Source organism: Lynx canadensis, chromosome D1 (assembly GCF_007474595.2).
Source record: "Lynx canadensis isolate LIC74 chromosome D1, mLynCan4.pri.v2, whole genome shotgun sequence".
Lineage (NCBI taxonomy): Eukaryota > Metazoa > Chordata > Mammalia > Carnivora > Felidae > Lynx > Lynx canadensis.
The window spans coordinates 12,516,652-12,660,830 of NC_044312.2; the positions used below are offsets into that span (position 1 = coordinate 12,516,652).

General features: G+C 37.9%; 2 pseudogenes; both read left to right on the forward strand.

Annotated features, from left to right (window-relative positions):
• Nucleotides 1-16,549: 16,549 nt before the first annotated feature.
• LOC115525417 lies at nucleotides 16,550-106,965 on the forward strand (annotated as a pseudogene).
• LOC115526699 lies at nucleotides 23,470-23,570 on the forward strand (annotated as a pseudogene).
• Nucleotides 106,966-144,179: the final 37,214 nt, after the last annotated feature.

A 144,179-nucleotide genomic window follows, 5' to 3' on the forward strand; every position in this document is an offset into this window, starting at 1 on the left:
CTTGGTCTCCACCAAACACTCATGCGAAAGACTGGGGTCAGTGCAGAAGACTGGATAAAGCCTCGTCAGTGGTACAGGCCTAGAGGAGAGAAAAGTTTCTTGATGAGAAAGGCACCAAGTCACCCCTGCATCCTCCTCCACTGAGAGCTGAGGCCTTGTGCCATTGGGTAAGGACCATGAACCTTGGCCTTTCTAGAGCACATGTGAAGACTGTCTGGGGCTGGGGAACTGCAGGAGAAAGGAAACGGTGTGCTCCGGGGGGTGGGGGCGGGGACAGGAAAGCGACCTGGACCCATAACATTCGAGATTTCCTAATGCTGTGGGGAGGAGGCAGGCTCACCAAGTAAGCCATCCCCAACCCCATCCAGCCTAGGGCTACAAAACCTGCCTGAAGATTGAGGTTGAGCCAGAACACCAGAGGATCCCACTCCTTCTCCCCAGCAGGGTAGGGTAACAGGAAGGGTGAAATAGGAACACTGAGGAAAACCCTTTGACAAAAAGATACCCACCCCACGCACCAAGCAACTCCAGACAAGTTTGAAGCTGATGGTGAACCCAAGGTCACCATAGCAATAACAAAAACCCAAACCCAGCCAACTCCTGACTAAACTGAGTGAACCCCCTTCTGCCAACACACACACTAATGGCCTAGGAAAAGATATGTAACTTTTCTGTGCATAAATACTATTTATTTCAGTCTACAGTTTTTCAACTTTATGTTTGGCAATAAATAAAAAAGAAACTATGAAACACACAAATACACAAGGAAAAATAATCCATGGTAAAGAGCAAGGCAAACAATACAATCAGGTAAACAATAGAAATGACCCCGATATCGGAATTATCCGACAGCAACAGTCACAGAGGTGAACTACATCTGTGGTAGCTGTGATGGTTAATTTTATATGTCAACTTGACTGGGCTAAAAAAAATGCCAAATAGCTGGTAAAATATTATTTGGGGAGTATCTATGAGGGTGTTTACAAAAGAGATTTATGATCCTGGGTAGACTGAGTAAAGTTCACCCTCATCCTTCACCAGTGTGGACGCACATCATCCCATCCATTGAGGGCCAGAAAGAATACAAAGATAGAGATAGGGTGAATGTGCCCTCACTACTTAAACTGAGACACCTATTTTTTCTTACCCCCAGATGTCAGTGCTTCTGGGTCTCAAGCCTTCACACTCAGACTGGGATGAATACATATATATATATTCATATGTATTTTCTCAATAAAATAAGCAATCCAGTTAGGGAGTGGGCAAAAGTTTATTAATTTCACCAAAGAATATATACAGATAGCAAATGAACATACCAAAAGATGTTCAATTTGTATTAGGGAGATTGGACATTACGAGAATAAAAATTAAAATTATAACCAGATACTACTACACATACATTAAAAGGTCTTAAAAAAAAAAAAAAGCGGACAGGACCAACTACTGTCAAAAATGTGGACAAACTCAAACTCTCATATATTGCTGATGGAGTATGCAAAAAATGGTGCAGACATTGTGGAAAACAGTTTGGCAGTTTCTTATAATGTTAAAATAGACTTACCACCAACCACCCAAGAGAAATGGTAACTTGTGTCCACACAAAAATCCATTCATGGTTGTATGCAGAGATTTTATTCAATAGTGCCCCAAACTAGAAATAGCCCAAATGTCCTTCAACTGGGTAAACAAACGGATGCATCCATATAATGAAATACTATTCATCAGTAAAAATGAACCAACTACTGATAGACACACAACATGTATTGACCACAAAGGAACATGAGATAAAGTCTGGGGTAATGGAACTGTCCTGTATCTTGATCGTGGTAATGGTCACATCCTGTCAAAACTCAGAACTATACTAAAAATGTTGAATTTTACTATATATAAGTTGTACCTCAATAAACTGACTTAAAAAAAACCTGGACAGAGCGTCATTTTCCACACTAGCTGTCAGACGCGTTTGCACACCATGATGGAAAGGGACTCCTTAAAAGGTACAGATTCCTTACAGGACATACATAGAAGTTTTTACATACTTAAACCAATGGTATTATAAATTATCTTATATACTCATTTTCCAATAAAAACATAGAGTTTTATTATAGACATGTATAATAGGTTTGCCATACTCTTCCTACTTTTTTTTTTTATGATAATGCTATTATCTTGGTAAAATACAGAACATAGTGCCTATTTAAGATAAATTAGAAAATGTCAGTGGGGCGCCTGAGTGGCTCAGTCGGTTGAGTGTCCAACTTTGGCTCAAGTCATGATTTCACAGTTCATGAGTTCGAGTCCCACGTCGGGCTCTGTGCTCACAACTCAGAGCCTGGGGCCTGCTCTAGATTCTGTGTCTCCTTCTCTCTCTGCCCCTCCCCACCCCCTCACACTCTGTCTCTCTCAAAAATAAACCCTAAAAAAATTTTTTTTAAATGCTGGCTATTCACAAAAATATTTTCTTATCCAGTTATATGCTAAAGAATTTTAAACGCTGATTCCCCCCACCCCAAATCTCTTCAAATTAGAATATTGTGGTTGTAAGCCGATTTCACTTTGATGATCTGTTAACGAAAAGGTATGCCCTAAGCTTGTCCGAATTTTTAAAAATCTATGAACCTGGTCGATGATTTTACCCCAATGGTAGTCATGCTTTACTGAGGGTTCTATCAGTATTCAATTTATCAATTTTAAACATGAAGGAGTTTGAAAAGTCTGAAGATCTCAAAGCATGCAAAGAGACTTGTACCTTTTAAGATATTCCGACATCTCTGAAGCCCACGTAGTTAACATTGTGTGGTAGGACGGGACATGGAGAGCCAGAACAGACTGTTGGAGTCTGTGTAGGTGGGAGATAATTCAACCTATTAAAAATAATTTAAGATCTGGAATCAGAAAGGCAGAGTGTGTAGGTGGCAAACATGGAGATAAAGTCAAGGTCAGAGTCCAGGGACTCATAGGAGAGCTGAGAGTATCAAAGTTAGAAACTTCCTCTTGCAAGTGTTCTCTCCTCCATGGCCTGAATAACTGAAGCTACCATTTGTCCGACATTAACAATGCACAAGGGCCTTTACCTGCACTAAAACCTGTATCTTCATGACAAACTCCTGTGCAGTTATTATTATTCTCCTTTCACCAGGAAAGAGACGGAGCTAGTGGCAGAATCAAGAACTGAACTTCTAGCTTTCTGATTCTGATTTCTCTGTTTGTTGCACACTATCCAGCATCTTATGGAAAACCACCCAGCGGTCCATCTTATTTGGCCCGAATGCACGTTTTCCAGGTTCTCAAGACGCATTCCCCACCTTCACACAACAATACCATTCTTCCCATTGGCCCTAACTCCTTCTTTATGATTTGCGTTGTGCTCTAGACCTCAGAACTGGCCCCCTCTCAGTAAGGCCCGGACAGTTTGCTTTTTTTTGAAACTGAAACCCCTGTTTTGCTTGGTAGCAGGTGCCTTCCTCTTTACAAGATCTTCTTCCTGATACACAGCAACTTCAGGTTTACAACATTCCTTTCTCACCTGCAGCCTGTATCAGGATTTTCTTTATAGTGAAAGTCCCATAGCTCCACCATTACCCTTAATTTGGGGATGGGAAAATTTGCCGCCTAAAAATAATTGATTATTTCTGTCCTAAGTGCATTGTTTAATCAGCTATGTCGTCTTTAATCATAAAACCACTTTCAATTTGAGTTTCTTGATCTCACAAATCAGGCATACTTGCCAAATAATTTCTAAAGAGGTCCTAGAGACCCAAATCTCACTCTACCTTGTTACCATATGCATGGGATAAACTCATGGTAGCTGGAGTATCAGCTCATCATGGAGAGGTCTCAATATACTTGTGTTTTTCTTATGTTTATAGTCTTTGTGTGAGCTGAATTCTTGTTCTATCATGAGGGACCAAATTACTAAAGGAAAAACAAGTACCATTCCTCATTCACGATATGCATACCTATATAGAAGACATACCTAAAACACATCCATACACATATCACATACCCATTTCATAGTGTAAACCCTGAGTGTTTGGTTGTAACACAAGTGCCTGATTTAAGCTTTGGTTGTAACACAAGTGCCTGATTTAAGCTTTGATTGCCAAGACACCCGCTTCAAAGATGGTTGTCTCTAATAAACATATTGGCAGCCACACAACCAGATAAAAAATCAGGCCACCTTCCCCCACTGAGCCTTCTTAGTTTTAGAGATCTTGCTTCATTTCAGTAACTGACCATTTGGGCCACTTGTTTTTTCTCTTCACACACTTTACATTCTCATTCTTATATTTTAAATTCACCAATGAAGAGTGAGCCTGTGAAACCTTAGGTCCCTACCCTCTCCCCCAATAAAAGCAGAACCCCAGATCCCATCTCTCTCTCCCCACTTCCCACGATCTCACTGGGTAGCTGAGGTGTGCTGTATAATGTCCAGATTCTATACATAATAAACCTTTATTTTTTTCAAGGCTTCCTGATGGTTACTGCTAAAGGGGGTTTTACAATCATAATAAGAACCACAAGGGCCAGTTGAACACCAACATTGGTTACTGGTGGGCTGATACTGGAGTGAAACAATTGGGATTAACTAAGGGGAATGCCCTATACCTGTAACTTGCTTGACTAGCCACCTAGCCCAGGTGGGTACTACCATCTGGAAAGTTGCCACTACTTGCTGGGGATGATTCCATACAACCTCTGTAGTGTACTGCCTGCTATATCCAACCCAAAGGTCACAGCTGCCATAATAATTCAACATCTCCCCTGAGCAGGGTGATCAAGGCCACACAGTCTAATGAAACTATCATGCCACTAATTATAAAGGCCTTAGTTGACTTTTAATGTGTGTAGGTCTCCTCCATGCCTCAAGGCCAAGGATAGATAAAGAGGATATGTGGATTGCAAGGCTATTGTGACTGCCTCAGGAGAGGCTCTGGGCTAAAGCCATAAAGAAAACATTCCTGTGGGTGAGGAGGATAGGAGACCTCCACCTGCAGCCACTGAGTCAGTGGGTCATGCTTGGACTAGGTGTCCTAGCACAAGAGTGAAATAGCCTTGCAACCAGAAACCAATGGCGGCACCAGAGGGAAAATAAAACAGAGGCTTATGGTCCCTGTCACTATTTCACTCACCACTATTCTCTTCATCTACTGATCCACCTGGATATTATGGGTCCAAATCCCTGGTGTGATATTGCTAAAAAATTAATGGACAAATATAAATGTCCTGAACATCTGGTGCCAATGCCTCCTAAAAACCATGAGTAAGTATGCCAGCTTTCTGATAAATGCAAAAATCCCATGAATGCTTCCTGGATATTACTCAGTGCTATATACTAACATGCCAAAACTGTAATATTTACATTATAGAGACCTGGGCTCTATAGTGTTTTAAAAAATTTTTTTAAAAATATTTATTTATTTTTGCAGAATGCAAGTGGGTTAGGGGCAGAGAGAGAGAAAGAGAGGCAGACACAGAATCCAAAGCAGGCTCCAGGCTCCGAGCTGTCAGAACAGAGCTCAACCCGGGGCTCAAACTCACGGGCTGTGAGATCATGACCTGAGCTGAAGTCGGAGGCTTACCGACTGAGCCACCCAGGCACCCCAAGTCTGGGTTCTTTAATACACTGTGCGTATCATGCTAGTGGAGACAGAATTCCAGAGAGATCTCTTGGGACATGCTGGAAAGGAAAGCAGCCACCTATGAGGAAGGGCCACAGTGACATCCAAAAATTTCTGGTAACAACATGTAAGATTAAGGTAACAGGATAAAAACAAGAAATAGCAACGGAGATCAAAAACTCTGCCTTAACTGAAATTTATACCTTTCTTAAAGATTTTATGCAGCATGAAGCAGAGAGGGGAGCTAATTGGCTATTGTGGATTTTCTCTTTTGGAACAGAAATTTTTACTTACAGCTGACAAAATGTATTACCTGGACAGTACCTCTAAAGACCCTACAATCTAAAACCTTCTTAAAGATCAATCTGGGCTTGATGCTTATTTCCTCCAAGATACCACAGAATTCCAAGACTCTGGCTTTCCCCTGACTGGAACAGAAGTGAGCAGCATGTCTCATGAGGCATTTCTGTTCAAGGGAAAAGCTGACAGGGTTAGTGAGGCACCCGCTGAGAGAAATGGGAAAAAAGGAAGGCAAAGCCCTCCAGAGCCACTGATACTCAAACCAGAGTGCCCCCACTCCTCACTTGGATATTTATTACCTGGCCCCAAGCCCACCCTTCCATCACAGTCATCAACAAACAAGGCTTGCAGTAAATAGGAAGCATTAAAGTGAAGCTGCACAAAATTGACATGGTCCAATGGATTTTATCATTTCCCCAAAGAGTGACCCAAATGACCCCTCTTTGTTTTTCACCCTGAAGATGCCCCATTTGATCCTGAGTCCAGAGAATTATTCTTCACATGGGACTCCCCCTAATTACGGGATGGCACTAACTACATTTTAGTTGGGGCTGCCAAAACAACCCAAAAGGTACTAAACCTCCTAGGATAAAATTTGCATTTTCTTTCTCTGTCCCTTGAAGATGTAAATCTTACCACGCTGTGAAATGTAAACACCCCAGGAGATAACTAAAACTCTGCTCACAATTGCTTATGAAGGAAAAAAATGAGAAGGGGAAAAAAAAAAAAACCCACAAAAAAACCCAAAACAGAAAGAGGCCTTTTAAAAATATAAACTGCTAAAAAAGCTCTCTTGCCCAAAATCTAGTCTGTAGCCTCAAGATTACTTGTCAAGGACAAATACAAATTTTTAAAGTAAAAAGCTTTAGCCACTGGAGTGGGTAATCTTCATTTTTTCCTCTACCAGAGAGCATTTGGATTCAGCTGTTATTTATGAACCAGTGAGTTTTATATTGTGCTGACTCATGGCTAAAATTTTAGAATGAAAGCTATAAGGTTTCCATTTGAATTTGTTTGTATGTGTCTATACATGTATGTTGCAGATGTGTGCCATTTTTCTCCCTCTAGATCGAATTGCCAAAATTAACTTCTAAAAGAGCTTTATTTAATTAGCTTAAAAATAAGCACATATGAATTAAGTGTTCTAAAAATCACAAATACAGAAACCCAAATATTAAAAAAAAATTTTTTTTTTTTTGAGAGAGAGTGAACAAGCATGAGCAGGGGAGGGGACAGAGAGAGAGAGAGAGAGAGAGAGAGAGAGAGAGAGAGAGAGAGAATCTCAAGTAGGCTCCACACTCAGTGCAAAGCCCTACACAGGGCTTGATCTCATGACTATGAGATCATGACCTGAGCTGAATTCAAGAGTTGGAGGTTTAACAGACTAAGCAACCCAGGTGCCCCTGGATATATGTTATTAACTTAAGTGTTCCAGAAAATGTATGAAATTCCTAAAAATCAGATGTGTAATGTTATCAGTCATAATTCCACTTGTCATCTTAAGTTGTAGGTCACAGAAATAACTATATTTCTTCGTTAATTGCATTATAATGAACTCTCCTCAGATCTTGACATTTTTTATATCTTTTATATCTTTTGTCATTTATAAACAGTTATTGTTTTACTCTGCTGCTTTTGCAAAAGTGCTTCATCTTCAAAGAAATTCAAAGAGGGTTCTCTAACAAGTACAGATTTCTGATAACTTGGAGGTCATAACACTGAACTGGGTAAAGATTCAGAACTCTAAGGAAAAAGTGGGTTCATAAAACTAACAAAAGATCAATAATTAGTTACACAGGACTGGGTGAACAGATGAGGATGATTATAATTTTTCATGACTTTTGTTTGAGACATTGCTGGTTCTTTAATCTTTTGTTCTTCAGATTTAGTGAAATTTTCTCTTACGCTAACTGTGACTTCCTGCAATTTGGTAAAGTATACCTTGATGAACAAAGAAGAAATAATTATTTTTTCTCCCTACTTATTAAATACCAGATGCAAACACTTGCACCATATAGACCTAACTTAGGTGAGGTCACCACCTCCTGAAATAAGATACAACCCTCTAACTGAATTGACTTATTCTCAAGACTAAGAGATTAATTCAATGAGATATGGAGCAATCTACCAACACAGGATAGATTCACACCTACTTATACCAGATGAGCCAAAATGTTACAGTTTGTCACAATATTCTCCAAATCTTTGGACAATTTCTAGGGCCCCTCAGATTACTGACTTGGTTTCATCATGGGACACTTCAAGCTTTGGATAAGCAGACGGATGTTATGCCAACAGATCAAGACAGCTTAACAGAGAGACCAGCATAAGAGACAAAGAGAACCATGATAGAACTATGGGCATCTCAGGGTGGTTGCATCAATGCCCAAGGTTACACTTTCTGAGGAGTAGCATCAGGGTCTGCATACCCCAGAAGAAATCAACTTTACCAAAGTGTCCAACCAAGTCACTAAACAAATAAACAAGCAAACAACATCATCAAGATTCTTAGGGGTAGATTAGCACATAGAGTTACTGCAATATATTATCTGAAATGTCCAGTTTCAACAACAAAAAAAATGAGGCATACAAAGAAACAGGGAAGTATGACTGGGAAAAAAAAGCAAGCAACACAAACTGCCTAAGAGAGGGTCAAGGTGTCAGATCTAGTAGACAAAACTTCAAAACAACAACTATCAATATGTTTAAGGAATTAAGGGCAATTTTGTTTAAAGAGATAAAGAAAGGTATTCTGACAGAATCTCAACAAAGAGAGATCACCAATTCAGAGAAATTACTTAAAAAAAAAAACCAAAAGATAATTTTAGAGTTGCAAAGGATAATAACTGAAAGGTTCACTAGTGGGGCTCAATATATTTGAGTAGGCATGTCAGCTTATTTGAAGATAAATTGATACATATTATACATTCTGAAGAATAGAGAGGAAAAATAAAAAATATAAACACATCATAGGGATGTGTGGTACAACTTAAGCACATCAACACACATATAATAAAAGAACCATAGGAGAGGAGAGGGAGGAAAAAATAGAAAAAAATATTTGAAAAAAATAATGGCTGAAAGTTTCTCAAATTTGATTAAAAGCACTCATCCATACATCCAGGAACGCAACCCACTCCAAATATGATAGTATAGAGAGAGCGACATCTAGACACATAATAGTAAAAAATGTTGAAAGACAAACTGAAAATCTGGAAAACAGAGAAAAATGCCTAGTCATGTGCAAAGTACTCACACAAGATTAACAGCTGATTTCTCATCAGAAAAAATGGAGCAAGAAGGGAGTAGAATGACATATTTAAATGACATATTTTAAGGAGGGGAAAAAGAAAAACAACAAAACTCATCAGCCAGAATCTTTATCCAGCAAAACAGTATTTCAAAATTGAAGGTTAAGAAATAAAAGACATTCCCAGAGAAATAAAAATGGAGAGAATCCAATGCTAACAGACCTGCCTTAAAAGAAATAGTAAGGGGAATTCATCAAGTTGAAAATAAGTGACTCAGTAATTTGACTTGACACACATACATGTACGTGCATGTGTGTGTGAGCAAGCCCATGCGCGCTCAAAGAGTAACTGTGGAACATAACTACCACATGTCACCAGAATCTACTATATATGGTAATTGCAAGAACAACCATTAAAAATTTTTAAGTAGTAAAAATATTACTAAAGTAATTAAGAGTTGCACCAGGAAATGTTCATTTAGTGCAAAAGAAAGCAGTAAAGAAGGAACAAAGGAATAAAAAAAAAAAAAATGGGACAGGAGTAGATGGCAGAGGAGGAAAATCCTGAGCTGAACTCATTCCATGGATATACCTAGGTAACACCCACATCATAAACCCATAAATATCTTGAATACTGGCAGAAGAGACTCTCCACAGCTATTTATGGATTAGAGGCCACATAGAAAAACTGTAGAAAGGGCAGAGGCCCATTTGGGAACCAAATTAACCTTTAAGACTAACCACAAAAGAGACATTCAAAGTATGGAGAAGGGAAAGGAAGAGACCCCACATCAGGCACCCCAGGCACAAGGGACCTACACTAGGAAGATAAATCCCCATAACATTTCGCTATGAAAAGCAGAAAGCTTAACTTTGTAAGTTTTTATAATTAGTGGGGTTTAACACTAGGAATTTTATAAGTCAGTGGGTTTTGCTCTGGGAGAACTGGAAGGAGATAGGAAACAGAGGGCCCTACCCTTAAAAAGACAGCATAACAAACAACCACACAGAGATACAGCACAGAACCATCAGTTTGGAAAATGCCTGGGGTATACAGAAAGGGGATTTATTTACTAATGTCAGAATGGGTACAGGAAGGGCAGGAAATCTGTAGGAAATTTCTCCAAAAACCAAAGAGCTAACTGGCATGATTTCTCTTTCCTACCCACAAGCCTCAACGTATGCACACCTAAGGGAACCAGTGCAAATACCGTCCACCTGGCTTGATAATAATTCACCCCACCCGCACATTCTCTTGTGAATCTACCCCATCAAACCTGCCCCATTCAGCAGGAATTCTGCAAAAGTGGCGCTAGTTCACTTCCAACAAGCAGACCAGTGGGTACATTGCTAATGAACCCCAACCCACACTCCTGTGGATTCGCCCCATCCAATCGGCTGCACTTGGCAGGGATCATCCCAAAGTGATGTCACAAGCATGGCAATGTGCAAGCAATGGCCACCACCACTCCCAAGTGGTTCCTACCCTCTCCCGGGGATGATAACTGTACCCAAGTTTAATTGCAGCTACAGCAGTGGGCCAGGGGCAGATATCTGGTCTGACTACAAGCCCCACTTGTCAACATACACCGTAAAAGGGGCAGCACAAAGAGACAGCCTGGTAATTTGGGGTCACTGCAACCTCAACAGATAGAAAGCAGGCAGACACGGAGTCTGATTTCAGGCCCTGCCCACTGACAAAAGCATCTTAGGGGATAATTCAGGGAAAGAACTCTGCAGTTTTGTGCAACTGCAGTTCTGGCAAACACCAGGTCTGACCAAACTCAAGCCCAAAGCAGCCTTATACTGGCCCCTTAGCACAGGACAAAACCCTGCCCACAACAGTCAAAGCAAGTCATTGCAGATGGCTGGTTTGAAGGAAAAAGCAGCTCAGCCTCAATAGTAGGGCACACAGAACACACATAGGAGGCCCCTCTAAAGCAACACATTGTGGGGAACAGGGGACAGTGCACTGCAGGGGAACCAGAGGACCTCTTCTGCATAAGGCCACTACTTTAACAGCAGGAGATATAGCAGACTTTCCTAACAAATAGACACCAATAGTTAGATACAATGAAGGGACAGAGGAGTATGTCCCAAATGAAAGAACAGGACAAAATCAAACCAAGAGAGCCAAACAGAATAGAGGTAAGTAATATAATTGATAGAGAAGTTAATATAATGGTCATAAAGATACTCATCGGACTTGAAAAAAGAGTGGAATCTTGGGGTGCCTGGGTGGATCAGTCAGTCAAGCATCTGACTTTTGATTTCAGCCCTGGTCATGATCTCACAGTTTGTGTGATTAAGCCCTGCATCAGGCTCTGTGCTGGCAGCATGGATCCTGCTTGGGATTCTCTCTCTCTCCCCCCCTCTCTCTGCTCCTCCCCTGCTCTCTCTCAAGATAAATAAACATTTTTTAAAAAATAAAAGTAGAATTTCAGTGAGATCTTCAACAACGAGATAGAAAATATCAAAAAGAACCAATCATACATGAGCTCAATAAATGAAATTAAAAATACATTTGAAGTAATAAACAGACTAGAGGCAGGAGAAGAATTTATCAGTGAGCTGGAAGATAGAGTAATGGAAACAACTAGGCTGAACAACAAAAAGAACAATAAGATAGGAGAATAAGTTAAGGGAACTCGATGACACCACTGAGAATACTAACATTTGCATTATTGGGAACCCAAAAAGAAAAGACAGAGAAAAGGGGACAAAACATTTATATGAAAAAATAGCTGAAAACTCCCTAACTCTAGGGAAGGAAACAGACATTCAGATCCAGAAGCCACAGAGAGCCCCAACAAAATCAGACCAACAAGGTCCACACCCAGACATAGTAATTAAAATGGTGAAAAGGCGTAATAAAGTGAATTTTTAAAGCCACGAGAGAAAAGAAACATATGCGAGGGAAAACCCACAAAGCTATTAGCTCATTTTTCAGCAGAAACTTTTAGACTAGAAGGGAGTGGCATGATATCCTCAAAGTGCTGAAAGGAAAAACCCTGCAAACAAGAACACTCTATCCAGCAAAGTTATCATTTAGAATAGAAGAAGAGATAATGAGTTTCCCAAACAAAAGTTAAAGAAATTCATCACACTAAACGAGTCTTACAAAAAATGTTAAAACAGGTTCTCTGAATGAAAAACAAAGACGAGGGGTGCCTGGTGGTTCAGTAGGTTGAGCATCCAACTCTTGATTTCAGTTCAGGTCATGATCTCATGGTTTGTGAGTTTGAGCCCCACATCAGGCTCTGTGTTGGCAGTGTGGACCCTGGTTAGGATTCTCTGTCTCCCTCCCCCTGCCTCTCTCTGCCCCTCTCCCACTCACATGCACATGCTCTCTTTTGCTCTCTCTCAAAAATGAATAAATAAATAAACATTGAAAAAAAAAGCAAAGGGAAGACCACAAGCATGAGTAAGAAAAATAGGAAAGGAAAAAAAATTCACAGGCACATATAAACATAATAAAATTATTAATCACTTACAAAACCAGTATGGAGGTTAAAGCACAGAAGTAGTAAAATCCAGTGTATCTATAAAAAATAAGTCATGGGTTCATGAAATAAAATGATGTAAAAGATGATACCGTATACCTAAAAGGTGTAGGGGGTAGCAAAAATTTACTGCTTTTAGAATAGATTCAAATGTAAGTGACCATAATGTTAGTATAGACTGTATGCATAAGAAATTATATATAAACCTAATGGAAAGCACAAGTCAAAAACCTGTAATAGATCTACAAAAACTAAAGAGAAAGTAGTCCAAGCATATTACTAAACAAAGCCATCAAACCACAAGAGCAAGAGAAGAAACCAACAGAGAAGAACTACAAATACAACCATAAAACAAGTAACAAAATGTCAATAAATACACACCTACAAATTATTTTGAATGTAAATGAACTAAATGCTCCAATCAAAAGATATAGGATGAGCGAATGGATAAAAAAAGTAAGACCCATCTATATGCTGCTTACAAGACACTAATTTCAGACTGAAGACACATGCAAATTGAAAGTAAAGGGATGGAAGAACATTTACTGTGCAAAGAGAAGTGAAAGGAAAGCTGGGTAGTAATACTTATATTGTATAAAATAGACTTTAAAACAAACTGTAACAAGAGACAAAGAAGAACCCCACACAATCAAAAAGGGAATAATCCAATAAGATTGTAAATATTATAAATATTTATACACTCAACATGGAAACACCCAATACATAAAGCAGTTATTAACAAATATGCAGAAAGAAATCAATAGTAATACAATAGTATTACAATAATAGTAAGTCTTTAACACCCCACCTATAGCAATGGGCAGATCATCCAAACAGAAAATGAACACAAAACAGTTGCTTTGAATGACACATTAGACTAGATGAATATAACAAATATATTCACAACATTCCATCCAAAACTAGCAGAATGCACATTCTTTCAAGTGCACATGAAAAATTCTCTAGAATAGATTACACTAGGCACAAGTCAACCTAGAAATAAGCCATAAGAAAAAATCTGGAAGGAATACAAATCCATGGACGTTAAATAACATGCTACTAAACAATAAATGGGCCAACCAAGACACAAAAGAAGAAAGAAAAAATACATGAAGACAGGTGAAAATGAAAATGCAATGCTTTAAAATCTTTTAGATGCAGCAAAAGCTGTTCTAAGAGGGATTATAGCAATACAGGCCTACTTCAAGAACAAAAATCCCAAACAACTTAACCTAGCTCTTAAAAGAACTACAAAAAGAAAAACAAAACCCCAAACCAGTAGAAGAAAGGAATAATGAAGATTAGAGCAGAAATAAGTGAAATAGAAACTAAAAAATAGAACAGATCAATGAAACCAGGATCTGGTTCTTTGAAAAGATCAACCAAATTGATAAGCCTTGAGCCAGACTCATAAAAAAAAAAAAAGAAAGAGAGAGAGAAAGAAAGCGATCTCAATAAACAATATCTGCAATTAAAGAAGACTATTAATAATCAACACCACAGAAATACAAAGGATTATAAGAGAATATTATGAAAAATTATAATTTTCCTGGACAACCTGGAAGAAATGCATAAATTCCTAGAAATACCCAGTCTTCAACAAACTGAACCATGAAGAAATAAAAAATTTGACTAGACTGATAAGTAATGAAATTAAATAATTAATCAACCCCCCGCGAAATAAAAGTCCAGGACCCGATGGATTCACAAATGAGTTCTAGTAGACATTTATAGAAGAATTAATACCTATTCTCTTCAAACTATTCCAAAAAATGGAGAGGAAGGAAAGTTTCCAAATAGTTTCTACAGTTTCTACAGTTGTAATGTAACAATACATTAAAAAGATCATTCACCATGATTAGGTGGGATTTATTCCTGGGATGCTAGGATGATTCAAAGTCTGTAAATCAATCATCATGTACCCCATTAACAAAATGGACAAAAATCATACAATCATCTCAACAGATGCAGAAAAAGCATTTGACAAGATTCAATATCCTTTCATTATAAAAACTCTTAACAAAGTGGGGATAGATGGAACATACTTCAACATAATAAAGATCATATATGAAAACTCATGGCTAACATTATGCTAAGCAGTGAAAAACAGAGTTTTCCCTCTAAGGTCAGAAGCAAGACAGCATGTCAACTGTCTTCACTTTTATTCAACATAGTACTAAAAATCCTAGCCAAAGCAATCAGAGAAGAAAAAGAAATAAGAGGCATCCATATTGGTAAAGAAGTTAAACTGTCACTATTCACAGATGACATGATGCTATGTATAGAAAATCCTAGATTCCACCAAAAAACTACTAGAAGCAATGAATGCAGTCAAGGGGCATGTAAATTCATAAGTTGGTAGTGTCTTTATACACTACAACAAAGTAACAGGAAAGAGAAGTTTAAAAAAACAACACCATTTACAATTGCATCAGAAAGACGAAAGCGTTTAAGAATACACTTAACCAAAGAGGTGAAAGACCTGTACTCTGAAAAATATAACACACTGATGAAAGAATTTGAAGATGACACAGACAAATGGAGACAGTCCATCCTCATGAACTGGAAGAATATTATCAGATGTCCATATCACCCAGGGCAATCTACAATTCCAATGCAATCTCTGCCAAGACACCAATAGCATTTATGGCAAAACTAGAATAAAACTAAAATTTGTATGGAATCACAGAAGACCCTGAATAGCCAAAGCAACCTTGACAAAGAACAAAGCTGGAGTATCACAATCCCAGATTTCTAGATATATTACAGAGCTGTAGTAATCAAAAGAGTATAGGTACTAGCACAAAATAGACACATAGATTAACAGGATAGTGACTCCAGAAATAAACCCACATATACATACAGTCAATCAATCTATGACAAAGGAGAAAAGAATATCCAACAGGGGAAAACACAGTCTTTTCAATAAATGGCGCTGGGCAAACAGGACAGCTAGATGTAAAAGAATGAAAATGGACTGCTTTCCAACACCATACACAAAAATAAACTCACAATGGATTAGAGACCTGAAAATGAGACTTGAAACCATAAAAATCCTACACGAGAAAACAGGCAGTCATTTCTCTGACATCAGCCAAAGCAACTTATTTCTGGATAGGTCTCCTAAGGCAAGGGAAAAAAAGAAAAAAATAAAGTACTGGGACTACAACTGACACTTTTTTTTTTTTTTTTTTTTTTTTTTTTTTTGCATAGCAAAGAACACCATCAACAAAACAAAAAAGACAATTTACTGAATGAGAGAATATATTTGGCAAGTGATGTATCCAATAAGGAATTAATATCCAAAATGCATAAAGAATTCATACTACTCAACACCAAAAAAACCCCCAAACAATCCAATTAAAAAATGGGCAAGGACCTTATAGGCAGTTTTTCCAAAGAGGACATACAGATGCCAACTGACACATGAAAAGATGCTCAAAATCACTAATCATGAGGGAAAAAATGAAAGCCACAATGAGATATCACATCATACCTGTTAAAATGGGGAAAAAATCAAGAACATAAGAAATAACAAGTGTTGGCAAGGAGTGTAGAGAAAAAGGAACACTTGCATACTGTTGGTGAGAATGCAAATTGGTATAGTCCCTGTGAAAAACAGTATGGAGGTTCCTCATAAAAAAAAATACCATATAGTCCAAAAATTCCACTACAGGGTATTTACTCAGGAAAAACGAACACACTTAAAAAGATATATGAACCCCTATGTTTATTGCAGCATTATTTACAATAGCTAAGACATGGAAGCAATGTAAGTGTCTGTTAATAGACAAATGGATAACGAAATTTTGGTATATATACACAATAGAATATTGCATAGCCATAAAAAGGAGATTGGTGCCATTTGAGGCAACATGGATGGACCTATAGGGTTTCAGGTAAGTGAAATAAGTCCGACTGTGAAAGACAAATACCTTATGATTCCACTCATAAATGGAATCTAAAAAAAAAAGTAAGAATCAGAACTATAAATACAGAGAATGGTAGTTGCTAACAGGGGACAGGGGTCGGAGTTGGGCAAAATGGAAAGGAGAGAGGAGATACACGCCCTCCAGTAATGGAATAAGTCATAGCGATAAAAAGGTAGAGCATAAGGAACACAATCAATGATACTGTAACAGTGATGTAATGGGACAGATGGTAGGTATACTTGTGGTGAACATAACATACTGTATACATGTGTCAAATCATTAAGTTGTACACCTGAAACTAATGTAACATTGTGTCAAATATACTCAAAAAAATACAATCATCTCAATAGATGTGGAAAAAGCTTTAGACAAAGTACAACATCCATTCATGATAAAAACTCTCAGCCAAGTACGTTTAGAGGGAACATACCTCAACGTAATAAAGCACATGTAATAAAAGCCCACAGCTACCCTACTCAATGGTGAAAAGCTGAGAGCTTTTCTACTAATATCAGGAATAAGGCAAGGATGTCTACTCTAACCACTTTCTTGGTGGTGTAATTATTTTTTATTCTAATTTTTAAATAACATCTTTGTTTTTATTCAAAATATCTGAGCAATTTTGACATTCTTTTTAAAAAAATAATTTTAACAGTTTTAAAAATTTAAATCCAAGTTAATTAACACAGCGTACTTATGGTTTTCAGGGAATAGAATTTAGCGATTCATCACTCTGCATATAACGCCTAGTGATCATCCCAACAAGTGCCCTCCTTAAACCCATCACCCATTTAGCCCATTTCCCTGATCCAACCGTGGTCCAGCACCCTCAGTTTATTCTCTGTATTTAAAAATCTCTTATGGGGTCACCTGAGTGGCTCAGTTGTTTAGGCATATGACTTCAGCTCAGGTCATGATCTCACGGTTCCTGAGTTCAACCCCCACATAGGGCTCCGTGCTGACAGTGCAGAGCCTGAAACCTGCTTGAGATTCTGTTCTCCCTCTCTTTCCCACTCTCTTCCTCATGCTGTCTCTCAAAAATAAAGAAAACATAAAAAAAATTTTTTAAAAAGAGACTCATATGGTTTGCCTCCCTCTCTGTTTTTATCATAGATTTTTGTCCCCATTTTCATTCAACATAGTACTGGAAATCTTAGCTAAAGCAATCAGACAACTAAAATAAATAAAAGGCATTCAAATTGGTAAGGAAGAAGTAAAACTTTCACTATTTGCAAAAGGCATAACAGTACACACAGAAAATCCTAAGACTCTACCAAAAATTACTAAAACTGACAAATTAGTTCAGTAAACTACCAGGATACAAAATAATATACAGAAATCGGTTGCATTTCAATACACTAATAATGAAGTAGCAGAAAGAGAAACTTAGAAAACCATTTTGTTTACAATTACACCAAAAAATAATGTTTCAAGGAATAAACTTATCTAAGGATGCGAAAGGCTTGTGCTCTAAAAACTATCAAACACTGATGAAAAAAACCGAAGATGACACAAATAAATGGAAATACAGTCCGTTCTCATGGATTGGGGGACTATTGATAAAATGTTTCTACAACCCCAAAGCAATCTACAGATTTAATGAAATTCTTATCAAAACACCAACAGCATTTTTCCACAGAACTAGAATAATCCTGAATTATTCTGAATAATTCAAATATACAACTTAATGACTTTGTAAGTTTACATATTATGCTATATTCACCACAAGTATAGCTACCATGACCCTGAATAACCAAAGCAATCTTGAAAAAGAACAAAACTGGAAGTATCACAATCCCAGATTTCTAGATATACTACAAAGCTATAATAATCATAGCAGTATGGTATGGACACAAAAATAGACACATATGTCAATGGAATAGGATAGAGACCCCAGAAATAAACCCACAATTATATGGTCAATTAATAGATGGCAAAGGAGGCAAGAATATGCAATGGAAATATGCAAGGTCTCTTCAACAAAGGGTGTTGAAAAATCTGGACGGCTACATGCAAAAGAAGGAAACTAGACCACTTTCTAACACCATACACAAAAAGAAACTCAGAACGTATTAAAGACATAAATGTGAGACCTGAAACCATAAAAACGCTAGAAGAGAACACAGACAGTAATTTCTCTGCCATTGGCCATATCACTATTTTTCTAGAAGTGTTTCTTTCCTAAGACAAGGGAAACAAAACAAACAAAACAAAAACAACTGATAGCACTATATCAAAATAAAAAGGTTTTGCACAAGAAAGGAAACAGTCAACAAAACTAAAAGACAACCTACTGAATGCGAGAAGATATCTGCAAATGATATATATGATAAGGGATAAATATCCAAGATATATAAAGAACTCCTACAACTCGACACCCCAAAACCCAAATAATCCAATTAAACAATGGACAGAAGACATAAACAGACATTATTCCATAAACATAAAAATGACCAACACATGAAAAGATAGTCAAAATTTCTAATAATCAGAGAAATGCAAATCAAAACCACAATGACCTATCACCTCACAGCTGTCAGAATTGGGTAAATTGAAGAACAAGGAACAAGTGTTGGTGAGGATGTGGAGAAAATGGAACTCTCATGCACTGTCGGTAGGATGCAAACTGGTGGAAAATAGCATGGAGGTACAAAAAATTAAAATAGAAATACTATGACCCAGTAATTCTATTCAGTATTTACCCAAAGACAATGAAAACCATAATATAAGAAAATGCACCCAGAGTTTTATTGCAGCATTGTTTACAATAGGCAAGATATGAAAGCAACACAGCGTTCATTCATAGATGAATGGATCAAAAATAGATGGGATACTCACATACACACACACACACACACACACACACACACACACACACTGGAATATTACTGAGCCATAAAAATGAAATTTTGCCAGTTATGACATCATGGATGAATGTAGAAAGTATAATGTTAAGTGAAATAAGTCCATCCGAGAAAGATAAATACCCTATGGTTTTACTCATACGTGGAATTTAAGGGAAAAAAGTGTGTGTGTGGGGGGGTGGAGGACAAAAAACACTAGACTCTTAAATACAGACAAGAAACTTATTGTTTCCAAAGAGGAGGTAAGAGGATAGGCAAAATAGTTGAAGAGGATTAAGAGTACACTTATCATGAAGAGCATGGAATAATGTAAAGAATTGTTGAATCACTTTATTATACACCTGAAAGTGATAGTATATTATTATACTGGATTTAGAAAATAAATAAAACACCCAAAATGGGACATACTGAAAATAAAAGTACAATTATCTCAGTATTAACATTAAATGTGAATGGATTAATCAATCCAATCAAAAGGCACAGACTGCCAGATTGGTTAATAAGAACCAACTCTAAATTGTCAACACGAGACAAACAACATTTAATAATGCTGAGAGACTCAAAGTAAAAGAATTTCAAAAGAATTTCTGTATAATTCATACAGAAAAAAATCTGGAGTTACTATAGATAAAATAGAATTATAGCAATATTACTAAAGACAATGAGGAACATTTTCTAGTGATAAAAAGCATTAATCAGGGATTTATAACAATTTTTAAAAATATACGCATCTAACAATGTTTGCTCCAGTGGAGCAAAACTAAGTGAAGGAAGAAATAAGACAATTCAGTGAGAATAGTTAGACACTTCAATATTTCACATTCAAAAAATTACAACAACCCGACAGAAGATCAAGGAAATCTAATATTTTAACATTATAAATGAACTAGACCTAATAAACATCTATACAAGTCTTCACTCAGAAGACTACACAATTTTATCAAGTACACGTGGAATATTCTCCAGGACAGAACATGTACTATGCCAAAGAAGAAGCTTCTCTCTATATGTAAGTTGAAATAATGCAGAGCATGTTCTCTAACCACATTGAATGAAATTAGACATTACTAATGGCAATGGGTTTGGTAAATTCACAAATAGGTGGAAAGTAAAACACTACTGAATAATCAATGTGCCAAAGAAGAAACAAAAAGGAAAATTAGAATATTCTGAGAAAGAAATCAATGAATTATAAATTAACCTCCATCTTAAGAAAGTGGAAAAAGAGCAAACTAAACCCAAGGCAAGAAGAAGGAAGGAAATAGAAATTGGAGCAGAAATTAATAGAGAATAAAACAATCAGTAAAACCAAAAAAGGGTTCCTTTGTAAAGACCAACAAAATTAACATACCTTTATCTAGACTGGACAGGAAAAAAATTGAAGACTTAAATTACTAAAGTCAAGAATAAAAGGATAAATCACTGTTATTTTACTGAAATAAAAAGGATTTGGGGCGCCTGGGTGGCGCAGTCGGTTAACCGTCCGACTTCAGCCAGGTCACGATCTTGCGGTCCGTGAGTTCGAGGCCCGTGTCAGGCTCTGGGCTGATGGCTCAGAGCCTGGAGCCTGTTTCCGATTCTGTGTCTCCCTCTCTCTCTGCCCCTCCCCCGTTCATGCTCTGTCTCTCTCTGTCCCAAAAATAAATAAACGTTGAAAAAAAAATTAAAAAAAAAAGGATTATAAGGAAGTGCCATGAATAACTGTATGCTAACAAATTAGATAATTTCCGTGAAGTAGATAAATTCCTAAAGAGACAAACAACCAACACTGAGTAAAAAAGAAAGAAAACGTTAATGACCTACAACACATTTTAAAAAATGAATTGGTAATTTAAAAACTTCTTGCAAAGAAAAGCCCAGATCCAGATGACCTTATTGCTGAATTCAACTAAACACTTAAAAAAATTAATACCAATTATTCATAAACCCCTTTAAAAAAAAAGAAGAGGGATCACTTCCCAACTCATTCTATGAAGCCTGTATTATTTGATCTCAAAACTAGACAAAGACACTACAAGAAAACTGTAGACCAGTATCTCTTATGAATATACATGCAAAATACTCAATAAAATATTAACAAACCACATTCATTAACTTTAAGAAGGATTATACACCATGACCACATAGGATTTATTCCAGGAATGCAATATGAGTTTAACATGTGGAAATCAGTGTAATGTAACTTATCCATAGAATAAAGCACAAATCTCACAGGGTCATCTCACTACACACCAAAAAGGCATTTGACAAAATGTAACAGCTTTTCATGATTAAACCTTCAACATACCATTAATAGAACTTCCTCCACTTGCTAAGGGGCATCTATGAAAAACCCACAACTAATATCATACTTAAACGAAACAACTTAAGTGAAATACTGAACGCTTCCTCTAAGATCAAGATAAAGGCAAGGATGCCTGCTTTCACCACTGCTGCTCAACATTGTGCTGGAGATTCCAGGCAGGGTAATTAGGCATTAAGAAGGAATTAGGCATTCAGGTGGAAAAGAAGAAGTAAAATTATTTCTATTTGCAGGTGACATGATGATACCCTGTATAGAAACGCCCAATCGGGGCCCTGGGTGGCACAGTCAGTTAAGCCTCCGACTTAGCCAGGTCACGATCTCGCGGTCCGTGGGTTCGAGCCCCGCGTCAGGCTCTGGGCTGATGGCTCAGAGCCTGGAGCCTGTTTCCGATTCTGTGTCTCCCTCTCTCTCTGCCCCTCCCCCGTTCATGCTCTGTCTCTCTCTGTCCCAAAAATAAATAAACGTTGAAAAAAAAAAAAAAAAAAAAAAAAAACGCCCAAGCAATCCACTAAAAATTATTAGAACAACGACAACAAAAAGAATTCAACAAGGTTGCAGGGCAGATCAAAATATGAAAATCACTTGTATTTGTATAAATCAATGAACAATCTGAAAGTTAAATTAAGAAAACAATTCTATTTATAGTTGCAAAAAATTAAGTATCTGAGAATAAATTAAATAAATGAAATCTTATAATCTGAATATTAAAAAACATTGTTGCAAGAAATTAAAGAAGACCTGGGGTCCCTGGGTGGCTCAGTCAATTAAGCATTTGACTTCAGCTCAGGTCATGATCTCATGATTCATGGGTTTGAGCCCCACAACAGGCTCTGTGCTGACAGCTCAGAGCCTGGACACTGCATCCAATTCTGTGTCTCCCTCTCTTTCTCTCTCTGCCCCTCCCCTACTCATGCTATGTCTTTCTCTCTGAAAATAAGCAAACATTAAAAAGTTAAAAAAAAAAAAGAAATCAAAGAAGACCTTAAAAATATCAAAGTCATCCCTCATTCATGGACCAGAGAACTTAACACTGTGAAGATGACAATCCTCTCCAAATCGATCTTTAAGATTTAACACCATCTCTAACAAATTCCCAGTTTTTTTTTCTTGGAAAGTAGCACTTTACTTCCTAAAATTCATGTGGAAATTCAAGGTACATGTAATAGACAAACAATCGTGGGGGAAAAAAAATAAGATTAGAGAATTCACACTTCCCAGTTTGAAACCTTCTACAAAGTAACAATAATCAAGCCTGTGTGGTCCTGGCATGAGGATAGACTTATAAATGAATGGAATGGAATTCACAGTCCAGAAATAAACCCTTACATTTATAATTACTTGATTTTTGGTGTGGGTTCCAAGACAATTCAATAGGAAAATAATCGTCTGAATAGTCTATTTGATAAATGATGCTGGGACAACTCTGTAACCATAAGCAAATGAATGAAGCTGGACTTCATATGTAGTAATTAACTCAAAATAGATCATAGACCTAAATGATTATACAAGGAAAACTACAAAACTCCTAAAAGAAAATATACAAGGAAATACTTGTGACCTTAGGTTAGACGAAGCCTTCTGAATTATGATACCAAAACACAAGGAACAAAAGAAAAAAAGATTCTGCTTCATTGCAAGAAAAAAAAAATGTTTGTGGTTCAAAGGACACCATTTAAAAAATAAAACAACAGTGGTTGCTTTAGCAGCAAATATACTAAAATTGGAACGATACAGAGAAGATTAGCATGGCCCTTGCACAAAGATGACATAAATTTGTGAAGCATTCCCTTTTTATGAAAAAATAAAACCCACAAAATTGGAGAAAATATTTTCCCCTATCTATCCAACTAGGTACTTGTAACTAGAATAAAGAACTCTTACACCTCAATAATAAAAACACAAACCAATTTTAAAAATGGACAGAAGAGATGAATAGACATTTCACCAAAGATGATACACAAAAAGGCAATCAGCACATGAAAAGATGCTCAGCATCATTAGTCATTAGGGAAATGCAAATAAAAATCACGTTGGAGATAGCTATAAATAAAAAGACAATAGCAAGTGTTGGCGAGGATGTGGAGAAATGGGGATCCTCATACATTGCTGGTGGGAGTATAAAATGGCACAATTGCTTTGGAAAACTGTCTAGCAGCTCCTCAAAATGTTAAACGTAGAGTTACCATGTGCCCAGAAATTCCAGTCCTTGGATATATACCCAAGAGAAATGAAATCATACCTCTATACAAAAACAGTACATAAATGTTCATGGCAGCATTATTAGCAAGATCGCCAAAGGGGAAACCCTGAATATCCATCAACTGATGAATGGATAAATAAAATTTGGTCTATGTATGCGACGGATTACAGTTCAGCAATATAAAGGAATAAAGTACTGATTCATGCTGCTATTCGTATAAAACCTCATAAAAACTTTTATGCTGAGTGGGAAAAAAAAGTCATAAAAGACCATGTATTGAATGATTACATTTATATGAAACATCCATAAAACCCAGAGACTCATAGCAGGTTAACAGATATCTATCTGGGGCTGGAAGTGGGAATGAGAAGGGACTGTAGATGGACACAAGGGATCTTCTGGGTACAAAAGGAAATGTGCCAAAATTTTTTTGTGATGGTTTCACAACTAGGTACATTCATTAAGAGTCAGTGAACCTTACACTGGGTGAATTTTATGGTATGCATACTCTAGCTCAACAACGTTGTTAAAACAAAAAAATTATGTGGGATATATGCTCTAATAATGGAATGTGTGACATACTGGGAAAAAATTAAGGGAACATCTGTTCATTTTGAGGCTAGAGGACACTGAATATAGAATGTGGAATGCAAACCATTCTTGGTTTCATCTATATCACCCTCTTCTATGGAATCCCTCCTGTTATGGAGGGTTATTCTCTCCTGCTAACACCCTCACCACCCTCCTTTGCCTTCTGTCAAGATCTCTCTTATATTTTAATAGAGTTTAGTATGCAGTTCACGACCTTCCTCCCCATTCTCATTTTGGGAGTTTTTATAGTCTCAAAGATGGCACATCTGACATGTAAGTCCCCCTAGCTTCTTATCTGTCTTCAACCCAGTGACCTTCCCTCTTCATACCACTTCAGATCATCAGACCCATAGGCACATGTTACAACTTGTCATCAGCCATATTTCTCTGCCACTTGACTATGCTACCTGCTGAACACAACCTTCTCTTCTTGTTGCCCACTCACTTTTTTATTCTTATGAATCCAACCAATTATTAGATTGTTCAGACCAGGGGTCATCAGCAAACTTTTTCTGTCAAGAGCCAGATAGTAAGTATTTTAGGCTTGGGGTTCATATGACCTCTGTCACAATTCCTCAGCTCTGTGCCCTACTCTGCTGTTGTAGGGAGAACGCAACAAAAGGCAGTAAGTGGGCCTGGTGGTCCTCCAAGAAAAACTTCTATAAAACAGGCCAAAGACTAGATTTGGTTTATGGGACACAGTTTGTACTTCTCTCTCCTTCATGGAGACATAGGCCTAGGCACAGGCTTATAGGAAGGAGTACAAGCAAATTGTTTTACTTTTCTGAGTATCCCTTTTTACGTGTATGTAATGGAAATAATGCTTTCTACGTCTTCAAGTTTATAGCAGTTCAATGAGAAGATGAACAAAAAGTTTAAGTGCAGATGATGGCACATAGTAATGAGGAAATTCATGGGTTTTCAAATGAGTTCTAATAAATATATTCTTTCCTCTCCGTTGAGTTCTAAATGAGTTTAGAAATTAGAAAAAAGTAAGCAAGGTTGCCTGGGTAGCTTACTTGGTCAAGGGTTCAACACTTGATTTCAGCTCACGTCATGATCTCACAGTTGGTGAGTTACAGTCCTTTGTCAGACTCTGTGCTGTCAGCTTGAGATTCCCCCCCCCGCCCCTCCTTCACTTGTCCCCCACTTGTGCGTGTACTCACACACATACTCTCTCTCAAAATGGAGAACCACGCCCCAAAATTCACTGTCATATATAAGAAAGGTGAAGTTGGAGAATGTTGCATGTCTACAGGCCAGGGGTCTAATACTGAATTCCAGAATCAGAGAAGCTTACTTGTCCTGTCCAAGCAGCATTAGACCAAGCCAGGCCTTCTGGAACAGGAATAAGTAGAGAATTTTGGGTTCCTTCTTAAAAAAAATTATCAAATGTTCTTCCAAACGGATGGAAATATCAGGAGTGGGTTCTTAATGTTCTGCCTAGAACAAATGTTCGTTTTCTTCCCCCACTGTCCCCAGACTGGATAGCTATGTTCATGAGGTCAGAGCAACCTCTCACACAAGGGTACACACACATTCTTGTGGTTTCTCTGAGTGTGTGCCAGGAGAGTTTCTTAGAGGCTAGTTCAAACTTCTCTACAAATGTATTCTAAAAGTAAAGAAGAATAAACTCTAATCTCCAGGGGCCTATGGATATTGCTATAAAAGATCCTGCTAAGAGATTAAAATTCTTTAGCGGTCTTTTATCTTAAAAACCAAGCATATGTTGCATTTTTCCCTATGGTTGAAGTTTATTTACCAATTAAAGAGCTTTAATCACCTACCCCTAACACAAAATAATTGAGTAAAATTAACAGTGTGAAAAAACGTGCTGTGTACATTTTCTAACAACCTTCCTGCCACACATATGGCCTCACTTCCCTCCACCATCAGGCAAAATAACTTCGAGAAGCACCAGTCAGGACTATGTTACTTCATCCTAAAATTCAGCTCTCTTCATCGTGTTTATTTCCTCTCAATCTGGTCTCAAGGATTTTGGAACCAGACCCTACTTTCTGTGGGGTGCAAGGTCCACAAAGGTCAGGGTCCTGGAGCTCCAGCCCCAACTCAATTGCTGAACTATGAGCTCAGACAGGTTTTGTGGCCTTTCTCCACATCACAGGCTCTTTGTTACTAAGGGTGGTAGTGTTTGCCCTGACCAGCTCAACACTATTACAAAACAACATGAGCTAATTATTTTAGGGGTGCAAAGCAAATGTCTGTTTACTGTGTTATTCTCTATGTGGTCATGGTAATTATGCCAGTAGCTCAGAGCACTGTCTTTCCCCCACTCCCCCAATAAATTCCTTTAGAATTATCATATCTCTGGCCAATCTCCAACATGCTATGATCACAGTTCTGATATCCATACGATTGTATGGATAGGTGCCTGGAAAGATTGGCAAACAAGTATTAAATGTATATACATAGACCCTATATTGAAAAACATGCATGTATACCTATATACATATCTATATCGATATCTCTATAATTGGATCTATCTATATTTTCTTATACCTCTCTCCATATTTCTATCTATAGATATCCCCATGCAGAGCAATTCAAGTTGAGCATGGCTGGTAGTAGTATGGTGTAACAGGTCATCTGGTAGGTGGCTGTACTGTGAACACGTACCACCTTTAGTGGTAGGGATACTCATGTCCACAGAGTTTGCTCCTTTAGATCTGCCACAGAATCTAAGTTGTACTGGGATTTAGACCTATGGCTCTTCCTTTTATGACCTGAGATTTAACTTAAATCATTGTTGGTTAGGTTCATTGTAGGTATCTTATTGTTTTTGGTGCAATTGCAAATGGGATTCATTGATTTCTTTTTCTGCTGCTTCATTAGTGTATAAAATGCAACAGATTTCTGTATGTTGATTTTCTAGCCTACAACTTTGCTGAATTCATGTATTAGTTCTAGCAAGTTTTTGGTGGAGTCTTTTGAGTTTTCTACACAGAGCGTGTGTCCTGTCTGTCTGTCTTTCTCTCTCTCTCCCCCCCCAACACACACACACACACACACACACACACACACACACACACACAACACACGAGTATTACTCAGCCATCAAAAAGAATGAAATCTTGCCAACTGAATGACATGGATGAGCCAGGATGTATTACGCTAAGCAAAATAAATCAGAGAAAGGACAAATGCCAGATGATTTCACTCATATGTGGAATTTAGAAACAAAACAAGATGACATATGAGAGTGGTGGAAGAGAAGAATGGTGGGAGAAACAAACTACAGACGAAGACTCTAATACAGAGAACAAACTGAGGGTTGATGGAGGGAGGTGGGTGGGAGATGGGCTAGATGGGTGAGAGATAAAAGGAAAGCACCTTGTGTGAGAGCAATGGGTGTTGTATGTAAGGGTGTATCACTAAAATCTACTCCTGAAACCAATATTACACTATATGTTAAATAAATGTAAATTAAAAAAAATCAGCATATGCAGTTGTTACAGCAAGAGAAAGAACTTATGAAAAAAAGCCTCCAAATATGAGAGAAATCAGCCAATCAAGTCTCAGTTGTTCAGGAACTATAGACCAAGGGCTTCTGTTTTCCTTCTTCCCCAGTTTTTCAAATACTTCTGCTACTGTGGAAGTGACTATTTCCTCATGAGAGCAAAACTACAGGCATTTTAAAGGAAATGCACTTGGTATAAAAATATGCAAGGCCTCAACCACAGGTGGCAATAGGCTGTAATTAGATCTCTTCTCTAAAACGCACTGAAGAACTCCCTCCTGGCTTCTTTCTTCTGGCTGTGTGGAGTGAGCAGGAGCAGGTCATGGACGGGAGTTTTGTGATGCCAGGTGCACACTGTGGCCATAAATGGCATTTCAGCTTTTGACCAATGAAGCTTAGAGGGAAACTCTAACACTGAAAATAAAGACTGCTTGAACCAAAGAAACTCTGGATGGTTGTAATTCCTCTGAAAGAATATGTGCATCCATAGATGTGGTACTTTTCAACTCTTATTTTTAGGTTTAATAGCAAAGACAGGAGGGAGAACCACAGGCTGGTCAGTCTGTGCTTTTCAAATGGTGCATTACAACCCTTAAGGCGATAGTAAAGTTATTTTATTTGGGCATGGAAAATACTTTACAACTGGAATAGAACGGAAGGGAGTCAAATAGAATAACTACAAAATATAACACATTGCATGTGGTTAGGATAAACATTGTTTTAACAGACTTGTGTTTTCTGTATATGCTCTGAAATGAGGTTTCATAGGGTTTTCTTATTGTGGACCCCAGGAAAAAAAAGTTTGAGAAACAGTTACATAATTTAGGTCTTTGTCACATACTTTTGGGATTCTAGGTTTAAAAAATAAACTAAAATTCTGGCCACTTAACAATGGCCTTTTCTAAAGAATATACCCTTGTCACTTATGGCAATGTTTCTCAACTACTTCAACGTGAAGAGATTTAAAACCTGAGTTGGAAACAAGCTGCCTAAAAATCAAATAGGAGATTTAAAATGAAGTTTCAAGAAATGTACCCATTTCTTCCAGGTTGCCCAAGTGGGTTGGCATGTAATTTTTCATAGTATTCTTTTATAATTGTTTGTATTTCTGTGGTGTTGGTTGTGATCTCTCTCACTTATGATTTAATTTATTTGGGTCCTTTCTTTTTTCTTTTTGATAAGTCTGGCTAGGGGTTTATACATTTAATAAATTCTTTCAAAATACCAATTCTTAGTTTTATTGATCTGTTTTTTGTTGTTGTTGTTCTGATAGCATTTATTTCTGCTCTCATCTTTATTATTACCCTTCTAGTGGCTTCAGTCTTCATCTGCTTTTCTTTTTCTAGCTTCTTTAGGTGCAAGCCTAGATTGTGTTTTGACATTTTTCCTGCTTCTTGAGGTAGCCTGTATTGCTCTCTACTTCCCTCTTATGACTGATTTTGTTGCATATCAAAGGTTTGAACTGTTGTGTTTTCATTTTCATTTGTTTCCATGTTTTTTTTATTTCTCCTTTAATTTCCTGGTTAAGATAAAAAGCTTCTGCAAAGCAAAGGAACAATCAACACAAAAGGCAACAGAATAAAAGAAGATATTTATGAATGACAGACCCGAAAAAAGAATTAGCATCTAAAAATCTATGAATAACTTATCAAACTCAACACTTAAAAAACAAATAATCCAGTTAATAAATGGGCAGAATACATCAAAAGACATTTTCCCAAAGAAGACATCCAGATGGCTAACAGACACATGAAAATATGCTCATCATCAGGGAAATCACTCATCATCAGGGAAAAACAAAACAAGACAACAAAGAGATACCACCTCAAACCTGTCAGAATGACTAAAATGAACAACTCAGGAAAAAAACAGATGCTGGCGAGGATGTAGAGAAAGGGGAATCTCCTCACACAGTTGGTGGGAATGCAAACTGGCTCAGCCAGTTTGGAAGATGGTATGGAGGTTCCTCAGAAAGTTAAAAATAGAACTACCCTACAACCCAGCATTTGCACTAGTAGGGATTTACCCACGGGACACAGAAGTACTGATTCAAAGGGGCATATGCACCCTGATGTTTATAGCAGCATTATCAACAATAGCCAAACTATGGAAATGCCCAAGTCTCCATTGACTGATGGATGGATAATGATATGGCATATATACATATACAATGGAATATTGCCATTTGCATTGCCATTGCATAAAGAGAATGAAATCTTGCCATTTGCATTGATGTGGATGGAGCTAGGGTGCATTATGCTAAGTGAAGAAAGTCAGAGAAAAACAAATACCATATGGTTTCACACATATGTAGAATTTAACAAGCCAAACAGATCAACATAGGGGAAAGAGAAAAAAAAGAGAAGGAGGCAAACCTTAAGAGACTCTTAACTATAGAGAATAAACTGAGGGTTGCTGGAGGGGAGGTTGGTGGGGAAATGGGCTAAATGGATGACAGGTATTAAGGACAGCGCTTGTGAAGAACAGTGGGTGTTATATGTAAGTGATGAATCACTAAATTCTTCTCCTGAAACTAACATTACATTATGTGTTAACTAGAATTTAAACAAAAACTTGAAAGATAAAAATAAAAATAAAAATAAAAATAAAAATAAAAATAAAATGAAGCTTCATGAGGAGGGGAAGATCAGGGAGAGAGAACACCAAGTAATATATATATTTGTGTATCTGAGATTTAGACACTAGGATGCATTGAAGGGCACCAGAAAAGAGTGTTTCTTAGGGTAAACCATTGCTAAAACTTTGCTATAGCCACTAAGTACTTGAGGAGAGAAAAGGCTCAGAGCCCTTATGTCATTCCAAATGGAAGAATTAACCCGAGTCAGGAAAAGGAGTCCTTTAACAAGTTCACTTCCTGGCTTTAGGAAGGACCACTGTGTCTGATTTCTAGTAAAACATTTAAGGAAGCTTTCTGAAGACCCAGGAGATAGCAGCTGCATAGAATATAAGTAACCTTTTCTGGAAAGTTTTGAGGGATGTATGTAGAGCAGTATCATGTGTGTACGACTTAATGTGTGATTATGTCTCCTGTCCTCTCTTAAAGGATACTAACTTGGTTTATAAATGCCATAGTTCATAAATTACTGCTGATGTTGATATTTTTGTTAGTTTTCTGTGTCACTTATTTGGCTGCAGAAGACCATATAAGAAGGAAGAAAGGAAGGAGGAAGGAAGAAAGAAAGGAAGGGCAAGGGCAAGGGCAAGCAAGAAAGAAACCTAGAATGGCTTGACTCATGGGCTTTCAACGCTTTTTTCCTTTTCTTGATTTATTCTATTTCCTGGATAAAATTTTACCAAGTATCAAAGCAAAAACAATTCGCCCCAAACCAAAACCAAACCGTCACCACCAAAAACAAAATGAAACGAAACAAGAGAGAGAGAGAGAGAGAGAGAGAGAGAGAGAGAGAGAGAGACCACAATTGTTTCCTTTTTCAAAATTTCAGGAATGGTCATATCCTTTGAAATCTCACCTTGATTATCAAGGAAAAATCTAAAAATTAAAAGCATGTCATCTTAGAAACAGATGTGAAAAGAGGATTAGTCCCTTTGACAGTGGATTTGCAGCCAACGCTAGCATTTGGCTCTACCAACCATCTTTCCAAAAAATTCTTTCTGATATTGGCTTTTGAGACTCCAGTCCAGTTAAATCTCTGTTTCAGCCCTAGTCTACTTTTTTCCATAAGGGTTTTCTTATTTGTTTGGCATAGTTCAGCTAGTTTTTTTTTAACTACTTTTCTGCAGTCTTTAACTGATCTTGCTTATGCTTTCTCTTTCTCACAAGTGTATAGTACAAAATTGATCTTTCAAACTTTCTGCTTTCATAATCTTCTTGTCCCTGTCAAAAATTTTCACTAATGGCTTGCACAGATGATGGCACCAATGAGATAAGACTCCTTAGTTTAGCCACTAAAGCCATTAAATTTAAACACAATTTCTTTTAAAAGGTTCTTTCTTACCTCTATCTAATACAAACTTCCAGATCCAAACAAAAAGGACCATAAGGGGTGGCTGGCTGGCTCAGTCAGTAGAGCATGTGACTTTTAACCTTGGGGTTGTAAATTCAAGACTCACAATGGGTAAGATGTGACCTGGGAAATAAAAGAGCATTCAGACTATAGCTCAGAAGGTTTGTTTCCGTTTGTGAGTCCTCTCCATCGTATCTGTGCTCTCTAGATTTTTCCTTCTAATCTTTTTCTCTTTCACCCTTACACCTTTTAATTCACCTGCTCAGGTCCCATTATCCACTACTAATATTAAAGTGAGGTCTCGACTGTCTATGCACTGGAACAGCAGCTGGGTTTCTGTGTGTGCGCAAAATGCAGATTCCTGGGCCATGCTTCAGTACTACTGAAAAGAAATTTCTGCGCTTAAGCCTAAATTTATTAAGTATTAACAAGCTTCCCTGCTGATTCTTATGCCTGCTAAGTTTGAGAATCTCTGCTATGTAGCCCCAGAGCTGACTTCCTCTGTGTCTCACCCTTGAGTATGTGCTGCTCATCAGTTTTCTTCAACTCAGTCTTCCACTAGTGTTGGTATCAAAGAAATATATACTGAATTTATCATCTCTCTTACTACCCTTCTTGGCACAAACAGAATCAAATGAAAACAAACTCTCTGCTCTTTCTCCCATTTCTCCTATGTTGCCACAGCTCATTAGTCAACAAAACCAAAACTCTCTTCACAAGCAAGCTGCCACTAACCCTCATAAATTCTACCTCCTAAATAGCTCTCAAATTGAACCTTTTTCTCTCTATCCCTATTGTCTTGATTTAGTTCAGGCCTTTGTCATTTCTTATCCTTGGTATTGAAATAGTAGTCTTCTAATTAATTTCCCTGTCTCCAGTCCAAGCCTGTTCTCATCATTTATTCAACAAATATTTGTTGAATACAGACTGTGTCTAGCACTGAATTAAGTATTAGGGATACAGAAATACAGGACATCATCCTTGTGTTCAAGAATCTGAGATGATATTTCTAAAATGAAAATTTGGATATGTTACTCTAACCAATTTCAGTGGCTCTTCCTGTAGAGGACAGGGTCCAAACTCCTTAGTACAGTGCTTCAGACTCAATTAAAGGAAACAAAAACCCACTTACTCTACCCCAGACATTCTTAGACTGGCTGTTTCCTCTGGCTTCTTTTCCTCCAGGTTTTCACATTGCTAAATCTCTTCCTTCAAGTCTGTCCTCAGTGTCATATTCTTTATTTAACACTAGAAACAGCCTTACTTGCATGTTAGCATTACCCTTACTCTGTTTTTTGTTTTTTTTTTGCAATAATGCTTTTCACTTTCCGAAGTATTACATAATTTATGGATTTATTATGTTCATTACCTATTGTCCATCATCACCTAATAAAAGGTGACCTGCATAAGAGCAAGCATTTTATCTGTATTTATTTATTGGTATATCCCAAGTGCCCAGAAGAGTGTCTGGCACATAGTAGGTGCTTAATAAATAACTGTCAAATAACAGGAGATTGTTAACTGATCTAGATGGGAGGTAGTGGTGATTTAAAATAATGTGCTAAGAGAGAGGAGCCAAGATGGTGGAACAGCATGGAATTTTTTTGTGTGTCTCATGTCAATGAAATACAGTCAGACCAACACTAAACCATCCTACACACCTAGAAAATTGATTGATTAACACAACAATCTTCACAACCTGAACCACAGAATTCAGCAGGTATGCGGCGCAGAGAGCTGAACGTGGGAAGTGAGAAGGAGCACGAAGGGAGGTGCTTTTGCGAGCAGAAAGAGGAAGGAGACTGGGTGGGGGGGACACGGGAAAAGCACCCTCCCCAAAAGCAGCTGGAGAGAAAGTGGAAAATTGGAAACAGCCATAGGGACTAAACTAAAAAGGGACAAAGGAGAAAGGTGAGGGTTTAAATTCCATTAAGACTGTAAACAAGGGGAGCGCAAAGGCTGCAACTCCGCAGCTCCATACCTGGCGGTGCTCTGGTGGGAAGGGCGAATCCCCAGGAGCAGAGTGGGGTCTGGGAGGTTCTCAGACCACACGGGGAAAAGTGGTTCCACTGCTGGAAGGACATTTGGTAGAGACTGTTGACGCCACCTGATCCCAGCAGACCCCAGAAAATGGCCACATTCCCGGGTGCTGGAACAAGGTCATTGTGGGTGAAGCCTGGTGCCAGATGTGTGTTGTGATTTTCCATAATCCCTGAAACGCTGCTGCTACACTGTCTCACGAACTTTTTCTGGGGCGGACTGGCACCTGGCCACAGTCTTGGGGCACTGGCAGCATCAGGGTCCAACAAGCGTTCACGGATGCAGCCGACATTCAGCCGTTGCTCATTCGGCCATTGCCCAGTGAGACCCTCTCACGGGGGGGTGGGGGGAACAGATCAAAGCCACAGTCCTTCAGAAGTAAGGGGCCAGAGAAAACAGCTGCATCTGAGACAAAACTCGGGAGAGAGGTGCTGCCTGGGGCCTGGTCACGGAGAGTGAAGAAGCGGGGAGTGGACAAGAGCTCAAGACTGAGGAGGGGTGCGTGATTGCTGATCCTGGAGAACCGACTGGGTAGCTGGGTGGCACCATTTTCACCTGCGCATGCGCAAATGCACATACAAGCACCCCAACAATCCACCCCAGTAGGATAGCAGCGCCATCTAGTGGAGAGCATAGCTGTTACACTGAGCCCAGCCCAAATGGCCAACTTCAAGAATGCAAGTCTCACTGCCTGCTTAGTTTATGGACTATAAAGCGCTACATAGTCTGACTTCTAGGGGAAAATGAAGTAATTTCAGTCCTACTTCAATCTGTTAGCAGGTCCATTTATTTAATTTTCTTTCTTTTCTCTTTTACACGTCTTTTCTTTTCTTGAATGCAGAAAGAGAAAAACTTCCTGTTTACTTTCAATTTCTTTAAAATATTTTTAATTTTTTACTACATTGTTTGCTTGTATGTAAATTTTTTCAAATTCTGTTTTACTTCCTTCATTTTATTTTAGTCTACTATGGTATATTCACTTTTTCAAATTTCCAACGATTTTTTAAAATCATTTCTCCTTTTCTTTTTCTCAAATACAGAAAAAGAAAAAAAATTTATTTTTATTAAAAATATTTTTCTTTAATTTTTTTCTACTGTATTCTTTACTTTTGTCTATATTTTTTCAAATTCTATTCTACTCCCATCTCATTTTAGTCTACTTCAGTGTATTCATTTTTTCAAATGCTCAAACTATTTCTATTCCCCCCGCCACCTTTTTATTGTCTAATCTGTCAAACCACTTTTAACACCCAGACCCAAACACACCTAGGAACTAGCATCATTTATTCAACTTTTGTGTGAGTGTGTGTTTAATTTTTTAATTTTAATTTTAATTTTTTAATTTTTAATTTTTCTACCTCATTAATTCCTTTTCTCCCTTCAAAATGACAAAAAGAAAGAATTCACCACAAAAGAAAGAGCACGAAGAAACAACATCCAGGGATTTAACCAACATAGATACAAGCAAGATGTCTGAACCAGAATTTAGAATCACAATAATTTAGAATCAGCAAACTTACAGAGAATAATGAAGCAGAAAACAGGAAGGAGATTAAGGAAAAGAACACGATTGAAGAATTAGAGAAATCAGTGACTCATGCCAAAGGAACCAGATCTGAATCCTAGGGATACCAGAAGAGGAAGGGAGACAAATAGGGGTAGAAGGGTTATGTGAGCAAATCATAGCAGAAAACTTTGGTAACCTGGGGAAAGACACGGACATCAAAAACCAGGAATCACAGAGGACCCCCCATTAGATTCAACAAAAACCGACCATCAACAAGGCATATCATAGTCAAATTCACAAAATACTCAGGCGAGGAGACATCATGAAAGCAGCAAGGGAAAAAAAAGTCTCTAACCTACAAGGGAAGAGAGATCAGGTTTGCGCAGCAACCTATCCACAGAAACTTGGCAGGCCAGAAAGGAGTGGAAGAATATATTCAGTATGCTGAATCAGAAAATATGCATCCAAGAATTCTTTATCCAGCAAGGTTGTCATTCAAAATAGAAGGAGAGATAAAAAGTTTCCCAAACAAAAATTAAAGGAGTTTGTGACCACTACAGCAGCCCTGTAAGAAATTTTATGGGGGACTCTCTGAGGGGAGAATATGTATATATAGATAGGTATATATACACACATATATATATGTAAATTTACATATACATATATGTAAATATATAAAAAAATATATATATAATATATAAATATCTCTCTCCCCTCTCTTCCTCTCATCCTCCTCCCTTCTCTTCCCTCTCTCTTCGTCCCTCTCTCTTCTCTCTCTCCTCCCCCTCTCCTCTCTCTCTCCCTTTCTCCTCCCCCTCTCTCCCCCCCCCACCCAAAGCTTCAAGGACCCGCCCCCCACCAGACCTCCCCTCTACAAGCACATAATGGCAATATTCATATCTTTCAGTACTTACTCTCATCAATGGACTCAATGCTCCATCAAAAGACATAGGGTACCAAATGGATAAGAAACAAGATCCATCTATATTCAGTTTACAAGAGACCCACTGTAGACCTAAGACAACTTCAGATTGAAAATAAGGGGATGGAGAACCATCTATCATGCTAATGGCCAACAAAAGAAAGCCAGAATAGCCATACTTACATCAGACAATCTAGACTTTAAAATAAAGACTGTATCAAGAGATGCAGAAGGGCATTATATCATAATCAAGGGGTCTGTCCACCAAGAAGACCTAACAATTGTAAACATTTATGCACCAAATGTGAAGCACCCAAATATATAAACCAATTAATCACAAACGTAAAGAAACTCACTGATAACAGTAACCATAATAGTAGAGACTTCAACACCCCACTCACAACAATGGACAGATCATCTAATCAAAAAATCAACAAAGAAACTGGCTTTGAATGACACACTGGACCAGATGGACTTAACAGATATATTCAGAACATTTCATCCTAAGTAGCAGAATATACATTCTTCTCCAGTGCACATGGAACATTCTCCAGAATAGACCATATACTGGGACACAAATCAGCCCTCAACAAGTATAAAAGGATCAAGATCATACCGTGCATATTTTCATACCACAACACTATGAAACTTGAAGTCAACCACAAGAAAAAATTTGGAAAGGTAACAAATACTTGGAGACTGAAGAACATCCTACTAAAGAATGAATGGGCTACCCAGAAGTCAAAGAGGAAATTAAAACATACATGGAAATCAATGAAAATGGTAACACCACAATCCAAAACCTCTGGGATGCAGCAAAGGCGGTCCTAAGAGAAAAGTATATAGCAATCCAGGCCTTCCTAAAGAAGGAAGAAAGATCTCACATACACAACCTAACCTTACGCTTTAAGGAGCTGGAAAAAGAACAGCAAATAAAACCCAAAACCAGCAGAAGACAGGAAATAATAAAGATTAGAGCAGAAATTAATGCTGCTGAAACAAAAAAAAAAAACAGTAGAAAAGATCAATGAAACCAGAAGCCGGGTCTTTGAAAGAATTAACAAAACTGATAAACCACTAGCCAGTTGGATCAAAACAAAAAAGGAAAGGGCCGAAAGAAATAAAATCAAGAATAAAGAGGAGAGATCACAACCAACACAGCAGAAATAAAAACAATAATACGAGAATATTATCAGCAATTATATGCCAATAAAATGGGCAATCTGAAAGAAATGGACAAATTCTTAGAAACATACACACTACCAAAAGTGAAACAGTAAGAAATAGAAAATGTGAACAGACCCATACCAGTAAGGAAATCGAAATAGTAATCAAAAATCTGCCAAAAAACAAGACTCCAGGGCTAGATGGCTTTCCAGGTGAATTTTACCAAACATTTAAGAAAGAGTTAACACCTATTCTCTTGAAGCTGTTCCAAAAAAAAAAAAAAAAAAAAAAAACAAAAAACAAAAAACAAAAACAAGGAAAACTTCCAAACTCTTTCTATGAAGCCAGCATTACCTTGATTCCAAAACCAGAAAGAAACCTCACTAAAAAGGAGAACTATAGGCCAAGTTTCCTGATGAACATGGATGCAAAAATCCTCAAGATATTAGCCAACTGGATCCAACAATACATTAAAAAAGTTATTCACCACGACCAAGTGGGATTTATACCTGAGATGCAGGGCTGGTTCAATATCTCCAAAACAACCATGTGATTCATCACATCAGTAAAAGAAAGGACAAGAACCTTGATCCTCTCAATAGATGCAGAGAATATTTGACAAATACGGCATCCTTTCTTGATAAAAACCCTCAAGAAAGTAGGGACAGAAGGAGCATACCTTGAAATCATAAAAGCCATATATGAACGACCCAATGCTAATAACATCCTCAATGGGGAAAAACTGAGAGCTTTCTCCCTAAGGTCAGGAACAAGACAGGGATGTCCACTCTTGCCACTATTATTCAACATAGTATTGGAAGTCTTAGCCTCTGCAATCAGACAACACAAAGAAATAAAAGGCATCCAAACTGGCCAGGAGGAGGTCATACTTCCACTCTTTGCAGATGACATGATACTCTATATGGAAAACCCAGAAAGGTTCCACCAAAAAACTGCTAGAATTGATTCATGAACTCAGTAAAGTTGCAGGATATTAGATCAATGCACAGAAACCGGTTGCATTCCTATATACCAACAATGAAGTGACAGAGAAATCAAGGAATTGATCCCATTTACAGTTGCACGCGCGTGCACACACACACACACACACACACACACAAATACCTAGGAATAAATCTAACCAAAGATGTGAAAAAATCTATCCACTGAAAACTATAGATTGCTTATGAAAGAAATTGAAGAAGACACAAAAAATGGAAAAAGATTCCATGCTCCTGGATAGGAGAAAAAATATTTATAAAATGTTGATACTACCCAAAGCCATCTACGTATTCAATACAATCCCTATCAAAATAACACCAGCACTTTTCACAGAGCTAGAACAAATAATCCTAAAATTTGTATGCAACCAGAAAAGACCCCGAATAGCCAAAGTGATCTTGAAAAAAGAAAAACCAAAGCAGGAGGCATCACAATCCCAGACTTCAAGCTATACTACAAACCTGTATCATCAAGACAGTATGGTACTGGCACAAGAACAGATACTCCAATCAATGGAACAGAATAGAGAACCCAGAAATGGACCCACAAACTGATGGCCAACGAATCTTTGCCAAAGCAGGAAAGAATATCCAATGGAAATAAAGACAGTCTCTTCAGTAAGTGGTTCTGGGAAAACTGGACAGCGGCACACAGAAGAATGAACCTGGACCACTTCTTTCACCATACACAAAAATAAACTAAAAGTGGATGAATGACCTCAATGTAAGACAGGAAGCCATCAAAATCCTCGAGGAGAAAGCAGGCAAAACCTCTCTGATCTTGGCTGCAGCAACTTCTTACTCAACACATCTCCAGAGGCAAGGGAAACAAAAACAAAAATGAACTACTGGAACCTCATCAAAATAAAAAGCTTCTGCACAGCGAAGGAAACAATTAGCAAAACTAAAAGGCAACTGACAGAATGGGAGAAGATATTTACAAATGACATATCAGATAAAGGGGTAGTATCCAAAATCTATAAAGAACTGATCAAACTCAACACCCCAAAAATAAATAATCCAGTGAAGAAATGGGCAAGAGACATGAATAGATGCTTCTCCAAAGACATCCAGATGGCCAAGTGACACATGAAAAAATGCTCCACATCACTCATCATCAGGGAAATACAAATCAAAACCACAATGAGATACCATCTCATACCTCTCAGAATGGCTAACATGAACAACTCAGGCAACAACAGATGTTGGTGAGGATGTGGAGAAAGAGGCCCTCTTTTGCATTGTTGGTGGGAATCCAAGCTGGTGCAGCCACTCTGGAAAACAGTATGGGGACTCCTCAAAAAACTAAAAATAGAACTACTCTATGACCCAGCAATTGCACTACTAGGCATTTATCCACGGGATACAGGTGTGCTATTTTGAAGGGGCACATGCATCCCGATGTTTATAGCAGCACTATCCACAATAGACAAAATATGGAAAGAGTCCAAATGCCCATCGATGGATGAATGGATAAGGAAGATGTGGTGTGTGTGTGTGTGTGTGTGTGTGTGTGTGTGTGTGTATGTGTGTGTGTGGTGTGTGTGTGTGTGTATATACACACACACACACATATACATATATATACATACACACAATGGAGTATTACTCAGAAATCAAAAAGAATGAAATCTTGCCATTTGCAACTACGTGGATGGAACTAGAGGGTATTATGCTAAGTGAAATTAGTGAGTCAGAGAAAGACAACAATCAGATGACTTCACTCATCTGAGGACTTTAAGAGACAAAACAGATGAACATAAGGGAAGGGAAACAAAATAACATAAAAACAGGAAGGGGGACAAAACAGAGAGACTCATAAATATGGAGACAAATTGAGGGTTACGGGAGGGGGTGTGTGGGAGGGGGGATGGGCTGAATGGGTAAGGGGCACTAAGGAATCTACTCCTTAAATCATTGTTGCACTATGTGCTAATTAATTTGGATGTAAATTTTAAAACATAAAAAATAAAATTAAAAAAATTGGCAAAAAAAATAATGTGCTAACAATGAGGATGGCAAAAAGTCAACCTGAGATACAATTGACAAAAATATTGATGCACTGTGGGGTAAAAAGGTAGGTTATAAGCAGGATTATTTCAGGTATGTGCAGATGCACGACCGATGACGCCATTCGTTCAAGTACAGAACAGTAGGAGAAATGGTTTTGAAAGAAAAAGAAATTTAGATACAGTCTAATGTTTGAGGTACTTTTAGGTCATTGCAAATGGAGACATTGGCTTCAATAGACTGTTGAATGTAAAGATTTGAAGCTGAGAAGGACTGGTTTAAAAAATTGATTTAGGAAGAATCAGAATATAAATGGCAGTTCAAATCATTGGATCCTGTGACAGTTCCCTGGGTGAACTATAGAGTGAGAAGAAAAAGTTGCTAATGATATCGCCTCAAGGAAAAACAACAAAAACACTTGTTGAAGAAGTGAGTGGTAGCAGAGAAGTGAGCACAGGGATTGAAGAGAACTTTTGAGAAGCTTAATTAGGTGACATTGGGAAATGGTAAAAATTAGGGTAGTAGTTAAAGGAAGATAGAATGCTTAAAAAAGTATATATTTTTCCCATATGGGAGATATTGAATACTGTTAAATTCTTAGGAAAAAAGCTAACAAATAGCTAGGAAAGAAAGAGGAAAGAAAAGGTGTGCTACAGTTAAGCTGGACAGGGTAACAGGAAGTGGATTGCTATTTGGCTACTCTTATGGGGTCTCTAAAGCTAAGAAGGTTAAGAAGCAAAGAGATCTAGGTATTGAACAAGTTGTCTACATGGACAATGAGGTCTACCTGGAGGATGTAAAAAATATTAATAATAAAGAAGTCTATAAGTTAAAATTCTTCAAAGTCTTCAGTAAATGAGTGGAAAAAAATCAATGGGTTGGAAAATGACAGAGAAAGGAGAGTTGTGTAGAAATAGGTGATATTTGATCAGATGCATAATGGCAAACAAAAGAGTTTAGAGTCTTCTGAAAAAGATCCTGTCTATTAGGGTCTATAAATTGAAACATGTATTTGAAGTGTGTATGTATTTATATTTACATTTGTATTTATCATTTATATTCATACTTAAATTAAGTATCTCTTTTATGTGTGTATATATGTATTAATTTATTTGAGATCGATTATAAAGAAGGAGGAAATTGAGTTAAGGGTTAAATTAATCATTGACTGCTGACTCTAGCTCTGCTACTACAATTTTAAAGAGTCTTTCCCCTTTATATGCCTAACTTTAAGGATCTGGCACAAAATTGTTTTCATTTTCTCAGATTTAGGTCTCATATGTTGTATGATTCCACTATGTAATATTTTTAAATGACAAAATAGAAATCGATAACAGGTAAATTATTGCCAGAGGCTAAAGGGGTTAAGAAGGACTAGGGGTGGAAGGAAAGTAGCTGTGGCTAGAAAAGGGAAATGTGAAGGAAATGTTCTGGATCTTGACTCTACCATTGTTTGTATTCTGGTTATGGTATTTTGCTACTGTTTTGTAAGATGTTGTGGAAACTGGGTAGGGGTACATGGGATTTCCCTATTATTTCTAACAACTACATGTATATTTCAATTATATAAACATTAAAAAGCTTAATTTTCCTCTTTACTACGCTTTTGTTCAAGTTTAAAACCTTATTATATACTGAATCTTATCCAAACAATATTTCCCTTAAGAGTTTAGAACTCAGTGTAGTGCTAAGCATGCCTCTGTCAGACCATGTTCAAATGTTCTTGCTTAATCTCAGGTGCTACAGGAAATCTAGGGGAACGTATTAGGTTTTTCACTCAGGCTAGGAATCCTTCTTCCCGTCCCATGTGTCTGCCTGAAAGACCAAAAGTAGGAACCCTGGAGAATAGAAAATGTTAAGTGAAATTGCAGAGAAGACAAAGCTCCAAAAAGCTATCCCATAAAATTGTGGATGAACTTCTGGGCTCAACTCTGAGTTTAGCATGTGTTTTTCTTACTCTGAAAATACACTCAAGTGTTTGGGAATTGACCTATAGGCTGGACCACTGTCTAGGTCCCAGATTGGCCACGGATGTCACACACATGGGACATATTTGAATAGCATAGCAAAGGTTTTAGAACCGAACAGACTTTAAAGCCCACAAAAGATGAGTTTGGAACTTGTGGTCTTAGCTAAATCAATTACCTAATTTACACATCTACATTATCCTTAAGGTTCTAAACAAGACCCAGAATCTCATTGTCTAGTATTTAAAATATCTAAGATATGAGCCAAACTATTCAGCTTCTGAAGAACCAGGAAAATCACTACTTACAAGGGAATAAACAGCAGTCACCAACACTAAGATAACATAGATGTGGGAATTATCAAAAAGTAAAACAGCAGTCATCATCATACTGGTTTTCTAATGCTGTTGAAACAAATTACCCCAAACATAGTAGTTAAAATAATACAAATGTATTATCTTACATTTCTGGACGTCAAAACTTTAGGATGGACCTCATTGGGCTAAAATCAAGGTGCTGGTAGGTTCTGTACCTTTGGGGACAGTCCAGCGGAGAATTCTTTACCTAGCCATGTCTAGCTTCTAAAGGCTGTCTGCTTTCCTTGGGTCTTCCATTTTTAAAGCTAGAACATTAGACTGAGTTCCCACAATTCTCTCTGGTTTTCCCTTTTCTGCTTCCTTCACTCACTTGTGAGGACCTTTGTGTTGATAGACTTACCTGGATAACTTAGGACACTCTCCCAATTTTAAGTCAGCTTATTAGCAACTTTAATTTCACCTTTGATCTTAATTTCCCTTCAACATGTAACCTAACATATTCAAAAGTTTGTAGAATAGGACATAGACATCTTATGTGTGTTCTTCAACAGGGAAGATGATTTGCTCCCTCTGCTTTCTACCATAATTCTTCTCTTTGATTTTCTACTGTTTGAATGACATACTTTGGTGTAGATATTTTTGGTATTTATCATCCTTGGTGTTCTTTTAATTTCCTAAGTCTATGGTTTACCTTTGTTATTAATTCTGGGCAATTCTCAGATATTATTTTCAGTATTTTTTCTGTTTTTTTTTCCTTTTTCTCTTCCTTTTGGTATTCCCATTATGTGTATATCTTTTGTATTTGCCCCACAGTTTCAGATATTTTGTTGTTTCTTCTTTTTTTATTCTTTATTTTTTCCTATTCATCTTGGGAAGGTTCTATTGACATACCTTCCAGCTCACTGATTTTTTCCTTAGCTGTGCTCAGTCCACTAGTGAGTTCATCAAAGGCATTCTTCATTTCTTTTTCAATGTTATAAATTTCTAGAATTTTGATTCTTACAGTTTCCTCTCTACTTATATTACACATGTGTTTCTATATGTTTCTTACTTTTTCCATTAGAACCACTAGCACATTCTAGTTAAATTACTGGTCTGATAATTCCAAAATCTCTACTATAACCTCGTTCTGATGCTTACATTGTTTCTCTAGCTTTTTGGGGCATGCCTTGTAATTTTTAAATGAAAACTGGACATGATAGATAAACTGCAACTGGCATAGATTAGCTTTTAGTGTGAGACTTTGTTTATCTGGATAGGAGTTGGACTGTGTTTACTGTTTATTACAGATACATTGTTAAAGGCTATAATTTTCTTAGAATTGTTGGTTTTTTTCTTCTAGAGACAGTGTTTGGTTTTTCCTAGATGCTCTTTTAGGGATCTGAGGCTTACAATGCTTTTAGCTTTCACCCATTTTCATACAAGATTTCTGTTGATGTGGTGGTAAGGTGTTGGAGAGGAAAAGCATTCTACGGTACTATGATTTTAGTCTCAGTATTTTAGTGAGTTTGTACTCCTAAGCTCTTTAAGAACTACTCAGCTTCCTGTCCCTGACTCCCCCACCTCACTCATTAAATAAATTAGGAAGGTTAAAAAGGAGCTGGACTTGGGTATTTTCTTTCTCCAAGGTTGGTTAGGCTTTGGTAAACCCAAGTTATTTAAGCTCTGGTGAAATTCTTTCCCATGAAGGCAAACCTTGTTAGGGGGAACAGAAAGCCCTGGGCATATTTCAAAAATAGTTCTAGAGGAACTAAAAAACAAAAAACCAAAAACAGAAAAACAAAAACAGAACAAAGAAAATAAAATGGCAGACCTAAGTAAAAGCATATCAATAAATATATATAGTCAAAACATACCAATTAAAAGATAGTGAATATCAAATGATTTTTTAAAAAAGGAACCAAGCATAACTATAAAACATCTACATTTTAAATATAAAGATACAGGTAGACTAAAAGCAAAATTGTGGAAACAAGTATACCATGCTGATATAAACCAAAGTAATGGTTATAAGGATTTATTAATATCAAAGTTGATTTCAGAAAAAGAAAGTTGACCAGAAGTGAAGAGGTTCATTATGTAGTGATAAAAGGATCAATTTACCCCAAATTCTTAATCATAAGTTCATGTACAACTGACATGAGAGCACATATAAACGAAAGAAGGACAAATTTAAAATTAGTAATAGCTGGTGACTTCAGTGGTGCTCTCAGTAACTGACGAACAAGTGGCCAGAAAGTCATATAGTAGGTTGAATGATATCCTCCAAAAAAGACATGTCTACCTAAAACCACTGAATGTAAGCTATTTACTACAATACTTTTTTGCAGATGTAATTAAATTAAGGATCTCAAGAGGGGATCATCCTGGATTAGGGTGGACCCTAAATTTAAGGTAGTTGTCCTTTTAAGGGAAAGGGAGACAACACACAGAGGGGAATTATGATGTGAAGATAATGGCAAAAATTGAAATGATACATCTACAAGTCAAGAATTCCAAGGATTGGTAGTAGCCACCAGAAGTTAGGACAAAGGCATTGAGTAGATTCTCCCTCAGTGCCTCCAAAGCAATCAACTCTGTTTACACCTTGACTTAAGACTCCTGGCCTCCGTACCTATGAGAGAATAATTTTTTTTTAAGCCAGGAAATTTGTGGTAATTTGTGACAGGAGCCCAAGGAAACTAATAATAAGCAAAAATATAAAAGAACTAAGGAATACAATCAATTAACTTGATTTGATTGACATTAAAAAATAGTTCGCCAAATAGCAGAATATACATTTTTTTCAATGCACATGAAACATTCACCAAGATAGAACATATTTTGAATCACAAGACAAACCTTAAATTTTAAAATAATTGAAATCATACAAATAAGTCCTTTGACCATAATGAAATTAAACTGCAAATACATAACAGAAAAATTGGTAAATCTCCAAGCATTTGGAAATTAAATATTGCACTTCTAATACATAGATTAAAGATACAGTCTCAAGGAATATTAGAAAATACTTCGAACTCAACAAAAATTGCAATAGAACTTAATACTTATATACAAGTAAAATAGTGCTTAGAGTGAAATTTATAACATTAAGTTAATATTCTAGAAAAAATTAATAGTTCAAAACCTAATATTCCATCTTAAAAAAACCAGAGAAAGAAGGACATATTACAGTAGAAATTATCAAAATAGGAAAGAAAAACACAATAGGAAAGTCAAGAGAACTAAAACTGGTTCTTCAAAATGATGTATAAAATTGATAAAATGTGAGCCTAACTTAAAAGGAAATGAGACCTAAATGAGCAATATCAGGAATTAAAGAAGGAATACTACTAAAGAAATCACGGACTTTAAATGTATTAAGGGAACAGAGTTTGTGGAAATGACAGAGTAGGGGGATCTGGAGCTCAACTTCATCACATGGGCACACTGAAATAACAGCCACATTAGTGCAACTAACTCTGAAAATCAACCACAGGACTGGCAGAACAAACTTTAGACAGTCAATTGTAGAGAGGAGGCTAAATCAAAAAGGGTTGGAGGGGACACCAAACCCTGGTTGGTAACCAAACCCCTTGCTGGACTAACCACAAATGGGAAAGGGATACCACAAACATGGAGCAGATGATCAGACCCCACTTCGGGTACCCCAGACATGGGTTATCTACAATGGGAAGATGAGTTGATATAACACTTTCACTTTGAAAACCAGGGGGCTTTGCTTTGTGAGTTTTTACTATCAGCAGGGCTTAACTGCATACTTTTTTTTTTAATGTTTATTTTTGAGAGAAAGAGAGACAGTGTGAGTGGGGGAGGGCCAGGGAGAGAGAGGGAGACACAGAATCTGAAGCAGGCTCCAGGCTCTGAGCTGTCAGCACATAGCCCGACATGGGGCTCGAACTCATGAACCATGAGATCACGACATGAGCCAAAGTTGGACACTTAACTGGCTGAGCCACCCAGGGGCCTTTAACTCTACGTACTTCAAAACTCAGCAGACTTAAGTCTGGAGATCTAGAGAGTGATAGGAAACTGAGTCCCATGCTTAAAGAGCCAGGATAACAAATAACCTGGCTGAGATACAGCACAGAAGCAGCAGTTTGAAAAGCACCTGCGGTATACAACATTTATTTACTAATATCAGAACAGGTCCTGGGGTGGGGGCAGCAGAAATCTTTAGGAGACTTCTCCACAAACAAAAGTGCTGAGGGTGCTACTTCTCTCCTACCCTATCCGCTAAGCGTACATAGCCAGACATTTGCAGGAACTAGAGAAAACTTTTTTTTTCCAATATATGAAATTTATTGTCAAATTGGTTTCCATACAACACCCAGTGCTCATCCCAAAAGGTGCCCTCCTCAATACCCATCATCCACCCTCCCCTCCCTCCCACCTCCCATCAACCCTCAGTTTGTTCTCAGTTTTTAAGAGTTAGAGAAAATACTTTACACCTATCTTGCTAGCACTGCATACTCCATTGTTTTCACGTTCTCCTAGGAATCTGCCCCCATCAACCTGCCCCACTCTTCAGGCATTCCTCCAAAGTGCCTCCTGCTCATACAGATCATGTAAGAAGTCTTGGCAGACAAGCACCACTCCAAAGTGGCCCCTGCCCTGAGGAAAGGGGAACACAAACACATGCACCAGTGTGCCCTCAGTCCCAGCAGCTGAATTTTACAGCTAACATCACAGATAGAGTGCCCTTGAAATCAGTGCAACTGCAGCCATGCCAAAATGGACTAGGGGCAGGCACCTGGCCTGATTGCTAACCCTGACCATCAATGAAAGACTCGTAGGGTGAAGGCAGGGAGGATGCTTGGCAGGTTGATGCAACTACAGCACTGGCAGATGTGCTGAGGACAGGCATCTTGTCTGACTGCTGATACTATTAAACTACAGCCCACATCAGCCCCAGACTTGCCTCTGAAGAGCAGAGGGACCAAACCCTGCTTGGTGTACCCACAAAAGGCAAAGTGTGCCACTGCAGTTACTGATTTCAAGGCAAACGTGGATCAGCTACAATAGTACTACACTCACAATCCACAAAGGAAACACCACTCAAGTGCCTGGTTCTGGTGAACACGGGGCATTGCACTACAGGATATCAAATGACTTCTTCATAAGGTCACTACTTTCAAGATCAAGAGACATAGCTGATTTTCCTAATACCTAGAAACAAGCACCAAGAAAGGGAAAGGGAAATGAGACAGAGGAATATGTTCCAAATGAAAGAAGAGGGAAAAACCACAGTAAAAGAGCTAAATGAAACAGAGATAAGCATTATGCCTGATAAAGAATTCAAAGTAATGGTCATAAAGATACTCAACAGGACTGAGAAAAAGGTGGAGGATTTCCATGAGACCTTCAACAAAGAGATAGAAAATATAAAAAATAACTAGTCATAAATGAAGATTTCAATAACTGAAATGAACAAACTAGAGGGAATCAATAGCAGATTAGAGGAGGTGGAAGAATGGATCAGTGATCTGGAAGACAGAGTAATGGAAAGCAACCAAGCTGAACAGCAAAAAGAACAAAAAATAATATTTACACTAAAAATAATATGCATACAAATAACCTTAACCAAAGAGATGAATTATAAAATTATAAATTTATAAAATTATAAAATATTGATTAAAGAAATTAAAGATGACAGAAACAAATGGAAAGATATTCCATGATCATGGATTGGAAGAACTAATATTGTTAAAATGTCCCTACTACCAAAAGAAATGTACAGATTGAATGCAATCTCTATTAAACTCCAACAACATTTGTCACAGAACTAAAAAAATCCTCAAATTTGTATGGAACCACAAAAGACCCTGAATAACCAAAGCAATCTTGAGAAAGAAGAACTAAGCTGGAGATATCAGAATCCCAGATTTCAAGATATACTACAAACTTATGAGCATCAAAAACACTATGGCACTGGTAGAAAATAGACACATACATTAATGAAACAGAAAAGAGAGCCCAGAAATAAACCCAAATTTATATGGTCAATTGATCTACAACAAAGGAGGCAAGAATATGCAATGGAGGAAATACAGTCTCTTCAACAAATGGTACTGGGAAAACTGGACAGCAACAGGCAAAAGAATGAAACTGGACCACTTTCTTATACCATACACAAAAATAGGTCAAAATGGATTAAAGACCTAAATGTGAAACCTAAAGCCTTAAGACCCTGGAAGGAAACACAGGCAATAATTTCTTTGACACTGGCCATAGAAACATTTTTCAAGGTATGTTTACTCAGGCAAGGGAAACAAAAGCAAAATTAAACTATTGCGACTACACAAAAATAAAAAGGTTTTGTACAGTGAAGGAAATCATCAATTAAAGGACAAGGCAACCTACTGGAAGGGAGAAAATATATGCAAGTGATATATCCAGTAAAGGGTTAATATCCAAGTTATATAAAGAACTTATACAACCAACTCAACACTGAAAACCACAAATAACCCAATTTAAAAATGCGCAAAAGACCTGAATAGACATTTTTCAAAAGAAGACATCCAGATGGCCAACAGACACATGAAAAGATACTCAAAATCACTCATCATCAGGCAAATGCAAATCAAAGCGACAATGAGATATCTCACACCCGCCAGAATGTCCAAAATAAAAACACAAGAGTAAGTGTTGGTGAGGATGTGGAGAATAAGGAACACTTGTGCACTATTGGGGGGGGAATGCAAATTGGGACAGCCACTGTGGAGAATGGTATAGAGGTTCCTCAAATAATTAAAACAATTCCCCTTTCTCCACATGCTCACCAACATCTGTTGTTTCTTGAGTTGTTAATTTTAGCCACTCTGATTGGGATGAGGTGCTATCTCAATGTGGTTTTGATTTGTACTTCCCTGATGAAGACTGATTTCCCTGATGTCTTTCTTGGTAAAGTGTCTATGTTTTCTGCCCATTTCGTCACTGGATTATTTGGTTTTTGGTTGTTGACTTTGGTATGTTTTTATAGATTTGAATACTAACCCTTTATCCAATATGTCATTTGCAAATATCTTCTCCCATTCTGTTGGTTGCCTTTAAGTTTTCTTGATTGTTTCCTTCACTGTACAGAATCATTTTATCTTGATGAGGTCCCAATAGTTTATTTCTGCTTTTGTTCCCCTGACTCCACAGACACGTCTAGAAAGAAGTTGCTGCAGCTGAGGTCAAAGAGGTTGCTGCCTGTTTTCTCCTCTAAGATTTTGATGACTCCTGTCCCATATTTGTGTCTTTCATCCATTTTTAATTTATTTTTGTGTATGGTGTAGAAAAGTGGTCCAGGTTTATTATTCTGCATGTTGCTGTTCAGTTCTCCCAGAACCATTTGCTAAAGAGACTGTCTTCTTTTCCATTGGATGCACTTTCCTGTTTTATTGAAGATTAGTTGGCCATATATTTGTGCATCCAGTTCTGGGTTCTCTCTTCTATACCATTGGTTTATGTGTCTGTTTTGTGCCAAAACCATACTGTCTTGATAATTACAGCTTTGTAGTAGGGGCTAAAATCCGGATTGTGATGTCTCCCACTTTGGTTTTCTTTTTCAACATTACTTTGGCTCTTTGGGGTCTTTTGTGTTTCCAAATAAATTTTAAGATTGTTTGTTCTAGCTCTGAGAAAAATGCTAGTACAATTTTAATTGGAATTGCACTGAGTGTGTAGATGACAGAGAACATGGAATTTTTTTTTTTTTGCTGCTCTCATCCATGAAATGCAGCCAGATAAACACAAAACCATCTTGCACACCTAGAAAACTGATTTGAGGATTAACACAACAATATGCACAACTTGAACCATGAATCTGGCAGGTATGTGGGTGGAGAGGTGAAATGGGGGAGAGAGATGCCATGGAGGGTAGGAAGCTATTTTAGCTTGCAGAGAGAGGATGGGGACAGTGGGGGAGAGTACAGGAAAAACACTCTCCCCAAAAGGAGCCAGAAAGAAAGAGTGGAAACACCCACAAGAGACTGAACAAAAGAGGGAGAAAGGAGCAAGAACAGAGTTTAAATCTAATTAGGAGTCTATAAAGAGGGGAGTTCAGAGTCTAAAACTCCACAGCTCAATACCTGGCAGAGTTCTGGTGGGAAGGGCAGATCCCCAGGAGTATACAGTGAGGTCTGAGGGGTCCTCAGACCACATGGGGAGTGGCAGAGTTCCTCTGCTGGGAGGACATTTGGTAGAGGCTGTGTGGCCTCCCCACAGGCAAAGGTCCCAGAAGATCCCAGAGAACAGTCACATTCGCTGGGGTTGCAACAAGTACATTAAAGGGGAAGCCTGGTGCCAGATGTATGTCGTCATTTACCATAATCCCTGAAATGCTGCTGTTACATGATTGCATGAACTTTTTCTGGGGCGGCCTGGCACCCAGCCACAATCTCTGGGCATCTGCAGCAGTATGGCTGTGCGAACATTCCTGGGGGTGGGCCAGCACCCATGAGACTCTCTCCGAGAGGGTCTGAATGGGTCAAAGCCACAGGGCACTCAGAAGTGAGGGGTTTGGAAATATAGACCCATCCGATATAAAACCCTGGAGGGAGGGGCCGCCAGGGAGACTAACAGTATGGTCATGGACAGTGAAGAAGCACGGAGTGGACAGAAGCCAGAAAAAAAGGTGGGGAGCTTGATTGTGGGGGCAAGAGCACATAGTTTTGATACTAGAGACTGTATAGCTGGGTGATGCCATTTTCATCCCTCTTGTACATGTGCATACATGCCTACAAGTACCACAACAATCCACCCCAGTAAGCTAATCAGTGCAATCTAGTGGAGAATGGAGCCATTACACCAAGCCTCTTCAAACTGGGCCAACCACGCTCTAGAGGAACACCACAAGTCTCTCTGCCTGCATAGCTTACACACTATAAAGTGTTGCATAGTTTTATTTGTAGGGGAAACTGAATGTAATTTCAATCATATTTCATTGTGCTCACTGGTACAACTATTTAATTTTTTTTTCTTATTCTTGAATAGAGAGAAAAAAGTTATTTTTATTTTCTGTTTTTATAAAAAAGATTTTTCTTTACTTTTTTCTACTTTTTTGTAAATTTTAAAAATTATATTTTTATCATTTCATTTTATTCTATTCTGTTGTATTCATTTTTTAAACATTTCTAACGTTTTACTCCCCGTCCCTGTTTTCTTTTCTTTCCCTTTTTCCCCTCTATTCTATCAAGCTTCTTTCAACAACCAGACAAAAACACACCTAGGATCTAGCATCCATTATTTGCTTTTTTCTGGTGTTTTTTTTTTTTTTTTTACTTTTTACATTTTTAATATTTTTATTTTATTCTTTTCTTCCTTCAAAATGATGAATTGAAGTAATTCACTCAAAGAAAAAAACAGGAAAAAATGATAACCAGGGACTTAATGAACACAGATACAAGCAAGATGTCTGAACCAGAATTTAGAATCATAATAATAACAATACTAGCTGGGGTCAAAAATAGATTAGAATCCCTCTCTGTGGAGATAAAAGAAGTAAAAGCTAGTCAGGATCAAATAAGAAATGTAACTGAGCTGCAATCTCGAATGGATGCCATGGCAGCAAGGATGGATGAGGCAGAACAGAGAGTAATAGAGGACAAACTTATAGAGAATAGTGAAGCAGAAAAAAAGAGGGAGACTAAAGCAAAAGAGCACGATTTAAGAATTAGAGAAATCAGTGACTCATTAAAAAGGAACAACATCAGAATCATAGGGGTCCCAGAAGAGAAAGAGAGAGAAATAGGGGTAGAAGGGTTATGTCAGCAAATCATAGCAGAAAACTTTCCTAACCTGGGGAAAGACACAGACCTCAAAAACCCAGGAAGCACAGAGGACCCCCATTAGATTCAACAAAAACCGACCATCAACAAGGCATATCATAGTCAAATTCACAAAATAGTCAGGTGAGGAGAGAATCATGAAAGCAGCAAGGGGAAAAAGTGCTCAGCCTACAAGGGAAGACAGATCAGGGTTTCAGCAAACATATTCACAGAAACTTGGCAGGCCAGTGACAGGATATACCCAATGTGCTGAATTGGAAAAATAATCAGCCAAGAATTCTTTACCCAGCAAGGGTGTCATTCAAAATATAAGGAGAGATTAAAAGTTTCTCAGACAAACAAAAATTAAAGGAATTTGTGACCACTAAACCAGCCCTGCAAGGTATTTTAAGGGGGAATCTTTGAGGGGAAAAGAAGATGAAGAAAAAAAAAGACCAAAAGCAATGTAGACTAGAAAGGACCAAAGAACATTACCAGAAACTCCAACTCTACAAGCAACATAATGGCAATAAATTCATTTGTTTCATTACTCACTCTAACCATCAATGGACTCAATGCTCCAATCTAAAGACAAAGGGTAACAGAATGAATAAGACAACAAGATCCATCTATATGCTGTTTACAAGAGACCTACTTTACATCTAAAGACACCTTCCAATTGAAAGTAAGGGGATGGAGAACCATCTATCATGCTAATGGCAGACAAAAGAAAGCCAGAGTAGCCATACTTTTATCAGACAATCTAGACTTTAAAATAAAGACTATAACAAGAGATGAAGAAGGGCATTATATCGTAATCAAGGGGTTTATCCACCAGGAAAACCTAACAATTGTAAACATTTATGCACAAAATGTGGAAGCACTGAATATATAAATCAATTAATTACAAACATAAAGACACTCATTGATAATAATACCATAATAGTAGGGGACTTCAACACCCCATTTACAGAAATGCACAGATCATCTGAACAGTAAATCAACAAGTAAACAATAGCTTTGAATGACACACTGGACCAGATGGACTTAACAGATATATTCAGAACATTTCATCCTAAAGCAGAGGAATATATATTCTTCTCCAGTGCACATGGAACATTCTCCAGAATAGATCACATAATGGGACACAAATCAGCCATCAACAAGTACAAAAATATCGAGATCATACCATGCATATTTTCAGACCAAAAGGCTATGAAACTCGAAATCAACCACAAGAAAAAATTTGGAAAGGTAACAAATATTTGGAGACTGAAGAACATCCTAGTAAAGAATGAACGGGCTAACCAAGAAGTTAAAGAAGAAATTAAAAAGTACATGCAAGCCTATGAAAATGGTAACACCACAGTCCAAACCTCTGGGATGGAGCAAAGGCGGTCTTAAGAGGAAAGTATAGCCATCCAGGCTTTCCTAAAGAAGGAAGAAAGATCACAGATACACAACCTAACATTTCACTGTAAGGAGCTGGAAAAAGAACAGCAAATAAAACCCCAAACCAGCACAAGATGGTAAATAATAAACATTACAGCAGAAATCAATGCTATCAAAACAAACAAACAAAAACCCAGTAAAACAGATCAACAAAACCTGGAGCTGTTTTTCTGAATTAACAATATTGATAAACCTCTAGCCAGTTTGATTAAAAAGAAAAAGGAAAGGGCCCAATTGAATAAAATTAGGAATGAAAGAGGAGAGATCACAACCACCGCTGCGGAAATATAAACAATAAAATTATGAGCCATTATACACTGATAAATTGGACGATATGGAAGAAATAGACAAATTCCTAGAAACATATAAACTACCAAACTGAAACAAGAAGAAATATAAAATTTGAACAGACCCCTAACCCGTAAAGAAATCAAATTAGTAATCAAAAATCTCCCAAAAAGCAAGGGTCCAGAGGCAGAGGGCTTTCCAGGAAAGTTCTACCAAACATTTAAGGAAGAGTTAACACCTATTCTTTTGAAGCTGTTCTAAAAAATGGAAATGGAAGGAAAACTTCCCAACTCATTCTATGAAGCTAGCATTACCTTGATTCCAAAACCAGACAGAGACCCCACTAAAAAAGGGTAACTATAGACCAATTTCCCTGATGAACATGGATGCAAAAATCCTCAAAAATGTACTAGCCAACTGGATACAACGATACAGTAAAATAATTATTCACCACAACCAAGTGGGATTTATACCTGAGATGCAGGGCTGGTTCAATATTTCCAAAACAATCAATGTGATTCATCACACCAATAAAAGAAAGGAGAAGAACCCTATGATCCTCTCAGTCGATACAGAGAAAGCATTTGACAAAATATAGCATCTTTTCTTGACAAAAACCCTCAAGACCGTAAGGATAGAAGGATCATATCTCAAGATCTTAAAAGCCATAAAGGAAAGACCCACCACTAATACCATCCTCAATGGGGAAAAACTGAGAGCTTTCCCTCCAAGGTCAGGAACATGACAGGAATGTCCATTCTTGCCACTGTTAATTCAACAAAGTATTAGAAGTCCTAGACTCAGCACTCAGACAACATAAAGGAATAAAAGGCATCCAAATCGGCAAAGAGGAAGTCCAACTTTCACTCTTCACAGATACCATGATACTCCATATGGAAAAACCCAAACTATTCCACCAAAAAACTGTTAGAATTGATCAATGCTTTCAGCTAAGTCACAGGATATAAAATCAATGCACAGAAATTGGTTGCATTTCTATACGCCAATGATGAAGCAACCAGAAAGAGAAATCAAGGAATCGATCCCATTTACAGTTGCACCAAAAACCATAAAATACCTAGAATGAACCTAACCAAAGAGGTGAAAAATCTACACACTGATAACTATAGAAAGCTTATGCATGAAATTTAAGACACACACAAAAAAAACGGATTGGAAAAACAAATTTCATTAAAACGCTATCTACATTTAGCTATCTACAAAGCTATGTACATATTCAATGTAATCCCTATCAAAATAACACCAACATTCTTCACAGAGCTAGAAAAAACAATCTTAAAATTTGTATGGAACCAGAAAAAAACACAAATAGCCAAAGCAATCCTGAAAAAGAAAACCAAAGCTGGAGGCATCACAATCCGGGAATTCAAGCTGTATTGCAAAGTTGTAATCATCAAGACAGTATGGTACTGGCATAAAAACAGACATACAGATCATAGGAACTGAATGCAGAACCCAGAAATGGATCTACAACCATACAGCCAAGTAAATTTGACAAAGCAGGAGAGAATATCCGTTGGAAAAAAGACAGTCTGTTCAGCAAGTGGTGCTGGGAAAACTGGACAGCGACATGCAGAAGAATGAACCTGGACCACTTTCTTACACCATACACAAAAATAAACTCAAAATGGATGAAAGACCTAAACACAAGATGGGAAGCCATCAAAATCCTAGGGTAGAAAGCAGGCAAAAACCTCTTTGACCTTGGCCACAGCAACTTCTTACTCAACACATCTCTGGAGGCAAGGAAAACAAAAGAAAAAATCAACTATTGGGACCTCATCAAGATAAAAAGCTTCTGCACAGCAAAGGAAAAAATCAGCAAAACTAAAAGGCAACCCACAGAATGGGGGAAGATACTTGCAAATGGCGTATCAGATAAAGGGTTAGTATCCAAAATCTATAAAGAACTGACCAAACTCAACACGCAAAAAACAAATAATCCAGTGAAGAAATGGACAAAAGACATGAATAGATACTTCTCCACAGAAGACATCCAGATGGCCAACTGACACATAAAAAAAAAATGCTCAACATCAATCATCAGGGAAATACAAATCAAAACTACAATGAGATTCCACCTTACACCTGTCAGAAAGGCTAAAATTAACAATTCAGTCAACAACAGATATTGTTGAGGGTGTGGAGAAAAATGATCTCTTTTGCACTGCTGGTGGGAATGCAAACTGGTACAGTCACTCTGGAAAACAGTATGGAAATTCATCAAAAAATTAAAAGTAGAACTACCCTATGACATAGCAGTTGGACTACTAGGTATTCATCTAATGGATACAGGTGTGCTGTTTCAAAGGGACACAGGTACCCCAATGTTTACAGTAGCATTATCAACAATAGCCAAAGAATACAAACAGCCCAAATGTCCATGAACTGATGAATGGATAATGATGTGGTATATTATATATATATATATATATATATATATATATATATATATATACATACACATACATACATATACATATATATGTACACATGTATGTATGTGTGTATATATGTATAGATATATATGCATATATATACATATACATATATGTATACATATACATGTATATGTATGTGTGTATATGTATACATATACACGCATATATATATATACACACACACATACATACGATGTAGTATTACTCAGCAATCAAGAAGAATGAAATCTTGGGGCTCTTGGGTGGCTCAGTTGGTTAGGCATCCAACTTCGGCTCAGGTCATGATTTCCCGGTTTGTGAGTTCAAGCCACGCATTGGGCTCTGTGCTGACAGCTCAGAGCCTGTAGCCTGCTTCAGATTCTGTGTCTCCCTGTCTCCGCCCCTCTCCCAATAGCACTCTGTCTCTCTCTCTCTCAAAAATAAACAAAATTAAAAAAAAAAAAAGAATGAAATCTTGTCACTTGCAACAATGTGGATGGAACTAGAGGGTGTTATGCTAAGCGAAATTAGCCACAGAAAGGCAAATATCATATCACTTCATTCATATGAATAATTTAATATACAAAACAGATAAACATAGGGGAAGGGCAACAAAAATAACAAAAACAAGGAGGGGACAAAATTCTTAAAGAGAACAAACTGAGGGTTGCTGGAAGGGTTGTGGGTGGGGGATGGGCTAAATGGGTGAGGAGCATTAAGGAAGACACTTGGGATAAGCACTGGGTGTTATACATAGGGAATGAATCACTGGAATCTACTTCTGAAATCATTGCACTATGTGCTAGCTAACTTGGATATAAAAGGAAGGAGGGAGGGAGGGAGGGAGGGAAGGAAGGATAGAAGGAAGGATAGAAGGAAGGAAGGAAGGAAGGATAGAAGGAAGGATAGAAGGAAGGAAGGAAGGATAGATTGCTGTGGGTAGTATTGACATTTTAACTATATTTGTTCTTCCAATCCATGAGCATGGGGTGTGTTTCCAATTCTTTATGTCATCTTCAATTTCTTTTATAAGTTTTCTATAGTTTTCAGCATAGAGATCTTTTACCTTTTTCATTATGTTTATTCCTAGGTATTTTATGGTTCTTGGTGCAATTTTAAATGGGATCTTGCACTGTGGTGAGAATGCAATCTAGCAGCTACTATGGAAAACAGTATGGAGTTTCCTCAAAATATTAAAAATAGAATTACCCTATGACCCATCAACAACACTACTAGGAATTTATCCAAAGGATATGGAGTGCTGATTCATAGGGGCACATGTACCCTATGTTTACAGCAGCACTATCAATAATAGCCAAATTATGGAAAGGGCCCAAATGCCTATCAACCAATGAATGGATAAAGAATACGTGTTTTATATATACAATGGAATACTACTCAGCAATGATAAAGAACGAAATCTTGCCATTTACAACAACGTGTAATGGATGCCATTTACAACAACGTGGATGGAACTGGAGGGTATTATGCCAAGTGAAGTCAGTCAGAGAAAGACAGATACTGTATGTTCTCACTCCTATGAAGAACTTGAGGAACCTAACAGAAACGAAGGGGGGAAGGGGAAGAGAAAAATAGTTTCAAACAGAGAGGGAGGCAAACCATAAGAGATTCTTAAACACAGAAAACAAACGGAGGGTTGATAGGGGTGTGCGGGGGAGGGGAAAATGGTTGCTGGGCACTGAGGAGGGCACCTGTTGGGATGAGCACAGGGTGTTGTATGTAAGCGATGAACCATGGCAATCTCTCAAAGCCAAGAGCATATTGTACACACTATGTTAGTTAACTTGACAATAAACTATATTTAAAAATAAACTTTTAAAAGTTAAAAATTTAAAAAGTAAACAGGTAACAGGCAACAATACTGTTATTTACCTAAGCCTTTCTAAAAGCCAACTAATTAGTTACGATGTCACCTTCAGGTCTTTTATCCAGATATCTACAGACTTCTCATGGGTTTTCATCACAAAACAGTGTTGAGTGCCTTGTTAAGGGATAAATAGATTATCATTATTCTGATACTCCTGTGTACTCATTCAATTATGTCAAAAGACACACTGTGTTTGATGTAGTTCAGGCTCTTACAAAAGTGTACCGATAACTTGGTTACATATCCTCCTTTCTGAGATAGACAAAACTAACTTCTTTGCATTGTTTTCAAATGCTTTTTGGAGATACCAACACACAAGTCATTTTAGTGATTAACAGTTGACTCTGTCCCTTCTCAAATTTGACTCACATCATTTCTACAGCTCTGGAATAATTCCTTTGATGACTATAATAAATCAAAGATATCCTTTCCAATAATTTGCTGTCTCATAATCCTGATAAGATTGTTAATCTTCATTACTGCCTGTCTTCACTCTTGCATCTAGGAGTTGATTATGACAAACTTGAATTGTACATTAATCCATCTCTAGTTTGTTTCAAGCTTATTAACTGAAATTTATAAACCAATTTCTGTTTATATGCCCCTAGAACAGTAACCTTACACTGGACTGTCTCAGAGGCTTAATGTACATAGCAACTGGCAACACATAAGAGACTGGGTAAGTAAAATAAATAAAAATGCAAATACCATAAAACTCAGTAACTTCAATGAAAATGAGAACGCTAATTAAAAAAGTATATGCATTCCCATGTTATTGCGCCCTTATTATTTATAATAGTCAAGATAAGGAAGCAACCCAAGTGTCCATGGATAGATGAAGATGTGATACACGCTCATGCAGGCATACGTGTGTACACACACACACACACACACACACAGAGGAATATTATTTGACCATAAAAAGAAGGAGATCTTGCCTTTTGTAACAATATGGATGGATCTCGGGTGGTATAATGCTAAGTGACATAAGACAAAGACAAATACCATATGATTTCACTCACATGTTTGATTTATGAAACAAAAAAAGAAGAGAGAAAAAATATACTCTTAAATACAAAGAACTGGTGGTTGTCAGAAGAAATTTGAGAGTATGAGTGAAATAATTGTTATCAAGAGTACAATTATCTTGAAGGGCACTGAGAAGTGTATAGAATTGCTGCATCATTATACTGTATACTTGAAACTAATGTAATACTATGTACCAATTATACTTCAATAAAAAAACAATTAAAAACCCAGAAAACAATTAACAAGATGGCAAGAAGTACATACTCAACAACAATTATTATAAGTGTAAATGGGCTAAATACTCTAATCAAAGACATACAGTGAATAAATGGATAAAAACAAGTCCTTTCTATATGCTGCCTACAAGAGGCTCCCTTCAGACTTAAAGACACATATAACTAAAAGTGAAGAGATGGGAAAAAAATTTCATGCAAATTGAAGCAAAAAAAAAAAAAAAGCTGGAGGAGCAATACTTCTATCAGAAAAAAATAGATTAAAAAAAGAGGCTGTGTAAGTGATGAATCTCTAAATTCTACTCCTGTAACCAAATTTACACTATATGTTAATTAACTAGAATTTAAATAAAAACTTGAAATGTGAAAAAGAGACTATAACAAGAAACAAAAAGGGCATCACACAATGATAAAGGGAACCATCCCACAAGAGAATAAAGCAATTATAAATACCTATGCACCCAACTTTAGAGCACCTAACTATAAAGTAGATATTAACAAAGGGAAAAATTAACAGTAATACAATGAAGAAGGGGACTTTAACACTTTACTTACAACAATGGATAGATCATCCAGAAGAAAATCAATAAAGCAACAGTGAGTTGAACACCACACTAGATTAGATGGATTTAACAGACATATATAGAATATTAAATATAAAATACATACTCTTTTCAAATGTACATAAAACATTCTCTAGGATAGATCACAAGTTAGACCAGAAAAAGTCTCAATACATTTAATAAAACTGAAATTATATCAAGAAGATTTCCTGACCACAATGGTAAGAAACGAAAACTTACAAGAAAAAGATTCTGGAAAAAACACAATCACACAGAGGCTAGAAAACATGCTACTAAACCATCAGTGGGTCAAATAAAGAAAAAACTAAAAAATACCTTGAGATAAATAAAATAAAAATACAATGGTTCAAAATCTTTGGTACAAAGCAAAAGCAGTTCTAAGTTTAAAGAAATACCTGCCTATCTTGAAAAACAAAAATCTCAAACCATCTAATGTTACACTTAAAGGAACTAGAAAAAGAATAAACAAAGCTCAAATATAGTTCAAGGAAAGAAATAACAAAGATCAGAGTGGAAATAAAGTACACACACACACACGGGAAAGATCAATAAAACAAAGAGCTGGCTCTTTGAAGATAAAATTGATAAGATTTTAGCCAGAATCATCAAGAAAAGAGGACTCAAAATAAAAAAGCGGAAATTCTACAATTAACACCACAGAAATACACAAAATTATGAGGCAACTACAAAAAATTATATACCAACAAATTAGATAACCTAGAAGAAGATAAATTTCTAGAAACATACAGTCTTCTACAACTAGGAAAAAATAGAAAATCTAAACAGACTGAAACTAGTAATGAAATTGAATTGGTGAGTAAAAACTCCCAACAAATCTAAGTCCAAGACCAAATGGCTTCACAGGTGAATTCTACCAAATATTTGAGGAATTAACACATATTCTTCTCAAATTATTTCACAAAGAGAAGAGGAAAGAAACTTCCAAATTCATTCTACAAGGCCAGCATTACCCTAATACCAAAACCTGACAAAGGCCCTATGCAAAACAGTGGAGCCAGAGGGAAATTACAGGCTAATATTCCTGATGAACATAAATGAAAAAGCCTTCAATAAAGTAGTAGCAAACTGAATTCAAAAGTACATTAAAAGGATTGTTCACCAAAATCAATAAACATTTATTTCAGGGATCCAAGGATGGTTTAGTAGTCCCAAATCAATCAATATACCAATACTGTGGCATGATATATCACAGTAACCAAATGAAGGATAAAAATTATCTTCATTGATACAGAAAAAGCACTTGACCGAATCAACATTCATTTATGATAAAAACTCTCAACCAACGTGGGTTTAGAGGAGATGTATCTTATCACAATAAAGGCCATATATAAAAAAAAACCCATAGCTAATATCAATAATGAAAAGCCAAAAGCTTTTTCTGTAAGATCAGGAACAAGACAAGGAAGTCCACTCTAGTGACTTTTACTCAACACAGTACTGGGAGTTCTAGCCACAGCAAAAAGGCAAGAAAAAGAAATAATCGTCATCCAAATTGGTAAGGAAGATGTAAAACTATTGCTATTTGCAGAGAATATGATACTATATACAGAAAAACCTAAAGAGTCACAAAAATTATAATAAATTCAGTAAAGTTGCAGGATACAGAAGTGGTTTTCTATACATTATGCCAGGAAGAGAAATTAAGAAAATAATGCCATTTACAAATGCATAAAGAATAGCTAAAAAGAAATTCTCCAGGAAGGTAAAAAATATATATGTATGTATACTGAACACTATAAGACATTGATGAATGAAATTAAAGACCCCGTGAATAAATGCAAAGATATACCATGCTCATGGATTTGAAGAATAATTATTTTTTAAATATCCATACTACTAAAAGCAATGTATAGATTCAATGCAATCTCTATAAAAATACCAATAGCACTTTTCACAGAATTAGAGTAATCGAATTTATATGAAACCACAAAAGACCATTTTTGCACAGCAAAGGAAGTCATCAGCAAAATGAAAGGACAGCTTCATGGAATGGAAAAAGATATTTTCAAACGATCTACCTCATAAAGGGTTAATATTCAAAACACAGAGTTCCAGGTGTAGGAATACCCCGAATTATCTGAATACCCTGAATACCCTGAATTATCTCTTCCATGGATAAGCCAAATCTACATCTATATACAGAGTGATCCTGCTGAAGAAGAACTGAAGGCTTATTGAGCAGCTCATGCCCAACAAAAGATGAAGAGACCACACAGAAAATGGCAAGAGAGACAGAGGCATGGTAACAAAGGGAACTTCCACCTCTGATGCTACTAACTGCAGTGAGGAAGAGTAGGACTAAGGGTCTCTGAGCAGATACATATATCCTGGGACACAGAGAAATAAAAAGCTGCAGTTTAAAAAAGCAACTAAAATATAAAGGAAAGGAATATAAAGACAGAACCATGCCATATGTCAGGAAAGCTGCTGGAACTCTCTCCAAGTCAGAGCAGCTGGTGAACACCATTGTTTATGTTACCCTCTTCACCTTAATAGTGAAGATAGAAGCAGGGTCCCAGTGCCATAGCTGGCTGCTTCCTCAGTGAGCCCTGGTCCCTTAGCCCGTATCAGCTCTGGAGGCCATGAGGCATATAGAATAGGCCATGATTTAAAAGAGCAAATAGAATATAAAAGATTCAGCCCTAGAACTCTAATAAATGGTAGGGAAACTGCTGAAATTCTGTTCAAATAGGGGAGCTGGTGAGCACTATAGTTATGTTCCCCTTCTACCATGATAGCATGGACAGCAACAGGAGTTAGATGACCTACCTGGCCTCCCACCTCAGTGAGCCCTATTCCCCTAGCCCATCACAATCCCAGAAGTCCCACCAAGGCAGCCCAGCATGGTACACAATGGGACATCCCAGATCAGCTCTCAGTACATTTCCAGCCATCTTGCCAAGGTAACAAGGTGCACGACAGCCTGTAACACTTCAGGCCACATCATTTTGGCCTCAGACAACTTGCCAGGGCATCCCCAGTGCAGAGTGCCCTGGTACTTCCTAGTTTATGTTTGTTTACTTTGACTCCAAACCACTCACCAGAGCATCCCCTGCAAAGCAACCCAAGGATCACCTTGGCCTATACCCACTTCAGCTTCAGGTATTTTTCCAAGATGCTTTCTAAAAAGAGCCCTGAGAATCCTGGTTTGTACCCACTTTAGTTAGCTTCAGCTGTCCTGCCAGGGAGCTCTCTATGTGAAAGCCTTGGGACTGCCTGAGCCTGTGTCCACTTCAGCTCTGGCCATCCCACCAGGGCAGCCCCTGCATGGAGTGATTCTGGCTGGTAGCCCAAATCAGCCACAGCTGCAGCCAGCAAACCAAAGTTGCAAGGCACACATGGACAACCATACATAAGAACACGCCTTCAAGTTTAACATAAGTAGCTATTCCGTCTAATTCATATATAAACCAACACAGAACACAGACAAATGATGAGACCGAAGACTATGCTCCAAATGAAAGAACAAGGCAAAATCTCAGAAAAAAAAAGAATAAATTTAATGGAGGTAAGCAATCTACCTGATATAAAGTTCAAAGTAATGGTCATAAAGATGATAACTGGACTGGAGATAAGAGTGTATGAACTCAGTGAGTACTTTAAGAAAAAATATAGAAAAGAACCAATCAGACTGAAGTATACAATAACTGAAATTAATACCACACTAGAGGGAATCAATACCAGATTACAGAATGTAGAATGGCTCAGTGGTCTGGAAGACAGGGTAATGAAAAGCACCCAAGGTGAACAGCAAAATAAAAAAAAAATTAAATGAGGATAGGTTACAGGATCTCTTGGATAACATTACGTGAACAAACATGGGCGTTCATGAAGGAGAAAAGAGAGAAATGGGGTAGGAAACTTACCTGAAGAAATAATAGAAGAAAATTTTTCTAACGTGGGGAAGGAAACAGAATTCCAAACAAGATGAACCCAAGGACCATGCTGAGACACATAGTAATTAAAATGTCAAAAATTAAAGATAAAGGTATTTGGGTAATTCTTGCCTCAAAATGAATTTGGAAGTTTTTCTTCCATTTCTATTTTTTTTTTTTTTTTGGAATAATTTGAGAAGAATAGGTATTAACCCTTCCTTAAATGTTTGGTAAAATTCACCCATGAAGCTATTTGGCCCTCAACTTTGTTTCTTGGGAGATTTTTGATTACTGATTCAATTTCTTTGCTTGTTATCAGTATGTTCAAGTTTTCTATTTTTTCCTGTTTCAGTTTTGGTAGTTTATATGTTTCTAGGAATTTATCCATTTCTTCCAGCTTGTTCAATCTGTTGGCATACAGATTTTTCATAATATTCTCATAATTGTTTGTATTTCTGTGATGTTGGTTGTTATTTCTCCTCATTTGTGATTTTATTTGCGTCTTTTTTTCTATTTGTTAAGTCTGGCTAGGGGTATACAGCATGGTTCTGGAGCAAATATAGACAGATCAAGGGAACAGAATAGAGAACCTAGAAATAAACCTACAACTATATGGTCAAGTAATCTCTGACAAACCAAGAAGATATCCAATGGAAAAAAGACAGTCTCTTCAACAAATGGTGCTGGGAAAACTGGACAGCAACAAGTAAAAGACTGGAACTAAACCACTGACTTACACTATAAACAAAAATAAATTCAAAATTGATCAAAGACCCGAATGAGAGACAGAATACCATTACAATCCTAAAAGAAAACACAGGCAGTGACCACATTGACATTGGCTGTACCAACTTTTTACTAGATACGTCTCTGGAGGCCAAGTAAACAAAAGCAAAAATAAACTATTGGGACTTAAGATAAAAAAGCTCTGTACAGGGGCGCCTGGGTGGCGCAGTCGGTTGGGCGTCCGACTTCAGCCAGGTCACGATCTCGCGGTCCGTGAGTTCGAGCCCCGCGTCAGGCTCTGGGCTGATGGCTTGGAGCCTGGAGCCTGTTTCCGATTCTGTGTCTCCCTCTCTCTCTGCCCCTCCCCCGTTCATGCTCTGTCTCTCTCTGTCCCAAAAATAAATAAACATTAAAAAAAAAATTAAAAAAAAAAAAAAAAGCTCTGTACAGCAAAGAAACAATAAAACTAAAAGGTCAACTTCAGGATAGGCGAATATATTTGCAAATAACATATTGGATAAAGGGTTAGTATCCAAAGTATATAAAGAACTTATCAAACTCAACACCCAAAAAACAAATAATCCAGTTAAGAAATAGGCAGAAAACATGAATTAACATTTTTCCAAAGATGACATACAGAAGCTAACAGACACATGAAATGGTGTTCAACATCCATCATTTTCAGGGAAATACAAATCAAAACTACAATGAGCTATCACTTTACCTCTGTCAGAATGGCTAAACACAGCAAACATGCTATGCAAGAATGTGGAGAAAGGGGAACCCTCTTATACTGTTGGTGGGAATGCAAACTGGTGCAGCCACTCTGGAATTGAGGTTCCTCAAAAAATTAAAGATAGAACTACGCTATGACCCAGCAATTGCACTACTAGGTAATTATCCAAGGCATACAGGTATGTGGTTTCGAAGGGGCACATGCACTCCAATGTTTATAGCAGCACTATCCACAATAGCCAAAGTATGGAAAGAGCCCAAATGTCCATCGATGGATGAATGGATAAACAAGATGTGGTATATATATATATATACAATGGAGTATTTCTCGGAAATCAAAAAGAATGAAATCTTGCCATTTGCAACTATGTGGATGGAACTGGAGGGTGTTATGCTAAGTGAAATTAGTCAGAGAATGACAAAAATCATATGACTTCACTCATCTGAGGACTTTAAGAGACAAAACAGATGAACATAAGGAAAGGGAAACGAAAATAATATAAAACTAATTTGGATGTATATTAAAAAAAATAAAATAAAATAGAGACTGAAAAATCAATGTAAAAGATCAATGAAACCAAGAGCGGGTTCTTTGGAAAAAGAAATAAGGTTGACAAACTTTTAGAGTCATCAAGGAAAAAAATATAGGACCCAAATAAAATCAGAATTTAAAGAGAAGTAACAACAGATATTACAGATACACAAATTAGAAGAGACTACTTGAAAAATCACATGCCAACAAAGTGCACAAAGTAGAAGAAACAGATAAATTCCTCAAAATGTATAATTTTCCAAACCTGAGTCAGAAAGAAAGAAAAATATGAAATCAATTACCAGTAATGAAATGGAATCAGTAATTAAAAACTCAGTGATTCCAGGACCAGATGAGTTCACAGATAAATTCTACCAAACATTTAAAAAAAGAGGGGTTGCTTGGGTGTCTCAGTTGGTTAAGCATCCAACTTCGGCTTGGGTCATGATCTCACAGTTCCTGAATTCAAACCCTACCTTGAGTTCTGCGCTGACAGCGTGGAGCCTGGAGCCCACTTTGAGTTCAGTGTACCCCTGTAACTCTGCCATTCCCCCACTCATGCTCTGTCTCTCTTTCAAAAATAAAATAAACTTTAAAAGAGTTAATACCTGTTCCTTAGACTATTCCAACAATAAATAAATGAGAAAGGAAAACTTCTAACTACATTTTACAAGGCCAGCATTTCCCCGATGCCTATGTTAGACACACTATTAAAAAAAAAAATTACTGGCCAATATCTCTGATGAACAGGATGCAAAAATTCTCAACAAAATATCAGCAAACTGCATTCAACAATACACTATAAAGATCATTCACAGCAATCAAGTGGGATTTATTCTGGGGCTGCAAGGGTGGTTCAATATCCACAGATCAATTAACATGATAAAACACATTAACAAAATGAAGTATAAAAATCATCTGATGATCTCAATAGATTTAGAAAAAGCACTTGAAAAAATTCATCATTATTCATGATAAAATTCTCAACAACGTGGGTTTTAGAGAAAATATACCTCAACATAATAATGGCCATAAATGACAAACCCACAGCTAACATCAAACTTAACAGTGAAAAACAGAGCTCTTCCTGTAAGATTACGAAGACAGCAAGGATGTCAACTTCTGCCAGTTTTAGTCAACATAGTAATAGAAGTCCTAGTCACAGCAATCAGGGAAAAGAAGTAACAGGCATCCAAATTAGTATAGCAGAAGTAAAACTGTCATTATTTCCAGATGACAGGATACAATACATACAAAACCCTCAAGACTCTATCAAATAAACCATTAAAGTCATAAATGAATTCAGTAAAGTTGCAGGATACAAAATATTCAGAAAATGTGTCTTATTTCTATATACTAAGAACACATCAGAAATAGAAATTAAGAAAATAATCCTATTTACAAGTATATGAAAAACAATTAAATTCTAGAAATAAATTTAACCAAGGAGATGAAGGACCTATACTCTGAATGCTATAATGATGGAAGCTTCATTCATGAAAGAAATTAAAGAGGACACAAGTGGAAAGATAGTCCAAGCTAAGGAATTGGAAAAATATTGTTAAAATATCTATACTTCCAAAAGCAATCTACACTTTCAATGGAATCCTTATCAAAATATCAATAGCATTTTTCACAGAACTAGAAGAAATAGTATTAAGTTTGTGTGGATCCACCAAAGCCCTGAATAGCCAGAGCAATCTTGAGAAAGAAGAATGAAGCTGCAGGTATCACAATCCCAGATTTCAAGATATACTAGACAGCTGTAAAAATCACAACACCTTAGTACTAAACCAAAATAGACACACAGATCAATGGAACAAAGTAAAGAGGCAAAAATAAACCCACACTTATGCGGTCAATTAATCTACAACCAAGGAGGCAAGGATATACACGGGGAGAAAACAATCTCTTCAATAAATAGTACTGGAAAACTGGGCAGCTATAAGCTAAAGAAATGAAACTGGACCACTCTCATGTCACACACTAAAATAAACTCAAAGTGGATTAAAGACCTAAATGTGAGACCTGAAACCATAAAACTCCTAGAAGAAATCATAGGCATTAATCTCTGACATCAGCTTGAGCAACTTTTTCCTAGCTGTGTCTCCTCAGGCAATGGAAAGAAAAACAAAAATAAACTATTGGGACTACAACAAAATAAAAAGGGTTTACAGAACAAAGGAAACTATGAACAAACTGAATGGGAGAGGATATCTCTAAATGATACATCCAGTAAGGAGTTAATATCCAAAATACACAAAATTATACAACTCCATCTAACCCCCCCCACTCCAAATAAAAAATGGGCAGATGACCTGAGTAGGTATTTTTTCAAAGAGGACACACAGATGGCCAGCAGACATATGAAAAGACGCTCAACATCACACATTATCAGGCAAATCCAAGTCAAAATCACAATGAAATATCACCTTGCACTCATCAAAATGGCTAGAATAAAAAAGATATGAAGTAGTGTGTTGGTGAGGATATGGAAAAAATGTATCCCTTGTGGGCTGTTGCTGGGAATGCAAACTGGTACAGCCACTGTGGAAAACAGTATGGAGGTTTCTCAAAAAATTAATGGTATCTTCCATGAATTTCTGTTTATAATGCAAGGAAAGGGTTGTCTGTTTAATTCTGAGTATTATCATTAGCAAGAAGTCTGAGCTTCCGGTGACCTGATAAACCTACTACTAAGATTTTTAGCATCAAGAAATTTTTGGATGTTTACATTAGCTAGAATAGGAAAAAAAAAACTTAGATTTCTGTTGCCCACAATTTTCTACATAATAGAAAAGGTGCTCACACTAAGAATCAAGAACAAACACGGCCTCATAACAACATTCTGTTTACAGACAAATTTGATTCCTGGTATTAATATATTTAAAGTGGGTTTTCTATTATCATTTTAGGAAACTTAGATTTGATGGATGGGGATATGTGAGATAGCTTTTACATGTGTTGTCACTGTATAAATGAAATTTATCTCTTTTTTAAAAATTAAAACACAGTTCAAAACAATAGAAATACTTTATGATTTACTAATTCCACTACTGGGTTTTACCCAAAGAAAACCAAAACTCTAATTAAAGAAGATACATGCATGCCTATGTTTAATGTAGCATTATTTACAATACTCAAGATATGGAAGCAACTTAAGTGTACATCAACAAATTAATGAATAAAGATGTGGTATATTATAAGTGAAATATTTAGCCGTTAAAAAAGAATGAAGTCTTTCGAGTCATGAAAATATAGAGGGACCTAGAAGATATTATACTTAGTAAAATGTTAGAGAAAGACATACCATACAATTTTCCTTATATGCAGAATATAAAAAACAAGTCAACAAACAAAACAAAAATAACCCAGAAATGGACATAAATACAGAAAACTGGTGGCTGCCAGAAGGAAGGGGGTGAAGGATGGACAAAGTAGGTGAAGGATATTAAGAGGTAAAAACTTTCATTTATGAAATCAGTCATGAAGATGAAACATATGCCATAGTTAATACAGTTATTAATATTGTAATAAATTTGTATGGTGACATATGATAACCATACTTACTGTGGTGAGCATTTTGTAATGTATAGAATTGTTGTATTACTATGCTATACACCTGAAATACAGTATTGTTCAACTCGAATAAAAAATCACTTATTAAATGCTAAGAGCAATTTGTAAATTAAACTTAAGAACTTATTCTGTATGTGGATAAAATGATAGTTTATTCTTATGCCTTTATAAGTGAGTATTCATCTTTTATGATTCATTCTCAAGTATACATAGATTAAACAATATGATTTTTTGGAAATAACCCAGTTAGAAGAGGATGGGAGGTGAATAGCAGTATAAATGAGCTAGGATTGGTCACCATATGACAACTAACTGGACAAAGTAGAAGAAATGGATAAATCCCTCAAAACGTACAACTTCCCAAACCGGAGTCAGAAAGAAACAGAAAAATCTGAAATCAATTGCTAGCAATGAAATGGAATCAATAATTAAAAACTTACAACGATTCCAGGACTAGATGAGTTCACAGATACATTCTACCAAACGTTTAAAAAACAGTTAATACGCATTCTTCTCAAACTATTCCAAAAAATAGAAGAGAAAGGAAAACTTCTAAATACATCCTACAAGGCCAGCGTTACCTTGATACCCAAGCCAGACAAACACTACAAAAAAAGAAAACTACAGGCTATTGTCTCTGATGAACAAGATGCAAAAATTCTTCACAAAATATTAGCAAACTGCATTCAACAATGCACTGCAAGGATCATTCATGGTGATCAAGTGGAATTTATTATGGGGATGCAGAAACATGTTTCTGAAGCTGAGTGATGAGTACATTGCAGGAGTAAGAGTTGCTTACACTACTCTCTGCTTCTGTATGCTTTTAATATCCATAATCAAAAGCTAAAATATCTTAAAAATGATAACATATGGCTTAATATGTGTAATGCCACTAGATTGTACACTTAAAAACTAGTTGTAATGGTAAATTTTGTATGTATGTTTTAACACAAAGAAAAATGGCCCAAAGGAAAAATAATTTAAGAAGATGATCCAGTGATTTGCTATTTATAAGGCATATGTGGAATTAAATAGATGCATTCTATTTTTTTATTTCAACACCAAGGTCTCCTGTGTAAAGAACCCTGCTTTAACAGTGAGGAAATGGAACCTTGTCTAATGCATTATCACACAGGTAGTAATTGGTGATACCAGGAATCAAAACTCAGTGTTTTTACTGGAGCATATAATCACTATATCTGTGATGAAGGAAAAAAAAATCCTGTTTTCTTGGACTATCTGATGTCTTAAACTGTATATTCTGAGTCCTTGGCAATCTCATTCTCAATAATACTGAGTTGGATTTTGAAGTTTCAGGTATGACCATTGGCTAATCGAAGAGATCCCAACTCTTCAACTTCAGAGTTTGTCCCATGTATCATTTAGGACCCAGTGTTAGGAAAGGGGTCCTGAAGCCAAGAATTTTAACAAGCTCAAGAATATATGTTAGCCCTTAGTAATCAGATGAACACTCTGATCTTGAAGTTGTGTGTCAAGAATAAGTTACAATTCTTCTTCAAAAACCCTAGCAAAAATATATATGCATCCCTATGTTTATTGTAGCATTATTTACAACAGTCAAGATATGGAAGCAGCCCAAATGTCCATCAATAGATGGATAAAGAAGATGTGGTGTGTGTGTGTGCGCCATATGCCAAATATATGCCATACAAATAGTATGTGTGTATTATGTAAAGGAATATTACTCAGCCACAGAAAGGAATGAGATCTTGCCATTTGCAATGGCATGAATGGGTCTAGGGGGCATAATGCTAAGTGAAATAAGTTAGACAAAGACACATACCGTATGCTTTCATTTGTACGTGGGATTTAAGAAACAAAACAAATGAGCAAACAAAAGAGACAAAAAAAATGAACTTTTTAATACAAAGAAAAAACTGGTAATTGCCAGAGGGGAGATGGGGGTGAGGGAAAGAGTGAAATAAAAGGGATTAAGGTTACACTTATGGTGATGATCACCAAGTACAGAATTATTAAATTATATTGTACATTTGAAATCAGTTTAACACTGTATGTTATCCTTCAATTAAAAAAAAAGTTACCATTCTTCAAAACCAACCAGAATGTCTTTATCACCTGTTAGCCTAGACTCTTCTTTAATTTGGTTATTACTTGTATCTTTTTAAAGTAAGAACATTAGGATATTCACTAATATTTTTTTCATGTTTATTTTTTTTTGAGAGAGAGAGCGGGGGAGGGACACGGAGAGAAAGAGAGAGAAAATCCCAGGCAGGCTCCACTCTGTCAGCACAGAGCCAGAAGTGGGGCTCCATCTCATGAACCATGAGATCATGACCTGAGCCAGAATCCAGAGTCCAACATTTAACTGAGTCAACCAGGTGCCCCAGAGGATATTTATTACTATAAAAGGATCAGGGAGCAGAACTGCCTAGGTATAATCAATGACTGTGTCAGATACAAGGAAACCAAGATAGCTGACTGTCTTTATTAAGTTTGCTCCTCAGAGCTTCTCCAATCCTTTCAAAATATTTAGATTAACCCCTCATTTTTGGACACTAATAGCCTTCTTGCCTCAAGAAATTGTTCTTAAAGCAAGGTTAACAGTTCTGGACTTATGGACACACAGTTTACAGTGTGGAAGTTACAGCTACACAGTTCACAGATACAGTGAAATTAAGATTTTTTAAAAAGAAAAATCCCATGGCAAATTTGTATAGCTTTCCCTACCTAAAAGATGGTTTTTTCCTCCCCTCTGATCATCTCCTTCTAGTCTTTTGAGAATCAAAGGGCATCAGTCCTGTACAGTCATTCTTTCAAGGAAAAAAAAAAGTTTTGATAAATTGTTTACCTACTATATAATTCTCATTTAAAGTCTATAATTCTATAGTTTATGGTAAATTATATTATTAATTATAAAAATTATGGTTATAGAGGCCCCTGGGTGGCTCAGTCAGTTAAGCATCTGACTCTTGGTTTAGGCTCAAGTCATGATCTTGCAGTTGTGAGAATGAACCCTGCATCATACTCTGCTCTGGGCATGAAGTCTGCTTAAGATTCTCTTTCTCCCACTGCCCCCCCCACCTCAAAAATATTATGGTTATAGGTAACATAAAACTTTTCTCTTTTAACCATTGAAGTGTATAAAACAATGGCATTAATTACATTGACAGTATTATGCAACCATCACCACTATCCTTTTCATCACTCCACAAGGAGACTCCCATGACCATTAAACTATAACTTCCATTCCCCCACCCCTATGAAGCCATTCTTAACTGTCCCAGGCCAAGTTTGCTACAATCTTTTAGGTACCCATGAAATTTTGCTTATGTATCTTTCAAGTTACTTACTTTTTTGTAATAAGTATACATGTTTGTTCTTCTCACGAGATTGGCTTCCCTGAGGGTATAATCATATCAGCTAAAAATAACAATTGTAGGTCCCTTTCATAATTAGTAATAATTAAGATTATTATAAAGATCAGTAAGAGAGCAGAGAGTATCTTTATCATAATAACCAGTAGAGTAGACTTTCTATCCAATTGGCTGAATCTAGGTACACAAAAGAATAAAAAATCCAATCACAGAAGATATTTAAAAAATAAAATTAAATATTCAGAAATAAAAGTGTGGTGAACAGTCTAAATTTAGAAGCAATAGAAATAGGTCACAAAGGAATTCTTCACTGCTTTAACTCTAAATATTAAATATTTCTAAAATGTTGAACAATTAATAAAACATTTTCTGCAAAATTGAGACACTGAGTGTTAAGATGTTATATAAGAATTGTCAACTAAGAAATTGAAAATGTTGACATCAAAATTAAAACAATGGGCAAAGGAAATAGACCATTTAGCTGAAATACCCTGGTACTAAAAGTCATTTAAAATAGGAAGTCTCCATTTTCATCTGTAATATTGGCAAATATTTTTAATAGCATTTTATAATTTAACCAAAATACTTAAATTGAGGACAGTTATCCAAGTACAATCTTGGTGATCTTTCATTCAGCTATTCATTCACCAATCAGAAGATGGATTTTCTAAGGATCTTTCTTTCAGGCAACTATCTAATTAGTAGCATATAATATAGGAGGTGTTTTAATTTTGGCATAATTATCTTATTTCAGAAGAATCTTTAACAATTATGACAGAGGAAATAGTGTAACTAGGCTTCAAGCCTTTCTGTATAAATATTAAACAGCAGTTTAATTTAATTTGTAGATCTTGTTTCTTAAGTTCCACACAGGAGTGCAATGACATGGTGTTTGTCCTTTTCTGACTGACTTATTTTATTTAGCATTATACCCTCTAGGTCCATCGATGCCGTTTTAAATGGCAAGATCTCATTCTTTTTTATGGCCCAGTAATATTCCATTGTGTATATGTACCACGTCTTCTTTATCCAATCATTTATCAATGGACACTTGAGTTGATGCCATATATTAGCTATTATAAGTAATGCTGCAATGAATATAGGAGTACAAAGATCTTTTTGCAGTAGTGTTTTTATTTTGTTTGGGTAAATACCTAGTAATGGAATTACTGGATCCTATGGTATTTTTTTTTATTTTCTTGGAGAAACCTCCATATTGTTTTCTACAGCAGCTGTACCAATTGGCATCCCCACTAACAGCACATGATATGTCCTCATCAACACTTGTTATTTCCTGTATTTTTCATTTTAGCCATTCTGACAGTGTGTAAGGCGTTATGTGCAATTTAAAAAACAAAGACCAAAAACCAGACGCTTAAACACAGAGAACAAACCGGTGGTTTCCAGGAGGAAAGGGGATAGGAGGATAGGTAAGAGATACAAAAGATTAAGAATGAACTTATTTTGGTAAGCAAGGAGAAATGTATAGCATTTTTGAATCATTATACTGTACACCTGAAACACTGTGTGTTCTACTCCAATAAAAACAATAAACACATTTTCGGCTAAACAAAGGCAATTTAAAAAAATAAAGGAAAAAACAGGCCAATTAACAAACAGGAGTAGATTTCCAACTTTGGCTTCACCTGTATCATTTTAGGCCATGGCTAAACGTACCTCCATGGGGCTTAGGAGACGCCTGGGACCGTAACAGATGAACAGACTTTAGTATATATGCTGCCCAAGGGAGCACAAGATGAACAGAATTTCAACTGGTGATGACATTCTCTTTAGTTACTTTGTTGTCCAAGTGAACACAATGACATTCAGGGTCAGTTAAACAAATATTTTTTATTAAATATTTGTCTTAGTATTCTTGTTGAGGAACACTATATGCAACTTTTGTGCTTTGTGTGTTGAGAAGCTGGAATGGTGTACTGAAATGAGAACACGTAGATTATGACCTGATGAATGAGGGGGCCCATGCCACACACGTTGGATCAGCAGGTAGTTCCCTCAGCATCCCAATTCCAAGTTTTTGGGGGGAGTAATAAGATCCACAGAGTCCTTTTGATTAAAGGTGCAGTTTCAATATACTCACACAAAGGAAGTAGAGTTACAGGATTTATTCTTACAGAGAGCTCCCAATTTACAGTGGTTAGATTTATGATTCTTTGACTTTATGATGGTGTAAAAGCAGTAAGCCTTCAGTAGAAACCATACTTTGGATTTTGAACTTGAAGCTTTTCCCAAGGCTAGGAATATATAGTACAACACACTCTTGAGACCCTCTGCAGCAAGAGTGAACCACAGCCTACAGGCAGCCATGGGATCATGGGAGTCAACAACCCACACACTGACAATCATTCCATACATACAAGCATTCTGTTGTTCACTTTCAGTACGGTATGCGATTAAGTTACCTGAGATATTCAACATTCTTATAAAATAGGCTTTGGATTAGATGATTTTGCCCCACTTGTAGGATAATAGAAGTGGTTCACATTTAGGGTGGGGTGGGTAAAGTAAGCTATGTTTTGTAGGTTACATGTATTAAATGCCTTTTTGTCTTATGGTATTTATTATTTTTTAAAGTATTCTTTTTATTTTGAGAGAGCACGCAGACAAGTATGCAAGAGTGGGGAAGGGGTGGACAGAGAGGGAGAGAGAGAATCCCAAGCAAGCTCTGCACTGCCAGTTCACAGACTGATCTCACCAACAGTGAGATCATGACCTGGGCTGCAATTAAGAGTTGGATGTTTAACTGACTGAGTCACCCAGGTGCCCTGGCTTATGGTATTTTTTTCTAACTTAAAATGGACTTATTGGGATATAAACCCTATTAACTCAAGGAAAATCTGTACTTAGAAATCCCAGAAGGGAAGAGGGGTAATTGAGGGGGTGGGGAGTCCTCCATCAAGTAACCAGCAAGCGGGAGATAGGAGAGCAGGGTAGCAAGCACCTATTACTTATAAAGTGGTTGGGGTGGAGATTACTGACTTTTCATGGGCTCAAGCCTAAGTGGTTATTTTACTTTTTTAAGTTTATTTATTTTTGATAGCAAGAAAGAGAGAAGGAGAGAGAGAATCTCTGTGCTGTCAGCACAAAGCCCGATGCAGGACTTCATCTCACAATCCATGAGATCATGACCTGAGGTGAAATCAAGAGTTGGATGCTTAAACGACTGAGCCGCCCAGCCGCCCCTCTAAGTGGTTATTTTAAAAGGTGTCCAGGAAAAGTAAAAGGTGAACCTAGGGCAGGCACCCCAAACTCAAGTCCTTATCTAAATGTCCAGACTCGTATAGAGCAGGGTTCTACTGTAAAATGTCTGAATAGCAACTCAGAAGAACAAAGTTGTTTTCCTCAAAAGTTATTTTTCTCATCACAGTTTGCTACCAAGACCAATGAGACACCTGTGTATTGTAACAGTCTTCCATACTGCTGGTGTCACTGTAAACTCTTACCTCGAGAGTATGTTTGACAGTCAGTAAGAATAAAAATGCATATGTGCTTCGGCTGATTATTTTTTTTTTTTTAATTTTTTTTTCAACGTTTATTTATTTTTGGGACAGAGAGAGACAGAGCATGAACAGGGGAGGGGCAGAGAGAGAGGGAGACACAGAATCGGAAACAGGCTCCAGGCTCTGAGCCATCAGCCCAGAGCCCGACGCGGGGCTCGAACTCACGGAGCGCGAGATCGTGACCTGGCTGAAGTCGGACGCTTAACCGACTGCGCCACCCAGGCGCCCCTGATTATTTAATTCAATAATATATAATCTGGTACTTCCACCCCTAGGTATTGATCATTAAAAGTCATGTAAAATAGCTATACTCCCGTTGTCCAATATCATTGGCTCCACAAGCCATTTCACATCCTCCTGTAGAATATTATGTGATTATAAATGATCACGAAAACTGATTAACAGTATTAAAATGTTTATACTGGGGTGCCTGTGTGGTTCAGTTCCTTAAGCATCTGACTTCGGCTCAGGTCATGATGTCATAGTTCATGGGTTCGAATCCCAGGTCAGGCTCTGTGCTGACAGCTCAGAACCTGAAGCCTGCTTCTGATTATGTGTCTCCCTCACTCTCTCTGCCCCTCCTCACTCATGCTGTCTCTCACTCTCCCAAAAATAAATAAATATTAACAAATTTAAAAACTGTTTATAATGGTATTACCTGCAAAAAGTACTAGCACTAATTTTAATGTGATTACTAAACAAAATACATACATGAAAGAAAAAAGGAAAAGGGGACACAATAAATAAAAAATACCATAAAAACAGCAAAGTGTGGGCAGGATCGTATTTTTAAAAGTTGGCTGTTTTCCGTATTGTCTATAACATGGCTATGTGATTTTTATAAAGAAAAAGTAAGTGAGGATACGGCAAAGGGGCACACTTTAAAATTCAATCACAAAGTGATATATACTTATTTTATGTAGTTAATTTTCAAGCCAATGACTTCCAAAAAATCATCTGTTGGTGACAGAGGAAGTCACGTTTCATGGAAATTGATTCTTATGATTCCAAAATTGAAAACCGTTAGAATCCGTTTTTGGTAGGTGTTTACACCAACTGAAATGTGTATAAGCTGCGCCATAATAATTTATATTGAAAGCAGACTATATTATTTGATAGTACCTTCCTTTTCCCTCAATACTTCAGTTCTTGTTCAGTTTGAGAAGCCCTATTGCCCTGAACCAATGGAACATCTTAATAAAGACCTTCCATCTTGAAGTACCACTGGATCCAGCAGTTTGACTAACAGACTGAGCTGAGAATAAAGGGAATCATGGAGAAAGGAAACCAGCTGATCTGACCCAGACGTTTCACCCACATGAACACCACCACCAGGGCTGCACACGGCACAGCCACCATCCTCCAACCTCGAGACACCTATTGCAGGAGGGGGCAGCTAGATATCCTACTGGAGGCAAGGGACCAGTTGGGACACAGGAAGATGTATGGTGGGGATTTCCTGAGGGCCAGGATGTCCTCCCCAGCCCTGAAGGTAGGCGCTTCAGAATAGGTGACAGACCTCAACAACAGCACCTACCTTGTCAGCTTCATTTTGTTTAGGGAGGGCTGGGTCTCTGTCTCTCCTGCTCATCCACCCCAGTAAAGGGGTGTCTGCTTTCTGGAGGGCAAGGAACCAAGACTATGACCGAATGATCTCCACAGGCCAGTTTGACAATGGCAGCTCCTAGTCTTCGCTCTGTGTGGTCTGAACCTGAACTCGACTGCTCAACTGTGTAAAGACCTGGACTACCAAGACCAAGAGGCCTTCTACCGCATGAAGCCTCCACATATTCCCTGTGGGTATGACTCACATGACCACCAGCGAGGGAAATATTTGCTATCTGAGAAAGGAAGAACCAAGTCTTTTCCACAGGTAACAGGCCTTCACATTCAATAGGCAATACAAAGAGGTAGGCTTAGGTTCAGACCAACCCTGCCTAGAAACTTTTCCTAATCAAGCTCCCTAACACCAAATAAATGTTGATTTGGTTATAATCCTATCAGAGTCGGCTCAGCTGCTGGTATACTCACAGGCCCCATACAGGTCATCTCTACACCTGTGGTTTTAAGAAGTATAACCAATGAAGCACTTTACATATCCCGATTGTTATCCATTGGTTTGTAATACTTCCAGAGTTGGCAAGAGACCAACTTTTTAAGAGACCAGTATTTTCTGTAACATATTCTATAGAACAACAATCCTACAGAATATTAGATGCCATGTCAAAAAAAAAAGGGGGGGGGGGATGAGTAATATCATTAGTCTACTTCACCCTGTACATTAAATAAATCACCAAATTCTATGCATTGTACCTCCCACAGAGTTACTGAACCCAGTAATCACTCCATTGCTGTTGCCTCTGTGGAGAAACTATCATTGTACCTCAATTAGATTATTCCACCATCCCCAGAGCTGGTTTCCTTGTCCACAGTCTTGTTTCCTACAATCTACTGTATCCAAACTAAAGTTTCTAAAATCTGGATGACTTTTACTTTTCGTTGCTTAAATTCCTGTATGTGACCCCATTGCTCTAAGGGTAAAATCCATACTCTGTAATGTTTACAAGGACTTGCCTAGCTCTAAATCTTGCTGTCTCACTCTTATGCTGCCTTGCTCTGTCAGACAAGCTAAACGTTTATTTCACAAATGGACCATGTGCTCCTTCAACTCTGTAATTTTACAAGTCTTGGTTTAAATAGTACTCTTCTGCCTTTGGGTAAAGTGCTATTCCCATATTCTTTCAGTACATTCTGATTTTTTTCCCAATGATAACACTCATTATACTGTTAAATTTCACACATATTTTTATATCTTCTGCTAAATTGTAAGTTCTGTGAAGCAATAACCATAATTTTTTTGCCATTTATTTATTCAATTTTTAAATAGTTAGGACTTTCTATGTTCCAGGCATAACTCTGGGTTGTGGGGACTAAGTTTAGGAATTCCCTGAGTTTGCACCAATTGGTTAACAAGGTTTAGGATGAAAGAATCCAAGATTAGGTAAACAGGGCACCCCACTATAGAAGTATAGGAGTAGGAACCCACAGGATGAATGCATCCAAGATTAGGTAATAGACTGCTGGTGAAATTGCCTGGAGCAGAGGTAATTAGCAAAAGAAAGGTGCCATGTTGACCCTGGGGTAGCATGCTCTGTCTTATCCCCTAGGCAAGTTGAGACCAACAGACTCACTCAGCACCTGATACTCACACCAGGATTTTGTTTTGTATTGACCCAAACCCCTAACACTGCATATCTTTGAAAGCCCCTTTCTTTCACACACATGAATTCATGATTACCGTTTCATTGTCTCTTTCTGCACACCCATCACGTTTGTAAGCCTTCTGATCCTAATAAAAACTGAGCAAGGACCCTTACTTGGGGCTCTTATCTCCTCCCAGACATTATTAGCCTCTCTCACATTTAATTTTGCATCCGCTTTCTTGCTGGACAAGAGAGAACTCCAGACTCATTCTGCAACACTGGGTATTTGGAATTCTATATTCTAGTGGAGTAAAAAAACGGCAAACAACAAGTTGTAACAAAGTCACTAGAGTAAGTATTGTTAATGAATGGTGAGTGCTACTTTAGAAGAGGCAGGTGAGACCTGTTTTGAATACCAACCTGAGAACAGGTGAGTTGAGCAACACCTTGAATGAAGTAAGGAAGTGAGCCAGATGAATTTTGGGGGAAATACCGTTCCCAAGAGAAAGTATATGAACTGAGGTGAGAACATGCTGGAATGTTTCAGGAACAGTGAGGGGAACCACTGAGGCTCGAATGCAATGGATGATGGAGCAAGGAGGTCAGATGGGTAGGCAGAGCTTAGAGGCCATCTATATATGATAGGAAACCATTAAGAGCCACCACTTTGTCTCCTAGCCCAGTGATGCCTAACACATGGAAGCTTCTCAACTGCTGAATGGAAAATAAGTGAAATACAATCAGGGAAAATAATTAAATAGGTTTATTTTCAGCTGGCTTATTCAGTAACTTTAGTATGTATCCCTTCAAGTGGGGGTGGAAGACAGAGGTTCAAAATTATTTGACCATGGAACAGTTATACCATTTTAAGAGACTTTGGTTCCATAGTTTGGTAATTGCTGCTATAGAAAGGCCTTGTTTTGTGATGTGGGTTCAAAAAAGCAAGTAGAATAATATAGTATCCTGAAAATTTAAGTTCAAATCCATTTCAAACATTATGACGACACCAGGGCAGGGGGCAGGGCACAACTGACCCTAGGTTTCTACAAAATGTCCCTTTCACGCTCTGTCACCTTCACTTTTTTGTTTTCCTGATAAAGATATGGAACAATTCCTTTAACCTATAGCTCAAACAAAAGAGGCTGGGCTTTTCCAAAAAACTATTTTAACTAATACCTAAAGGAGGTATCCTCATGAAGATGTAGAGCCCTTTTCATTTTGAAGGCCATGTTTTAACTCTACAGGCAGAGTCTTCCTGTGCTGATTCCATTTTCCCTGTTGGCCACATACAGCTCCCTGTTGAGATGGTCTTCAACGCAGCCTGTGTTGGGGGAGCTCTCCCTACACACTTTCCTCCTTGTTCTCAGGAAATCCTAAATTCCTGGTCTAGCTAACGTACATGTATTTTTGGCTCAATCATGCTTCCAAAGTGGACTATATTTATGACAATTTGCCTGACCCTGTTTTACTTTCCAATACACACATTTACTTCTGGATTCCAAGCTTCATTAAAAAATGTCTTTTTGGGGCGCCTGGTTGGCGCAGTCGGTTAAGCGTCCGACTTCAGCCAGGTCACAATCTCGCGGTCCGTGAGTTCGAGCCCCGCGTCGGGCTCTGGGCTGATGGCTCAGAGCCTGGAGCCTGCTTCCGATTCTGTGTCTCCCTCTCTCTCTGTGCCTCCCCCGTTCATGCTCTGTCTCTCTCTGTCCCAAAAATAAATAAACGTTGAAAAAAAAATTTTTAAAAATGTCTTTTTTTTCTCCTCTTGCATGGAAGTAGACATACATTTCCTCACAGGTGAATAGTCAGTTTCACAGTTGATTCCATATCCAAGAACTCTTGCAGATTATTCTAATACAAAACTCTAAGCCCCATTCTTAGGCCCAAGTCAGGTGCTAGGACATCATTTCTTCCCACAAGTCCAAGGACTAAATTGGTTTCTTTCATTTGTAACATAGTAAATACAGTTTCTCCCTCATGTTCTCTCATCCCTAGCTACCCAATCAGATGCTACCTCCTCAAATACTCACTTCTTCCAAGTTAAAAAAGTATTTTTAATTTTAGTATTTTTTTTTGATAATCATGGTGGGAAAATAAGCAAGTGGTTGCCACCTGAGAAGACATCATACAGGAAACACAGTTGTTAAGAAATCTTTCAGTTTCTGTCATGGTCTGTTACAGACTCCCTTCTGAAACGTAATATGCATGTGTGTGTGAGTGTGTGTGAATGTGTGTGTGCACATATGTATATATACATGTGTGTGTATGTATATGTGTATATATATATACACACATATATATACATACACATACATGCACACTTAATACTAAGACACATTGACATGAATGTCATACTGTATTTTTAATTCTACTTTTTTATATATTTATAAATGTTTATTTTTGAGAGAGCAAGTGCACACAAGCAGGGGAGGGGCAGAGAGACAGAGCCTGACATCGGGCTCGTACTCACTAACCATGAGATCATGACCTGAGCCTAAGTTAGATGTCTAACCAACTGAGCCAACCAGGTGCCCCCTTTTAATCCTATTTTTAATGTCACAAAGTTTGGCTTTGGTAATCCAATTCACAAGGTTGTCTCTTGACAACCTCAACTTTACCTTAAATAGATGTGGGAGAATAAACATTTCAAATTTCAGAAATCCAGGTTCTGCAACGAGACAAATTTTAACCTTGTGCCAAAGATAGGTCTGACAGGATCCTCAGTAAAAATAATCTGGAGTGACTATTATGCTTATTTAACATATGTGGAAATTTCAGCCCAAATATATTAAATAGCTTGGCCAAAGTTACACCTAGCAAGATGCAGTCAGAACCTGTATCCCAATCTACTTTATGCGAAAGTCAAGAGGCTATATATAACACTGTCTCCGATGACTCCACCACTCCCGACAGCTGTTACTGTCCAAATGCTCTGACCCCTCACTTCTGCAACCCTATGATGCCTGTGATGAGGGATTATTCTCATTTGACCCCAAAATTCAGACAATCTTTTTCAATTTTGGAAAATACTTCCTTTGTCCTTCCTGGAGGTCTCTGTGGACCTGGCCCCTCAAGTCCTTCCTTTCCCAAGATGGATACTATGTTGATGGAATGAATTCAGTTGACCAGATATACTCACCAACTTAATTTGTAAGACCTATATACCTCGAGGTGAAGTTCACTGTGCTAGGCCACTAAAACATTATAATGAATAAGACTGACCCAAATGCTACTCTCAAGGAGATGACAAAGTACACAAAATAACCTCTGGGGATCTTGTGAAGGTCAAAAGTGCATGAATAGGAGGCTGGACAAATGGACTTTCATAGAAGGTTGTAAGCCAGTCAAGGAGCTTGGTCCTTATCCTGTAGGTTGATGATGGAAAGTCATGGAAGTATTTTGTCTAGGGGAAAACAGGCAGCACAGAGGATGTTTTAGTTGGGATAAACCAAAGGAGCAGAAATACACATATACCTTGTAGAATAGTTACCATAATCAAGTTGAATAACATATCCGTCACCTCACATAGTTTGCATTTTTGTGTGTTTTATTTTGTATTTTTAAGTAATCTCTGCACTCAATGTGGGGCTTATAATCTTGAGACCAAGAGATGCATGCTCTACTGACTGAGCCAGCCAGGTGCTCATATATATATATATATATATATATATATATATATATATATATATATATATGTGTGTGTGTGTGTGTGTGTGTGTGTGTGTGTGTGTGTGTGTGTAAGGACACTTAAGATCTGCTTTCACAGCCAATTTTAAACCTACATTAACTATAGTTATCATGCTGTACATTAGATCCCCAGACCTTAGTCATCTTATAACTGGAAGTTTATACCCCTTAACCAACATCTCCCCATTTCTCCCACCCCCAAACTCTGAAAACTACCATTCTACTGTTTCTATGAATTTGACTTGTTTAGATTTCATATACAAGTGAAATTTATCTTTCTGTATCTGACTTATTTTACTTAGCATGTCCTCCAGGTTTATCCATGTTATTGCAAATGGCAAGCTATTTTTCAAGTCTGAATGATATTGCATTGTATATTTAGACTACATCTGTATTCATTCATCCATCAATGGACACTTAGGTTCTTTCCATATCGTGGCTACTGTGAATTAATGAGGCTATGAATATGGGGTGTAGGCATCTCTTCAAGTGCCCCAGAACTATTGAATCAGAAGCCCTGGGGATACAGTTCAGTAATCAGAGTTATAATAAGCTCTCCAGATAATCTTGATGTACACTCAAGTTTGAGAAGTACTGCCATAGGAAAATGTTGATGAAGGCCTGAATTACCACAGGTGGTGAAGATACAAAGGCTGGCTTGCAGTAGAAAATCATTTAGAAGATAAAACCAAAGATATATGTTTTATGAATTCCACATCGCCCTCTTTCTGGATCTTTGGATCCCTTCCCTTACCAGGAGAATGATTTTCCAGAATCCTAACCCATTTACTTTCTCAGAATATCTTAAATATATCAAAGTAAAGGAAAATAAAGCATTTGTAGAGAGTTAAGAGTGGCTCAATCTCTCTCAGCTAGTGATTCATTTTTCACTTTAATATCTGGGCAGGTATCTGGCTAATTTATTTTCCCATTTTTTTGAAGATCAAACATGGGGGTTGAAATGATAAAGAACTTTACCTACACTGAAGCCTTACCACATAATAGTAAGTCTATTGTGCTATTGCTTGCCGTGTTCACAATTTATCCATTTAAATGACTTACTTTGAGAAATTTCTTAGATATTAACTATTTCAAACTTTCATTTCCTCGGACAAAGAGTATCAATCATCTTGGGCTTTACAGGGGGGACTTTATTATTCTTGGAAATTATTTTCATATCAATTTAAATCAATTTTAATACTAAGATCTAAATGTCTAACCAACTCTTAATTTCAGCTGCCTGCTCTCAAAATGTACATGTTATTTTTATTTAAACTTAAGATTTATTCTTAAAAATCCAATAATTAGGTAATGTGAAAATGTCTCAGATAAGCTACAGAGTTAGATACTTTCTTTGGTGGTTTCTCATATCTATTTCAGCCAAACCATCTTAACTAAAGTTCTATGAACTAGCAATTTCTGTGGATATTTTCATTTTATCACAGGAAATTCAGTGGTCAATACACAGCCATCTCACTCATAAAAGCGATGGTTTTGCTATACCGGAATTTAAGTGAATTTCAGAAAAGCAAATGACTTCTGTTGTAACAATCAATGCTGTATGCATTTGCACACTGCCCATTTTTCAAATATTCAGTAAATGTTTATGGAGGGCCTACTGTAGGCAAAGTACTTTGCTAAACCTTGTGGAGAACATATAAATAAATCATGAACCCACTGAAAGCTCAGTCTATGGAAAAGACAGATCCCTTATCTCTGCCATGGCAACCATCATTCATACCAACTATTACACCAAAAAAAGTTGTTAGACTTGAAGCAACTGGAGGCCTTTTAACACCTCTGTGGTTTCCCTATTTCCTGGACCATAATTTTTAATACAATTATGTGGTTCCTTAGATGATAATGCCAGATTGTTATTTTTAGAGCCATTTATAAATCTGATATAATTCAATATACATAAATTTAATTGTCTAAACATATACCACAAATCCCAACACTGTAGGGAGATGACAAAGAAGGTATATTGTTTAAGCGGCAAGATATATAAATGACCTCCATCTTGAAAGAGAGAAGACAGTGGATTAGGAAAATCCTGAGCTCACCTCATCCCATGGACACTATGAGGCAACAACTATACATATTGCAACTAACTCCAAAAACAATCTGAAGTCCGGCAGAACATATCTTCCATAGCTAGTTGTAGAGAGAAGGCCACATCAAAAAGGGTAGGAGGGGTACAGCTGGAAATCAAACCCCTGGTATAGTATAACTGACCACAAATGGGAGGGACATAACATGTAGGGAGGAACAAGAGAATCAGACTCCATGGCAGACATCCCCGGTCACGGGGACCTGCATGGAGAAGACCAGTCCCCATAGTATCTGGTTTTGAAAATCAGCAGGATTAACTCCAGGAGAGCCAGTGGGCAAAAGGAAACTGAGGCCCATCCCTTCAAGAGTTAGCCACTAAATAACTCAGCCTGAGACATAGTACAGGAGCAGCAATTTGAAAAGTGTATGGAGTATATGTGAAGGAGATTTACTGACTAGTTTTAGGATGTGTTCTGGGGGAGGGCAAGTGTCTGCAGGAGCTTTCTACAAGAATGAAAGTGCTTGTGGGTGCCATTTTTCTTACCCTCCCCAAGCCTAGATAGCCAAATGCTTTCTGGACCCAGTTCTTTTTTTTATTCAAAAAAATTTTTTTAATGTTTTTTTTTTTTGAGAGAGAGAGAGAGAGAGAGAGTGCACAAGCAGGGGAGGGGCAGACAGAGGGGAAGACACAGAATCCTGTAGCAGGCTCCAGGCTCTGAGCTGTCAGCAAAGAGCCCGGTGTGGGGCTCAAACTCACAACCTGAGATCACAACCTGAGCTCAAGTCAGATGCTTAACCAACTGAGCCATCCAGGTGCCCCTCTGGAGCCAGTTTTAATACTCTCCATTCACCTTGCTGGCACTGCATGCCCCACCCCAGCATTTCCCTGTAGACCTGCCTCACCCAACCCACTTGCCCCAGCAGGTACCCCTCTAAAGCACCCTGTCACATCTATTGGGCAGGCAATTCTGCCCTGTGGAGTTGGCAAACTAACCCCACACACCAGCACCCTCCAGTGCTTGCAGCTGGGCCTCTCACCTGGCTTTGCAGGGAGCAAGCCCTGCCCTTTGATGTACCCACAGATGTCACAGGGGCTAATGGTGAACAGACAGTCTGAGGTCCGGTCCTACCCACCAGTGGGTCTGGGCTGAGCCTCTTACCAGCACAAGGAGCAAACTTGGCTGCCCAGGGCTCCTACAACAAGCAAAGAGGGCAATTACAGCAAGTAGGGCTGAGCACCAGCTTAACCCACCCAGCATCCTTACAGCAATTGTGGGTCAGCCATAACAAGATGGCATATGTAGCCTACATAGGGGAGACCCATGGAGGGCCTAGCTGTGGTGACCAAAGGGGATTATGCTACAGAGCACCACAGGAATCCTTCTACACAAGGCCCTACTTTTAAGACCAGTAGACATACCTGACCTACCAAATATACAGAAACAAATACAAAGATAAACAAAATGAAGAAACAGAGGACTATGATCCAAATGAAGAAAAAAAAACACAGAAAAACAGGTAAATGAAACAAAGATAAGCAATATGGCTGTTAAAGAGTTCAAATTAATGGTCATAAAAATACTCGCTTTACTTGACAATAGAGTTGATAAACTCAGTAAAAACTTCAACAAAGAGATAGAAAATATAAACAATAACCTGTCAGAGCTGAAGAATACGTAACTGAAATAAAAAATACACCAGAGGGAATCAATAGAAAATTAGAGGATGCAGAAGAATGGATAATTGATATCGAACAAAGGGTAGTGGAAAGCAACCATGCTGAAAAGAAAAAAGAATAAAAAATGAGAATACCTTAAGGGACCCTGTGACATCATTAAGTGTAATAACATTCACAGTACAGAGATCTCTGGAGGAGCGAGAGAGAGTGAGAAAAAGGGAAGGGGGAAGATCACTTAAAGAAAAAGCTGAAAACTTCCCTAATCTGGGAGAAAGGGAACAGATATCCAGGTTCTGGACAGATGAGCCCAAATTAGATGAACCCATGGAGGTCCATACCAATTTAAACACATAACAATTTTAAAAGCAAGAATCCTGGGTGGCTGAGTCAGTTAACCATCTACCTTCAGCTCAGGTCACGATCTCATGGTTTATGAGTTCAAGCCCCACATAGGACTCTCTGCTGTCAGTGCAGAGCCTGCTTCAGATCCTCTGTCCCCCTCTTTTTCTGCTCCTGCCCCACTCATGCTTGTGCCCTCTGTCAAAAATAAATTAAGAAAAAAAAGCAAAAAAGATAGAGAATATTAAAAGCAGTAAGAGCAAAGATACTAGTTATAGGCCAGAGAAACTCTATAAGGCTATGAAGTGATTTTTGAGTGGAAAGTTTGCAGGCCAGAAAGGAGTTGCATGGTATCTTCAAAGTGCTGAAAGCAAAAAACCTGCAACAATAGCCTACAAGATCATCTATCAGTATTTAAGGAGATCTAAAGAAATTTCCAGACAAATAAAAGTTAAAGGAGTTCATCATCACTAAATTTGCCTTTCAAGAAATGTTAAGGGGAAATTTTTAAATGGAAAGAAAAGACCTTAACTAGAAGAAAATTATGAAAAAAAAATTTCACTGGTTAAAGCAAACATAGTAAATGTAGTAGAATAATCACTTATAAAGCCAGTACAGAAGTTAAAACATAAAAATAATAAAATCAATTATGTCTACAAAAATTACTCAAAAGATATACAAAGTAAAAAGATGTAAAGTGACCTATATATGAAACATGGAGGGAGCAGTAAAAATGTAGTTCTTTTAGAATATGTTCGAAAAATTTTAATGTTTATTTGTTTATTTATTTTGACAGAGAGAGAGAGAAAACGAGCAGAGGAGGGACAGAGAGAGAATCCTGAGTGGGCTCTGTACTGTCGGTACAGAGCTTGACATGGAGCTTGAACCCACGAACCATGAAATCATGACCCGAGCTGAAATCAAAAGTCAGATGCTCAACCAACTGACCCACCCAGGTGCCCCAGAATGTGTTTAAATTTAAGGGGTCATCAACTTAATGTAGATTCTTTATATATAAGATGTTACATATGAATCCGATGGTAACTATAAATCAAAACTTATTAATAGATACAAAAAAATGAGAAAGTAATCCAAGCATAACACTAAAGAAAGCCATCAAAACAGAAGAGACAAGGGAAGCAGAAATCAACAGAACTACAAAAACAACAAAAACCATAACAAAATGGCAATATACTTATCAATAGTTATTGTCAATATAACTGGTCTAAATGCTCTCATCAAAAGACATAGTGTGTCTGAGGGGCGCCTGGGTGGCGCAGTCGGTTAAGCGTCCGACTTCAGCCAGGTCACGATCTCGCAGTCTGTGAGTTCGAGCCCCGCGTCAGGCTCTGGGCTGATGGCTCAGAGCCTGGAGCCTGTTTCCGATTCTGTGTCTCCCTCTCTCTCTGCCCCTCCCCTGTTCATGCTCTGTCTCTCTCTGTCCCAAAAATAAATAAACGTTGAAAAAAAAAATTAAAAAAAAAAAAAAAGACATAGTGTGTCTGAGTGATTAAACTAACAAACTTGACCCATCTTTATTCTGCCTACTTGAGATTCCCTTTTGATTTAAAGACATATATAGCCTGAAAGTGTTAAGGGCTGGAAAAAAGATATTCCATGCAAATAGAAGCAAAAAAAAAAAAAAAAAGGTGTGGTAACAATACTTATATCAGACAAAATAGACTTTAAAATGGAAACTGTAACCAGAGATAAAGCAGGGCATTACATAATGATAAAAGGATTATTCTAACAGGAGGATTATAAAAACTAGAAATGTCTAGCACCTATGTAGGAGCACCTAAATGCATAAAGCAATTATTAACACAGATGGAGAAATTGACAATACTACTATGGGACTTTATACTTCTATCAATGGATAGATCATTCAGACAGAAAAATCAATGAAGAAACAGGGACTTTGAATGACACATTATACCAGATAGACTTAAAAGATACATAGAGGACCTTTTATCCCTAAACAGAATACATATTCCTTTCAAGTGCACATGGAATATTCTATAGCACATATCACATATTAGGCCATAAAACAAGTCTCAATAAATTTAAGATTGAAATCATATTGAGCATTTTTTTCTGATGAAAATGGTATGAAATGAGAAATTAATTACAAGAAAAAACTGGCAAAAACACAAACACACAGAAGCTAAACGACACACTACTAAACAACCAATAGGTTAATGAAGACATCAAAGTGGAAATAAAATACCTGCGGACAAATGAAAATAGAAACAACAGTCCAAAATCTTTGGGACACAACCAAATCAGTTCAATGAGGAAAATTTACAGCAATACAGGTCTACTGCATAAAACAAAAATCTTAAAAAGGAGGTGGGTGGGAGAAGAGCTAGATGGGTGATGGATATTAGGGAGAGCACTTGTCGTGAGGAGCAATGGGTATTGTATGTGAGTGATAAACCACTGCATTCTATTCCAGAACCAGTACTGCACTGTATGTTAACTAAAGTTTAAAAATAAAATAAAATAATCCAATCTTATACCTCAAGGAACTAAAGAAAGGAAGAATATCCAACATCTGTAGAAGAAAGGAAATAATAAAGATCTAAGGTGAAACTGAAAAAAAGTAAAAAACAAACAAACCCAAAACCCAAAAAAACAAAAAACAAACAAAAAAACCCCCAAACCCCCCCCCCCCCCGTAAAAACAATAGATTAAAACAATGAAACTAAGAGCTGATTCTTTGAAAGGATAAATAAAAATGATAAACCTTTAGCCAGATTCATCAAGAACAAAAGAGAGAGGACTCAAACAAATAGAATAAAAAATTAAAGGGGAGAAATAACCAATATCACCAATACAGAAAGGATTATAAGAATACTATTAAAAATTACATGTGAACAGGGGCACCTGGGTGGCTCAGTTAGCTAAGCTTCTGACTCTTGATTTAAGCTCAGGTCATGATTTCACAGTTAGTGAAATCAACTCCCTTTGGGCTCTGTGCTGACAGCATGGGGCCTGTTTGGGATTCTCTCTCTCTCCCTCCCTCCCTCCCTCCCTCTCTCTGCTCCTCCCCTGCTCATCCTGTCTCTCTCCCTCCTTCCCTCCTTCTCTCTCTGAAAATAAATCAACTTAAAAAATGTTGTGTATAAACAAATTAGGCAACCTAGAAAAAAAATGGATAAATTCCTTGAAATTGGGTGAATTGGTAATCAAAACTCTTAAGCAATAAAAGTCCAATATCAAATGGTTTCACAGGTGAATTCTACCAAACATTTAAAGAAGAGTTAATACCTAGTCTCCTCAAAGTAGCCCAAAAAGAAGAAGAGGAAGGAAAATTTCCAGACTCATTCTACCTGTCTGGCATTCCCATGCTTGCAAAACCAGATAAAGACACATAAGGGGGGGAAAAAATAAATTTCAATATCCCTGATCACTACATATGCAAAATTCTTAATATTGGCAAACCAAATTCAATGATACATTTTTAAAAATATTTCTTAAAATTTACATCCTAATTAGTTACCACATAGTGAAACAATGATTTCAGCAGTAGATTCCTTAATGTCTCTTACCCATTTAGCCCATCCCCCCTCCCACAACCCCTCCAGTAACCCTCAATTTGTTCTCCATATTTATGAGTCTCCTCTGTTTTGTCCCCCTTCCTGTTTTTGTTATTTTTGTTTCCGTTCCCTTATGTTCATTTGTTTTGTCTCTTAAAGTCCTCAGATGAGTGAGGTCATATGATTTTTGTCTTTCTCTGACTAATTTCACTTAGCATAATACCTTACATTTCTAGCCATGTAGTTGCAAATAGCAAGATTTCATTCTGATTGCCGAGTAATACTCCATTGTGTATGTGTGTGTGTGTGTGTGTGTGTGTATATATATATATACACAAACATACCACATCTTCTTTATCCATTCATCCATCGATGGACATTTGGGCTCTTTCCATACTTTGGCTCTTGTTGACAGTGCTGTTATAAACATGGGGGTGCATGTGTCCTTTTGAAACAGCACACCTGATTCCCGTGGATAAATGCCTAGCAGTGCAATTGCTGGACTGTAGGGTAGTTCTATGTTTAGTTTTTTGAGGAACCTCCATACTGTTTTCCAGAATGGCTGCACCAGCTTGCATTCCAACAATGCAAAAGAGATCCTCTTTCTCCACATCCTCACCAACATCTGTTGTTGCCTGAGTTGTTAATGTTACTCATTCTGACAGGTGTAACATGATATCTCATTGTGGTTTTGATTTGTATTTCCCTGATGATGACTGATGTGGAGCATGTTTTCATGTGTCGGTTGGCCATCTGGATGTCTTCTTTGGAGAAGTGTCTATTCGTGTCTTTTGTCCATTTCTTCATTGGATGGTTTGTTTTTTGGGTGTTGAGTTTGATAAGTTCTTTATAGATTTTGGATACCAACCCTTTACCTGATATGTCATTTGCAAATATCTTCTCCCATTCTGTCAGTTGCCTTTTAGTTTTGCTGATTGTTTCCTTCGCTGTGCAGAAGCTTTTTATTTTGATGAGGCTCCAGTAGTTCACTTTTGCTTTTGTTTCCCTTGCCTCCAGAGATGCAATGATACGTTTTTTTAAATCACTCTTTTGTGTGTAGCTGTCTGGTTTTCCCAATGCCATTTATCAAAGAGACTGTCTTTTCCCCATCGTATAATCTTGCTTCCTGTCATAAATTAACTGACAATACAAGTTTGGGTTTATTTCTGTGATCTCTCTCCTGTGATACCAATCCACATATCTATTTTGTGCCAGTAGCATACAGTTTTGAATACTATAGCTTTCTAGTATATTTTTACATCTGAGATTGTGATACCTGAACTTTTGGTCTGATTTCTCAAGATTGCTTTGGCTATTCAGCATCTTCTATGCTCCAAACCAATTTTAGAATTATTTGTTCTAGTTCTGTGAAAAGTCCTATTGTAACTCTGATAAGGATTGCATTAAATCTGTAAATTATTTGTGGTAATATGGACATGTGAACAGTATTAATTATTCCGATCATGAGCATGGAATACTTTTCCACTTACTTGTGTCCTCTTCAATTCTTTAATCAATGTTTTACAGGTTTCAGAGTACTGGTCTTTCACTTCCTTGGTTAAGTTTATTTCTAGGTATTTTATTTTATGTTGCAATTTTAAATGGGATTGTTTTCTTGATTTCTTTCAGCTATGTTATTATTAAATTGGACCACTTTCTATACCACACACAAAAATGAACTAAAATGGATTAACAACATAATTTTGAGACCTAAAACCATAGAACTCCTGCAAGAAAACAGGCAGTGATCGCTTTGACATCAGCCTCAGCAACAGTTTTCTAAACAAATCAACTATTGAGAGTACACAAAGTAAAAAGCTTTTGCACAAGAAAGAAAAACAACAAAATGAAAAGACAACCTACTTAATGGGAGAAGGTATTTACAAATGATAGATCTTATTAGAGATTAATATCCAGAATATATAAGGAACTTGTAGAACTCAACACCAAAACAAATAATCTGATTAAAAAATGAGCAGAGGACCTGAATAGACATTTTTCCAAATAGATATACAGATGGCCAACAGACACATGGAAAGATGCCCAAAATCATTGATTATCAGGCAAATGAAAATCAACACAATATCACCTTATACCTGTCAAAATGGCTCAAATAAAAAAAGACAAGAAATAATAAGTGTTGATGATGATGTAGATAAAAAGAGAAACCCTTCTGTACTGTTGGTGGGAATGTAAATAGATGTTTATTGTGGAAAATAGTTTAGATGTTCTCAAAAAATTAAAAATAGGATATGATTCAGTAATCCACTACTGGGTGTTTACCCCCAAACAATAAAAAACACTAATTTGGAAAGATATATGTACCTGTATGTTTTTTGCAGCATTATTTACAATAGCCAAGTTATGGAGGCAACCCAAGCGTCCATTGATAAATGAATGGATAAAGATGTTGTGGTATATAAATACAATGGGATACTAGTCAGGCATGAAAAAAGAATGTGATCTTGCTATTTGTAACATGGATGGACCTAGAGCATTACACTACGAAATAAGTCAGACACAAAGACAAGCATCATGTGATCTATCTTATATGTGTAATCCAAGAAACAAAATAAATGAGGAAATAAAGCATAAACAGACCCATAGAGAACAAACTGATGGTTTCTGGAGGTGAGGGGATGGCCACAAAGGGTGAGGGGAATGGGAGGTACAGGCTTCCAGTTAAGGAATAAATAAATCTCGGGATTAAAGGCACAGCACAGGGAATATAGTCAATGGTATTTTATTTGTGTTATGGTGAACGATGGTGGCTATACTTGTGGTAAACATAGCTGAACATACAGAGTTGTTGAATCACTATGTTGTTATGCATGTGAACCTCATGTAACATTGTGTCAACTATACTTCATTAAAAAAAAAGGATTATTTGCTATAATCAAGTGGGATTCATTCCAGGGATGCAAGAATTTCTAAATATTTGCAAATCAATATTATGTATCTCACATTCAGAAGAGGAAGGATTAAAACCATGTGATCATCTGAATAGGAAAAAACACTTGACAAAATTCAACATATATTTATAATAAAAATTCTCAAGGTGGGTTTAGAGGGTACCTACCTCAACATAAAGTGTCTATATGGGACAAACCCACAGCTGACATCATACTCAGCAGTGAAGCTTAGCTTTTCCTCTAAGATCAGGAATAAGACAAAGATGTCCACTCTCAACACATTTAGTTAACATAGTACTGGAAGTCCTAGACAATGTAATCACACATGAAAAAGAATTAAAAGACATCCAAAATGGTAACAAAGAAGTAAAACTCTCACTATTTGCAGATGTGATTCAGTTTATAGTAAACCCTATAGACTCCAAGAAACTACTGGAAATAATAAATGAATTTAGTAAAGTTGCAGGATATAAAATTTACAGAAATTGGTTGCATTTCTATACACTAAAAATGATGTGTCCGAGAAATTAAGAAAACAATTCCATTTACAATTTTACCAAAAAGAATACCTAGGAATAAACTTAACCAAGGAGATGAAATAAGTAGACTCAGAAAAATAATATTAGATATTGATGAAAGAAACTGAAGATTTCACAAATATATAAAAAGATATTCCATACTTAGGGATTCAAAGAGTATGATTAAAATGTCCTCATTACCCCCAATCTACAGATTCAATGCAATCCCTATCAAAATAGTGAGTGAGTGACTATAAGTGAGTGAGTGAGTTTGTTTTACAGAACTAGAATAATCCTAAAGTTTGTATGGAGCGCAAAAGACCCTGAAGAGCCAAAGCAATCTTGGGAAAAGACCAAAGGTGCAGGTATCACAATCCTAGATTTCAAGATGTACTAAAAAGCTATAGGAATTAAAACAGTATGCTACTGGCAGAAAAAAAGACACATCAATAGAACATGATAAAGAGCCCAGAAATACACCCATACTTACATAATTAATCTATGACAAAGGAGGTAAGAATACATAATAGGGAAAAGGCAGTATGTGCAATAAATGGTACAGGGAAAACTGGACAGCTACATAAAAAATGATACAAGTGGACCACTTTCTCACAATCATTCGCAAAAATAAACTCAAATTGGACTAGAGACCTAAATGTGAGACCTGCAACTATAAAACTCCTAGAAGAGAACAGGCAGTAATCTCTGACACCAACCTTAACATTTTTAGATAGTTCTCCTCAGGGAAGGTAAACAAAAGCAAAAATAATGTATTGGGACTACACCAGAAATAAATCAATCAACGTCAATACACCACATTAATAAGACAAAGGATAAGAACCATATGATCCTCTCAATAGGTACAGAAAAAGCATTTGACAAGATAGAGTAGCCTTTCTTCATAAAAACCCTCAAGAAAGTAAGGATAGAAGGAACATACCTCAACATTGTAAAGTCCATATATGAAAGACAGTTAATACCATCCTCAATGGGGAAAAAATGAGAGCTTTCCCCCTAAGTCAGGAAGACAACAGGGAGGTCCACTCTTACCAGTTGTTGAACATAGTCCTGGAAGTCCTAGCCTCAGCAATCGGACAACGATGAAATAGAAGGCATCCAAATCAGCAAACGAGATCAATTTTTCACTCATTGCACAAAACATGATACTTTATGTGAAAAACCCAGAAGACTCCACCAAAAATCAGGTAAGTTGCAGGATATAAAATCAACATACAGAAATCAGTTGCATTTCTATACACCAATAATGAAGCAGCACAAAGAGAAATCAAGGAATCAATCCCATTTATAATTACACCAAAAACCCTATGATACTTAGGAATAAGCCTAGCTAAAAAGGTGAAACATCTGTATGTTGAAAACTGTATAAAGCTTATTCAAGAAATGTAAAAAGATGCAAAGAAATAGAGAAACATTCCATGCTCATGGATTGGAAGAATACCATCAAAGTGTTGATACTACCCAAAGCAATCTACACATTCAATGCAATCCCTATCAAATAACACCAGTATTCTTCACAGAGCTAGAATAAAAAATCTAAAATTAGTATGCAACCAGAAAAGACCCCAAGTAGCCAAAATGATGTTGAAAAAGAAAACCAAAGCTGGAGGCACCAGAATCCCAGACTTCAAGGTATATTACAGAGCTGTAATCATCAAGACAGTATGGTATTGGCACAAAAACAGAAAGTCAGATCAATGAAATAGAAAACCCAGAAATGGACCCACAAATGTGTGGCCAAGTAATCTTTGACAAAGCAGGAAAGAATATCCATTGGAAAAAAGACAGTCTCTTCAGCAAGTGGTGCTGGGGAAAATGGACAGTGATATGCAGAAAAATGAACCTGGACACTTTATTTCACCATACACAAAAATAAACTCAAAATGGATGAAAGACCTAAACATAAGACAGGACGCCATAAAAATCCTAGGGGAGAAAGCAGGCAGCAACCTCTTTGATCTCAGCTATAGCAACTTCTTACTAGACAGATCTCTGGATGCAAGGAAAACAAAAGCAAAAATGAACTACTGTGACCTCATCAAGATAAAACGCTTCTGCCTGGTGAAGGAAACAATCAGCAAAACTCAAGGCAACCAATGGAAAGGGATAAGATATTTGAAAATGACATATTGGATAAAGGGTTAGTATCCAAAATCTATAAAGAACTTATCAAACTCAACACCCAAAAAACAAATAATCCAGAGAAGAAATCGGCAAAAGAAACACTTTTCCAAAGAAGACATCCAGATGGCTAACACACATTTAAAAAATGCTCAAAATCACTCATCATCAAGGAACTAATCAAAACCATAATGAGACATCACCTCACACTTGCCAGAATGGCTAGAATGAACAACTCAGAAAACAACAGATGTTTGCGAGGATGTGGAGAAAGGGGAACACATTTACCTTGTTGGTGGGAATGCAAACTGGTGCAGCCACTCTGCTAGACAGTGTGGAGTTTCCTCAAAAAATTATAAATAGAACTATGCTACAACCCAGCTATTACACTACTAGGTATTTATCCAAAGGATATAAAAACACTGATTCAAAAAGGGATATGCACCCCAATGTTTATAATAGTGCTATCAACAAGAGCCAAATTATGGAAAGAGCGCAAATATCCATCAACTGATAAATGGATAAAGATAGGGGCACTTGGGTGGCTCACAGTTAAGTGTTAGACTTCGGCTCAGGTCATGATCTTGCAGACCGTGAGTTTGAGCCCCGCACTGGGCTCTGTGCTGACAACTCAGAGCCTGGAGCCTGCCTCAGATTTGGTGTCTCCCTCTCAGCCCCCCACCCACTTGCACTCTGTCTCTCTCACTCTCTTTCACAAATGAACATTTATAATTTTTTTTAAAAGATGTGGTATGTGCACACGCACGCACACACACACACAACGGGATACTACTCAGTGATCAACAAAAATGAAATCTTGCCATTTCCAACAACATGGATGGAACTAGAGTGTATTATACTAAGCAAAGTAAGTCTGAGAAAGACAAATATATGATTTCACTCACATGTGGAACTTAAGCAACAAAACATGTTCATCTGAACATAGGAGATAGGAAGGAAAATAAGATAGAAACAGAAGGGGAGGGAAACCAGAAGAATTTCTTAAATACAGAGAACTGAGCATTGCTGGAGGGCAAGTGGATGGAGGGATGGGCTAAATCAGTGAGGACCATTAAGGAGGGCACTTACTGGGATGAGCACTGGGTGTTATATGTGTAAGTGATGAATCACTGGGTTTGACTCCTGAAACCAATACTACGCTGGATGTTAACTAACTTGAATTTAAATAAATTAAACAAAACCCAACAAAAAAGCTTCACACACTGTAGGAAACTGTCAACAAAATTAAAAAGCAACCTACTGAATTACAGTGGGTATTTGCAAATGATTTATCTGATAAGGGGTTAAGATCTAAAATATAATACTATCTTTTACAACTCAACACCAAAACAAACAACCCCATTAAAAAAAATGAGCAGAGGACCGGAATAGACATTTTTTTAAGAAGACAGATAGCAGACACATGAAAATATCCTCCATATCACGAATCCTCAGGGAAATGCAAATCAAAACCACAAGGAGATGTTACCTTACACCTGTCAAAATGGCTAGAATCAGAAAGACAAGAAATAACAAACTTTGATGAGGCTGTAGATGAAAGGGAACACTTGTACACTGTTTGTGGGAATGTAAATTGGTGCAGCCACTGTGGAAAAGAAGTATGCAGGTTCATCAAAAAATTAAAAATAGAAATACTATGCAATCCAGTAATTTAATTACTAATTTTTTATGCAGAGAAACCAAAAACACTAACTGAAAAAGATATATGCACTGCTGTGTTTATTGCAGTATTTATAATAGCCAAGATAGGAAAGCAACCTAGGTGTCCATCAATAGATGAATGGCAACAGAGGTGCAGTATATATAAACACAATGGAGCATACTAGGCCTTATAAAGAGTGGGATCTTGCCATTTGCAACAAAATGGATGGACCTAGAGGGTATTGTGTTAAATGAGATAAGTCAGAAAGACAAAGACCATAGGATTTCTCCTTTGTGTGGAATCTAAAAATAAAAAATAAAAATAAAAAACCCAGAAAACGAGAACAGACTCTGAGAACAAAGTGTTTGCTGCCAGAGGTATATAGAGCTGGGGAGATGGATCAAATAGGTGAAGGGTATTCAGAGGTACAAACTTCCAGTTATAAAGTAAGTAAGTCATGGGGATGAAAAGTACATCACAGGCAATATAATCAATAATACTGTAACAGTGTTGTATGGTGACAGATGACGACTATAGTTACTGTAGTGAGAACTAAGTAATGCACAGAATTGTGGAATCACTATGTTGTACACTTGAAACTAATATAACATTTTATATCAACTATACTTCAATGATATTTGTTTAAATGGCCCGAGTCTTACCTGGGTGGAAGCATGATGTGAGTCAATGAATACAGCTGAGGGTACTTTTATAGTGAAGTATTCAGAATAAGGAGCTATCAGCCCTCCCTTTTTCTCCATTTATCAGACCGCACTGACAAGATGTTCAGCCTGGGCCCAACACTGAAATTTTAACCCGAGAACCGGATTCTGGTGCACACAAAATAAACAATGTGTGTGACATCATTTCATAAACACATTCAAGGTTTCTCCATGGAGAAGAGTTTGAGGGGAAATTTCACAAGTTACCAGGGTCAATGTTATTGGTACAATGTTTAGCTGAGTTACTGAGGCCTGCTATTTCATGGCCACTTATTTCCTCCTCATTTGGCTAGCTGTTGAGTAACTTGGGGGACTAGGTAAAGCCTGAGGAAAACATTGCAAATGCACAAGAAAAATTATCCCTACTCCAGGACAAACCATTCATTAGTGAGATTATTCAAAAGTGAGACTTTTAATTCATCCTTTAACACGATCTTGTTAAAAAAATATTTGTTGAAGAGAGGAGAGAATAAATAGAGAAGGGTGGAGAGAAAAGAGAAAAAGAAGGGAGAAAATGAGGAATTTGTTTCAAAAATAATTTGTGGTAATAAAAATTGTTTACTGCACATATTTTTATTGCCAGAGAGTGAGAACATCGGAAAAAGACTGAAACGAAGACTCCTTTCCCCAGTGGTCATACTGTGAAAATAAGGTGGATTACAGCATTTTGTAAATAGAGCAAGTTAAACACAAATTAAAAATGACTGCTTGAAGAGAAAACTTACTTTCCTCATTGAAGATTCAACACTGCATCAATGGGTTTACTACTTACAAAAAGTGGTGAAAAGTATGTATTTTTATTTTGAAATTACAGTTGATTTATGAGTTTCTTATAAAATAATGTTTGTTTTTTTAATTTGCCAAACATTTGGATTTGGGTTTTTAACTAAAAGTCAAATTTTATTTTTTCATTCATAAATACTAACGTTTTTCTTCCTCTTTCTACACCCATTTTGTTAAGATTTTAATGCATCTGGTGAAGTTCTTTTCTTCCCCTTAGCAGTAATGCTATTATCATTAGAAATTATCTTGGTCAGAATTTTACAAATGTGTACATTTAAAAATTATATAATTAATTTCATTTAGTTACAAAGAATTATTGATTTGTTTTCCATCAGCCTTAAAATATTTTGATCATCATGGAATTGGGGTCTTTAAAACATGTATACTTCTGGATGCCACACGACATATTTTGATTCAGTGGAAAAAGGATGGTCCTCCATGTATTACCAAACATCTGTTTGGTAATGAAAACTATATCCCAAGGAAAATTGATCGAGCAGCCAGAGACAATGACACAGCCATTGTCATTACCCCTGGCCAGCACCTCAGACCTTCTCCTGTCAAAATTTTCATTCACAGGGCCATTAATGTTCAAAAGGCCATTGAATGTCCACTCTCACAAAGCCCAGAGACCAAGTTGATCTTAAAACTGAAAATACCACATCCTCTCCAGCATCTATAGTCTCCTGATTTGTTCATTTTGGCCACTCTGACTGGCGTGAGGTGATACCTGAGTGTGGTTTTGATTTGTATTTCCCTGATAAGGAGTGACGCTGAACATCTTTTCATGTGCCTGTTGCTTTGTAGCAACGTGGATGGAACTGGAGAGTGTAATGCTAAGTGAAATAAGCCATACAGAGAAAGACAGATACCATATGGTTTCACTCTTATGTGGATCCTGAGAAACTTAACAGGAACCCATGGGGGAGGGGAAGGAAAAAAAAAAAAAAAGAGGTTAGAGTGGGAGAGAGCCAAAGCATAAGAGACTGTTAAAAACTGAGAACAAACTGAGGGTTGATGGGGGGTGGGAGGGAGGGGAGGGTGGGTGATGGGTATTGAGGAGGGCACCTTTTGGGATGAGCACTGGGTGTTGTATGGAAACCAATTTGTCAATAAATTTCATAAAAAAAAAAAACTGAAAATACCAGAGATGATTAGTGATTTCCATGGTTGTATTAAAAATCTTATTGTGAAGGATATTTTTGTGGATTTCGATGTGGGTATTATTGATGTTTGGGAGAGGACTTTGCATACGGTGCTAATAATGCTCATCCACCTGATTATGTGACTGGAAATCTTATTAACATTTTCTTTTTTTTTTTTAATTTAAAAAAAATGTTTATTTTTGAGAGAGACAGAGTGGAGTGGGGCAGGGACAGAGAGAAAGGGAGACAGAATCTGGAGCAGGCTCCAGGCTCTGAGCAAGCTCTCAGCACAGAGCCTGACGCGGGGCTCGAACTCACAAACTGTGAGATCGTGACCTGAGCCAAAGATGGACACTCAACCAACTGAGCCACCCAGGCACCCTGAAATCATATTAACATGTCCTTATGCTATATTTGCTAGAGGAAAAATACAGAAAAACAGTACTAGCTATTCTCTATAGATGACCTAACTTAGACTACCAGGTCAATTTAATTCAAGAATAAAGAAATGAAATTAAAACAAATTAATGTAATAAATACAGAATATACAGACCATAAAAATTACCATTGAAACATTTTTTAAAATGTTTATTCATTTTTGAGAGAGAGAGAGAGAGAGAGAGAGAGAGAGAGAGAGAGAAAATGCATGGGAGCAGGGAGGAGCAGAAAGAGAGGGATACAGAGGATCCAAAGTGGCCTCTGAGCCGACAGCAGCAAGCCAAATGCAGGACTCGAACTCACAAACTGTGAGATCATGACCCGAGCTGAAGTTGGATGCTCAACTGACCAAGCCACCCAGGTATCCCCATTTAAACAATTTTTAAGTGTACAATTCAGTGGCTGTGCAATTCAGATACATTCACATTCATACTGTTACACAAACATCATCATCATCTAGCTCCAGAACCTTTCATCATCCCAAACAAAAACTCTATGCCCATAAACTAACCCCTCATTCTCTGTTACCCCAGGACCTGGCAACCACCATTCTAATGTCTCTATCAATTAGAATGTTCTATGTATAGCTCATCAAGTGGAATTATACAGTATTTGTCTTTTGTATCTGCTTATTTCATTTGACATAATGTCAAGTTTTATCTATGTTGTTGCCTATGTAAGAATTTCCTTTTTTAAGGCTGAATAATATTTCATTGTATACGTACACACACTTTGTTTATCCACCATCTATCAATTAACACTTGGGTTGTTTCTACTTTTTGGCAATTGTGAATAATGCTGTGATGAAGAGAAAACCAAAGTTGAAAGGAATGTCTCTAGTGCTTAGTGTGAGGACAGAAAAGATCATTCACAATTTAATTGTAAGAAATGCATTGCCCAGAAACGAAGAGTCTAAATAATTGAAGTTTAGAGAAGATGGAATTTGGTAACCAGTTGTTCTTTAAATTCCAGTGAGAATCAGAGATCACAAACACCCATCAATGCATTGAGAGAAACCAAGTATCAAGTCAACATACAGATCCTGAAACCCGGCTTCCTGCTGACCCCAAAATTATGAGGTGAGATACCCTCCAGAGGACCCAAAATGACTTTATAAATGTCTCTAAATATCCCTTTCAGCATTAAACTATGCACTTTTCCCATTAACATGTTCAAGGTCTCAAGAGTGGAACTGTTGTTTACTCCACATTTGAAATGTGTTTCTTAGTGAGAGGAAGTGAAACTACAATACTTTAGCATTAATGCCATAGCCCAATCACACAGGTAAGGACTGGGATCCTCTCACCAAAGGAACACACATAGAAAGCTCTTTCTTGTATCAAACTTACCCACTAGTTATATTTCTTTTTAAAGACAACTTTTTTTTAAAAAAGATTTTTTTTTAAGTAATCTCTAAGACCAATCTTGGGCTCGAACTCACAACCCCAGGATCAAGAGTCACATCCTCTACTGAGCGAGGAAGCCAGGAGCCCCTAAGGGAAACCTTCAAAATAAATGCGTTCTTCCATGTACTGCAATCTTACCTGCTTAAATGAGTTAGCATTTTCCCTCCAAGGCCACTTCAAATTTCTTCATTCTAGTTCCAATACAATGAAGTTTCTAGTTTTCTTACCATGGCTCTTCTCTGAATACACTAAAGTTTGTCTATGTCACTCTACAACATGCTTTCCACCCCATCTCACATGCTCTAATGCAAATGTGATCATTAGTATAAAATAATGAGAAGCTATTATTTTTCTTGTTCCAGAGCTGCATCGTACAACAGAATTGCTGTAAGTCACATGTGACTGTTTAAGTGAAGTGAAAAATTAGCTCCTTGGTTGCAACAATCACATTTCAAGTGTTCAACAGACACGAGTACCTACTGGCACTATAATGACAGCACAGTATTTGCTTTCATTGGTCTCTGGAGAGGTTTTTTTTTTTAATTTTGTTGTATTTGGATGTATTTTAAAAATAAGTCAGTGGTATTTTATTAATTTTATGATGAGTAAAATAATCAAATGTTACGTGTTAAGGTCTTGACTTTTAAGTCATTTACTTCTGGCTCAGTTTTTTAGAGAAATTCTGGTGTCTACATATTTTATAATGTTTTGGCCTTGAAGCGATAGTTTCAGGTCACTGCAGATATCGACTATATTGCTAATGTGTAAGACTCGAGTAAGCCATTTGAAATGGTAAAAAGGCTCCTGACTGGAATTATCAGGCTTCTTTCAAAAGAAAGAAGTATACACAATGGATGTGTACACAATGGAATGAAACTAGAAATCATTAGCATAAGGAAAACAGAAAAATACAAATATGTGGAAATTAAACACTGCATTCTTTCTCGATAGGTCAAAGAATAAATAAAATTTAGAAAATATTTGGAGACAAGTGAAAATAAAAACACAACATATCAAAACTTCTGGGATGCAGCAAAAATAGTACCAAGGAGTCTTTTCAATAAATGGTGCTGAAAAACTGGATAGGACAACAAATTGGACAACCCAGAAGATATGGAAAAATCCCTAGAACCATATAACCTACCAAGACTGACTCAGGAATACATTTAGAAATATATATAATTACATTTAATACAAGGAGTTTATTGAAGCAGTCATCAAAAACCTCCCCCAAAAAGAAAAGTCCCAAACCAGATGGCTTCACTGGAGAATTCTACATAACATTTAAAGAATAATTAACACCAATCCATCCCAAAATCTTACAAAGAATAGAAGACGGGAACACTGACTAACTCATTCTGGGAAGCCAGCATTACTCCAATACTAAAACCACACAAAGGCACAAAAAGAAAACTACATATCACTATCCCTGATGAATATTAATGCACAAATCCTAAACAAGATACTAATAAAGTGAATTCATCAGCATATTGAAAGGATTGTATGTCATGAACAAGTGGAATTTATATCTGCAAACAAGGATAGCTCAGCTTATTAAAAATCAGTGTAATACACTACATTGACAAAATAAAGGTCAAAAGCCACAGTCTTAGTCAACGCAGAACAAAACATCTGAGAAAATTCTATGTCCTTTTATGAGAAAAACATCTGACAAACTAGGAATAGAAGAAAACTACCTCAAAATAATAAAGTCTATATATCAAAAGCCCACAGCTATATCATCATATTCAATAGGGAAAGTCTGCAAGCTTTTCCTCCAAGATCAGGAAAAAGCAAGGGCTTGTAGCACATTCACCACTACTATGTAACATAGGACTGGAAGTCCTAGCCAGAGCAATTATATGAGAAAAAGAAATACGGGGCAAATTGGAAAAGAAGTAAAATTATATGTTTGCAGATGATACTATCTTATACTTAAAAAATCCTAAAGATTCCACAACAGAATTCTTAGAACTAATAAATTTACTAAGTTGCAGGACGCAAAATCAACATGTAAAAATCAGTTGCATGTCTATACCTAACTATGACCAATCTGAAAATCAACAGTCCCATTTTCCATAACATCAAAAAGAATGAAATACTTTGGAATAAGTTTAACCAAGGAGGTGAAAGACTTGTACACTTGCAATATAAAACATTGTTGAAATAAATTAAAGAAGAGGGGCACCTGGGTGGCTCAGTTGGTTAAGTATCCAACTTCGGCTGAGGTCATGATCTCATGGTTTGTGGGTTCAAGCACGCATCTGGCTCTGTGCTGACAGCTTGGACCCTGGAGCCTGCTTTGGATTCTATGTCTCCCTCTCTCTCTCTGCCCCTCCAACATACGTACTCTCTCTCTCTCAAAAATAAATAAACATTAAAAAAATTTTAATAAAAAAATTAAAAAATTACACACACACGCAATGAGGTAATCACCTCACACACCAGGATGGCCACTATCCTAAGAACAGAAAATAGTATTAGTGAACATGTGGAGATGTTAGAACACTTGTGTACTGTTAGTGTGAATGTAAACTGATACAGCTATTATGGAAAACCATATGGGGGATCCTCAAAGAGTTAAAACTAGAATTACCATATGACCCAAAAATTCTACTTCTGGGTATACATCCCAAAGACCTAAAATCAGGTTTTAAAGAGATAATATACACTTTCATGTCCACTGCAGTATTGTTCATGATAGTCAAGACAGGGCAACAACCCGATGTCCATCAACATATGCACAGATAAAGAAAACAGGGTATACACATACACTATAATACAATACCATCTCTAAAAAGGGATTCTGTCACAGGCTACGTGGATAAATGTTGAGGACTTCTAAGGGAAATAAGCCAGTCAATAAAGGATAAATATTGTATGATTCCAATCATACAAAGTTTCTAAAATAGTCAAAATCATAAAAACAAAGTAGAAAAGCAAATACCAAATGTTGAGGAGGGGGATATTAATGTTTAGTGGGTATAGAGTATTAGTGTTGCAAGATAGAAGTTCTAGAGATCAATTGCACAACAAAGTGAATATACCTAATGCTACTGCACTGTAAATTTAAAAATGGTTAAGATGGTAGATTTCATGTTATGTTTTTTTTTTTTTTTTTTTTTTTTTTTTTTTTTTACCAAATTCCTGATATATGTTCTTTTCCTTTCATAGCAAATAAACTTTAATGTGAGAATCAAGAGTATTTAATATTTTTTTTTTTTGCCCAACCTGCTGAAATCAATTTGTGTCAGTTGCTCAGTAACCAATAATGACTTGAATTCCTTACCTTCTTCCATAACAAATCAACATTAGGAAGCACGGTTTTTTTTGTTTTTTTTTTGACTATTTATTTTATTTTATTTTTTTTTATGAAATTTATTGACAAATTGGTTTCCATACAACACCCAGTGCTCATCCCAAAAGGTGCCCTCCTCAATACCCATCACCCACCCTCCCCAGGAAGCACGGTTTTTAAAAGCTGTTCCTTTGATAACAGAGCAAGTCAAGCGGCTTCAGGTGTGGCATGCTGCACACATAGCTGCTGCTCCATTAGGAATAATCCCAGTGTTCCTTTCCATTCGACACCATAGTTCACAAAATAATGCTCATGAAAATTCCTCCTCTAGAGCAGGAGTTTTCAATGACAACCAGAAGCAAAAAGTCATCAAGTGCTTCCATCTCTTATCAATGTGTACAGATGCCAAGAACTTTTTCAGAGTCTACATTATCACTTCAACCTACCACAAAGCAAAATGCGTCTAGTACCCACCTTTCAATTTACACTGTATGCTACTGACATAATGTTTGTACAGCAGTATCATTTGATGAAAGAATTTTGTCAGTAGTTCATTCGGATGTAGCTCTAACCATGTTTGTCATTAACTCATGACTGGCTTTATAAACTTATCAGTGGTTTGACTTGTACCTTTTCTCTTTATGAGCAATGCAATACTGAGTGATAGCTTGGTAATTCTAGCTTTTCCTTTGACTTTGTTGATAGAATTCATCAAATTCATACTGGAAGGCACTATTTTGTTCTTGTCCTAGAGAAAAGCACATTGCTTTAGCAGAGAGAGGACTGTGCTTTGTATGCCAAGTATAAAATCTTTGATGGCTTTCCACTTTTGTGTTAAACAGAACATTTTTTTTTTTTTTACAGGTGATAGAAATCCACCTCAAACTCCTTAATGAGGGGTGGGAAGGAATGTATTAACTCATAACTGGAAAGTACAGAGAGGGCAGAAAAGTTGAGGGGTGTTGCATCCAGATGCTTAAAGTACAATGTTAGTTCTCTGTCTCCCCCTTGCCATCTTTTGGCTCTGTGTTTCTGTGTTGGTTTCATTTTCAGGTGGGATCTTTACATGTGACAGCTGAAAAAGGTAACATGTCCTTGTGAGTTGTAATCCCAGAGACCCTCTCCTAGTGTATACATATAAATAGAAAACAGAGAAGACTCTGGTTGTCCCAGTTTGGGTTACATGTCCATGTTGGAACCAGTGCCAATAGCCAAGGGGATAACGGACCTTGACTGTCAAGCCTGGACCATATGCCAACTCTTGGGCCAGAGTCCACTGACAGATATGAAGGATACATAGACATCAAATATTTTTCTTCTACTGCATATTTGACAAAATCTCATAAAAAATAGTACCCAAAGGACAAATAGATTATTGATGCCATAAAATTTAATTACCAGAGATTCATGGCTATACTGCCTTTGTATACTTTTTTTACTTAATTGCATAAAATCACCACATTCACAGATATTTAAAAAGAAGCTCTTTATGTTTAAAAATTACTTAAGTATTTATGTTACTAATTTTATCACTACCTTTACTTTTAATAATCTATTCTTAAGTCTTTGTTCCATAGTGAGCATAGAAAATCAAATAGAAACCAATAGAATATTAGTTTAACACATACAAACAAAACACTGTAATAATGTAAAAACATGTTCAGAAAGATCAAACTGTTAACTGAATATTAGTCAAGAAGGACTTCCAGGGAAGATGGTGGAGTAGGAGGATCCTGGGCTCACCTTGTCCCCATGAACACAACTAGATAAGAGCCACATCGGTGTAAATAAACCATAAAATGATCTGAAGATTGGCAGGACAGACTCTGTACAGATAAATGTAGAGAAATGGCTACATCAAAGAGGGTAGAAAGGGTGGAGACACCATCAGGAGACAAACCTTCAGCACTACCCATGGGAGGGAGGGATGACCCAAGTGCAGAGAAGGGAGAGGAGTAGATCCCCATGCCGGCACCCCAGGGTCAAGGACCCACACTGTAAAGACAAATACCCCTTGTTGGCTTTGAAAACAAGAAGGGCAATCAGTGGAGCTTAACAACTGGACACTAAAAATCAGTTGGCTCTGCTCTGGGAGCACAGAACAAGCAAAGAGAGCCATTATAGATGACTGTACTAAAGGCAAATGCAGCTCAGCCCCAACAATAGGATACATACAACACACGAGGCATCCCTGAAGTGTCAAGTTCCTGGTGAACAGGGGACATCGCACTGCAGGGCACTACAGGAGCTTTTACTTATGAGGCCACTATTTTCAGGAGCAGGAGATACAGCTGACTTTCCTAACACAGAGACACCGATAGATTTAGACAAAATGAGGGGACAGAGGAACATGTCCCAAATGAAAAAAGAGGACAAAAATCAGAGCAAAATAGCAAAGCAAAACAGAGATCAGCAATATGCCTGATAGAAAACTTAAAGTAATGGTCAAAGTCCAGGACCAGATGGCTTCACAGGTGAATTCTACCCAACATTTATTATTTTTTTTCTTTTCTTAATATGAAATTTATTGTCAAATTGCTTTCCATACAACACCCAGTGCTCATCCCAACAGATGCTTTCCTCAATGCCCATCACCCTCTTTCCCCTCCCTCCCACCCCCCATCAACCTTCAGTTTATTCCAGTTTTTAAGAGTCTCTTATGGTTTGCCTCCCTCCCTCTCTTTTTTTTTTCCCTCTTCCCCTCCCCCATGATCTTCTGTTAAGTTTCTCAGGATCCACCTAAGAGTGAAAACATACAGTATCTGTCTTTCTCTGCCTGACTTATTTCACTTAGCATAACACCCCCCAGTTCCATCCATGCTGCTACAAAAGGTCGTATTTCATTCTTTCTCATTGCCAAGTAGTATTCTATTGTATATATAAACCACAACTTCTTTACCCCTTCATCAGTTGATGGACATTTATGGCTCTTTCCATTATTTGGCTATTGTTGAAAGTGCTGCTATAAACATTGGGGTACAAGTGCCCCTATGCATCAGGACTCCTGTATCCCTTGGGCAAATTCCTAGCAGTGCTATTGCTTCTACCAAACATTTAAGGAAGAGTTAAAATCTATTCTTCTCAAACTATTCTAGAAAAGAGCAAGCAAAACTTCCAAATTCATTCTCTGAGACCAGCATTACCCCTACAGGAAAACCAGATAAAGACACTAAAGAGGGAGAGAGAAAAGAGAGAACTACAGGCCAAAAACTTTGATGAACACAGATGGAAAATTCCTCAACAAAATATTAGCAAACAAAATCCAACAATACATGATGAGAATTATTTACCATTATCAAATGGGATTTATTTCTGGGAGGCAAGGGTGGTTCAGTATTTGCAAATCAATGTGATACATCATTTAAAAGAAAGGATAAAAAGCCTATGATTATTTCAATAGATGCAGAAAAAGCATTTGACAAAGTACAATATTCATTCACCATAAAACCTTCAACAAAGTAGACTTAGAGGGAACATACCTGAACATACTAAGGGCCATATAGAAAAAACTCACAGGAAACATTATACTCAATGGTGAGAAACTGAGAGCTTTCCCCCTAAGATTAGGAACAAGAGAATGATGTCCACTCTCACCATTTTTACTCAACATAGTATTGGAAGTCTTAGCCACAGCAATCAGAAAACGAAAAGAAATAAATGGCATCCAAATTGGTGAGGAAAAAGTAAAGTGTTCACTATTTGCAGATGACATGTTTCTCTATATAGGAAACCCTAAAGACTCCACCAAAAAACTACTAGAACTAATAAATGAACAGAGTAAGGTCACTGGATACAAAATCAATATACAGAAATCCATGCATATCAATACACTAATAATGAAGTAGAAATTAAAAAAAATCCCATTTACAATTACACCAAAAATAATATAATACCTGGCATTAAACTTAACCAAGGGGATAAAAGACCTTATACTCTGAAAACTATAAAACTCTCATGAAAAAAACTGAAGATGACACAAACAAATGGAAAGATATTCCATGCTTATGGATTGGGAAAACAAATAGTGTTAAAATGTCCATACTAGCCAAAGCAATCTACACATCTAATGCAATCCCTATCAAAACATCAACAATATTCTTCACAGAACTAGAATAATCTGAAGACTAGTATGGAATCACAAAAGATCTCAAATAGCCAAAACAATCTTGAAAAAGAACAAAACTGGAGGTATCACCATCCTAGATTTCAAGATTCACTACAAACCTGTAGTAATGAAAACAGTATGATCTATGTGCCACAAAAAGAGACACATAGATTAATAGAAAAGGATAGAGAACCCAGAAATACACCCACAATTATATGGTCAATTAATCTTCAACACAGCAAGAACATGCAATGGAAAAAGATGGTCTCTTCAACAAATGGTGTTGGGAAAACAGGACGGCTACATAAAAAAACCATCAAAGTAGACTACTTTCTTATGCCACACACAACTATAAACTCAAAAAGAATAAAGGCCTAAAAGTAAGACTTGAAACCTTAAAAATCATAGAAAAGAGCACAGGCCGTAAGGTCTCTGACACTGGCTGTAGCAACATTTTTCTAGATAGGTCTCCTGAAGCAAAGGAAACAAAAGCAAAAATAAACTATCAGGGCTACGTCAAAATAAAAAGCTTCTGTGTAGTAAAGGAAACAATCAACAAAACTAAAAGGCAACCTACTGAATGGGAGAAGATATCTACAAATGAGATCCAATAAAAGGATAGACGTATATATATGTACCCAGATATGCATGTGTATATGTTAATCTGTATCCATGTGTTTGTGTGTATATGTTCTTGTGGATATGCGTGTGTACACAATGTATATGTATGTATGTGTGTATATACGCTTATATACACAATTATACATGTGCATATATGTCTCCAAAATATATAAAGAACTTCTATAATAGCCAAAAATAAACCAATTAAAAAATGGGCAGAAGACATGAATAGACATGTCTCCCAAGAAGGCATACAGAGGAGCAATGGACACATAAAAAGATGTTCAATACCACTAATCACAAGGAAATGCTAACTGAAACCACAATAGGTATTACATCACACCTGTCAAAATACCTAAAACCAAAAACACAAGAACTGTTGGCGAAGATGTGGAGAAAAAGGAACCCTCTTGCACTGTTGGTGGGAATGCAAACTGGTGCAGCTACCACTGTGGGAAACAGTATGAAGTTCCCTCAAAAATTTAAAAGTAGAATTACCATATGACCCAGTTACTTCATTACTGGGTATTTACCCAAAGAATATGAAAACACTAATTCAAAAAGAGATATGCACCATATGTGTATTGTAGTATTATTTACAATAGCCAAATTATGAAAGCAACCCAAGTGTCCACCAATAATGAACGAGTAAAGATGACGTGGTACCTACATAAATATCATGCAGCCATAAAAAGGAAATGGGATCTTGCCACTTGCAACAACATGGATGGACAAGAGGATGTTGTGTCAAGTGAAGTAAGTCAAAGAAAGATCCATAAGATTTCATTCATATGTGGACTATAAGAAAACAAATGAAGAAAGAAAGAGACAAACAAAAAAACCAGACTCTTACATATGGAGAACAAACTGGTGGTTGCCAGAGGGGAGGTGGGTGGGTAATGGGTGAAAGCGGTGATGGGAATTAAGAGCACACTTATCATGATGAGTACTGGAGTGATGGATAGAATTGGTGAATCCCTATATTGTATACCTCAATCTAATATAACTCTATATTTACACTGCAATTAAAATTAAAAAAATATTAACTGACTCATAATTCATGCCTCACCTTTGAGAAAATAATTTTTAACAAAAATATAGAGGAGTTTTAGGAAAATCATAATTTTGCCTGACAATTATATACATCCTTTCATGGCTTTACTCCTTTGTAGTCAAGACTTTTTTCTTTAAACAGGTGACAGAAACTCACCTTAAAATAGCTTAAGGAGGGGTGTGAAGGAACGTATTTCATTACACATTTATGAAATGTAACAACAAGTTTAAGTGGTTTTCTTTTTCTTTGTGTTTTTGAGAACTACCCAAACATGTGAAGACTGCAGGCACACTCTGAGAACTAATGCTATCTCCTAACAGGGCACCTTTAGAGCAAGCTTCCCCCATTAGCCTGGGTGCCACAGGTACCTCAAGAGCATTTAGAAGACACGGATTGCTAGATTTAACTTTTGATCAACCCAGATAAGACTTTTCCTGAGTGATTCCCAGTAAGCTATCTTCTCATATAGTCCTCCAATGTAATTTGGCTACATCCACACTGGCAACAGATCAATTTTAGAATCACACCCTAAGCCATCCTCTCCAGTATGTTCCCCAAGGCCCTAAGCTTTTGTATGTACATGTGCCTTGTCCATATCCCTCCTAATTGCTCATCTAAACCTGTTGTCTGACTTCTCACCATAGGACCCTATGGGAAGTGGAGAGAAGCAACTCCCAAAATGGATAATTCACAAACCTTGTGAAAGCTTTGTCAGCATGGTTGACAAAAAAAGCAGACTCTGTGGGGCTCGACGCTAGGAAGCTGGTCTCTACCCTCCCTTACTCTGGATGCAGCGAAAGTAGGTCTCTATGCCTCCTTTTCTATTCCACTTCCTGAAAAAAGGGATTCTGGCGATCAAATTACATATCCCACTAAGCCAACTAGAAGCTCTGTGATTAAAAAGATCTGTCGTGCGGCACCAGGATGGTTCAGTTGTTTGCGAGTCTGACTCTTGATTTCGGCTCAAATCATGATCCCAGCGGGGTGGGATTGAGCCCCACATGGGGCTCTGTGCTGAGTGTGGAGCCTGCTGGATTCTGTCTCTTCCTCTGTCCCTCTCTCTGTGTCACGTGCTCTACTCAGCAGGCAGTTTGCTATCAGGCTAATGTCCTTTAGTGGGTAGGTAGGTGGTGTTGCAGTGTTCCATGCTCTAAGCAGATGAGGACAGTATTCCTCCCGATCACAAAGAATGCTTTCTCTAAGAGTAATTAAAACGAATAGATTTGGCTTTTCTATATATCTGGTACTAGTTTATAGCAGGGGTCAGCAAACTAATGGCTGCCAGCCAAACCCAGTCTGCAGCCTGTTTTTATACGGCCTGTGAGAGAAGAATGGTTTTTACCTTTGTAAAGGTTCCCAAAAATAAATACAGGGCCAGCAAAACCTAATGCATTTACCATCTGGACCTTTACAGCAAAATTTGCTGGCCTTTGGCATACAGTCCTTTTAGACTGCTTTACTTGGTTACCATTTGGCTGGCTTTCCCTCATTCCACCATGCAGACTAGCTAAGAGTCATTTCTAACCTAGGTCACATGGCAGTTCTCCATTTAACAGATCCCACAGGTGTGCAGGTAAGTGTTCAGCAAACTGAACTAAGAGAGCCCTGATTTGTAACATCTGCCACCTTCTGTGGTATTAAGCACTCCTCCAGGACTGATTTCAAACTACCAACATGGTATCACTGAAGGTGGAAATGGAAGAGATGCACATAATCACGTAACAGAACTGAGGTTTGCACAGAGAGTCGTGACAGTGAGGCTTTTTTTTTTTTTTTCCTAGAAAGCAACTGTATTTGTGCTGCCACAGGCTCAGTGGGTTCATATCTGAAAAACTGAGCCCTGAGCACAGTGGGGTGTAGCCTTTAATAAAATTTCTACTTCTTTGTCTCCCATACCCGGTAACATACAGACATATGGTCTGATTGGGTTGTCTTATGTGACAGAGTCGTGAGAAATGGTACATACATGCTCATAGCTAGGTTGCCTTCCCTGGTCTTAAAGGGTTTTCACCACATTCCTTAGGGAAGGGGCTCTACCACAATCCTATCTCATCAGACTACATGAGCCAACTCCAGCAAACTTGGAAGGCTTGAAGTATCTGCCATAGTGAAAAGAGCATTAGCCTTTGGTTAAACCTTCTTAAATTCAAATGTCATCTCCACTACTTAACTAGTTCGTTGACCTTCAAAAAGCCACTTAGCTTTGATGAGTTTGTTTTCTCATTTGCAAATTTGAAATAATACCACAGGCCTCACAGAAGAATTTGGGAAGATTAACAATAGGTACAAGTAAATACACCACACGCTGCTTGGGGCATACATTCCCTGGTTTCCCTCCACTGCTCTGATAGAGTGGGTTGGTTCGTTTGTTTTTTACTCCCTCTTCTATCTTGTAAATGGCTCTCTCCCCTTAAGCCAGGACTGGGATGTGGGTCCAGTGGGTCCTCCTCCTGGGTCTGTTTTGAGGTAAGGGTCACCCGAATTGTTTGGGCCCCAGGAAAGTTTAAGTTCTCAAAGAGTGGGCTGGAGACTTTGGAACAGGACAAACTTAAAAGCTTGGATGAATTGTCCTAAAGATAAGTCGGTCAAGGAAAAAGTGTTCACTAGATTCCACTTTAAGGGAAGAGTTCTGGTCTTATTTTCCTATCTATAATGCCCAGCATAATTGTGTGGGATACAAGAAGCACTCAATATGTAACTACTGGATCAATGAATGAATGGATGGTTGTTCGAATGATGAGTGTATCTGACAATAAATGATCACAATCATAGTCAAATAGTGATTAAGAGCTCGAGTTCTCAACAGCCTGGATTTGAATCCCAGCTTTGTCCTTTACTAGCCATGCATCCTCGGACAAGTTACTTAACCTCTCCGTACCTCAGCTGCACCATCTGCAAAATGGATAATTATCTACTTGCTAGGATTAAACTATTTACTCAGTAAAATAAGTCTGGAACAATGTAAGCGCTCAGTGTAAGCTGTTACTGTCTTTATCAAAATCAACATTAACAACCAACACTTGGGGATATATACTAGGGATTATGTTCTTTGTTCAATCTGTTGTTCAGATTGGCATTTCAAGGAAAAGATGCATGGCTCAGGATAGTTCTACTCTAAAATGTTGAGGCCTAATTTTAATAAACCAAATGCATCATAGCCCAGTTTTTCTATTTACTCACTCATGCTCATCAGATTCAAGGAGCAAAGAGTGCAGCGCAGTCGAACCAACTCTGAATTATAGTATCAAAAGAATATTTTAAGTCCCTATGGCCCACTCTTGACAAAGAGGTGCTCTGCTTCACAGACATGTCCACCCCTCCCCCATCTGTGTAACTGTGCTCAGTTCTTAGGTTTCAGAGCTTTGTGAGACATAAGATAATGGTTATGAAATAGTAAAATTTTGATGTAGACATTATGATTCGGTCATTTTTTATCCTTTTCAGAGGTGGTGGTCTGGGGTAGCATTCACTTTTTACCTTTTATTGCTGCCTATTAGGTGATGTAAAAAATGTATGCCCTCAAATCATTGCCAGCATTTACCCTACTTCTAAACATAATCTCATCGCCAACATGTCATCCAAATATTTTACTTTACTAATATTTACTAACTTTATTATGGACATTTTGCTGTTAAGTCCTACAATTAAACTTTGGTTTTACAATTAAGCAACAAGATTTAGATTCTGGCTTAAATGTTGGCTTCACTGCTTTTGAATTGAGCTGTAACTTAGGTAACATCTGTTGTCATACGAGGTTGTGCCAGTATATCAGTATCCAGTGTTGGGATTGGACTGGCCCTTGTGGTTAGGATTTCAAGACATCCTCAGGTAAGAACCATTGGGAAACTTTGAAAAAAAAAATAAATGTTTTACTTATAAGGCCTGAAAATTACACAGCACAACAAGATCACGAGTAGAGCAAAAGTTGCTAGGGGAACCTGGGTGGCTCAGTCGGTCGAGCATCCAACTTCAGCTCAGGTCATGATGTCACAGTCTGTGAGTTCAAGCCCCAAGTCAGGCTCTGTGCTGACAGCTCGGAGCCTAGAGCCTGCTTCAGATTCTGTGTCCCTCCCTCTCTCTGCCCCTCCCCAGCTCATGCTCTGTCTCTGTCTGTCTCAGAAATAAGAACATTTAAACAAAAAAGTTCCTATAGACCTAGGGTTCTGCCTATATTGGGATTGAGGGTGAAGGCTTTGGATCTTGCAGTCTTGCTTTTCATTGTAAGTTTAAACAGAAGAACAATCAAGCGTGAGAATAAAAAAAAAAAAAAAAACACTGGTGAAACCAGCCAAGATCTCTAAAACAAAGGAGCCTCAGTTGGGGGAGGTGCTCTGCCTCTTTATGCACATGGCGGTCAATATACTTATTCAAAAAAAGCCCCCTTCATTCATTAGGAAGATGTGGTAACTCTCACACACTCTCACACACTCTCACACACACAGAGGCATGAAACAAAATGTTTATAGCAGTGTTTTCACCAACAGCCATATTATGGAAAGATCCTAAATGTCCATCAACTGATCAATGGATAAAGAAGATGGGGTTTATATATACACAATGTAATACTACTTGGCAATGAGAAAAAATGAAATACTGCCATTTGCAGCAAGGTGTATGGAACTGGAGGGTATTACACTAAGTGAAATAAGTGTGAGAAAGAAGTAGGTTTTCAGTCATATGTGGAACTTTAGAAACGTAACACAAGACCATGAGGGAAGGATAGGGGAAAATAGTCACAAACCGAAGCGGGGAGGCAATTCTAAGAGACTCTTAAATACAGAGAACAAACTGAAGATTGACGGGAGTGAGGAGGGGAAAATGGGTGATGGGCACGGAGGAGGGCACTTGTTAGGATGAGCACTGGGTGTTTTATGTAAGCGGTAAATCATGGCAATCTACCCCCACAACCAAGAGCACACTGTATAAACTGGATGTTAGCCAACTTGACAATAAATTATATTTAAAAAATAAAATACAAGGGCACAAGGAAACTTTGAGGTGATGGACAGGTTTATTACCTCGATTGTAATGACGGTTTCATGGGCATATGCAAGTGTCCAAACTCCAGTTGTATATGTCTTTATTATGCCTCAATAAGCCTCTCTTAAAAGGAGACCAAAAAGCTTTAAGTGGTAGAATATCCAATTATTGGAATGTGTGATCATTTATTGGATCCTGGTTTGATGAAAGAGGTTTTGGAGGCAACTGGGGAACTTTGAATATGAATAGGATATTAGATGAACTTAAGGCATTACTATAAATCTTAGAAATGCTAAGGACATTGTCCTTATGTGAGAAATGCCAATTTTTTTTTAAAAAAGAGACATACATATATATTTGGAGGTAAAAATGTCATTCGTCTGACATTTACCTTAAAATACTTCAGCCAACACAGAACAAAAGAGATGGATAAATATATTAAAATGTTATTCATTGTTAAACCCAGATAATAAGTATTCAAGGATTCATTATTCCATTGTACCCACTTATAGAAATATTTTAAAATGTTCAAAATAAAAAGTGAAAAAGAATTTGAGTGCCCAGAATTCCTGTGGTACAGGGAAATGGAGGAGGTCACATCCATCATGGCTGCTTCTCTCTAGGTCAGCTGAAATCCCTAATAAGGGTATAAATCTGGTCACATTTCCAGTGAAACTGCTGTGATTATAGTTACCTATAATCATTAGTGTGACTAGAATTCTCAGGCTTTAAGAATCTCTGACAAAACTAAAGGTCACAAATCTTTTTTTTTTTTTTTTTTAAATATATATGTGAAAGCAAGCCCAAGTACAATGCATGCTATTACATAGAAAGTGCTTTGCCCTAGCCCCTCCCTCTAAAGAGGTAATCATTTCTGTTTAGGTCATCAGGTAGTTAAAACATGAATTCAATTTTATACTTCTGCTTATTGATCACACAGACATTAGAATCTACTGAGTAGCCATTGGGAAAGAAGAGAAATCTAGATCACTTCCAGCTTCTCTCCACTACTGTGAAATGTGTTGTTTTATGATTACTTTCAGTGCTTCCGTTCATCTTTTTTTTTTTTTTTTCAACGTTTATTTATTTTTGGGACAGAGAGAGACAGAGCATGAACGGGGGAGGGGCAGAGAGAGAGGGAGACACAGAATCGGAAACAGGCTCCAGGCTCTGAGCCATCAGCCCAGAGCCTGACGCGGGGCTCGAACTCACGGACTGCGAGATCGTGACCTGGCTGAAGTCGGACGCTTAACCAACTGCGCCACCCAGGCGCCCCTTCATCTTTTATGTTACGTTAGTTTATACAGTTAACTCCTAAATAACGCAGTGGTTATGAACACTGACCCCCATGAACGGTTGAAAATCCATGTTCAGGGGCGCCTGGGTGGCTCGGTCGGTTAAGCGTCCGACTTCGGCTCAGGTCATGATCTCACGGTCTGTGAGTTCGAGCCCCGCGTCGGGCTCTGCGCTGACAGCTCAGAGCCTGGAGCCTGCTTCAGATTCTGTGTCTCCCTCTCTCTCTGCCCTCCCCCGTTCACGCTCTGTCTCAAAAATAAATAAATGTTAAAAAATTAAAAAAAAAAAGAAAATCCATGTTCAACTTTTGATTCTTCCCCCAAATTTTAATGGTCTCTTATTGACTTACCAACAACAGTTAACACATTTCATATGTTGTATTACATATTGTATTCTTAAACTAGAAAAAAGGTTAATAAAATCCTAAGAGGAAGTACATTTCTAATACTTTAGAGGAAAAAAAAAAAAATCTGTGTAAGTGGACCCGTGCAGTTCAAACCCATGTTGTTCAAAGGTCAACTGTACAGTTCATGTTCAATTGACTGTAGTCAGGTCTTTCCTACCAGCATGTAACATAAATGGTACACCTCTGCTACTTCATCCTTCCTTTGACCACCCTTGCCCCCCAAAATGACAGTGTTTTTAAAGAATAATTTAGGGGAGCACCTGGGTCGCTTAGTTGGTTAAGCATCCAACTCTTGGTTTCAGCTCAGGTCATGAGCTCGTGGTTTCAGGAGGTCAAGCACCGTGTTATGAGGTCAAGCCCCTAAACCCTTGCTTAGGACTCTGTCTTCCTTTCTCTCTGCCCCTCACCCAACTCCTACAGTCTCTCTCTCAAAATAAACTTAAAAAAAAAAAAAAGAATAATTTAGGAAATAAGAATACCAATAGCAGACAAGAAACAGTAATTTCTGAAAGTCAGAAAACTGGATCACGGTGGGTATGGGGAAGCTCTCAAGTTTTGACTCTGTTCTCCACATTGTTTGGAGCGGACTGTTAACCATTTTCTTGTTACTGTAGCTCTCGGTTATTAATCAGAGGTGGTAGCGACTATCAGAACTATTGGATCCATACATGCAAAGAGAGTTTAGAAGTGAAACAGAGGGAGTCTTAACCTCCCCAGGCTTGGTGGAGGGTCTGCAAAAACCACCGCTGCCGGCCTTACGCTTGTGATGGCTGTGGCACTGGGTGGGCAGTGGGGAGCGGTCTCAAGGCACAACAGGAGTATCTTGTGTCTTCTCTCAAGTAGTTTCCTGGTCTCATTCCTCTGCTGAGAATCTTTCAAGGTAAGTGGGGTTTGAAGGTGAGTCCAGAGTACCCAGCCTCTGGCCCCGGCTCTCTAAAGCCATCCCCTTCCATAGGTCCTGCTGGAAGCTGCGTATTCCTCAGCATACAGAAGGCTACACCCCAACAAAGATGGCAAACTGGGAGAACGCCCAGCTGTGAGCCAGACTGTGTCATGTCTGACCCCTCGAGACTGTGCACCATTTCTGGTAAAGGAGGAGCCTGCAAGGTCAAGAGGCTGCAGAACATGTTGAGGAGTTTAGGCCATGGGCAGCCAGAGTCCACTCTCATTTCCCTCCTCCTGGGAAACTTGTAAGTTTTTTTTAGAGTTCCATTCCTTTCTCCAAAACCTCAATGTCCCTTATCCCTGAAAAGGGAAGATTCTCTGGCTGGTGGTCAGAGCTCCACAGACCCTGTCCTGATTCCCCTCCATCATTCTGCTACACCAACAACTTCCCAATCATCGCTCTCTTCCATTCTCATGCTGTTACTTCCTTAAAACCCAGTTCAAGTGCTCTCTTCTTCCGAACTCACATGGACACACTTGTCTGTCTCACCTGTCATCGAGGGCACATTGTGTCTGCCTCACAGGCTGGGGTGCTGGTTGGTGTTGGTCCTCTGACTTCAGCAATGATCCAAGCTCAGGTCTTTCCTTACCCATCAACGGGATTTGAGAGTTTAATAGTGTCTCCTCCTTGAAACCCTCTTCCAGGGAGGTTGCTTCTCTGGTGTTCTCCTTTTCAAGACCCTTTCAGGGAAAGGAGGTTGGAGCAGTGCAAGTAAAATGAACAGTTTTCTGTAAATAGACTCCCTAAGCGCAGTTGACCTGGAGGCCACAGAGCTGATGGATCTGACTGCTGAACTCCACATTAATAGCAGAACAACTCGGCTAGGAAAAGACCCACCTGAGGGAGTCTGACCTGGCTCTAGTCTCATCTTTCTGCATATCTTCATGAAGGCCCTATTTATCTGTGGAGCAATGTTTTCTCTGAAACTAAGAAAAGACACTTTGCTGTTTCCTGTTCTTTATATGGGTCAGGGAACAGGTCAGGTTTCATGCAGAAGGCTTCTTGGTCGAAAGCTACAGTGTCCACTTCAGTAGCTACCAACCACATGTGGCTATTAAGCACTTGAGAGTGGCTGGCCCAAATGAGGTAGGCTGTAGGCATAAAATGCACACATTCCAAGGATTAGTATAAAAAATAAATCCCAGAATGTAAGCTAGCTCATTAATAACTTTGTTATATGTTGAAATAGATGTTGGGTTGAATGTATTTAAAGTCAATTCCATCTAAGTCTTTTTAAACAGGTATGGCTCTCCTGTTCTGTTTTTAATGCATCCAGGTCCAGGCACTGTTGAGATCATTTTGTACTCAGGTCACACTCAGGATTTTGAGAGGATGTAGCAAAGGGTTTCTTGTTCTCTAGAAAACAGAAGAGCCCCTCATTCCCAGGGAGGGATGAGCAAAAGAAACATAGTGACCGGGCCTTCCCAGAGCCAGGTAAGCTTGACAAGGTAGGTCCCATCTTTGGAGTTGGTTCCCCTTCCTGAGGTACCTTCCTTCATATCCTGGCCTTTTGAAATATCCACCCTATGTCTATGTTCTCCTGACACCCCTAATGTTCTCTCAGCTCCAGCAGGACATTTAGGGGACTCCTCTGAAGTAGAAGTTGATTACTGGGAGTACATGGAGGTATGAGCTGACAGCAGTGTTAAGATCTTCTGGTTTAGCTTGTTCATGATTTTTCACAATTCTCAAGTTGGTTATCGTGACTCTGTGCTTCCAAGTACAATAAATGATTCCTTAGAGCAGGACCATAACGGAATAAGAAACTTACTTTAGTGTTCTATGCAAATCACACATTGTCTCTACATTATCTACATTGGTAGGTTTGTAACTATCCTGTTGCTGTTCTTGTCTGCAATAGGCCCCATTTCTAGGTACCCATGGGTTGGAAAACACAGCCTGAAGGCACCCACAGAAGAAATTAAGGGAGCTGTGGGGCACCTTGGTGGCTCAGTCAGTTGAGTGTTCAACGTCAGCTCAGGTCAGGATCTCACGGTCCATGAGTTCAAGCCCCACATCGGGCTCTGTGCTGACAGCTCAAAGCCTGGAGCCTGTTTCAGACTCTGTGTCTCTCTCTCTCTCTCTGCCCCTTCCCCGCTCATGCTCTGTCTCTGTCTTTCAAAAGTGAATAACTTCAAAAAAATTTAGAAGAGAAATTAAGGGAGCTAAAGGAAGCTAGGGGAGTAAAAACAAGTGACAATTACCTGATAAAAGATAGAAAAGGATGGCAAATAGAGTAAAATGTGGTGATGGGTTATTTAATAGCTTTGGAGAAAGGACTAGGTATCAGTCACATGCAACAAGTTTCGGTATTGATGTTTTTTCTTTTACTTCCCATACCCCTGTGGAAGGTACTAAATACAGGGAACTCAATTTAACCTAGGAGGTGAAAGAACTGTACCCTAAAAACTACAAGATACTGATGAAGTAAATTGAAGATGATACAAATTAACAGAAGGATATATGATAATCATGGATTCCAAGAATGTTGTTAAAACATCCATACCACCACTAGCCAAAGCAATGTACATCTTCAATGCAATCACATTCTAAGATTTTAACTATATAACAAATCTAGGGTAACTAAAACAGTATGGTATGGACACAAAAATAAGCACCTAGCATATAGAGCTAGAAATAACTCAAACCTCTATGGTCAATTAGTCTATGACAAGGAGGCAAGAATATGCAGTGGGGGAAAAGACAATCTCTTAAGTGGTGCTGGGAAAACCTGGACAGTCACATGCAAAAGAATCAAAGTGGAGCCCTTTCTTACACCCTAAAATAACTTCAAAAGGATATTAAGACCTAAATGTCAGGTCTGAAGCCATAAAACTCTTACAAAAAAAATTAAAAAACAAACAGACAGTAAACTCTCTGACATCAGTCTTAGCAGATGAATTGACAAGGTAGGTTCCATCTTTGGAGTTGGTTCCCCTTCCTGAGGGACCTTCACTTCATGTCCCGGCCTTTTGAAAAAAATGAATTCATTTTTTTGGCTTCCTCTCAGGCAAGGACACACAGAAGCAAAAACAATTGAAACTATATTGAACTAAAAAACTTTTGCACAGAGAAGGAAACCATCAACAAAGTGGAAAGCAACCTACTCAAAGTGAGAAGATGCTTACTATAGATATTCGGTAAGGAGTTAATATCCAAAATATACAGTTGACCCTTGAACACGGATTGAAATTGCACATGTCCACTGAACATGGATTTTTAAAATACAGTATTGTAAGTCTGTTTTTCTTTATGATTTTAACATTTTCTTTCCTCTGGTTTGTTATAAAATACATTATACACCATTTATTTAAATTGGACTTATTAGTAAAGCTTACAGTTCACGTAGGCTATTGGTAAAGTTTTGGAGACAACCAGAAGTCACAGGCAGATTTGACTGTGTAGAGGGTGGGGCCCTTAACCTCCACGTTTTTCAAGGATACACTGTATAAAGAACTCCTACAACTTAATACCAAAAAACCAAGCAAGCCGATTTAAAAATGGACAGAAGGACCTGCATAGAGATTTTTTCCAAGACATACAGGCAGCAAATAGGAAGATGCTCATCGCTAATGATCAGTAAAAATGCAAATCAAACCACAATGAGATTACCACCTCACTCCTGTTAGAGCAGCTAGTATCAAAATGACAAGAAAAAAGTTTGGTGAAGATGTGGAGAAAAAGGAATCCTCATGAACTGTTGGCAGAAATAGGAAATTGGTATAGCCACTATGGAAACAGTATGGAGATTTCTCGAAAATTAAAAACAAGCTACCTTATGATCTATAAGAAACAACTACCATGTGATCTATACTTCTGGGTTTTTATCCAAAGAAAATAAGTGTTCATCAATAAATGGGAAGATAAAGATGTGGTATATATAAGTCAAAGGAATATTCCTCAACCATAAAAAGCAATCTTACCATTTACAACAGCATGGATGGATACAGAAAGCATTATGCTAAATGAAGTAAGTCACAAGAAGACAAATACTATGTGATTCCACTTAAGTGGAATTTAACAAAATAGACTCCAAAAGCAGAGAACTGGTCTTTGCTGAAGAGAGGGAAATGAGAAGATGGGTGAAATAGGTAAAAGAGACTGACATACAAACTTCCGGTTATAAATAAATAAGTCACAGGATATACAGTATAGGGAATGTAGTCCAATATTTTAATATTGGTATGCTGTATTACATACAGTAGCTAGCCTCATTGGGGTGATTTGTAATAGATGTAAATATTGAATTACCAGGTTATACACCTGAAACTAATTTTGTATGTCAACATAATTCAATTAATAAAAAAGAAAAGGTGGAAAGAACAAAGTTTTAAGTTTTTCTTTATACACTTGGCAAATCTTCTCACCTTTACCAGCTAAGCCTCTAAGCTATTTTTTTCCTGTATGGTTTAGGGAGTTCTGCTTGACACAATTTATGTGGGTGCCACTACAGCAAATTGTGAAGAGAGATGTGGAGTCTTTGTCAGAGGGGACACGGATTCTTCAAGTCAGTCTTCTGGGGGTGGGGGTGGGAGTGGGGAAAAGCACTTTTCAAGAGTATGAGTGTTTCTCCCAGAGAGAGACACAAGGGAGCCATGGTCCGCATGAAGACAAAAGGTACCTTGGATATTAGCTCCAAGTTAGGCCTCTCAAATGTTGTCCTACTTTTCTTGCCTAGTGTTCTGTAGATCCTCAGAAGCATGTAGAGCCTTGAAGATGCTAGCAAGGATGGGCAGAGATGCACTTACACGTTGCTGGACGACACCCTCTTCTCAGCTTGGGAGGACATTTCTGTCAGTCCAAGGTTGAATAGAAAAGGAAAACTGATACAGTACCTTACGTAAGGTAAGTGTACACCCTTTGAGAAAAATGTCAAAATGTTGGCTCATTCATGGGTCATCTTTCATTAAAGACAGACAAGTGTGTCATCGTCTTTAAAATGTCCTTTTGGTGAATAAAAAAAATTGAAAACCGTCTCCAACAAAATTTTAAGCCAAATGAAAAGGAAGTTTCGGAATAGAAGTCATAGGCTCTGAGCTGTCAGCACAGAGCCCAACTGCGGGCTCGAACCTACAAACCTCGAGATCATGACCTGAGCACGGTGGGACATGTAACCAACTGAGCCACCCAGGCACCCCTGCAGTTTTAAAACCTACAAACAGTACCTATATGTACTATAGTTACATACCTATGTGGTAAAATTCTATCATCATCACCAGAATGAGAAACATTACATTGTGTGGATGCTTTTAGTAGTGGGAGCAAAGAGTAGCTGGATTGCAGAGGGTATCCAAGGAACTTTATTTTATTTCTTAAACTGGGAAAGGAGTACCTGGGAAAGGGTGTTCAATACATTATTCCCTAACCTTTACAGAATGTTTGCCGTTTACTGAAAAACTCCAAGGAAAAAAGGAAGAAAAGACAGTTTAAGAAAGAATGGAGGGAGGTAGGGATAAGAAGGTATAGAAGGAAGGAGAGAAGGGAAGGATGCAATAAAATTTGAAATCCCAAGGGTGGAAAGCATAAAATTTAAGAAGGGCTATAAAAAAAAAAAACAAACACAGTAATAAAGGATATTTTGGGCAAGAAGAGAGGAAAAACTCAAGGTTACACCATATGGCAAAATTCTGTGGGGCATTCAGAAGGAAAGATCCTCAGGATGGAATTCATGTTTGTGTGCAGTTTAAATTCCTCTGAGCATGCACCAGCTGTATCCCCAAATGTGAGTTATCCTTATAAGGAGATGACTTTTCATGAAATGACGCCTTACCTATATAGGGAGTGAGCAAACACTTCCTAGCTTTACAGAGTCTTTTGCAAGGTGGTCACAAAAATGATCCAAGTGAGTACACAACAGCAATATAGAAAATGATGTAGGGTCTTTTCCTCCAAATCTAAAATATATAGCATGAACCTTATGATAGGTAGATATCATAGGGAAATTCATGTTGAATCACAAGCATATAGCACCCCTGGGTGCTCACACTGTTCACTCAATCTTTTGTGCTCAGAAACTTCTCCTGGCTGGCATTCCAGATTTTTTCCAGCTGTCATTTCTTGTAGCTCAGCATTCGTCAACAGTAGTTCCTCATTTTTCCCTCTACAGTAACCAGGAACCTTCCTAAATTTCCTCCAAAAACTCAAACATCAAACTGGTTGGATAATAGCAATTTTATATTTTTAATGTTTGTTTATTTTGAGCACAGACAGAGGTGAGCAGGGGAGAGGCAGAAATGGAGAGGAAGACACAGAATCTTAAACAGGCTCCAGGCTCTGAGCTATATCAGCACAGAGCTCTACATGGGGCTCGAACCACGAGCTGTGAGATCTGACCTGAGCCGAAGTTGGACGCTTAACCGACTGAGCCACCCAGGAGCCCCAACAATAGCAATTATCTTATCCTATGGGTCAAGCCTAGGATTACCTCCACTTTACAAATGAGGAACCTGAAGTTCTAAGAGAAGTGCAACATTCAAAGTCATGTGAAGGTTACACTGGTATCGAGCTTTAATGCCCGATCTATACGGATTCCTAAACAGATCCTAATTACACCACCACACTGCCTCTCATGCCGCCAACAAAAGCCCACATTTAATTAGATTCTCATCCTCAACCCTCAAGTGAAGGGCAGAATAGAAGTCTCTTTCCCCTTATCCCACCAGACGGTGGCCACAGAGCATCAACATGTGGCCACTGAAAACATAATACTCACTTCTGCCTGTTAATGAGCAATGTTATAACCAACAGTGTATCAATGCTTACTTTCAAAACTGATGGTCACACTTGACATTCTTTCTCCATCACCTTTTTCCTAAAACTTGACTATTCCCTTGCCCCACACACACACACACACACACACACACACACACACACACACCTTTGAAGCGCCTATTAGCTGGAGACACCAAAGACAGTGGTTTACTCCATCATGTTTTAAGTGACTGTGAGACTCCTACGAGCTCAAGCAAAACTATGCAATGCTTATTACACTTGGTCTTCCTATTTGCTACTCCACAAAAAAGTTTTCCCGTTATTTCTGATCATTTCCAAAAGGGGCCTCCTGTGTGCCTCTGAACCAGTCTGTTGGCCATTATTTTGTCTGTCTCCTCCACACCCTTACTTGCGTTTATGCCTGCTGACAAAACAGGAGTGCAAAGTTACTTGTGGCTTCCATGGCTTTATTTTACACTGTAGGTAACATTAGCTTCAGAAAAACTGTTGCCTCCTAATGCTAACAAGGTAGTGATGCTCAGGGTCCCATGGTAGTGCTAGAGTTCAGGCAGTGGTGGAGAATACTCTCCAAACTCTATGCTACACTTCTATACTGAGCATTTGCTTGTACCCGAGACTCATGAAAGCTAGCGTCCACCCTAAAAGTACCTGAGGCATGTTCAGGCAACCACAGTTCCTTACTCTGTTCTTCAGTCATACAATCCTACAACTTCAAGGAATGGTAAAAATTTAGGTTCGCCTTGTACAAAGTGCCAAATTTCTACTTTACATCCTTGATTTTCAAAATCAACATGTATCCGAATCACCAGGGAGGCTTGTTTGAAAATCACATGGGTTTCTTGAAGTGCATACCCACTGACAAGTGCTTTTAGTTTATATGTATATTATATATTCAAAATAACGAAGTTATTTTTTAATGATTTAACTTCACTTGCCTTGGAAATCTTAATTGCCACTCGTGTTGAACAGACATGTAAGAACTGTTGCACAATCACCCACGATCCTATTTCATCAAGTGTTTTTAGCATTTTGCCATTTGTAACAACTTGCCCAAATCCAACTCTGAAGTAAAGAAAATATAAAACGCTCATCTATGGACTTGATACATTAAGTTGTATGGGAAACATCATGAAATAAAATATTTAACCTTTCAGATCACATTGATGTGAGATGTAGGTCATTAAAATAAGCAATTCAGAAATTATAGCCAAGTCTAGATATCTGTCATGTCCTGGTATACTGCCATCAGTCATAACTGTAGCCTTACCTTAAGATTGTTTATCACAAAAATCAAACTTACTTGTCCAATTGCATTATGTCATTGTATATATGTCAACTCTCACCAGATCTTTAACTGCGGCTATTTTTAAAAGAGTTGTCACTCACGGAAGTTAGGTTTCTACTCTGAATCTTTCCAAAAGTGCTGCTACATCTTCAAGGAGGTTCATGGAAAGGACACCCAGGTCAGGTTTCCAGTAACTTTAAGATCGTACCACTGAATGACTATTTCTAAAACGGTCATGAAAAGCTGATTGTCACGAAATGGTTAACCCACAATGAAGCATAGCAACAATTACAGGAGATGAAATGACCTGAAGAGGATTTTTACTTTTTCACTTAAAACGTGGCTGGTTCTTTAGTTTTTTCCAGATTCAAAGGACCCCTCTTCTTTAAACTAGAACTTAGAGAAATTTCTATAATTTTTCAGTAAACATGCCAACATTTAGTTTTCCTCTATAACTGACACGTCTGGAGCGGGTTTCTTAGCCTCAAGGGACTTTAAAAGGTCCAATCTGAGATTCCTTATTACCAACAATTTTAAACAACTAAGGTTGATTTATGGAGCTGGTAAAAATCCATGGATATTCTCAAGCTTTGACTGAATACACTATTTGAGATCACACATAGAATCAACTATCTTGCTAAAATCATGTAAATCATCAAGGCAGTTCAGTAAGACTAGACCTCTTTTACCATCAGATTAGTTTCACCATATTTTTAATAAAAAAAGGACTACTAGAATGTTACAATAGAAAATACAGCATATCCACAATCAGATTCTAGTAACCAGCACCATAGGTCACACAGGGACAACCTTCGTGGCTATTGCTGTATGGACCACTCAAGAAAAAAGTCAACAGAACACCTACTGACAAAGACAGACTACAACCTAGGACAATCTACCACACTGAAACGGCCATCTTCATTCTACCATCTGGAGGTACTTTCAATTCAAATCAGGAGCCTAATTCAGATCAAAGTTCACCTGCAACACTGCGTTCTGGAAAAAACATCCTCACATCCTGAGTCATCAGGAGAATAGGTGTTTGCTAATGCATCACATTGTGCCTATGTAAAGAACTTAAGAACTTGAAACCCAAATTGCACATAATCCAAAACAACTGTAGATGTGTTAGAAAGGTAAAACCTTATTCTGAGAATAACCCACTTGAGTTATTGAGTTGTTTCAGTCTTGATTCCTGGGGATCTCTTGCTTTGGGGAATTTTTGAATTCTGGGCTGCTGTCTCTAAGTCCTCATGTGAGCCCATCTAGTACAGTGTATATTCTCAGGGGTTTTAAATACCTATTGGCAGGCACTCATAGACCAAATGGGATCCATGGAGATCAGGCCGCTGAATGGTATCAACAATAATTATGTAAGGGATGAGCATGACCACATGGCCCTCTGGCCCAATAGATCAACTGGTGGAAACTGTGCCTATGTGATTCTTCAGCTGGACCACATTAATGGTGGTAACTTAGAATAATGCTATACTGGTTGGTCATATTCTCAGAATGGGGGATAAAGACCAAAAGGAGGGAAATGGTTAACAACAACAACAACAACAGCAAAAAACAAAAAACCAAAACAAAAAACCCAAAAACAAATGGAGACCAACCTTGACAATTCCCTGAGCAGACAAAACCCAGTTTAGACATACAAGCAAAACTTAATTTAGCTTTGTTTGCAAGACTCACCTAACCTGAGTCATTTCTTGTTCATCAATCCCGTGATTGCTAGGAAGTAACCACTGATCATGTCCCCATCCTTGAAGAAAATGTTAGTCTTCTAACCCATCACAGTGCAAAATTAACAGTCACTATCTCCTTACTGTAGAAGCTGAGCCTCATTCCCTGTTTGGCTTGAATGCTCTGGGTTTGCAAACTTAATTTTTATTGGTGTGTGCACAGACTTCTATTTACTACAGGGATTCATTGTTTTTCCACGAGCTGATTTCTGAACTTTTGACAGATTCCAATTCCATTCATGTTAGACATTTTGATATTGTCCCTGAGGCTTGGTTCATCTAAAATTTTTTTATTTTAAAATAATTTAAAAAATTACATCCTAATTAGTTAGCATATAGTGGAACAATCATTTCAGGAGTAGATTCCTTAGCGCCCCTTACCCATTTAGCCCATCCCCCCTCCCACAACCCCTTTCATCTAAAAAAAAAAAAAAGTGTTTTAAAGATGGAGTATTTCCTATCAATTTACCTTTAAGTTCACAGACTCACTTGTATTATCTCAATTCTGCTGGGGAGTATATTCAGTAACCATTTAAACCATTCTCTCAAAGATCTTAAATTTTAAAATTAGTGTCTATTTCTCTGCTGAGAATTCCTGTGTTTTCATGTATTACAAGCACATTTTTAGGTCACTGAGAGTAGTTTCAAGTCTGCTAATTCCACAATTAGAGTCACCTTCGGGTTGGGGTCCATTAAATGTTTTTTCTCCTGAAAACAGGTCACATTTTCCTGTCTTTTCACAAACTCAGAAATCAGGAACTGAATCCAAGGTATTGTAAATGCTATGAAGTCTCTTATTGTGAAGACTCTATATGTCTCTATTTTTCTGATAAATATTGTATAGGTGTTCTCCTTGTTTTAGCATTCAATTGACGTAGTTGGATTCCAACTGCAAACCGGCTTCTTCATCCTTTGCTAAGCAGCATTTGCCCTCACATTCATGGTCTAGGCACAGCCAGAGATCCGGTTAAAGATTGTACACAGCATTTTGGCCTCCCCTACTCTCATTTCTGGGATTCTCTTCTTTCTTTCCAGGGGCTAGCTTTTCTGGCTCAAGTCAGAACGACAGAAGATTTGCTATAGGAGCTTCAAACACCCTGCGTGGTGCTGACTAGCATTTCCCTTAGGCTCAAAGCTGTGAAAACACAAAACATACCCGGTACAATTTCCAAATGCCAACCCCTCTTCAAAATCTACCTACTTTTAGTTTTTCGCCTGCTCCTTTAGAGAGTTCCTCCCACCCCAGATCTTCCAGTAGTTATTCGTGGAAGGATTAGCCCCAAAGAAGCTGACTTGGCTATACTAGAACAGCACTACCACCAGTCTTAATGGTTAACTTGCTTCAACTTAACACACTCCTTACTTGCTGACCTAAATCCCTGGATCCAGAGCAGACAGGCCACTGTTTTGGGAAGGACCAGAAAGAACCTCCCTACCCACAGAGACCAGCAAGTCTATTTGAAGCCACCATGGCTTTCCGATTAGCCTAGCAATTTTCTGGCAAAAAGGTTTTTCTTTCTCAGGTCACAAAATAAGTTTACTCACCTCCCACTTTGTGGATCTCCAGAGTTTGCCCTCCTTCCCATCAAGGACAGAGGCCTCCTGCAGGTCATGAAACAGGAACTGGACCCCTTTGCACAACCCTGACACTGAGAAAAAAACATCTATTGCTGACTGAATGGTGCCAGATAAAATCCAGAAATGTTGCAGACTGCCGCACTGCCTTTCCTGATTAACTGCTTCCAAAACCCCTGGACCAGGCAGAAATTTTGGAGTTGCCTTTCTGACAAGAGTCTGCCGTTTTCCCAAGTGGCCAGCTTCCAGAATAAACCTCAAATTCCTTTCCAATCAAAACTCTTGAGTATTGGCCTTGCTTGGGCTTTTGAGCAGCTGGTGGCTGAACGTGGGCTTTGGTAACAGAACCTCCTCCAGTAATTTGAAAGATACATACTCCCTTCCTCTTTTTGGTAGTAACCCTAAAAATATTAGTATACACCTTTAATTTTATTTAGCCATTAATATCTAGAGTTAATCAAACTACATCTAGAGCTTACCAAAACAAACACACACACACACCAAGAAGTTTAGCACCCCTGTGTACACATACATCTTTTCCCTTCTCTTCCTTGCAAGGGATCACAAATTTCACTTATTATTGTCTGTAAAAATATTTTTGAGAGAAGGAGCGAGAGAGTGAGTGCACAAGCACACATACGGAGAAGGGGGGGAGAGGGAGGGGGAGGGGGTGAGAGGGAGAGAGGGAGAGAGGGAGATTCTGAAACAGGCTCCAGGCTCTGAACTATCAGCACAGAGTCCAACGGAGGGCTTGAACCCACAAACCGTGAGGTCATGACCTGAGCCGGAGTCAGACACTTAACAGGCTGAGCTACCCAGTGCCCCAAAAGATCACACTTTTAATCACTCAGGATTTTATATTACTAGGTGTACTTGTCTCTTATTACTACCAGAACAGAATACCACCAACTAGTAGCTTAAATTGACACAAAACTATTACCTTACGTTTTGCAGTTCAGAAGTAAAAACGGAGTCTCACCGGGGTGGAGTCAAGGTGCTGACAGTGCTGGTTCCTTCTGGAAGCTCTGAGGGAGAATCTGTTACCCTGTGTTTGCCAGTTTCCAGAGCCTAGCTACATTCCTCGGCGGGTTCCCTTTCTCCACCTTCTGCCCAACCTCCTAACATCTCCACATCTCTGACTCTCTGATCCTTTCCCTTTCCCTCACACCTCCTTCGCTCACACAAACCCTCCCTCGCGTCTCTTTCTTAAAAGGAGACTTGTGATTACATTGGGCTCACCTGGATAATCTCCCAGCTTAAGATCCCTAACTTAATCACATCTCCAGGTCTATGTAAGTCAGTGTATTCACAGGCTCCAGGAATTAAGATGTGGCCATCCCGGGGGTCTGACAGACATCACTTTGCCTACCACACTAGGATCATATCAGCATTTCTCATAGATGAATCACATGGTATCCTATGATCACTTTTCATTCCTTATACAGTTTTTGTTGGTGTTGATACTTATCTTTTGCTGTTTGCTTAATTTTCTGTGAATGTACAGAAATTCTTTTCCCTATTCTATGTTAGAATAAAACTCTTAATATATCAAATACACTGCGTAAATGATTAGTTCCTGTGACAGTTAATTTTGTGTCAATTTGGTTAAACCACAGTGCACAGATATTTGGTCAAATATTATTCTAGATGTTTCTGTGAAGTGTTTGTTTTTTTTAATGTGAGACTAACATTTAAATCAGCAGACTTTGATTAATGCAGATTGCCCTCCATAATGTGTTTGGGTCTCATTCAATTAGTTCAAGGTCTTAATAGAAAAAGGCTGGGACTCCTGGAAGGCTCAGTTATTGAGTATCAGACTCCTGATTTTGGCTTAGGTCATGATCCCAGGGTTGTAAGATCCAATCCCACATCAGGCTCTGAGCTGAGTGTGGAGCCTCCTTGAGATTCTCTCTCTCTAAAGTAAATATGTATATATATATATATATATATATATATATAATATATATATACTTTGAGATTCTCTCTCTAAAGTAAATATATATATAATAAATATAATATATATATATATTTACTTTAGAGAGTATATATATATACTGCACCCTGCGGATTTTGGATGTTCCAAGCCTCTATAATCTCATGAGCCAGTTTTTTAAAATAAACCTCTCTTTCTCTCTCTTTCTCTCCTTCAGGATATATACGCATTCTGGTGGTTCTTTTCTCTGGAAAACCCTAACACAGACTTTGGTACCAAGAGTGGTTCTAGAAAAACGGAATCTTAAAGATAAGTTTCCGGAATTGGTTCTGGCGTCTCTGGAATGGGTTCTCTGATCGGAAAGATTTAAAGATGCTAATGACTTTATTTCCAGCAATAAAAAATGACATCCTTATAAGGCCAGAAGACCAGGACCCAGGCAGGTATAGAGGAAAAGCCATTTGAACAGTCAGGGAGAAGACAGTTATCTACAAGCCAAGTAAAGCTGCCTCTGAAGAAACCAACCATGCCAACATTTCGATCTGGGACTTCTAGCCTCCAGAATTGTGAAAAATAAATCTTTGTTGTATAAGCCAGCCATCAACTAGCTGTTTACACTAATTCTATAATTTCTGAGTTTCTCATTTTTTTAGACTGTTCTTATTTAATTGATGTAAATTTTGTCTTCCTTCTGAGGATATTACCTTCACTTAAAGAATGCTTCTGTTTGTTCTTTTAACTGTTTTCTTCAGTGTCCTCTCTGTTGAGTGCAGTAGCTTTTTTTTTTTTTTTGTAATTAATTTCCACAATGTTAGGCACTGGTTGACGCCTACTCATCCTCTGCAAGAGTTTCCCTACTCTATATCAGTGGATTTTTTTTCTTACGGGGGGAAGGGGGGACACTCTTGCCTCAAGTGACTGAGGGTACTTTAAAAATAAGATATACTTTAAGCAGGTGATAATAGCTGTTTTGAGGGGCATCGTTTTCCTGCTTCTGGATGTTCCAAGTCCCCCAGTATATTACCCTTCCTCTTTTGCGCAGGCACCCATATTCAGTCTTAACCCAGAAGGGAACACCCTGTTGGCCGCTGCTTGGTACAAGCAGACATGGAATGTCGGAATGTCGTTGTCCAATGCGGTCAGCTCCCCTGGACGTCCACGATGCATTTCTTTAACCACTCAGCAGGTGTTTTCCTTCCCGATGCCCTGCCTCTACATCTCCCCCCTGAAGCACTTCCAGAAGCACTGCCACCTTCTCTGATGGTCCTGTCACATGTTTTGAACAATAGTGTCCTCTGTTAACCGGTGTGTATTTTCTGACTTCTGTGGATTCACCATCTCTGGTATGTATTTTTGTTTTACCTACTTTAATAAATTTATTCTTTTAAACAACATCTTTGATGCTATATCTAAGAGTTTAGGTCAGGAAGTAAAGACAGGAGTTTGTAGTCAATTGTTAATTTGTATTTTTTTTGTGTACGCCATGCAATACTTTAAATAGCACTAGAGTTAGTATTTTAGGTCTTGACAGAAATTATCTTAAAAATGGAAACCCTCTGGGCCTGTGTTCATGGTAGAGTTTGGGCTACGTATAGTAATTCTCCAATGAATATTAGACTTTCCAAGTTTTCTTTACCTTGGTCAATTTTGATCATCTGTATATTGTTTGAAAACCCATCCTTTTATATGGCTCTTTTAATCTGATACAAATTTGGCATAGTAAATTCTTATGACTTTAAAAGTCTCCTGTGTATCTCTAGGTATGTCTTCCAAATACTGTTCACCAGTGTAATGTGCAGTTTTTAGGGAAAAGATAATTCATCTTGTTTCCTCCACAGTGTATGAGCACAGTGCTTCATCTCTTTCAACGTGCTCACTGTACTGGCACTGGTTATGGTTCAGGGAACTATGACTTTTGCCACCACCAAGTATATGGCTAATAATTTACTTTTGTATATACTAATCATCTTTAAAGCTATGGCTAGCAATAGGCGGCAATGAAAGTCAGCATGACCTATATTTTACTTAGTTTCACAATTGTATCATCTCCTGAATATGTTATTTGTACAGTTGCAGGCTTGGTAAGCTTGGTAAGCTCCCCACCCCCTTCTCCTAGATACATATTCCTGGAAAAAGTAAGCACGTGTCCCTGTGTGACTCAATGGTCACTTCTCTGAACTATAACAGGGAGTTATTAGTAATCTTTGCATGTCTTTTCCCTCTGTGGTGACTGGGAACTTTGAGGGGGGGCATTTCTAAAAGCATGATTTAGTTTTACTTTTTCAGTCTACAAAAGAGCTCAACTCTATATTTCTAAGAATATAAGTGTTTCCCTTTTTTACCTCTACTGTTGGGATCTTTCAAAATCTACTTCTTATAAGTGGTTTGCTTTTACCACTGTATTTTTACAGAAGAATTCTTATATTTTATGTGAGAATTTTTCTTCTTCTCTGATAAGCCAGGCCTGTAGCCCAAATCTGTAAGTTTCTAGCTATGTGAATGTAGGCAAACCCTCTTAGCTCCTCTGACCATAGTTTCCTGTTAAAAAATTGGAGGAGTTAAAATTGTATCCACATAAGGAAAGCACATTGGCACCTAGGGATTAATACACATGAGGTGGTGCTGTCAGTCATAATCATCATCATTGTTGCCATTTATGTACCAATTGTTTTCCTCTAATATCATGCAAAACTCCAACATAAACTTGTAGGAGCTATCTGAGGGATTGCCCAAAACAGAAAAGTAACCACAGCCCCTTGTCTTATCGGCCTTTGTTACAAATACCTCTCTCTGTACATTTGATCTTTAGTTAAGCAGCCCTGTGTGGGCACCACCTGTGCCTATCCGTGGTGTTCCTGGAAAGTGTGCTTCTAAAAGCTTATTCCCTCCTCTCTCTGGAAGTGATAACCTGCCAACCTCTGAGTGCTAGCAATTTGCAAGGTATTGATTTACCTGACTCTTGCACTGTCTCCTAGAACATGCACACACATTGTAAAACTTGTTTCTTCCTTTATACAATTGGATTTTTTTATTTTCCGTGTTCTTGCCAATAGTCCAATTTCGATCTTTGCCCCAGAATTTTAGTGCCGTATTTTCCTTTTCAACCAGTTCTTTTAGCACTGATATCAGCTAATGCCCCAAACTCACCTCTGCTGATATCAGTAATATCCCAATCCCATCTCCGCTGACATCAGTTAATGCCCAAACCCATCCTCACCAATATCGGTTAATGTCTCACATCCCTCTCCACGTGGACTGGGTGGAGAGGTATTTGGGGCATTAGCTAACGTCAGTGCTGAAAGAATGTGTTTGTTTGTTTGTTTTGGTTTTGTTTTTTTAAACAGCAATATATTTCTGCAGCAAAAATCAAAATTATAATGAAGTATAAAAATAAAATTAGAATATTAAATTACAACTTTTCGGGAACTTAAAATGTGCCAATGCCTCAGCTAAACATTTTTCTTGGGTAATGCAGTCACCCTGCCAAACAATTCTTGAGGTAGTTTCAACTATTATCCCATTTCATGGATGAGAAAACAGAGACTTGAAAGGATTGAATCACTAACTCATGATCACGTACATCTGTTAGCAGTGACTCCTAGGTACAAGTCTGGGGTTTATTAAAATAAAGGACACTCCTCGGCTCCCCTCTTGAATTCTAAACCAAAAGCATCAGAAAATGGAGATCAAAAGTTTTCTCTTTTACTTGTATAGAATTTGGACTAGAGTTGGACTGGCTTATGCAGCAACAATCCCTACTTCCCTTACTTATCAGTGCCCCTCAGTTTAGATCATGGGAAAGTTTGGTTTTGTAGGACAGACATACCTAACCGGCTTGCTGCCTTTTATCACTCTAGGATGGAGAGGAGAAAAGTAGAGAGTACATTTCCGCATACTATTTTTTTTTTTAATTTTTTTTTTCAACGTTTTTATTTATTTTTGGGACAGAGAGAGACAGAGCATGAATGGGGGAGGGGCAGAGAGAGAGGGAGACACAGAATCGGAAACAGGCTCCAGGCTCCGAGCCATCAGCCCAGAGCCCGACGCGGGGCTCGAACTCACGGACCGCGAGATCGTGACCTGGCTGAAGTCGGACGCTTAACCGACTGCGCCACCCAGGCGCCCCTCGCATACCATTTTATCACTAATGAAGACTGGATTGGAGGACATGCTTTAAATTAGCCAAATGACTTTGTGTAAACCTCATAATCAGGCAGACTGAGCCACCAGAGTTTCACTGCTAAGGAAGCTGCCGTTGTGGACAGGAATGAGAAGTTACAGCTGCCACCATATCCCTTGGCTCTGTCTCTATCTTTTGCTTCTTGATGTGTTATTCTTGTGCTTTCCTCTTGGAACGTTATTCGAGCCGAGGCTTGGAATTTCCCCTCTTTAGGCAGTTGTATGAATCTCAGGCTTGGATTTTCCCAGCTGTGACCCTAGGTCTATTTGCCTCAGGTGTTGTGGTCACTTCGGGAATAGTCTGAGCTGTGAACCTTTCACTCCAACTAATGTGCCCATTCCCTCTCTATCAATAGTTGCCAGGTCCACACTGGTGTGCAGAAGAATCACCTGACGCTGTCTTAAAAAAGAACAGAATCTCAGGCCTGCCCACCCCAGGCCCCGCCAACCCCTCAAGCTGCAGGATCCTCTTGCCTTGTTTGGGAAGGCCCACTCCCATACCCATTATGGAGCGAATTCTTGAATGTAGCCCCCTTCCGGTTGGCCCAAAGCAGAGCTCTATGGCGACTGAGTGCTACCTCTGATACTTAATGTGGATTTGACTGTTCCGCCAGGCCACCTTTGTTGTCCCAGGTCAGCCAGCTTACCGTGGTGCTGACCGACCTCAGTGTGGCTAGTTTCTTTGGGGCTTTCCAGACTGGGTTTGGGCACTCTTTGAGGCATGCAGATAGGTCATCTGCCTGGCCTCAGGAGGCTCATCAGTTCTCACAATGAATATTCAAACGCTTTAAAAATATTTCAGGCAGTCATTCCTTTTCCAGTATTTAAACAAACCTTATCTTTTTAATCTTGTAAATGTGTCCTAATGGAATAAAAAGAGTCAACACTGAGTGCAAGGGGTTATCAGGCAAGGCTTGATGTTACTGCACTAGACATTTATTTAGCTAAGTAATCATGTACCAAGGCTTAGGTTCAGCCTTGAATGTTTTCAAAAATTTAGATTTGCTGGTAAATTACGTGTGTCATGATGCTTCCTAGCTGTGTAACTGTAGCTCTGTGCCTCCGTTCTTATCTGTAAAATGGAAATTATGGCAGTATACTAATATTGTTTTTTAAAAATGTTAAATATAAGCATGATCAAAATAGTATCAAGCAAACTGGAGAGGTAAAGGAGTAATCAGAATAGATAAAAATTTTTTTAATAAAGAGCTTACTTGGAGGTTTAAAACCTATTCATTTTATGTAGAGTTTTAGAATTTACAAAACTTTCAACTTCCCTATACTTTATCAATTTGATAATATGGATACCTATCACCTACATTTTGTAGATGGGACAAACTCAGGCTCAGGTGGATTACATGTCTTTTTTTAATGTTTATTTATTTATTTATTTATTTGGTGGGGGGGCAGGTAGTGCATGAACAGGGAAGGGACAGAGAGCGAGGGAGAGAGAGTCCTAAGCAGACTCTGCCTTGTCAGCTCAGAGCCAAATGTGGGACTTGATCTCATGAACCCTGAGATCATGACCTGAGCAAAAATCAAGAGTCTGACACTTAGCCGACTGAGCCACCCAGGTGCCCCAGATTACATATCTTGATTAACGTGGAAAAATGAATAAATAGCAGAAGTGGGAAGATGGTCCAGAGCCTCGCCCCATCACCTATTCCCCTGTCCTTTTATTCGGCTCTTTGGCTAGAATTGCAGATGAGCTTTCCATATAGTTGCATGGCTCTTCGTTAGCAAAGCTAGGAAAAACTGTGTTCTTCCATCCCTCTTTTGCATCTACAGGCTTGGCTTTGCTTGTTGCCACCTTTCCTTGGAGCTCATTGCTAACCCAGCTCAGTCCTATGCACATGAGCTGATCTGCCTCTATAGCAGGATTGCTTCCCTTAGTAAATTGTGCCTGGCTTGAATGTGGTCTTTTGCATTCCCCTTCTGGTAAATTCTAGATAGCCAAGACCTTGCCTTCAAAACACTGTGAGTACAGATCGGAGATGCACCACAGTTTGGCTTCACCCTAGAAATTCAGCCGAAAAATATGCTATTCAGCCTGACTTCATCACGTTCAGACTCTGGATATCAGAAAAGTCTAGACCGGTGTTTAAACATAACTTTGGGCACCTGTGAACTTGCCTATGGTCAATAACATCATCCTGTGGTTTGCTACTATGTCTAAACAGTTTAGCAACATACATAAAGCAAACATTACACTGCTATTTAGATTATCATTGATTTTTTAAATACAAGGGAGCATTCTAGATGTAACTTAGAGTGAAAATCTTTATATGCGTTTTCTATATGAACATTCTTAGTCCCTTGTAAGTATGAAGACGAATTTATTCTTGCAATTATAAAAGTGAACAATAATGAAAGATACTCATTTTTGTACAAAAATAATTGAGTCTTTAAATAGATAAATAAGGATATAGGTTAGCAGTTAATACAAAAATTGAGGGGAGCTATCTTAGTGGGATAACTTCAGGAAGTTATTCTTTCTCAGCAAATAAATATTTATAAGAATTTAAATAATACAAAGCAGAATAATAAAAATGTGATTATACGATAGTTCTAATGTTTAAAACGATTAGATCTATATTAAACAAAATAAGCTTTAGGAACTGTACATAAATTTTAGTTTTCTAATTCCATTTAGGCTGTGATTCTTTTAAGAAAAATTTCTTTGGGGAATTCTTTACATCTTCTAAGAATGAAGTAAGAAGGTCAACTTGGTGACTTCCAAATTTCATGAGAAGGGAAAACTCTAAAATGATGTATAAGAACTTGCCACGAGGGGCACCTGGGTGGCTCAGTAGGTCAGGCGTCTGACTTCGGCTCAGGTCATAATCTCGGGGTTCGTGGGTTCAAGCCTCACATTGGGCTCTGTGGACAGCTCAGAGCCTGGAGCCTGTTTCAGATTCTGTGTCTCCTTTTCTCTATGCCCCTCCCCTGCTCGTGTCTCTCTCTCTCAAAAATAAATGAACATTTAAAAAAATAAGAAAGAAAAGAAACTGCATGATTAAAAAAAAAAACCTAGAGTAGAAGACAAGAGGAAAACACGAGAAAAATTAGGTGCCCCTAAATTTCTTGTTCTTTTACCAATTTTAATGAATTATCTAATTTCACAATTGTGCCAAAAAGGAGCTGTCGAACAGCTGTCTGTACTAAGCAGGTGTTATCCTTGCAGTCACATGATAAGCTTAAAATGTCAAAATTTCAATTGTAAACATTTAATGGCACATTTATAATAACAGCAATATTTTTGGTATGTTATAATAATAAATAATAAATTTTCTATAAAGATAAATTTTGTATACACATAAATAAGATAATTTATATCCCATAACATCCTTTTAGAATGGCTATTTCAGCTTTGATTCGGCTCTAATTGAATATTGATTTTAACACTTGACCATTGAGCGTTTGACCAAAATCTATATTTAGGGAACTTCTACTACAGACTATCTCATGTGATTTTGGCAACCATGTTGTATCTTCAGTAGAGGGGTACCGATACTTATTAGGAAGTATTTCCGGTAAGCAGAGTAACTCATTATGGTGATAGGTATCATTGTAGTATCTTAATTTCCATCAGCTGAGCCAGCATTTCTGTCAAGACTATCAATCTGAAAACAAAACAAACCTTAAAGACCCTAGGAGGAGTGAGCTATTGTAAGAAATCTAGAATGCCAAATCCAGAGATCATTACCCGAGATTCTTTTCTTCCTGGAATCACATCTCTGCAGCTCCTACCTTTCCACAACGTGGCTTCTTTTCTCCCTCTAGTTCTGCAGTTTGTTCTTTGGGCATTCAGATCAATCTCTGGGGTGTGCGGAATGACTTGATATTTATCTAGCTGTGTTTGAGGGATGAGACAAGCATAGGGTCCTTCTGCTGTTCTGCCGTCTTGAGGCATCTCCTCTTTGAGGATTGTTACCAAGATCAGGAAAGTGAGGAGACAGAATTCCCAAGACCAGGAACTAATGAGAGATCGACTTCAGGTGCCAAGAATCCAGCTCTTTAAAGGGCCAGGATCAAAAGGGTGTTCTTTCCCTTTCTCTGGCTCTCAGCCTAAAGTTGGCAAACTTCTCTCCTTGCTGCTATGCGAGTATAAGTTAAGTCTACCAAGAAATCCACACCCTGGTCTCTTTGGTTAATTTGTAGTAGCATCCCCCAAATAGATCAGTCTTACCCCTTTTCTTTTATCTTAAATCAGATGCTCATGTTTTACCTCCCTCTACTCAGGTTTATGCTTTGAGCGAAGTATCCATACAGGCCAGATTATACTAAAGTAATGAACAACCTCCAAGCTTCCTGGTTTAATCACCCCCAGTTTTTTACTTACTCACTTTATTTCATGGTTCCGTTAAGTGTCTGACTCCACAATGACGCTCAGGACCCAGGCTGATAATCTGTTATCTTATAGCAGCAACATCTGGAGCATGTGACGTCTTCAGTCAATACAGCCAGGCCAGACCGGGGAGTAGCATTTGGATTCTTCCCTGCCTCTATAAAAAGTGATGCATATCAGTTCCTCTCACCTTTCATTGGTCGAATCTAGTCACAAGTCATTTGGGTTAATAATTTCACATGCACAGAGGAAAAGAGAACCAGATTTTGGTGAATACCAATAATAGGTACCACAGTCACTCTTCCAGGTACCAAATGTTCAGTTCACTCTCATTCAACAACCTTTCCCAAGGGAGAAACCTGAAAGTCCCATTCAGTCATGGTACTGAGTTCAAAGCCCAGGGGCAGGGTGGGTGGGGTGGGGGGGGGGTTGGGGGGCGGCTCTACTTCACATCCAGGTGTGGCTCCTCCTGATCTGGAGACCATGAGTGCAAATGGCAATTTAACTGTCCTGCATGGGCCAAATATACAACATCCAGGAAGGGAAAACAATCACTGGTCCATGGGAAGTTTTCATTCTCAGGGCACCTGGGTGGCTCAGTCATTTGAGTGTCCAACTCTTGATTTCAACTCAGGTCATGATCTCATGGTCATGAGATCAAGCCCTGTGTGAGACTCCGTGCTGAGCATTGAGCCTGCTGGGGATTCTCTCTCTCTCTCTCTCTCTCTCTCTCTCTCTCTCCCTCTGCCCCTCCCTGCTTGTGCTCTCTCTCTCAAAAAATAAATTTAAAAATTAAAAAATGGGGAATTCTTCAATCTCACTGGCAAGTATTGTGAGGCCACTCTACCCTGAAAGCTTCTTTGTCCTTTGTTTCCCTGATCCCAGTCTTTGGGGGGGGGGGGATCTTTCTTTTACCATTTTCTTCTTGAGCCACAACTGACATTGACTTTGGGAACTAGATCCTCTAGGAAGACCATAAATATCACAGCCTATGTTCTAATGAGAAAGGGTTGGGAACCAAGAGTTTCTCATGATCTTTCAAAAACAGAATATTAGCTTCTTTCCATTTTATTCCAGTCCTCTTCATGTGCCAGAAACCACACCCATATTCACGATTCTTTTCTTGCTTATTTTTTATTTTTAAACAATCTCATACTTGCAGAAAAGCTTTAAGAATGGTGCAAAGAATTTCCTTTTCCTTGAGCCATTTGAGAGTAAATCCCTGACCTGATGTAACATTGTTCTCTAGTATGTATATCTCCTACTAACAAGGATAGTCTCCTATAAAGTCAAAATATAATCATCAAAATCAGGAAATCAACATTGATAGGTTCTATCATTTAGTCCTCAGACACATGAAAATTTTGCCTGATATTTTAAAAAAATGTCCTTTCTAGCAGAAGAAACCAGTTCAGAATCACGAATTGCTTTTCATTGTAACGTCTTAGGATCCCTCACTGGGGCCCATTTCCTCAGTCTTTCCTTGACTCCTGTTATTGTGATACCTTTGAAGATTACAGACCAATTACTTTGTATGGTGTCCTTGATTTGCATTTGTTTCATGTTTCCCTATTATCAGGCTCAAGCTGTACATTTTGTCAGCAATATCACAGAGATGATCCCGCATTCTCATCACCTGCCACTGGGTGACACAGAGTTTCATTTCTTTACTGTGATCACTTGGATGAGATGATGTTTACCATGCTTCTCCACTGTGAAGTTATTCTTTTTCTATTTGTAACTAATAACTGTTGTGGGACTGTACTTTGGAACCATGTCTATATCCCATTTGTTATCATACTCTCAGGGTTTTAATTTATTAATTAGAATTCAGAATATCTTTCCCATTTTATTTAGTGGATTATAATCCGTTACCATCATTGTTTATTTTTATGATCTAACTGTCCTAGATTTGGCCAGTGAGTGACCCTTCAAGTGGACACCCTCCTCACCCCGCTCACGCTCGGACCCAGGCAGTTGTCCTGTGCAGATGCTCTCCTTAGTCAACCCAAACTCCAGTGCCCTTCTCTGGGCCACTGTGATTGCCCCAACCTGGCTAAAGTCTTTAAGAAGGAAAAGGAAGAGAAGAGAAAGGTCACACGGTTCCGTTTGGGACAAATTTCTTCTATCTGATATGTTTGTATGCATTATCACTTGTACAGTTCTCTTTCTCCATCCTAGTTCTGTGGGAAAGTTTTACCCTTATTATTTGACATAAGTAATTTTATACAGTTGGAAAAGATTTACTGAGCAATATACCCTTAATCTGATCCTTGCCCTTAGGTAATACAATCTGTTGAAAGATTTTATTGGCATCTACCTTAAAATTGCTTTTTGATTCATATTTTACCATTTGGAGCCTAGAAGCAGTTTTTTTTTTTTAACCTTGCAAGGCCCCAATTCCTAAATCTCTCAATTTCCTTTTATTTCTGCTTTCAAATTGGGCAATTCTCTCTTGGGTCTATGTCTTTTTTTT